Source organism: Heloderma suspectum, chromosome 8 (assembly GCF_057233095.1).
Source record: "Heloderma suspectum isolate Gila_16-S chromosome 8, 16-S_ref, whole genome shotgun sequence".
NCBI lineage: Eukaryota > Metazoa > Chordata > Lepidosauria > Squamata > Helodermatidae > Heloderma > Heloderma suspectum.
The window spans coordinates 19609413-19753591 of NC_139465.1; the positions used below are offsets into that span (position 1 = coordinate 19609413).

Consider the following 144179-nt stretch of genomic DNA (forward strand, 5'->3'; position numbering starts at 1 on the left):
CCCTGCTGCGAATCCAAGCTGCGAAAAGGTGTCTTTTGTACATCCCTAGTTTAAAGCAAACAAATTACAGCTAAAGGTATTTACACAATAGAGCTGAATGATGCAAAAGGTATTAAAAGAAAATAATAGTTGCAAAACACAAGTTCCTTTACCCTAGCTGTCCTTAGATGTTCTAAGCGGCTTCTTCCTGCTCACTCTTCAGACTCTGCTCTCACCTCAGGCTCTGGCTATCTCTCCCTGACTCTTTCTTGCTCTTGCTGTGGCTGCACCCTGGTCTTTCTGACTCTTACCAGCTCTCTCCCTCTTTTTATATACCCTCCTCCTCAAAACCAAAAGTTCTGCTTCAAACCGAAGAAATGAATCTTAAGTGGAGAAATGAAACGACTCCTCTCAGGATTACCCCCTTCCAACAGAAAACTCCAGGCCTCTAAGCCTCACCGTTTTTTCCCTTTGCCTCTGTAGGCCTCAAACCTTCACATGGGTGTGTGCGCCCCTCTCAATAGGTTTCGGGGGCAATGCGGCCTGCCAGTTCTTAGAAGTAGCCCATCCCTGCCTTAGATTGTGAGCTCCTTGCAGGCCAAACTATTAATATCTCAGGAAACTGCTATAAACCTTGCTGAGCCTATGGGACAGAGAAGGGTATCAGTAAATAATAAACAAGCAAACAAGAGCCCTCCCCTCAGAAGGCGAGTCATAGCATTTCTGGCTGGCTCTTGAGTTAGTCTTTAAGGCACTACTATACAAGTTAAATGTTGCCAGAGGATAGTGTTTGTTTTTGTTTTTAAAAAATCAAGTTGTAAGCTGGCAAAAAGAGATAAAGCCAAATTCCTGACAGGAAGCCAAGAGAAAAGGCATGCATCAATGAAGGTCTTTGCAAATTGGAACCAGGGTCTTGTATCTGTATTGCAGTCTGGAGATCGAACTTCAGCAATTATTATTGTGTCTTTTTAGTGGAGTGTTAGCATTAGAAAAGGGAAAGCTACTTAAAGTGGCTGTCACCAAATGCAAATTAAAAGGGAATTTGCATGAATGCAAAGAACATGAAAGGTATCAAAGCCACTGAGTTATGAATTAGTTGCGATCCGTTGTGATAATGGCTTTGGCATAGGTATCTGTGCTTCATATCCTCTCTTGGCTGTTGCATCTGTCAGGTCCTATCTTTTCAAATATACTGTCGGTGTGTGTGTGTGTGTGTGTGTGTGTGAAAAAGGTTAATTGTGCCAGACAATTAAATCATGACAAAAGAGACCACACTTTTGCAAGCCACGTGTAATGGTGCATTACTTATTTATTTGGAATGGATATATACCGTCCTTCATGATCAAAGCATAGGGCAGTATTACAAAAGTTATTAAGGGCACAGTCCTATTGGGATTTCCATCAGCCTCCGAATCCTATGCAGAGCAGGGGGAGCATGAAAATGATCTTCACCTCTGCTCTGCCCCCACTTTGAATTTTCACTAGACAGGGGTTTTCTCCTGTCTATCTAGGGCTCTGCAGAGGGGGAGGGACTGAGGCTGGGGATAGCTCATATCCCTGCTTCCACGGTCCCCTCCCCTCCCCACCCACCAGCATGCCCCTTTTCCCTTTCCTCTGAGGTTGCATGTACAACCTTGGGCAGGTAGCCATCACAGATCTTTCCACACCAGCTGTGAGGGTGAGGGGGTGGGGAGCTCAGACTCCTGGGCCCAATGTCTCTGACCTCGGATGCAGGAATCTGAAAAATCCTATGCCCCCCACGCCCAGATGCTGCCTAGGGGCCATATGATTGCTCTCTAAAATAACTATTAAAATAAAACAAAGATAAAAACAAACAAAAATCTACTAAGATAGGCATTAAAATTAGCAAATGCCTGGGTAAACAGATGTGTTTTCAGTAGTTGCCAAAACACCATCAAGGATGACACCTGTCACACTGCAGTGGCGGGGGGATTCCAAAAGCAGGATGCTACAACACAAAAGACCCTAGGCCTGGTTGCCAGCTGATGTACCCGTGCAGGCAATGGGGAAACCAGGAGGCCCTGATCTATAGATCTCAGATAATGGGCAGGTTGACATGGGAGAAGGTGCTCCCTCTGGAAGCCTGATCCCAAGTTGTTTGGGGCTTTATATGTCAATAACCTCACCTTGAACCTGCCCCAATAATATATTGGCAGCCAGTGCAGTTCCCCAAGCGAAGCCCTAATATGCATGCAGTAGGCTGCCCAACTCAACATTTGATTAAAAAAGTGGTTGTCCTCTTGGTGGGACCATAAGATGAAGATCCAGGGCAGAAGCTGGAGCAATCCAGAAGATGGGTGGGAGTCAGAATAGAACCTGGCAGAGAAGAGGTGGAGCAGGGACAGGACCTAACAAATCAAGGGTGTTGTAGGATAAAATGGAGTAGAGGGGAGAGACCATGTATGCCCTGTATGAGTTAAAAATAGAATAAAGACAATAATAAAAATAGAATAAAGATAATAATGATTAAAGGCAGCCGCCGGCGAGATCACATCACTCCAGTGCTGAAGGAGTTGCACTGGTTACCAGTTGTTTTCCGGGCCAAATTCAAGGTGTTGGTTTTGACCTTTAAAACCCTATATGGTTCCGGCCCAGCCTATCTTAAGGAGCGCCTCCAGCAGCACCAGACAGGCCGCTTAACAAGATCAGCCTCGGATGGCCTTCTGTCTGTCCCATCAGCCAGGACAGCTAGACTGGTGGGGACGAGGGAGAGGGCCTTTTCTGTGGTGGCCCCCACTCTGTGGAACTCCCTCCCTAGGGAACTCCATCATGCCCCCTCTTTAATGAGCTTCCGTCGTGCATTAAAAATGTGGTTGTTCAGGCAGGCATTTGGGGTGGGTTAGGGTATTTAAAAAAAAATTATGGTAAAATTTTATTGTTTTAAATTGTTTTATGGTGGGTTGTACATCGCCCAGAGTAGCTGGGTGACCAGTCAGATGGGCGATTAATAAATTTAATAAATAAATAAATCAACACCACCTTTCAGCAAATCTCCAAACAACACCTTAAATTCCCCAGGGTTAAAACAGCAGTGTCGGGATTTGGTGCCACAGTTGATAAGAAAAAGAAAGAAAAATACACACTGAGAGAAAAAGAAAGAGCTTGCATACACCTAGCACCAGCTGCTTTATCAGCAGCTGTCTTATTGTATCTCCCAAATTTCTTTTTATGCTCAGAGTGAGTTTCAGGGGCAGTTTTGGGGTTCACCGTAGGAATCAGCTGATTGGGAAACACTTAAAATAACTTTGGTGCGTTGGCTGAAAACCCTTTGTAAATCAGGCCATTTTTTTATGCACAATGAAAGCAAGGAGTAAGGAAAGAGTAAATAGTGAGAGATATAGTAACTTCCCATGAACAGTAACCACTTGGGGCAGGGACCTGTTCTCTTATACTCTGTAAAGCACCATGTATACTGATAGTGTTATATTCATCATCATCACCACCACAACACATGAGTAGAAATATGCTTACTCATCCCATACCTCTGAGTCTTGTTATCCAAAGTGGAGAAAACTGCATTCTCACTGTGCGGGAACAAAATATAATTTCCCCTTAGAGATATGCATATCCACCAAGACTAGGAGTGGATAAATATGTCAGTTTTGTTTTCTCCCACATTCAATAGTTTTAAAATCTCAAGTTCTTTCCATACTGTTGATGGAGAAATTTGGAAATGTGGGTAAGTTCTGATACAAACTTACAAAGTACAAAGCCCTAAACAACTTGGGACCAGGATACCTGAGAAAGCGCCTTCCCCCTTACTAACCTGCCCAGTCACTGAGGTCATCAGAGGGCTCACTCCTGGTGGTTCCACATAGACCTATGGCCTGACTGGAGTTCACCAGAAGAGCCTTCAGTGTGGTGGCCCCCTTTCTTTGGAATTCCCTGCCCCTGGAAGTCAGGCAGGCACCAACACTGTGTTGTTTCCAGCGCCTCCTGAAAACAGCACTGTTTCAGGAGGCATTCCTTAACTGACCAGTCACAGTTTCTATTGGCATTCTGTTTTTGTTTGTTTGTTTGTTTTTAAATATAATTCTAACGTGGTGCTTTAATCTTTTATTCTTTTACTGTTTTATCTTTTATGTTCACCGCCCTGAAATGTGTTCTAGATGTGGGGCGGTATAGAAATACTGTAAATACATACTTACATTTCTGTTAAGAAAGCAAACCAAAGAACATTTTCACTTATCCCTACCCAAGAACCAGAAGCATGTGGAGAGAAAATGCACGAGAGGCATTCTTTCTGACTTACCACTGCCTTTGAACAACTGAAATTGCTCTGCAGCAGGGAACCATGTGCCAAGCCAAAAGTTCTGTATTGACGATAACGTTTGGGCTCAAAATTTGGTAGAAGGGGCAAGATGAGTAAGAAATTCAAGGGTCAGGCAAAAGTCACCCGACTCTGAATGTACATGACTGTTTAACTCAGGGGTGCAGAGCATTCCAATCTGGCCCTTTGGGTTTCCCCAGATGGCCACACCAATTGTTTGGTGGCTTCACTGCATTTGTGCATTCACCCTCCCCATTCTAAAAGGCTGAAATGCCTCTCCTAAGGCTTAGTGACTGGCAGGAAGAGCTTGAAGCAATCCTATGCTGATGTGTTTGTGTAATACTTTTCTTCAGGTCTCTAAAGGGACTCACAGCAAAGGCCTTGTACAGGGACAATTAACATACTCATTTTAATTTCTTAATTAAAAACAATAATGCACATGTAATAATTTTACATACATAACAATTCACATATCACCAAAAAACAATCAAACAGAGCACAGCCCCCCCCCAAAGTTCTGTCTTTCAGCTTGAGTCCACAACAAAATAAATAAATAAATAAATAAATAAATAAATAAAACCTCTCTCTGAAGCTTGATTTTTCTGCTGGCCAAAGAAAGAAAACAGTCTCTACTCAGTTCACTCCAGCTCTGCAGCAGTCTTCTCAAAATAGACCAGGATCCAGCAACACAGGAACAACTTGTTAAACAGCCCTTTATACAATATAAAAGAACATAAACAAGGAACTCATAGTGTTTGTAAAAAAAAAAAATAATAATGACTCTTAAAAAAAAAAAAATCAAAGGGAAGCCTCCCTACCAACCTGTCTCAAGGGTTTAGGGTCTTACAGAGAAGAAAAAGCAAGCTTTTTCCACACTGCATTTTGGTAATTGCCTAAAATGGTGGCCACTCCCTATCTCACTCCTTCACTGAGCATGTGCAGGAATATTTCCACTCAAAATTCTTAAAGAAAAATATAGCAATGGTTACATTTGGTCATCTTGGCCCCACCCCTTTTGCCTTCAGCTCCACCCACCACAGGAATGAGGCCCCTGAGCACATTTCTGAAATGGGATTCTGCCCCAAGGCTGAAAGAGGTTTGACACCCCTGGTTTCACTGTTGTGAGTAAGTAGTTCCAAAGCTTGAAGTGAATTTCACTTGTCCCCCGAGACTGCCGATATGTTCCCTCCACATACATTCTCTGCTAGGGATGTACGAAAGTCACTTATCTTTTTGCGGATGTGATTCGCGGTGGGGAGGGAGGCGCGCCGTCCTTCCCCCCGGAATCCTCGATGGGGGGAGAGGTGATCTGGTCCTCCCCCCCAGAATCCTGCCCGGCCGGCTCCACTCCACAGCAGTTCTGTGGAGCAGCCAGCCAGGGCCGTCCACAGCCGGAGTTCCGGCCGCTGACTGGCTGGTGCGGACGCAAATGGCAGCCACCATAGTGGCCGCCATTTGCGTCCAGACAGGCTGCCATGATTGGCTATGTAAGTATTTATGTAGCCTATCACAGCAGGCCAAAAAAAAAAACAACCCAGCATATGCAAATGGCAGCGGCTATGGTGGTCGCCATTTGCGTTCCCTATTTTTTGCCGTTTTAGCCTACGTAAATATTTATGTAGGCTATTACGGCGAAAAAAAGAGGAACACAAATAGCATAGTGAGGGCTATTTGCATTTCTTTTTTTCCCGCCGTTTTAGCCTACGTAAATATTTACATAAGCTATTACAGCGAAAAAGAAGTAACGCAAATCGCGCCCACTACACTATTTGCATTCCTTTTTTTCGCCGTAATAGCCTACATAAATATTTACGTAGGCTAAAACGGCGAAAAATAGGGAACGCAAATGGCAGCCGCCATAGCTGCTGCCATTTGCATACGCTGTTGTTGTTGTTGTTGTTTCTTGCCGTGATAGGCTACGTAACTACTTACATAGCCTATCACGGCAAACAGCAGATGCAAATGACAGTTGCGGCAGCCGGTTGAAAGACCAGCCACCGCCGCTTCCACTGCCGGAGCTGCTGCCAGAGCTGCCGCCGTCCAGAACATCTGCCCCAGGTAAGCTTCGTCCCGGGGGGGGGGAATCCACGGGGGGAAGGGGGGTGGCAGGCCATTCCACCATGGATTTCGGGGGGCTGAATGCCAGTGCATTTGGCCTCACTGAAATCCGTGGCGGAATTCTCCGCCATCCCTATTTTCTGCCTGAAAATGGAATGATGGATTTGGGGGAGCATTTTCATTCAGGTCTAGCATGAACACATAACACACACACACCCTGCTCCCCAGATAAGATATGAACTCCCCTGACAAACCATGGAGAGTCCAGGCAAGTGGGAAGACCCAAACATTCTTGGCCAGTGACCTGATGGCTCCACTGTGGTCAGACCCATGCCACATCACAGTAGCACTGTGCAGACAGGTGGGGAAGAAGACGTAATGAAACTGTACCACCCGTTTCCAACCTGGTGCCCTCTAGATGTTTTGGGTTGCAACTCCCAGCATTCATTCTTTCATTCATTTCATTTCTATACCACCCAATAGCTGAAGCTCTCTGGGCAGTTCACAAAAATGAAAACCACAAAGTGCACCATAAAACAATATAAAATATGAAAGCTTAAAATCACAGTGTAATGGTACATCCAGAATAAAACCTAGCAGCAATGCAGAGATTTAAAATACAGATTTAAAACACCAACGCTAAAAGGCTAGGAAGCTAAAATGTTAAAATAATGGGAGAATAAGAAGGTTGTCATTTGGCGCTGGAAGGAGTACAATGTAGGTGCCAGGCGGACCTCTCTAGGGAGTTCATTCCACAGCTTGGGGGCTACAGCAGAAAATGCCTTCTTCCTGGTAGCCATCCACCTCACTTCCTTTGGCAGAGGCTCACAGAGAAGGACCGCTGAGATGATCTTAGGTCCAGGCGGGTACATATGGGAGGAGGCGATCCTTCAGATAACCTGGCCCCAAGCTGTTAAGGGCTTTGAATGTTAATACCAGCACTTTGAATTGGGCCTAGAAATGGACTGGCAGCCAGTGCGGCTGGAAAAGTACTAGTGTAATGTGAGCTCATTGGCCAGTCTCTATTAACAATCTTGCTGCCCTATTTTAGACTAGCTGAAGTTTCCGGACCGTTTTCAAAGACAGCTCCACGTATAATGCATTGCAGTAATCCAGACAAGAGGTTATCAAAGAATGGATAACTGCAACTAGGCTATCTCCGTCCAGATAAGGTTGTAGTTGTTATACCAGCCTAAGCTGATAAAAGTGCTCCTGACGATTGACATGCTGGCTGGGGCTGATGCTGAACTATAAGAAACAAGTGAACCTGCAACAAAATGTTGCAGTGTGGAATGATTCTGTACAGGATACTCCATTCCATCTACCTTCCATCCTCAATTCATTTCCCCTTCTCCAGCATTTCATGCCAGTGTGCATGCTGAGTCCTCATTTAGCTGTTTAGGGATCCTCCCCTTCAGAGGTTTTGCTTTGATTTTTTCATTTCTCAAGTTGTTTGGTTTTTGCTCCTTCTTCATGTTGGGAATATTGCAACCTCGTCTGCAAGTTACTGGAAGGGGCAGTGTTACAGTTAGTTAATTCATGAGAACTTTGACCGTAGCTAGCTTTAGGATCTGTATAGCCTACAATGTGGTTTCCTGTGATTTCTTCCTTTTGCTCCTCCCCTTCCTTCCCCCTCCCTTCTCTCTCCGACCTCCTCCATTGCTGGGTGCACACATGCGTGTTTTGCTCCTTCCTGTGTAATATTGTAATAGAACACAAAATGGATTGAACAAACTTTCTGAAACTCTGTGCTGTACCTGCATTATTTATGCAAGACTACTTGTGAGTAAAAATGTTTTTCCTCTGCACCAAAGAAGGGTGTGGCCTCCTTTATTGTGCTAAGATAGCCTGTGTGGATGTGGGACTGGTAAACACTCATTCTGTTTTGCCTTTTTTTTCTCTGCTAATTGCCTTTCTAGCAGGAGGCATCATTACTAAAAAAAACAATCCCATCACTGTAAACCTTTCGCAAGCCCGTTAATATCTCCTTCTGGTGCATGAGTGGTGCCATTTTGGCTACATAAGGAGTGGCAGTGGAGAACTGAGTTCTCTATTAGTATAATGGCGTTAGGCAATACAACACCCACGGGCACCAATCTGTTCCTGAACACTTTTCTTGGAGCCCACCAAAGTGCTCTCCCACTTTTTAAAATTTAAATAACACATTTTCTTACCAGCAGCTGAGATTCCTTCAAATGAGATCTTCCAGCAGCTGCCATCTTCATTTCCCATGAACGTCTCTGGGCTACAGGGTGACTAGACTCTGTGATTGCCCACACCTCATATGGCAATAATTTTGTGGCGGTGCTCAGGACAGTTTCTCAAATTGACAAATGTGTCCATGGGCCCTCAAAGGTTGCCTACCTCTGGTATATATGATGAAGTCAGGAGTGGCACAGCATCCAGCTCTGGCCAGCTGCCCCCACCCTCCAACTGCTTCCCTCCCTTTTTTTATTCTCTGGGGAATAGGAACTGCCTTGCCTCTGTGGAGGTGGGTGTGTTCACAATTCTCCTTTGCAGCTTTAAACTCAAAAGAATTTACTTGAGCCACCTGACACTCTACAAAAGGTGGGGGTGGGGGGAGAAGTCAAAGGGATGGTGATACAGGTGTTTTTGAAGAGTAAGTCACCTGAGCATCAGTTAAAATGAGAGGAAAATGAAACCATTAAAATGATACATGTATCACAGAACTCGGCTACAGATCTTATCAAGCTCTTGCAAGAATGGCCATGTGGACAAAAGGAGCTGGAGATACAATAGGACACGCATAAGACGTCATCATATTAAAAAAAAAAGAATCAAAACGCTAACAAAAGCTGTCCAACCAAGCAAGAGCCAGAGGCAAGATAATAATTGCCTCAAGCAGCTTCAAAGATTGCTCAACCAGGCAAACACCAAAGGCTAAATAAAGTCGCCTGAAGCAGCATCAAAGACAGCTGTAAGAATGTCAATTCAAGAGGGAGAAGGGAGGGAATATGCTCATAGAAAAAAAATATCTTCCCACACTCTGAAAATTACAAGTTCAGGGACTCTAAGTTTAAAGTCTACAACAAAGTTACTCTCTGTTAAGGCTGCTAGATGGTCCTTGTTTTATGTGGCATCTCTTATTATGAAGAGGGCTCTTTTATTCCGGGAAGATCAGAGATTATCTCAAGTCAGAGCTCTTTAAGAGACTTGCGGTAAACGGTATCTCAGCTTAGTCCTCTCCCCCTGGGTGAAAGAAAGCTGCAGGGATACCTTCTTAGGCAGTCTGCTTCCTTATAAGAGAGGTGTGTGGAACCTCTTTCAGCCCAAGGGACGAATTCATTTTACAAGAAGCTCTTAGGGGCCACATTCCTATGATGGTGGGATCAAAGACAAATAGTGCAGGGCCAAAAGCAAAGATGGAAGGGCCAGATTTACCCCAAATACCCGCATATTTTCACTAAAAGCTCTTACTGCCAGCAACTAAGCCTTAGTTCTAGTATTATTCTAGTATGCTAGTATTCTAGTTCTAGTATTATCTAGTATTATCAAGGGGTTGGAGCATCTCCCCTATGAGGGAAGGTTACAGCAATTGGGATTGTTTAGCTTGGAGAAAAGGAGGGTAAGGGGAGACCTGATAGAGGTCTACAAAATTATACATGGTGTGGAGAATGTGGATGAGGAGACATTTTTCTCCCTCTCTCAAAATACTAGAACCCACGTTCATCCCATGAAGCTGATTGGTGGGGGATTCAGGACAGATAAAAGGAAGGACTTCTTCACACGGCACATAGTTAAACTACGGAATTCACTTCCACAGGATATAATGATGGCCACCAATTTGGATGGCTTTAAAAGGGGGATGGACAAATTCCTGGAGGAAAAGGCTATCAATGGTTACTAGTCTTGATGGCTATGTTCTACTTCCAGTACTAGAGGCAGTGAGCCTATGTACACCAGTTGCTGGGGAACATGGGTGGGAGCATGCTGTTGAGCTCATGCCCTGCTTGTGGGTTCCTGGTCGACAACTGGTTGGCCACTGTGTGAACAGAATGCTGGACTAGATGGACCCTTGGTCTGATCCATCATGGCTCTTCTTATGTTCTTATTATATGAGAGAGGGAGAAAAATGGATTAAATAAAATCTGTTCATCCCCATACAGAGGTGGATTTCATTTTACTAACTCCAGCTAATGTCCCAGTTCTCTGTCCAACTCTCTCTCTCTCTCTCATCCCAAATTCCAAATGCAATTGTTATTTCTGTACCGCCTCACACACTAGCTGAAGGCTGTAACATTCCAAGTGTTGAAGAGAGTTTTCAAGCCATTTAGAAAAAATAAGCCCATTTGTTCAACCAAGCACAGCACAACAACAACAGCAACTCAGAAATAAGTTGGGTTCAATTGGACTTGATCCATGTAAGTGTGTATCGGATTGCAACCCTATTCACACAAATCAAGATAGCAAAACTCTTCACAATAGCCTGCAGCCGACAGCAGCCAGCTGCCATAACAAAATGATTCCTTGAGCCAGTGCAGAGAATCACACCTTCTCTTTACACTGGTTTCCCCCATGAACACAGACTTCAGAAGTTTAGAACTGCATCACATCATTCAAGAACAACAACAACAACAACAACATTTTCCACTGTTTAAAAATCAGCAGTTACCTATAGCTACATTTGCAAGAAAGCAAAAATAAAGCACCAGCTTTCTTTTACAGCCCTAAATAATATATGCAATTAAACCAAGTGTACTGGCGAACTGCCTCAAGACCCAAAGAAGCAATTAAAAATAAATCAACCACCTCTAACAAAAATAACAATAATTTGCAGAAGCTGTTGTCTCCACAGCTTGAAACAGAGGGAATATATTGAAGCAAAATTAATGCAACAAACACTTATCTTCATTAGTGGGGGTGGGGAGTGGAGTGGCTAGAAAACATTCATAAAAGTGAAAGGAAACAGAAATCAAGATTTTGGGGATTGGAATGGAAGAAAAATATCAGAATTTTGTAATAGAGAAGAGTGATTGTCAAGCATCCTTCCACCAGGGGCATTCATTCCCTATCAACTACTCTGACAAAGTCCCAGGCATGCAACACTGGCATGTTGCCGAGCATTATATATGTTCGGCTCACATGGAATGTTGGCCACAGATAGTAAGGACATAAAATCATGTGGACATTAGAACACACCTTCTGGATCAGATCAAAAGTCCATCTAGTGCAAATGTTCTAACAGAGTTGAAATGAATGTTTGAAGGAGACTATCCCACGCATATTTATGCCAATGCACAGAGTTTGAATACATGGTAGTCTGTGCATTCAGAGCCTATGCACATTAGGTTGTATATGCATAGCCCTACCTACCTGACCTTCATGGGTTCAATGCACCGATGCCCAATGGGACCACTGGTAGAATTCCTCCCCCCTCCCTTTTGATGCACTCATTTCTGCACTGAATGTCTGCAGAGGGTCTCTGGATAAGGATGTATGGACTGTGTAAAATCTGCTCCATCTGTGTTTCATGGATTGTCAAGTGCCTTTTGTTCCATCGTCCACTCACAGACGGATGCAAATTTTTTTTTTTAATCATGCGGAAAAATACGCAAATAATTACGTAAGCATTTATGTAAGTATTTATGTAATTTACCTTAGCATGTAATATTTAGTGTATTGCCCCCCATTCCATTCAACATTTCCTCAGCAGAAACTTGCATATTTTCCTATGAATTTATATGTGTAAATGTTGGGAAAGTGAAAAAAAAATCATCCAGAAGTCCACGGACTCAGCGCGGCCTGGGGGGGTCACTCCACGGTGGATTCCGCAGGTCAGATTCTTAGAAATCTGAACTCACTTTAGTCCATCTCGAATTTCTCCAGCATCCCTATCTCTGGGCAAGAACTTCATGGTTTCATTCTAGGGATGGACAAACCCACCCCTATCCAGTATTAGCGGGCACCTGCTGAAGCTCTGCCCCCACCTAACCCCCACCCCTACCCATGCTTAAGCTCCCATGAGCTCACTGAGCCACCTGCACTCACCCGGACCCATCCGCAAGTGCCCGCCATTTTGTCGAGCTTATTTTTACAGAAAAAAAGAGGTCATTAAAAATGTGCATATTTAAATATGTGCAAATTCAGGATGGGAAAGCTTGATATACGCAATATTTGAGGGGTAAATGGCCCATTTATGCCTCTAATATTGCGTATGTCAAGCATTCCCAGCCCAAATTTGCACATATTTAAATATGCACATTTTAATGACCTCCATTTCCCTGTAAAAATAAGCTCAGCAAAATGGTGGGTGCTCGTGGACGGGTCCAGATGAGTGCGGGGAATGTCCAGGATGGCACAAGCAGGGGTGAGTGAGGCCAGAGGCTTGGTGGGCACGGTCCGGGGGCACAGGCAGGGGGGAGCCTGATGGAATCCTGGACCCAGTCAGGCATCCGCACCATCCCTATTTCATTCATCGACCAGAGAAAGAGTGGCTGCATGGACCTTGCCTCCCCCTCCCTGCCAGAAAGAAAACTCAGTTCCTGGGATGGCAGAGCTGAAAGGATGTATACTCTGGCCCTCACCCATTTGCCAGAGGACTCAAGGCTGCAGGGGTATGTGTGTAATTATTAAAATCTACTGCAAGTAACTTTGAGGATCATTTGATTGAAAGATGGGATACAAAACTTCTAAATGAATAAATAACCTGGCAAACCTAATAAGAGCTGAATGTTGTCTAAAATTTTCCAGATGACAGAGCTGAGGGAAATGAGAGGGCCATTACAAAAGCCTTGCTGAAAGAATTATTTTTCACCCCTTCCCTCCTTATTCCTTTTCCTTGTGTGTCATGTCTTTTTAGATGATCATCCTGTGGGCAGGGATTGTCTTGTTTAATTGATTCTATGTAAGCCACCCAGAAATACTTTTGGGTTGAGGAGTGGCATAAAAATACTTCAAATAAATGAATAAAATAACTAGGTATCCAGGAAGATATATTACAGGACATAACCTTTGCTGCTTAAAATGGTTAGAGTAGTTTGACCAAAAATTCCACATTGTTAATTAATGAACTAGTTAACTGAAAACCCAACACAGGACAGCTGATAATTACATAACTTTAATATTTATTTTAAATATTACACTTGCCCACTCCCCCCCAAAAGGTAATACAGTGTTGCTCTTTAAATTGTAAGATTGCTTCATGTGCCTATGGATCAGTCAATCCCCAAATTGTAGCTATAATGAGTTCCTTTTAATAGGAAGGAGCTCATTAATTAGCATGCTGATTGCACGAAAAACATATTTTAAGCCAACAAAAAGCCTCCTGCAGATTCTCTTCTCTTCTGACTGCCCATGGGGTGAACATTTCTAATTAAAACAAAAATAAAATAAAAAAAGGTTTATTTTCTTTTGGTCTGTGGCGGTGAGCCTTAGCGAATGAGAGCCTCAGCTATAGATACAGTCCTTGAAAAGGCTATATCTTTTCCAGTGGAGGCTGGTGGCTCCACTTTTTTGTGGGATCTAAAACCATTCTGGGTTTTAGTCAGAACCAGCCAGAACTCTAAAGGAGCTATCCAAGCTGCTGAATCTATTTTGGGGCTAGGTTTCAGCACCCTGGATAGATCTTTTAGAGTTCTGCCTGGTTCTGACTGAAACCCAGAATAGGAGGAAACCAACTATCTAGACCCATTTCATTCAGGCTTGGGCATGGGACAGAAACGGCCTTGGTCGCCTTGGTGGATGATATGAGAAGGGCTCTGGATAGGGGTGAATGCTCCTTCCTTGTTCTCCTCAACCTCTCAGCGGCTTTTGATACCGTTGACAATGGTATCCTCCTGGACCGCCTGGAGGGGTTGGGCATTGGAGACACCATATTGCGGTGGTTCCGGTCCTTCCTCTCCAGCAGGTACCAGAGGGTAGCACTGGGAGAGGAGGTTTCGGACCCGTGGCCACTCACTTATGGGGTGCCACAGGTTTCCATCCTCTCCCCGATGCTATTTAACATCTATTTGAAGCCGCTGGGGGCTGTCATCAGGAGGTTTGGGGTGTGGTGTCATCAATATGCAGATGACACGCAGCTCTACCTCTCGTTCAAATCTTCACCAAGGTTGGCTGTAGAATCCCTGTCCAAATGTCTGGAGACGGTGAATGGCTGGATGGGGAGGAATAAGCTGAAGCTGAACCCTGATAAGACCGAGGTACTTTTGGTGGGAGACAAGAGGAGGCTGGGGGATGTTGACCTGGTGTTGAATGAGGTATGGCTACCCTTGAAAGGCCGGGTCTGCAGCCTGGGGGTCATTTTGGACTCCCAGCTGTCCATGGAGGCGCAGGTGTCAGCTGTGAGCTGGACAGCGCTGTATCAACTCCATCTGATAACGGCGGCTGCGCCCCTTCCTTCCCAACCATCTGCTCCCATCAGTAGTACATGCCCTGGTCTCCTCTCGTTTAGATTACTGTAATGCGCTCTACGTGGGGTTACCCCTGAAGACAGTTCATAAGCTGCAGCGGGTACAGAAGGCAGCGGCTCGCCTGATTAAAGGCAGCTGCCGGCGAGATCGCATCACTCCAGTGCTGAAGAAGTTGCACTGGTTACCAGTTGTTTTCTGGGCCAAATTCAAGGTGTTGGTTTTGACCTTTAAAACCCTATATGGTTCCGGCCCAGCCTATCTTAAGGAGCGCCTCCAGCAACAACAGACAGGCCACTTAACAAGATCAGCCTCAGATGGCCTTCTCTCTGTCCCATCAGCCAGGACAGCTAGACTGGTGGGGACTAGGGAGAAGGCCTTTTCTGTGGTGGCCCCCACTCTGTGGAACTCCCTCCCTAGGGAACTCCACCATGCCCCCTCTTTAATGAGCTTCCGCCATGCATTAAAAATGTGGTTGTTCAGGCAGGCATTTGGGGTGGGTTAGGGCATTTTAGAAAACGTTTTTATTGTAGACTTGTATTGTTTTAAACTGTTATATTATATTCTGTACATTGCCCAGAGTGGCTGGGTGCCCAGCCAGATGGGCGATTAATAAATTTAATAAATAAATAAATAAATAAATAAGATAGTGCTCTTCAAGTACCTGAAAGGTTGTCACAGAGAGGAAGGCCAGGATCTCTTCTCTATCATCCCAGAATGCAGGACATGGAATAATGGGCTCAAGTGACAGGAAGCCAGATTCCGGCTGAACATCAGGAAAAACTTTCTGACTGTTCCAGCAATACAACAATGGAACCCATTACCTAGGGAGGTGGTGGGCTCTCCCACACTGGAGTCATTAAGATGAAGCTGGGAAGCCATCTGTCAGGGATGCTTTGACTTGGATTCCTGCATTGAGCAGGGGGTTGGTTGGACTCGATGGCCTCATAGGCCCCTTCCAACCCTACTATTCTATGATTCTGTGATATTGTAAGTGGGAGCTTCAAGTAGGGATGTCAGAGAATTCCGCCACAGATCTCAGTGAGGCTGAATGCCAGTGCATTCGGCCCCCCAAAATCTGTGGCGGAACGAAGCCCCCCCACCCCCCCACCCCATGAAATGGGCCCAGAACGGAGCACCTACCTGCTGCCATCCGCACTGGCTTGCGAATGGCGGCCGCATCTGTGGCCGCCATTCGCTTCCTCCATATAGCCATCATAAGCTACGTAAATACTTACGTAGCCTATCACGGCTTAACTAAGGGAACGCAAATGGCGGCAGCTACGGCGGCCGCCATTTGCGTTCCCTTTTGCCATTTTAGCCAACGTAAATATTTATGTAGGCTATTACGGCGGGGGGGGGGGAAGGAACGCAAATGGCGTTCAAATGGCCATTTGCGTTCTTTTTTTGCCGTGATAGGCTACGTAAATATTTACGTAGCCTATAATGCCAAAATACAGGGATGCAAATGGCGGCGGCTATGGCAGCTGCCATTTGTGTCCCTTCAGGCTGCCCAGCGGCCGGATGTCCAGCTGTGGGCGGCCCCGGCCAGCGGCTCCGCGGAATCTTCACGGAGCGGAGCCGGTCGAAGAGAATTTTGGGGGAGGGACGGAGCGCCTCCCCCCACACCGTGAATGTCACCCTTCGAAAAGGTAAGTGACTTTTGTACATCCCTAGCTTCAAGGAACTGAACTGAATGCTCCTCCATCCAAGAAAAATAGTTCTTTGAACAAGGAAAAATAGTGTGTCAAGGAGAAAGGTTCTAGTCTGCTCTTCTCCCTATCATTCTAATTTTCGATGGGCAGGAAACTTCTATTTTTTTAGGTGAGCATTCCATTCCATGAGCTTCCACCTGCAGTCTGAAGTGACACCATCCAGACAAAGCTTTCCCTCTTCACCTGTCCTTTGTGAAAACTAGGCCTTTGTCTCGGGCAGTGCCAGCTCCAGGTTTCTGAGGGCCCTTGGGCAAGGCACCCTCAATGGGCTCCCTCCCTCAATGAGTCTATCTTCTTGCCACCATTGTCACCCACTGCTCTTCCTCCTCATTCTCTTCCTCATCATCGCTCCCACTTTGCTTGCTTGGCAGACAGAAAACCAATGAACAAGTCAGTCAAGGTCCCCCAGTCTTTTCGGACCTGTGGGCAGATTAGGGAATTTGAGAAACTATTGTGGGCACCACAACAAAATGGCTGCCCATGGAGGATGTGGCTGGTCACATAATGGCTGCCGTCGGGGGCTGGCTTGTTAAAAGTGAGCTACACAGATGTTTATGATGGGGGAGCAAGAATTAGTGAGGCTGAAGGCTGGGAGGGAGGGGGAAACAGCAAGGCAAAGGGGTTGGGGGGAGAGAAAGAGTAAGGCAAGAGGCTAGAAAGGGAGAGAAAGAAGAGTTCCCTAACATTTTACAAGGTTTTTATTTTAATTTTATTGTTGTTTTGAAGGGGGCAGGGAGTGGAGAGCTTTGTGGACACCATTGGAGTTTAGCTTTAAGCTAAAATATGCCCCTTTTGTCTTTGGCCCCACCCACCACTAGAATGTGGCCTTTGAGAGCTTCTATGAAATGGAATCTGGCCCGCTCCAGCAAGGAATTTTCCCACCCATGGTCTAGAGAACCCTGTCCCCACAGAGCCTGGATGAGTGAACGCTCCCTGCCATCTCCTCATGAAGTTCAACAACAAATTCAGAAGTTCCTGCATGTGTTTTCCCAGGCATGCATGGTGCATTCAGGGTTGCACAGCATCATAGGAGCTGTACGTCTAAGGTCCAGTGCACAGTGTAGAGGTTAGACTAGGGGTAAGCAAACTTGTGCCCTCCCAATGTTTTAGACTACAACTCCCATCAGCCCCAGTCAGCATGGCTAATGGTCAGGGATGATGGAGGTTGAAGTCCCAAGCATCAGAAACTTCCTGGACTAATATGTGAATTAGAACATATTAATATTAGTTAATATTATATTAATTGGAAAATATTAATCCTTCAGATTATGCACTTCTCCATATTTTGGAATGCAGTTTTTAGTTCAAAGGTTGCATTAAAAATGAGTATATTGTGGAAAGTTGTATACAAAATATGTATCTCAGGGAAAGTTGTATACAAAAATGTGTACATTAGGGAAAATTGTATGCAAAAATGTGTGCGTTTGGGAAAGTTGAGTTCAAAAATATGCACGTTAGGGAAGGTTGTGTATAAAAATCTGTATGTTAGGTATGAAAAAATTCACGTGTGTGTGTGTGTGTGTTTTAATTCACAGATTGATGCAGAAATTGGACACAACAGAGTTACGACTGAATACCTGTGAAAGAGACATGTGCTGAAACAGATGGATTCATGCATCCCTAGTTAGACTGTGTCCTCAGAAATAGCAACTAACCATCCTCAGATCAAAAAGGTTTTCAGAACTGGATTCCTAATTTTTGTAGGCTTAGTTAGGATGTTATGATACATGTCCTCAATACCATCTCTATATTCTTTATTATTATTATTTATCACATTTCTTTACCACCCCATAGCCGAAGCTCTCCAGGTAGTTTACAAAAGTTAAAACATTAAAATACAATATACGAAGTTTAAAAATCATTTACATAAAAATATATGGACAATATATACAATCAACATATAGCTAAAAACAACTTCGAGCCAAAAACATTTTTTTAAATCCAACAATAAAATACACTTAAAACAACAGTGCTTAAAAACAGTATACAAAAGTCAGCAAAAGGAACTAGAGTTCTAAAAAGGGAAGGCCTGCCGAAATAATAGTCCTCAGTTCCTGCTTTAAAACCTTCAACGAGGTCAGCAGGCACACTTCAACCAGCAGGTCATTCCACAACTGCTGGGTGGCAAAGGAAAAGGCCCTCTTGTGTGTGGCTGCCAATCTCACATTAGGCAGCTGCAGCAGAGAGCCCTCAGAGGACCTTAGGTGGTAGAGTGGGACGTATGGTTCCATATGTTCTGATTCCATAGGTTTTGGAACCTTGGCCTCTGGAGCCATTTCCTCACATTATGAGATTTCGTTCATTCATCTTACTGGTCTCAGTTAGATGTGGTTTCTGTTGTTTCATCTCTCCAAGGAAAAGGAATGGAGTCCATTTCCGAAAATGGCTCAAACTTGGTTCAGGTCTTTGAAGATAGGATGGCAATGGAAAGGAATTCATGGATTTGCTTTGGGTGTTACTTCTGACCTTTGTTCATATCTGACATACCAGCCTTTCCCAACCCTTCAAATGTGTTGGACTATGACTCACATAATCCACATGGCTAGGGATGATGGGGTTTGTAGTCTGACACAAATACTGAACTCATTCTCCATGTGTGGATCCTTATGTAGCCAAAATTGCATCATCAGTGCTCAAGAGGGGAGGAAGCAGCAGGCTAGGGATGTATGAAAATCACTTACCTTTCAGGTATTATGCTGATGGTGGGGGGGAGGCATTCCGTCCCTCACCCCGGAATCCTCGCCAGGGGGGGAGGCGCTCCGTTCCTCCCCCCCCCCCCGGAATCCTGGCCAGCCGGCTGTGCTCCGCAGCGATTCTGCAGAGCCGCCGGCCGGCTCCACCAGCAGCCGGACATCCGGCCGCTGGCTAGCAGGGACGCAAATGGTGGCGGCTGTAGCCGCCGCCATTTGTGTCCCTGCAGTCAGCCATGATAGGCTACGTAAATGTTTACGTAGCCTATCACGGCTGATTTAAAACAAAAAACAAAACCATGCATACGCAAATGGCAGTGGCCATGGCCGCCGCCATTTGCGTTCCTTATTTTGGCACGTCTTAGTCTACGTAGACATTTACCTAAACTAAGACGGCGAAAATAAGGGGAACACAAATAGTGTAGCGTCTACGTCTTAAATGTTTACGTAGACTAAGACGTGCCAAAATAAGGAACGCAAATGGCGGCGGCCATGGCCGCCGCCATTTGCGTACACGCGTGTTTTTGTTTTTGTTTTAAATCAGCCGTGATAGGCTACGTAAACATTTACGTAGCCTATCACGGTGTTTTTTTAAAATCTAGCCATGATAGGCTACGTAAATCTTTTTTTTACTTTTTTTGTTTTTTGTTTTTTTTTAACCTGGAAATGGCGGCGGCAGCAGCTGGTCAGAAGACCGGCCGCTGCAGCCACCACCGCTGAACCACCGCCGCCGCCAGAGCCGCCGCCGCCAGGAAGATCCGCCCAAGGTAAGTGGCGGGGGGGGGGCCGTTCCGCCACCGATTTCAGGGGGCCGAATGCGCTGGCATTCGCCCTCCCCGAGATCCGTGGCGGAACTTTCATACATCCCTACAGCAGCCTTGGGGAAACTCCAAGGTTAACAGAAGTACAAACAAATGTTTAGGAAGAAAAATATAGGAGCAGTGGGGGATGGGCAGGGGGAGAGCATCCAATGAAGACCAAACATGCTCAGTAGCCACGGAATGGTAACTGACTGTTGGGAGGGGGAGGGAAAACTGTGAGGGGGAATGGAATTATCCTGAAAAAGGACGTGGCTGGCTGGAATCCTGAACAGGAGCTCTCTACATTGCAACACTGTATTGCAGGGCCCAATCGTTAAGTACTAAATTAGCTTTGAATCTGAAATAGAATTAATAATTATGTCTTCTCATCAAAAAGACACAGTGCAACTTTTGATCTGATAGGTAAAATATATATGAAAAGTAAACAATATCCTGTTTAGTTTTAGTGCAAAAGTTAAAGAAAATAAATCTGAATATATATATATATATATATATATACACACACACACACACACACATATATATTTACACACACACACACGAGTGTGTGTTTTCTTCCCTGCTGGATTAAATTGTTTGTTCAGATGTTAAGAGGGCACAGAACATTCATGTTATTATGGTTCAAAGAAAAATGGGTGAGAATGGAATTATTGTACATTTTATTTCATTCATTCCCCCTGCAGGTACTAATTTAATTCATTTTAATTGGTTCGAGGAATGTCTTTGAGCTAAAATATTATGTTCAAAGGCATCAGCAGGAATCAAAATGGGGCTGCACCTGTAGTTGAAATCAAAAGAGAAAAGGGGAAGAGGAAAAAACAAAACAAAAAAACAGCAACTTGCTGAGGAGAACTGAAAAAAAGGGGGGGGGGAGACCCATGCAAAAAAGAGGTACATTTCCTTCCTTTTTTATCCTACAAAGTGATAAAAGAAAATAAATTTGTGTTCCAAATCTTGGTTGTATTCTAAGGTCATTATATAAGAATGTGATTTTTGCAATTTTTCATCAGAAGTTGTTAATGTTGATTTTTTAAAAAGTGGGATTAGAATAACACAAAGAGGAGAGGACGAGGGAGGGGAGGGGGGGTATGTTAGGATGGAACAAACCTGTGTACTTATTTTCCAATTTTCATCTCAACGTGAAATCCCAGCATGGCGTTAAGTTTTGACACAAAAGAAACAGGACTGGCTGGCCAGGAGCAGCTGGGAAAGGAATGAGATTTGATCAAGTTGATATGAGCTTCTCTCATCTAGCCAGTATATTGTCACCTCAGTCCAGCAAAGTATGTAGCCATGGGTGGCTCCCTTGGCTAGATTAGTATCCACACACACAATAGGTTGCTGTGCACATAACAACTCCCCTAGTCCAGGGGTAGGCAAACGTTTTGGGCCGTGGGCACATTTGGTGACTTGAGAAATTGTCCTAGGCACCACCACAGAATGGCTGTCATGGGAGGTGTGGTAAAGGACCAGTAACCTGCCCCGAAAGAGGGAGTACAAGGAGGAGGTGTGGTCTGAGCCCCAATGCACTAAATGACTCCTTTGAACCCACAGTTTTCAGCACCAACAGATTTGGCTTTCACACAGCAGTCTGAGCTGCTGGCAAGGAAAAGGGTTAATTAAAAAAAAAAAGAGGGTAGGGGCAGGGCACCTTGGCGAATGAACACCATGAAATGTGGCCATGGGCACATTGGTGCCCATTGGCACCTCACTGCCTACCCCTGTCCTAGTTGGCTGAGGAACAGGTTCAGTGGCTTTGTGGATGCAATCTAGCCAATGCCAACTGCATCACCAAACCCAGCTCTCCACATTTATTCCCTATTTTGCTTTGAGCTCAATATAGGTGTTGGTTCTGGAGTGGCTAACAGCAAAGGCTTGACTGCTTCTGATGGCACAAATAGTCATGATAGTGGCAGGACCCAGGATGAGCTGTGCCCATCAACAATAATAAAAGAGGATGTCTGACTACCAGCGCCGTAAGACGAAGTTCATGAAACCTAGACTCCTGAAACTTAGCACGCACATGATGTGAACTCCAGAGGAATGCACTTCGAGGTTATTTTGTTTTCAAAATGCATTAATTAATTTTAATTAATTTTAATGTGTCCATGTGTTTGAAGCCTGCAGTGTCACCATCAGTCACTAGGTGGCAGACTTTTCAACCAGCACATAGTTTTACAGTTGATACAGTTTGAAGACAAGAGGCAATAAGCTGAGGGACAGAGTTATATGCCTGCTCCCTCCCCACTGCTGTGGGGTAGCCTGCCCTGCCCTGAGAAAGGGGTCTTCTCAATGGAGTGAGAAGACCCCTTCTTCAGGGGCTATAAGGACGCACCATGGCAGAGGCCTTGCCTAGGGCTGCCAGTGGGTGTGACTTCACTCCATTGGGACAGGCACAGCTGTGTAAGTTTGCTTGACGGCTTCACTGTATCAAAATATGGGCTATTCCAATCCATGTGAAATCACCCAACCAGGTGGCTTTTAGATGAGAAGAACCCTACTGGAGCAGACCAAGGTTCCATCTACTAGTCCAGCATTCGGTTCACATGACCAACCAGCTGTCTGTGGAAAACTCACAAGTAGGACCCAAGTGCAGTAGCACCCTCCTGGTCATGTTCCCCAGGCAGCAACTGACATTCAGAGAAATACTGTCTCTGATCCTGCTGGAGGCAGAATATAGCCATGAGGACTAGTAGCCATTGATAGCCTTATCCTTCATGAATTTGCCTAACCCCCTTTTAAAGCTACAGATGTGTATGGTAAATTCATTTCAGTTTGCTATTTATCAGGATTTACCCAGTTTTTGCCTTCCAGAACTAACATGGACTTGGACCCACCCAATCGACAGTTGAATCCATACATTTTCAAGCTTGTATTGTGATTTGTGGACCCCAAGAAATGTGTTCAACAGCATTCATACATTTGAAAAATGCACATGAAAAAGTCTGTACTTTTGAAAAATGTGCACTAATACACTTTAATCAATGGGAGAAGAATGTGTACATTTCAATGGTGCACATAATTGATGCATACTTTTTGGGGGGAAAACAAACAAGAAAATACATACGTATTTTCATGTGAAAAGGAAAAAAAAGTTTGTCATCTGATACATGGAGAACAAGCTTCGAGATGGAATCTGGAGAACTTCAATGAGCTTATTTATTTATTTATTTATTCATTCATTCATTCATTCATTCATTTCATTTCTATACTGCCCAATAGCCAAAGCTCTCTGGGTGGTTCACAAAAATTAAAGCTTGACTTTTGCTGATTTGTACCTCCCTATTTAAAGCCACCTGAATTGGTGGCCATCATTTTCACTACATCTTGTGGTATTGAATTCTGTAGTTTAACTCTGTGCAGTGTGAAGAAGGACTTCGTTTTATCTCTCCTGCACCTCCCACCAATCAGCTTCATGGGAGGATCCCAGCGATTGGCCATGCTAGCTGGGGATGTAGTCCAACACATGTGGAGGGCACAAGATTGATGAAGGCTGGTATATACGTATAGTGAACTCATTCTCCAGGTGTGGATCCTTAGCCAAGATGGCACCATCTACACACAAGAGGGAGAAGCATCAGCTGACTTGGGTCGGAGCCCAAGGTTTGCTGAAGTACCAAAAATCCTTAGAAATACATTCTAAGGAGGGCAAGAACCCCCCAATGAAGACTGAGCATGATCAGTGGGAAAGGTATATTGACTGTGGAGAGTAGGGGAAGGGAAAACCAGGGGGAAGCCAAAATGGAATGGAGTATCCTAGAAAGGGCCGAGACTGGCAGGCTGGAACCACAAACATGAGCACATTATGTTGCAGGTCCCACTTGTTCACCTGCATGGAAAATCTGTTCTTGCAGTTCCCATGGATAGAAAAAAAGAGAAAAAAAAAAGCAGGGGGTGCATGGATGAAGATAACCATACTTATGGTCTTCAGGATTAGCTAAAGTTTGTGAAATGCTACGTTTCATGAAGATGTGTGTATGCTGGCATTGCCGGATCACTTTTATCGATGTCAGTTTCAATCCAAATAACTTATCACCATTTTTTCTAAGAATGAGACATTGAGCTCATTGTTCTGTCTCCTCTCCTTCCATGCCTCCATTTTTGAAGAAAATAAATAAAATGATGCAAATAGCAGGCACCAGTGCAAAGTTGTTCATGCATCTTGAAAGGGGGGGGGGAATCCTCAGATGTGACTGTGTGGATACAGACTATTTTGTTGTTGTTGTTGTTGTTGTTTACATGGAGATAATGGGGTTGGGTTTTTTTTCCTGATTCTGCTACAGCTAATACTGTATAAATCTGTTCTGCATTTAATACTGGGATATTACAGCAAACAGCCCATCATTTCCAAAGATACATTGAGACAAAGTACAGTAGACTGATAGCATAATCTCTTGGATTCAGTTCAGGCTGACTTCTTCTTTTCTGTGATTGCAGCTGGCAGACTCTTATCTCCCCTCTTCCTTCTCAAAAGAAACATATCATTTTTGAATGGTGGATACCTTCTTCTGTTAATGAGATGTCATAAGCTCATGTCAGAATTTGTCATATATACATTTTCCATTTGCCGCCAGCTCCTGGTATGATCAGAAATTTGCCCCAACTAGCACTGTACACACACACACACACACACACACACACTTTGGAAGATAATAACCTATTTAAATAGCAAATATTCTGATAAGCCTAGTAAACCAGTAAAAAGAAAAGAAAAGGTGAGATGCTTTGGTGATGCTCAAGGAATTGGCTTGTTTTTATACCATTTTCAGCATCATCACGTCTTTTCTTCCCATTTCCCTTTTAACGTAACACTATGTTCTGTAAATATTGTTGCAGCTGACAAGAACATCAATTCATGTTATTCATAGAGCTATTCAGAATTCTTGCCGTGAATATCAAGCAGGAGCAACAATCGCTTGCTCTCTTTTTTTAACATTATATTTTTAAAAAGAGAGAGACCCCTTTTGCATAAAAAGAATGCTCAAATGACTGAAGTTTAGCAGACACAAAGGTGCGGGGGAGAAAGGAATGTCTTTAATGGTTACTTTAGATGCAAGCAGAAAGCTGGGTCCTTACAGACTTGTTTCTTCTTCTTCTTCTTCTTCTTCTTCTTCTTCTTCTTCTTCTTCTTCTTCTTCTTCTTCTCCTCCTCCTCCTCCTCCTCCTCCTCATCTAGTTGCCACTCAACATGGTTGTTTTAAAAGGGGGGGAGGAAATGAGAATAGAGTGTCTAGAGTCTCACTCACCCCATGCCTCCAGCCTAAACCCCACATTACTGGAAAGGGGAAGGTAAAAGAAGGAGGTGGTACTCTTAAGATGGCAAAAGATCCTTAGGAGTTGCTCAGGGGGTCCAGATCATCAGGGGAATATATGCAAATTTTATGCAAATCAGTCTCCTCTTTTTCGGTGATGCTTTCCTTTTTATTTATTTTTCAGGAATTCATAAGTTGCACCCTTATAATTATATACCCCAGGGGAATGCAGAAAGAAAATCTCCAGATGTCCACTTCCAACTGTCACTGCACAAATATCTACCAATACATTCCTACGAACACTCTCCAAACACACAAGCAGCAACCCCTCTCAAGCCACCCCCAAATCTTCCCCCTGCCAGAAAAGGCCCTCTGGGAATTAGCTTCATGGACACCATTCCCAGAGAAACCCTGAAGCTGCAGGTAGTGGAGGCTGGTGGCTCTGATGTTGGTGGGGCTGTGAATCCATTCTGGGTTTCAGTCAGAAGCACCCAGAACTCTAAAGGTACTGCCAGAGGTGCTGAACATATGTTGGGGATAAGGTTCACAACCTTGGATACCCCCTTCATGGGTCTGGATGGGTCTGACTGAAACCCAGAATGGATTTATAGCCCCACCAAAATCAGAGCCACCAGCCTCTACTGGCTGCAGGCCTGTCCCTTGAAAGATTAAAAAAAAAAAGGCACAGTTACTAAAGGTATTTATTAGACTGAGGGGAAGCCAGCATCAGACAGTTTTCATGAAACTTACCATAAAGCTGTTTTATTCCGAGTCATTCCATTGGTCCATCACAACCAGCCTTCTCCAACCAGGTGCTGTCCCCCCAGATACTTTGGATGACACCCCACCCCTCAGCATTCCTCACCATTGGCCATGCTGGCAGGGTCTGATGGCAGTTTAAGTCCAAAATATCTGGAGATCTCCCTTCTGCCACCCCAATATACCCCTTTCCTGCAATTACTGCAATCAAAACGGGGTCACTTCATATGAGATACAAATAAAGCATACTATGTTCTCATAGTGTAGAAGAGGGGCAGAGCACCCGTGGCCCTCCAGATCTTTCTGGATGACAATGCTCATCATCCCAACCATTGGCCATGCTGGCTGGGGCTGATGGGAGCTGGAGAGCAGTCACAACTGGAAGGTTACAAGTTCCCCCACCCTTGCCTAGAACCTGGAGTTTACCATCAACTGTTGCAATCCAAAAGACTCTGCAGCTCAATGGAGCGGTTGTTCCTGTCTTTGCCATCAGCCAGCCCCTAATTCCATCCACAGCTCCTTCTGCCCTCTCCTTCTGGAGGGAAGAGCCTGGGATACATTCTAAGAATGGATTAGAATTTCATTTTGGCTCGCAAAACATGTGAGCATGCCTCGTTTGAACCTCTGAACATGAGCATGAGCACATCTCCACTAAAAATATTCTTAAATTGCTGAACACGTGTTCAGATTTGTCTTATTCCCAATTCCCAGTTCAGGTTGTGCAAATTTCCCCCATGGACTGAATCAGCCCCACTTTTGTCTATGGAGGGAAATTTGGAAACTTGCCCAGATTTCCTGTTCGATCACTGTTCGATTTGAAGAAGTTTCCCCTTTGTGCAGAGTGAGCAGAGATCGCAAATGCAAACAGGAATCAGGCGTGAGATGAGCAAGGAGTCGATGTCTGCATCAGGTCAGCCCAGCTCGTATATTTTCCTCCCCCCACCTTCATCAATAGACACTTGTGCAAAATGCTATGATTTGAGCAAATTCCGGACATAATTTTTGTAATTTGCACAAATTCCAGCTGTAATTCGCACAATTTATGGCCAGAATTTGTACAAATTACTCAAATTATGCCCGCCATTTGCATAACTGTCTATTGATGAGAATCATCCTCCCCCCGCAAAAAGTTCCTGGATTTGCGGGAAAGTCCATGGCTCAGTTTGCAAATGCAAGCTGAGCTGGGTGGGCAGCAGGGATTCAGCAGGGCCATAAAGGGCCAGATTTTAAAGGGCCAGACATCCCTATAACCAACCAACCAATCAAAAAAAGAGTTCTTCTAGCAATATGGGAGTTTCTCACAAATAATAAAGAAGTTCACTTTTGGAATGTTTTTCTAATAGAATTTCTGAGTCCGCAGCATGACCTGAACCAGACTGAAACCCAGTTCAAGCAGAGCATAGTGGCTCCAAATGCAGGCTTTGAGATGGAGGGCTCTGGTGACATTATTGTGCCATGCTGAGGCATTGTCTACAACAGCCTTCGCCATCCTGGTGCCCTCCAGATGTTTTGACTTTCAGCCTGCATCAGCCCCAGCAAACATGGCCAATGGTCAGAAAATCTGAGAATTGTAGTCAAAACAACCTGGAGGGCACCAGGTTGGGGAAGGCTTCTAGGACGATGTCATAGAAGCCCCTTGGTTTTGATGTTGAATATGGGCACCTCCTGGTTGGGTCACCAGTGCAAGAGAGACTCTGGAATGCAGGATAGATTCTCAAATGAGGGATTGACCTGGTGGATCTTTAACAGGCTTCCAGCTGAAACATCCGGTTTGCAAACATTTTATGAAAAACAGGGAGACTATTCTATATACTTATAGAACTAGGGATGTACGGACTGTGTAAAATCCACTCTGTCTGTGTTTTGCAGATTGTCAAGAGCCTTTCATTCCATGATCCGCCCACAGACAGATTCAATTTTTTTTTTTTTTGTCATTCGGAAAAATATGGAAATAATTTAGTAGGGATGTACGAAAGTCACTTACCTTTTCAAAGGGTGACATTCACGATGGGGGGGAGGCGGTCCGTCCCTCCCCCCCCCGAAATTCTCTCCAGCCAGCTCCATTCCGCAGCGATTCCACGGAGCCACCAGCCAGGGCTGCCCGCAGCCAGACATCCGGCCGCTGGGCAGCCTGCAGAGTGACGCAAATGGCGGCGGCCATAGCTGCCGCCATTTGCATCCCTGTATTTTGCCGTGATAGGCTACATAAAGATTTACGTAGCCTATCACGGCAAAAAACAAAACAAAACAGCGAACGCAAATGGCGGCAGCTACGGCGGCCGCCATTTGCGTTCCCTTTTTTTTTTGGCTGTGATAGTAAATATTAACATAGCCTATTACAAAAAAATAAATTAAATTTTTGTGAACCGCCCAGAGAGCTTCGGCTATTGGGCGGTATAGAAATGAAATAAATAAATAAATAAATAAATATTACGGCAAAAAAGATGGGCGCAAATGGCGGCCACTATGCCATTTGCGCCCCTCTCTTTTGCTGTAATAGGCTACGTAAATATTTACGTAGCCTATCACAGCCAAAAATAAGGGAACACAAATGGCGGCCGCCGTAGCCACCGCCATTTGCATTCCCTTTTTTTTGCCATGATAGGCTATGTAAATACTTACACAGCCTATCACGGCTTCCTCAGCGATGCAAATGGCATCCCTGCATTAGCCGTGATAGGCTACATAAGTATTTACGTAGCCTATCACGGCTATAATGAAGTGAATAGCAGCCGCGGCCACAGCCACCATTCGTGAAGCAGCGCGAACGGCAGCTGGTAGGTGTCCCGTTTCACGCCTTTCATGGGGGGGGGGCAGGTGGGCTTCATTCTGGGTGACCAGCCAGATAGGTGGGCTTCATTCTGGGTGACCAGCCAGATGGGCGATTAATAAATTTAATAAATAAAATAAATAAGATTTCAGGGGGCCGAATGCACTAGCATTTGGCCTCACTGAGATCCGTGGCGGAATTCTCTGACATCCCTAAAATAATTACGTAAAAATTTATGTAAGTATTTACATAATTTACTTCAGTATGTAACATGTAGTATGTTGTCCCCCATTGCATTCAACATTTCCTCAGCAGAAACTTATGTATTTTTCTACTGATTTATATGTGTGAATTTTTGGAAAGTAAAAAAAAATTATCCGAAAGTCACGGACTCCGTACAGCCTGACAGGAGGGCTCTACAGTAGATTCCACAGGTGGGATTCTTAGAAATCTGAGCTCATTTTAATCTGTCTCAAATTTCTCCAGCATCCCTAAAAAGAACATAAGAACCGATATGCTGGATCAGACCAAGGGTCCATCTAGTCCAGCATTCTGTTCACACAGTGGCCAACCAGCTGCCCACGGGAAACCCATAAGCAGGACATGAGTGCAACGGCACCCTCCCACCCATGTTCCCCAGCAACTGGTGTACATAGGCAAACTGCGCCTGATACTGGATGTAGCAAAGAGGTATCAAGAGTAGTAGTCATTGATAGCTTTATCCTCACTGACAAACTCATGTAGCCAAAATGACACCATCCATGCACAAGAAGCTTGGGTGAACCCCGGGGTATGCAGAAGCACAAAATATCTTAAACCTAAAGGGGGAAGTAAGGGGGGAGACCTAAAAACACCTCAATGAAGGCTGATCATGTTCAGTGGGAATGGAACACTGAGTCTGTTTTGTGTTGTTGATCTTTTTGGTGGGGGATAAGAGAAAATGGGAGGTGGGCTAATGTAATGGAGTATCCTGGAAGAGAGCATGGGTGTCTGGCTGGACCCCTGAACAGGAGTATCCACACTTCAACATTTAGTTGCAGGTCCCATTTGTCCATTTCTACTCCAGTTGAGATGATGTCCTCTACCATCAATGGATCACACATGCTGGCACCAAAGGCCTTTGCACAAGGCGTTCTCTCCCCCCGTCCCTTTCATCAGGCTTATGAAAACAACAACTGTGGATTCCAGTGAATCAGAAAGCTGTTTCAGGACACTCTTTGCAGAGCTCTTTGAACTTACCAGAATTGCAGAAGGTTCTGCAACAAGAGCTCATTGATGTAAGTTCTCACCTCTCCCACAGCATCATTGTCACTTTATGTTGGAAGAAAACAGCCAAAGGATCAGGAGAAAATGCTGGATGTTACCTAGGGCTGTTAGAGAAATCCTAGGGATGTACAAAAGTCACTTACCTTTCATGGTTTATGTTGATGATGGGGGGGGAGGCGTTCCATCCCTCCCCCCGGAATCCTCGACGGGGGGGGAGGCGATCCGTTCCTTTCCCCTGGAATCCTCTGCTGCTGGCTGTGTTCCGTGGCAGCTCTGCGGAGCAGCCGTCCAGGCCCAGCCAGGCCAGAGCCATCCACAGTCGGATTTCCGGCCGTGGAGGGCTCTGGGGGGGGGGAACCGCGTACACAAATGGCAGCGGCTATGGCCGCTGCGATTTGCGTTCCTTACTTTGGGCCATCTTAGTCTATGTAAATATTTACGTAGACTAAGACGGCAAAAATAAGGGGAACGCAAATAGCGTAGCATCTACGCTATTTGCGTTCCCCTTATTTTCGCCGTCTTAGTCTATGTAAATGTTTACATAAACTAAGACGTGCCAAAATAAGGAACTCAAATGCGCCATTTGTGTACGCGCTTTTTTTTGTTTTTTTTTTAAGTTAGCCGTGATAGGCTACATAAACATTTACGTAGCCTATCAGGGTTTTTTTTTTTTAAAGTCTAGCCGTGATAGGCTAGGTAAATCTTCATGTAGCCTATCATGTTTTTTTGTTTTGTTTTGTTTTTTTAACTGGAAATGGCGGCAGCGGCAGCCGGTCAGAAGACCGGCCGCCACCGCCGCCGCCGCCGAACCGCCGCCACCGCCGCCGGCAGGAAGATCCGCCCAAGGTAAGTCCTGTCCCGGGGGGGAAGGGGGGTGGGCCGTTCCGCCACTGATTTGGGGGGGCTGAATGTGCTGGCATTCGGCCTCCCCGAGATCCGTGGCAGAACTTTCGTACATCCCTATGCAAATAGCGTAGTGGGCGCCATTTGCGTTCCCTATTTTTCGCCACTTTAGCCTACGTAAATATTTACATAACCTATTATGGGGGGGGGGAGGAAAGGAACGCAAATAGTGCCCACTACGCTATTTTCATTCTCCTTTTTTTTGCTGTAATAGCTTCGTAAATATTTCTGTAGGCTAAAACAGCAAAAAAAAGGGAACACAAATGGCGGCCGCCGTAGCTGCTGCCATTTGTGTATGCTCTTTTTTTTTTTGCTTGCCATGATAGGCTACGTAAATACTTACGTAGCCTATCACGGCTGCCGCAGGGACACAAATGGCGTCCCTGCATTAGCCATGATAGGCTACGTAATTATCTACGTAGCCTATCACAGCTATGATGAGGAAGTGAATGGCGGCCGCAGCGCGGCCACCATTCGCAAGTCAGCACAGACAGCAGCAAGTAAGTGCTCCATTTCACGCGCCTTTCATGGGGTGGGTGGGCAGGGGCTTCGTTCCGCCATGGATTTTGGGGGGAATTCTCACTGAGATCCATGGCAGAATTTTCTGACATCCCTACCTAAGTACAGTAAGCCCAAGAAACCCAACACATGAGAATTTCTCTGAAATTTCTTCACCATTGAATTGCTTTTGGAAACAATTTCTATTCTATCAAATTGAATGAGAATGGTCGAAAAAAATGTGGGAGAAATTTTTGGCACAACACTACTCCTAACTAAACTGAGGCCAACATCTTCTGTTAGCCTTACTTGGGATCCACCTCACAGCAATCCTCCCATAGAAGAAGTTGTAAGGTGCCAGTGGACTTGAACTGGGGGATCAGACAGCAAAATCCAGGCACCTTATGTCTGGATACTCCACACCACCACCCTGAGGATGGTGGAGAGAAGTCAAAATCCCATCTTGGCATTGCACCGATCCACCAGTTTCCTTGCTTCATTGGCTTCTGCCCTCCTCAACCTCTTAGGTCCTTCCTGGGGCCTGCATTTTTGAGGTTTCCCACTGGCAGGCTAATATTTAACCAAGAAGTAACTCAGACCAATTACAGAGAGAGGGAGAGGGAGAGGGAGAGGGAGAGAGAGAGATTGAGAGAGAGAGAGAGAGATCAGGGTCAGCATCAGGGGCAACCTGCTTGTTCATCTGCTTCTCACTCTGGCCCAGACAATGGTGCTGGTGTAGAGGAGGAGCAGGAGATGCTACCACCTGCTTGTCAATTGTATCTCTGCCTGTCAAGTGGCAGCGGTGATTAGAAAGAGGATGAGGAGTATTAGCAGCTACTGACAGTGGTGGCAAAATATAGACTCACTGAGGAAAGGGGCCCTACTGAGGGTGTCTTGCTCAAGGATCCTTCAAAACCCGGAATCAGCATTTCATAGATATTATGTATGTATGTATGTATGTATGTATGTATGTGTGAATTGCATTTATATCCCACCTTTTTTTGTCTTGCAAAGAACCCAAGGCGGCTACGTTATCCTCCTCTCCATTTTATCCTCACAACAACAACCCCGTAAGGTAGGTTGGGCTGAGAATCTGTGTCTGGCCCAAAGTCACCCAATGAGCTTCCATGGCCAAGTGGGGGCTAGAACTCGGATCTCCCCACTCCCAGTCCAACACTCTCACCACTACACCACACTGGCTTTCTAGACAGATAGATGGTAGATAGACTTGTATACACACACAGATATGCACACACTCTGACCTTCTATGTAGAAGGCAAATTACATGATCTGCATCATCATATAATGTATCAGTTGGTGGGCTGTACCATTGCAGACTAGAGGAGGAGTCTAAATATGAATGGAACAAGTCAGAGAGAAGGATGTAGCCTAGCATCCTGCCTGACATGTTAAGTTTTCTTTTTTATGTATGCAGGGAGTTGTTTACAAAATGGGCAAGCATTCAAATATGCAATCCTTCCCTACAGCCTGAAATGGAATGGTAGATCCCAACAGATACATCATATGAGGCTGGTGATCATGTAGCCTCCTTCTGTTTCCTAATTATTAGTAGGGATGTACGAAAGTCTTACCTGGCTCCGCACCGGGGCATCCACAGCGGGGGGGAGTTCCGACCACGGCTGGGCTGCTGCGGCCGCAAATGGCGGCCATTGTAGTGGCCGCCATTTGCATCCTTGCAGTCAGCCGTCATAGGTTACGTAAGTATTTACATAGCCTATCACAGCAAAGGCAGCCATGCATATGGCGGCCACCATGCCATTTGCATGGCTGACTTTACCGTGATAGGCTACATAAATACTTATGTCGCAGCAGCCGCCCTTTGTGTCCCTGCTCTTTGCTGTGATAGGCTATGTAAATACTTACATAGTCTATCATGGCTGACTGCAAGGACACTAATGGTGGCCACTACGATGGCTGCCATATGCGGCCGCAACAGCCCGGTCAGCGGCCGGGAAACCAGCCACCACCGCATCTGCCACCACCGGAGCTGCTGCCACCACCTCCGCCTCCGCATCCGCCCCAGGTAAGCTCCATCCCGGGGGGATTCTGTGGGGTTGCGGGTCGGGGGGAGGACGTTCCGCCATGGATTCTGGGGCGCTGGATTCTAAAGAATCCGGCCTCACTGGAGTCCATGGCGGAATACTCAGATATCCCTAATTATTAGCAAGCACATCTTGGTAGGTAACTTAGCCATTCTCGCTAGCAATGTTCATCTTCCTTGCCTGTGGGTTCTTTTCTATTCCCTGGGTAACGAGATCCATTTTATTATCTGGCAACCTGGTTCAATGACCACACCAAATCAGGCTTGGCGACTATTGCCATCTCCAAGTCAGAATTTAGGTCCCAAATGTCAGAGCTGAGACATCAGCAGCCTTCATGGAGGAGCCAGATAAGACATCAACAAACCAGCCTGTAAAGACTATGATTTCCCTGGCAAAGTCCCAGCCAGAATAGCCCTTCTTGGTGGGTCAAGCGAATGGTCAGTCTAGATTAGGGATGTTAGAGAATTCCACCACGGATCTCGGTGAGGCTGAATGCCAGTGCATTCGGTCCCCCGAACTCCTTGGCGGAATGGCCTGCCCCCCCGCCCCCCCGCGGATCCCCCCCGGGACGAGACTTACCTGGGGCAGATGTTCTGGGCGGCGGCAGCTCTGGCAGCTATGTAAATATTTACATAGGCTAAAACGGTAAAACAAAAAGGGATGCAAATAGCGCCCTCTACACTATTTGCGTTCCCCTTTATTTTCGCCGTCATAGTCTACGTAGGGATGTACGAAAGTCACTTACCTGGTCTCGCAGCTTTTTTCGTGGTGGGGGGGAGCCGCTTCACTTCTCCCCCCGAAGTTCAGGCCGGGGGGGGAGGCTTCCCGCCTCGCCCGGCCGAAATTCAGGCCGAGGGGGAAGCTTCCCGCCTTGCCCGGCCGAAATTCAGGCCGGGGAGAAGCACCCCATCTCCCCAGCCGCGAACTTCAAAAGAAAAGGTAAAAAAAAAAAGCCCCATGATAGGCTACGTAACGATTTACGTAGCCTATCACAGCTAGATCTGCAAAGTCAGCCGTGATAGGCTACGTTAATCGTCACGTAGCCTATCACGGGTGACTTTGGAAAAAAAAAAAAGCGCGTACGCCTAATTTTTTTTTTAAAAAAGCGCGTACGGCTAATGGCGGCCCCCATAGGGAGCCGCCATTCATGTTCCTTATTTGGTCCCTGTAGTCTACATACATTTGGTCCCTGTAGTCTACTTGCTATTTGCGTTGCCCTTATTTTCGCCGTAGTCTACGTAAATCTTTACGTAGACTACAGGGACCAAATAAGGAACATGAATGGCGGCTCCCTATGGGGGCCGCCATTAGCCGTACGCGCTTTTTTTTTTAAAGTCACCCGTGATAGGCTACGTGACGATTAATGTAGCCTATCATGGCTGACTTTGCAAATCTAGCCGTGATAGGCTACGTTAATCATTACGTAGCCTATCACAGGGGTGTTTTGTTTTTACTTTTCTTGTAATGGCGGCGGCGGCAGCCAGTCAAAAGACCGGCCTCCGCCCCCGCCCCTGACGAAGACCTGCCAAACCGCCGCCGGGACCCGCCGCCAGGAGGGACATGCGTGAAAGGTAAGTCCCATCCCGGGGGGGGCGGGGGGCAGAGAATTTCTCCCCGAACAACCTTCGGAGGACCAAATGCGTTGGCGCTCGGCCCCCCGAAGTTTCGGGGAGAAATTCTCCCCCATCCCTAAGTCTACGTAAATATTTACGTAGATTAAGACAGCCAAAAAGAAGGAACGGAAATGGTGGCGGCCATAGCTGCTGCCATCTGCATACGCCGTTTTTTGTTGTTGTTTTTACGCAGAGCCCTCCGCGGCTGGAAATCCGGCTGTGGATGGCTCTGACCTGGCTGGGCCTGGCCGGCTGCTCCGCAGAGCTGCCGCGGAGCACAGCCGGCCACGGAGGATTCCGGGGGGAGGGACGGAACACCCCCCCCACCACCGTCAACATAATCTGCGAAAGGTGACTTTCGTACATCCCTAGTCTAGGTGGGTGGATTCACTCCAGTCCCCAGGAATATTTCACTACACAGAGAAATGCCCTGGCAGGGAAGGCTCACAACTAGGGATCAGAGTGAGCCAGTATGGTGTAGTGGTTAGAGTGTTGGACTGTGAACAGGGTGACCATGGTTTAACTCCCCACTTGGGCATGCACCTCACTGGGTGACTTTGGGCCAGTCACGTACCTTGCAGCATTGTTGTGAGGATAAAATGGAGAGGAGGAAGAAGGTCATGTACACTGTCTTGGGTTCCTTGGAGGAAAAGGACAGATATGTATGTATGTATGTATTTGATTTATTAGACATCCATCTGGCCGGCTACCCAGCCACTCTCAATCCATAAAACGTAACAAATTAAAAAACAAACATGTTCTGGTCTGTGTCACTTTTGCATGTGTTGATTTATAAATCTGTTCCATCCCATTTCCACATTAATCTGCACTCTAAAAAAAAACTTGCCTGAAAATTCACATTTAAATATGTATTTTTTAAATGTCTTTTGTCACGAAGTAAACATTTCTAAATGTGTTTTATCTCAAAATTGTTACGAACAGCACAGAAAGCTTTGGCTATTTGGCAGTATAGACACTGAATAAATAAATAAATGATGATAATAAATAAATAAATAAATAAATGTGCATTTCTCAATGCGTTATACATTTTGTAATCCAAAGACTGCATTGCAAAATTCGCCAGACTGTGAAATCCAAAGGATAGCTATGCTTTGATCTTCACATCAGTACAGGAAGTATGAATCTGGTCAATTCATAACAGAACCCCCAAAGACTTAATTCCTCTGGCATCATCATGGAGGGCATGTCCCAACATCACTGGGTCCATTTTCAGCATCAGCAGTGTTGGTCAGGAAGTCTCTCTCCTTTCCCCTTTGCCAAACCGCTATGTCTAGATCGAGAGGAAAGCAAATAAACAGCCTCCGCAGCACAAGGCAGTTCAGGGCACTCCAAGGTAATTTGCCCTTAAGTTGTGTCAATAAAGTATTCAAAACAACCATTTTATCCCATGAAAGGAAGGAAGGAAAGAGGTTTTTAAATAACTGTGCAATTCAGTTAGATCAAGATAACTGAACTGACAACTTCAAATCATTTAATTCCTTAAAGCAAGTGGAATAAACAAGCCATTCCTCCTACAGAAAACATATGTGGCTCAAGAGAATAACAGAAGCGCGAATTAGGCACTCACTGGGGTTTTTTTCCCCAAACACCCTCTCCACCAGGTGGCAGTAAAGCACCCTTGTTACTCAGACTCTGTATTAGGGATGTCAGAGAATTCCGCCACGGATCTTGGTGAGGCCGAATGCCAGTGCATTCGGCCCCCCGAACTCTGTGGCGGAATGGCCTGCCCCCCACCCCCCCTGCAGATCCCCCCTGGGACGAGACTTACCTGGGGCGGATGTTCTGGATGGCAGCGGCTCCAGCGGCAGCTTCAGCGGCGGCAGCAGCAGCTGGTTTTCCGACCGGCTGCCGCCGCCGCCGCCATTTGCAGGCTGCCCCCCCCCCATTCGTGATAGGCTACATGAAAAAAAAAAAGCATACGCAAATGGCGGCAGCTACGGGGAAATATTTACGTAGACTAAGACGGCGAAAATAAGGGGGAACGCAAATAGCGTCTGCTACTCTATTTGCGTTCCTTATTTTTGGCCGTCTTGGTCTACGTAAATATTTACATAGACTAAGACAAAGACAAGAAAGGGGAACGCAAATAGCATCCGCTACGCTATTTGCATTCCCCTTTCTTGTCTTCGTCTTAGTCTATGTAAATATTTACATAGACTAAGACGGCCAAAAATAAGGAACGCGAACGGTGGCAACCATAGCCGCCACCATTTGCGTACGCATTGTTTTTGTTTTTTGTTTAACCCAGACGTGATAGGCTATGTAAGTCTTTATGTAGCCTATGATGGCTGAATTCAGGGACGCAAACGGTGGTGGCTACAGCCACCGCCATTTGCATCCCTGCTAGCCAGCGGCCGGATGTCCAGCTGCTGGCGGAGCCAGCCGGCGGCTCTGCGGAATCCCCACAGAGCGGAGCTGGCCAGCCAGGATTCTGGGGGGAGGCACAGAGTGCCTCCCCCCGGCAAGGGTTCTGGGGGGAGGGATGGAGCACCTCCCCCCCCAGCGGAACCTAGCGGAGCCAGGTAAGTGGGGTTTCGTACATCCCTACTCTATATAAATAATGTCAGCTCTTAGGAGTACACATTCCCACATACATGAATGTACTATGCTCCAACTGGAGTAGTGATGGCCTTTTAGGGTGCAGACAGAAATATGTCCTACAACTCCCAGCATCTCCCAGCCAGCCATGTTGGCTGGGGCATGCTGGGAGTTGCAGGACTGTTTTTCTGTCTAAACATGCATGAGACTACACCTTAAGATAGAAATTGCAAAACTAGAAACATATACAGGTACTCTAGTTTGAAAACAATGTCACAAGAAATATCTCTCTACTAATAAGCCAAAGAAATATAAAAACCAGTATTGTTGATGGCTTATGCAAGAGAATGTCAACCCACAAGAACTGGCATTGTTTTTGCTTCCATTATTGATGTGCCACCCATTTTCTTGGCAAAATTTCCCCATCTCTTTGCTGCCTCTCCTTCCCCTCCACCTTCTTGTTGTCCCCTCTTAACCCACCATGCCAGATTTTATTAATTTTAATGTTCATTGTTATTTATTCTATTTCCCTTCTGCTTTTCAGACAAAAGTCCTCTCCCAGAGAGTCTCACGGAAATTAAAATTCAATACACAATGCTGGTGGCGGACTCCGTACATAAAAAAAAAAGAGACACAGGCCATGCCCTCAGGCTTACAAACTCAAAGATAAATCACACAAGGGAAGAAGAGAGGAGGGAAAAGGCAGAAGAGGGAGAAGATATAAGTTTGACAATGCCAGAACAAGGTGGCGAGTTGTAAACAGGCCTTTGAATCACTTGGGGTCAGGCCAGCCTTCCTATGCTGTCCTTCTAGCTGGGATGGAAGTGGTGTAGTGATCCGTAGTCCTCTGGCTATTGACCGGCCCAGACTGTCCTTCCTCCTGCCACTAAGGTCACACAGAATTGGCTGTTGAAGTGTTTCAACATGTTTAGGATCTAGGGATTCTTCTGATGTTCTTCTGGGATGGCCATTTATTTATTTACAACATTTATATACCACTCCACATCAAAAGATTTCAGAGCAGTGAACAACAAAGATAAAAGAATAAAACACCATGTTAAAACAATTAAAATGTTTTAAAAGAAACCAATTCTGAATTTAATAAACCACGGCTGGTCACTCAAGGAAAGCCTCCCAAAATAACATTGTCTTCAGGAGGTGCCAAAAACAATACAATGTTGGCGCCTGCCTGACCTCCGAAGGCAGGGAGTTTCACAGGGAGGGGGCCACCACACTGAAGGCTCTTTTCCTAGTGGACTCCAGCCAGGCCATGGGTCCATGTCCTTTTTTACAGGGGAAAATCTTCTGTTTGAAGTGCTGTCCCAGATAGTCCTCTGTTTGTAGGCAGGGGTGGGTAATCTGTATCCAGAGGGGCTGTAGCTCAGTGGCAGAGCCCCTGCTTTGCATGTAGAAGGTCCCAGGTTCAATCTCTGGCATCTCTGGGTAGAGCAGGTGGAAGCCCTGCCTCAAACTCTGCTGCCAGTCAGTGCTGACAATACTGGCCTAAATGGACCAACGGTCTGACTCAGTATAAGGCAACTTCTTATGTTCCTGTATAGCCCTCCAGATGTTGTTGCAGTACAACTCCCATCACCCCTGACCATTGGCCATGTTGTCTGGGCATAATGGGAGTTGGAATCAAACAAACATGTTGCAATGAAATAAACACATTTGTTGCAAATAAGCTAGATTTGACCATTTTGATGCTCCACAGTGCTCCAGACACCTTGTTTTTTTTCCATTAAAAATACTTTTGTTCATGTTGTGGGGGCAATGGGGCAGTGGGAGCTGCACTGGGGGGGGGGCTGCTTGTTGCCCACTCTGGCTATAACTGTTACCTTGTTCTCCTTTCCTCCCTCTCTCTTAGAGATCTTCCAGCTCGCCCTTTTTCCTTGCTGTGTCACTTTCCCATCTGTTTCACCTTCCCATCCCATCTGAAACCATCACTCAGTCATGCACCCGGATGCATGCATCAGATTCTACAAAACTGTTTTCAAAACTGGATTCTCTTGTGTGCAAAGAATGCTTGAAACGTCACATTGATTTCAAATGAAATCCCCCCAAATGGTGTTCCTGTTGTTATCAGCTTCTGCATGTAGACAGAATGGCGAAACAAACAATAATTATTTATGTGCTACCTCTTTTTGTAGTCTTAGAATGAAAGAATAATAATAATAATAATAATAATAATAATAATCCTGTAATATTTCTAGCTAGTGCCTACTGTGTATGTTTAAAGCCCTGTTAATCATTGTGAAAACCAGGTGAAAAAAATCAATCCATCTGGCTCTGATTGGGTGGTTTCATCATACATTCTGTAATTTTAATTAGCTAACTTATTTAGTTTGATCATGTCAAGAGTCATCTGCTGAATCTTTAGCTTGATTTATTTTTCTACATTGATTTTTCTTGGTTTAGTGGAAACTCTGGGCTGTAAACAATGTTAATGTGACTGGCTTCATAAGCATTACAGAAGGGGAGGGGGAAGCTTTGATTATCAAAAAGACCATCATTCAAACATTCCACTTCTTTTGAAAAGTAAGATGGCTTCCTGTCTTGCCAGCCCTCCAAAAGATCTGCACAAGCCTGTTTCTTGTGTCAGTTGTCTTGCCAGTAGGCAAGGGTTCTTCTCCAACTGGAGACAACAGGTACAGTTTACTTAGTTTATGTAAGAGGAACAAACAATTAACAAAGGAACATAATACAAGAGAGTACAGACATAAAGACATGCAGAGCAAGATTACAAAGGCTTACTCCCTCCTTTCACTTTTGGGAACCCCTTCAATGACAACAGAGCAACCCAGCCAGCAGCCAATACACAGCACCTCCACTCAGTCCAGATCTGTGTTGAGGTTCAACTTGAGCAGGGTCTTGAGGACTTGTAAACCCAAGAACTACATAGTCTACATGCTGTTTTACTTCACTATCGACCTTCATCACACCTGGTGTTATGGTCAGCTCCCATGTTCTTACTTATGTCTATGTATCCCTGCAAGGCCCCAAGATATGCCTGAGTGGGCAGTCATCAGCCAAGATAGATAACCCTTGGAGCCATCCTTCACTCCTTAATTTCTAGCGCCTTGAGAAGAACCCTGACAGGAATGCAGAAGAATAATGTAAAGCAGTTTAAAGGAGCCAGGCTCTCAGATGGAGATTTAGGCATAGAAGGGCAATGGTTGTACACAAACTATACTCCTTGATATGCAGTGGTCTTCTGGTGTGATATTCCCATATACTTCATTTAGCAGATTTTTTACCTGGGGTGGTGTGGTCTGGGGATTTGTGTCAATGGTATTGGGTGAAAGACTACTTTCCAATAAACCCCTTGTGCAAATGTCTAGGCAGCGTCTCTCTCTGTACCAGTTGCTGGGGAACATGAGTGGGAGGTGTTGTTGCATTCATGTCCTGCTTCTGGGCTTCCCATAGGCATCTGGTTGGTAGGGCAGCCACTGATGAATTTCCAAAAAAGAGGACAAAAGAGGAAACCAATTTGCCTAGAATTTGCATTTTTCTGCTAGAGTGTGCTAAATGCAATGACTTGAGATTCAAATATATTTCCCCACTCCTGAAGAAGAAGAAGGGGTCGGAAACATCAAGGGAAAAGGTGCTTGTGTTATTAAATGGTTCGGATCATTATGCTGCTTCTAGAACAGAGAAATATATTAATTCTGCTTTGAAAGTGAGACAAGGGGCTTTGACTTCAAACCCCCAAATTTTGTTTAGTTCAATGTAAGAAAAGCCAAGATGCTTTGGCCTTAGGTTTTAAATATTAAATTTTAAGGGCTGTTGTTTTTCTGGATGTAGCCAGAGGTTGTATTTTAGACATAGATGTTTTAGCTTTATGGACTCGTTCACTGTTTTGCAAATGACTGGTTGTCAACACAATAACATTGAACTAAACTGAATATTTGCATGTGCTCATTTATATGCCCAGTTGCAAACTCTGAATAACTCTAATTTGAATAGAAATACAATAAATCTCACGCTAGTGGAGAAGAGTGTGACAATGTAAAGCTTTGTGTGTCTGCTCAGTCTAGGGATGCTGGAGGCAGGAGTGTATGGATTCCCCACCATCCGTTCTGGTGGGGAATCCGTGGGGGGGGCAGGCGATCTGTTCCTCCCCCCCAGAATCCTCCGGAGCTGCTCCGCTCCACAAGGATTCCACAGAGCCACACCGGCTATAGGGCTGCTTACCTTGCCGGCCAGAGCTGTTCACCACCTCCACACCAATCGCCATTTCTTTCTTCTTCTTTTTTTTAAATGGCGATTGGCACGATGCGCCCATAGACTTATACACAAATAGAGCTGTGAATCTTGTATATAAGTCTATGTGTCCATAGGCTTATACGCAAGAGTCACGGCTCTATTTTGCCTATAAGTCTATGGACACATCCTGCCGATCGCCTTTTTTTTTTTTTTTAAGAAATGGCGATTGGCATGGAGGACGCAAATGGCTCCAGTGGAAGAAGCAGCCCAGTGCCGTTCCACCTCCAATCCTCCTGGAATGGAGGTAAGTGGTGCCGATCCACCATGGATTCCTGAGCAGATTCCTCATCTGAATCTGCAGCAGATTTCTCTGACATCCCTAGTTGGAGGAATCCATTCAGGAGATGGCACCCACCTAGGGATGTACGAAAGGTACTTACCTTTCTGCGGATTATGCTGATGCTGGGGGGGAGGCAGGGATTCTGCGGAGCCGCTGGCCGGCTCCGCCAGCAGCTGGACATCCGGCCACTGGCTAGCAGGGACACAAATGGCGGTGGCTGTAGCCGCCGCCGTTTGCGTCCCTGCAGTCAGCTGTGATAGGCTATGTAAAAGTTTACGTAGCCTATCACGGCTGATTAAAAACAAAACACATGCGCGTACACAAATGGCGGCACCCATGGGTGCCGCCATTTGCGTTCCTTATTTTGGCATGTCTTAGTCTATGTAAACATTTACGTAGACTAAGATGGCGAAAATAAGGGGAATGCAAATAGTGTAGATGCTAAGCTATTTGCGTTCCCCTTATTTTCGCCGTCTTAGTCTACGTAAATGTTTACGTAGACTAAGACGTGCCAAAATAAGGAATGCAAATGGCGGCACCCATGGGCGCCGCCATTTGCATACGTGCATTTTTTTAAAATCAGCCGTGAGAGGCTATGTAAATCTTTACGTAGCCTATCACGTTTTGTTGTTGTTGTTGTTGTTTTACCTGGAAATGGCGGTGGCAGCAGCCGGTCGGAAGACCGTCCGCCGCCGCCGCCACCAGGAAGATCCGCCTAAGGTAAGTCCCGTCCCGGGGGGGCGGGGGGCCGTCCCACCACCAATTTCAGGGGGCCGAATGCACTGGCATTTGACCTCCCCGAGATCCGTGGCGGAACTTTCGTACATCCCTACACCCACCAAGCTTTCATTACCTTGACCAGTGGACTTCAGCTCATTTCCCCATAAGTGAAGCCCACTGGGGAAATTGTTTTAGATATATGTTGTTGTTGCTGCTGTGTATGTGTGTTATTTGTTCTATGTCATTGCGTGAGAAGTTTTATGTTTTATATAATGTATTTTAATGGTTTTTAATTTTTCTGAACTGCCCAGAGAGCTTTGGCTATAGGGAGGTATAGAAATATAATGAATGAAATGAAATCAGCTGGCCCAACTTGATATGCATTGGGTCAGGCCAGTTTCCCTTAAAAAAACAAAAACATTGCATAAATAGAAATGTGTGCAAGTTACAGGGCACAATTTGTGCAATGCACACACATTTTAGCCATAATTTGTGCGAATTGCAGGCACAATTTGCATAACTTATGCAATTTGCAGCTGAAATTTGTGTAAATCACACAAATTTCTCTACACAAGTAGCACACATTTCTATTTAAGTCTCTTTTTAAAATCCCCATGTTTAGGGAAAAACCCATGCCTCAGCCTGCAAATTTGAGCTGAGTCAGGTGCCTTCCTGGTGTCCATTGAGCCCCAAAAGTGCAGGATTCCACAGTGACAGACATGCCTAGCTCAGCCTGCTGTCTAGGTGCTGTTGATGGGCAACTTCACTGCCCCTGTCCTCCGTTCCTAGGGCTCTTTATTTTTAACTGGACTTGAGATGGACAGTCATTCAAACAGAGGACTGTCCTCTGACAATTTTTCAAATAAAGGACTGTCCTCTGTGGAAGAGAACACATGGATACCCTAAGTTGGCCTGGGGGAACTGAATGCTGTGCTAGATAGGCCTGTGGTCTGATCCAGCGTCAGGCTCTTCTTACGTTCTTAATTTGAGGTTAGATCGACTGCAGGCTTTAGAAGAACACCAAACATTGGCATGACCTAGAGGAAATGTGGCAGTGGGAGTTCTCTCAGGTTTCCTAAGCTATTTATAATGTGTGTTATGTTAAGACTACATTTGCATGAAAGATGGAAGATATCCTCTGACAAGTATTTCTTTCTTTCGAGGAACAAATGAAGGGACTTGTACACTAGTCTTTGATGAACTAGCTGAAGATGTTATGCCACTGTCATCTGAAGACCCTTGTAGTTTTCATACGGGGTGGGCGGTAGGGTTGAACCATAGCTATCATCTTTCAATGTGCTGAGACACTTTTTTCAGGAACCATCTCCAAAAGGGATTTAACCAGAAGGGGTAGGATTCATGACATGTTGGGAACATAGGAAGCTGCCTTACACTGCGTCAGACCATAGGTCCATCTAGACCAGTACTGTCCACACAGACTTGCAGCAATGGCTCTCTAGGGATTCAAGCAGGATTTTTTTCCTGCCCTGCCTGGAGATGACAAGGATTGAACCTGGAACCTTCTGGATGCAAAGCAGGGGCTCCAGCACAGAGCTACAGCCCTTCCTCCTACGCTTCTTGAGCCCTCTGTATCTTTTGGGAAACTCAGAACTGTTCTTTGGGGTTTGTTTTGTTTTACATTTGTCAAATGAGCTTCTTACTGTGAACACTTTGTTACTGGCTAGTCTAAAAATATAATAAATAACTAAATAAGCATTTCCTGAAACTAATGAGTAAGTGCCAGGCAGGATTAGGGATGTCAGAGAATTCCACCATGGACTGAAATGGGATCGAATTCCCTTCCATCTGTGCCACGGAATGCTCTGCGGAATGGCACCACGAGGTCCTGCGGAGCCAGCAGTCATGCGGCTTTTTTTTTGTCATCCGCACAGAGTCGCAAAATTTTTGTAAATAAAAACGCAAGGTAGGATATTTCGATAATACATAAGTTTAAAAAGAAAGAAAAAGAATTGTGCTCACCGCCTTGCTTGTGGGTGTTCTTCTTCAATTGAAATCCTCCGACTTTGTTTACTTTCAGCCAAAACACTTCCTCCTCCTCGGGGCTTCTGAAAACTAGGGACGGCAGAGAATTCCGCCATGGATCACGGTGAGGCCAAATGCCAGTGCAGCGCTCAGCTTTGTATTTCCACATTAGCAAACCTCCTGTTAGTTATCTCACTGGGTGTCTTTGGGCTGGACTCTAACCACTAGATCATACTTCTGTTATGAAACTCATGAAGAAAAAGAGACAGTATAATGGAAAGTTCTTTCTGAAGCAATCACCAACTCACCCAGAGAGATAACTAACAGGTTTGCTAATGAGCTGGATATGGAAATACAAAGCTGAGCTGAGGGCAAGTGGGGTGCTGACATGTGTAGGAGTAAGTTGCACTGAACTCAATAAGACTTACTTCTGAGTAGACATGCACAGAGTTGGTTCTCCTCTCCATTTTAGCCTCATAACGTCACCAACAAGGCTGAATGTGGAAATAGAAAGCCTAGCAGGGGGAATAATACTCGTGCAGGGCTCCAGACTGGCATGGTCATTTTAAAAGGTTTTTTCTTTCTTTCGTTCTTTCAAACAGAGTTGCTTTAAGCAAACAGTGCATCACTCAGGCACAGCTAGGGCAGCCTTGTTTTGGGAAGCCCTGAGGAAGAGGAAGTGTTTTGGCTGAAAGTAATTACTGCACGTCTCAGGGCAGGGGAAAAAAATACGTAAATATCTATGAAAAATAGCCTTCCTTACGGAAGTTATGCAGAATTACGGCTGTCGGTACGGATTTATCTTCGTAATTTTCAGAGCAGAAAAAAAAGAGGAGAATTCCGGGGGCTTGCAAACGACAGTACGGAGCACTGGCCGCAAACTGCAGAAGTCAAGCGGCACAGAAGGTACACAATTTGTACATCCCTAGGCAGGATGAATGAACATACTTATTACATCACTCTAAGGTTTGAAAAAAAACAGCACCCTAGAGCTCACACAGACAGGAGATCAGGTGCAAAACTATTCCTAGACCAATCAGAGGCCTTGTTATATATGTGTCTCACATCCTTTAGAGATGAGCTTGGTGGGGACTTCAAATAGCGTCCTTTTGAGTGGCAGCACCCCCGTTGTGAAATTCCTTTCCTACGGAGGTTCAGTTGGCTCCCTCCTTATTGTCCTAGAGGTGGCTGGTTGAAACAATACTGTTCCCCTGAGCTTTCAGTGATGAATGCCACGGCTTGATTTAGAGGGTTCCCCCCATTTTATTGTTATGTATGTATTTAATCTGCTTTGTTTTTCTTACTTTGTTTTGAAATGGTTGCATTTTTATGGTTTTATTGTAAATTCCCTCAAGCACTCAATGAATGGAGGAGTGATTAAAAATGTATTAAATAAATAAAATAAATAGAGTGTACCATTTCAGAATGAAGCTGGGAGATCATAGGACTAAATGCCCTTTCAATTAAAAAGTAGGGATGTCCGTCATTACAAAATACTGATGGATCTCTGCTGCCTGCCCGGCTTAGCTTGCATTTGTGAGCTACACTGCGCGGTAGGGATGTACGAATCTCTTACCTTGAGTCTGCAGGGGGGGTCCACAAGGGGGGGGAGGCAATCCGTTCCTCCCCCCCTGGAATCCTCACTGGCCAGCTCTCGGCTGAGCCGCCAGCCGGCTCTGTTCCGCAAATGATATGGCCGCCATTGCCGTGCCGTATCGCTGCTGAGCAGAAACAGGAAGTGATCCGGATGCAAATGGCGTCCACTATGCCATTTGCATCCCTGTTTCTTCTCACGATAGGCTACACGTCTGTATTTACGTAGATATTTACATAGTCTATCGCTCTGTGAAAAAACAGAGACGCAAATGACTACGATTCGGCTCCGTGATGGTCTGGCGGGAGGTGGGGGTGAGTAGAATCATTCCACCATGGACTCTGGAGGCCGAATTCTCTGGAATTCAGCCTCGTTGGAGTCCATGGCAGAATTCTTGGACATCCCTACTGCGCAGGCTTTTCTTGAAATCTGGGAACATTTTGCATATTTTTCCTCATAGAAAGTTGCACAAACTGCAGGAGTAATTTGCATAATTTGCTCAAATTCCAAGCATAATGTGCTTAATTCTTCCAAAGTATGGCTGTAATTTGCACAATTTAAGCAAATTACAGCCAGATTTTGTGCAAATTCTGCAAATTGTACCCACAATTTGTGCAACTTTCTATTGACGAGAAGAAGGAAAAAAGGAAGAAACGGTAAAAGCCATGAGCTTGCCTGACTCAGTGCAAATCTAGTTGGGCCTGCTCATGCAGAAGCAAATCAAAGTCCAGAGGGGCTGAGCTGCTGAAAGCTCGGCAGACTCCACCCACCTCCCAGACGGATTCCTCTGACATCCCCATCCAAAAGTAAACACCTCCTTGCATATAGAAAATGACATGAATGGGAGGAGAGTTTTATCCTAGTCTTCTCCTTGATAGACTAGATCCACCCACCTACCTCCAGAGCAGGAAACATTCAGCTGTGCAATTCCCTACCTGCAATCTGGGTTAGGGATGTACGGAATTTGTAAAATCAGTCTGCATTTCATGGATTGTCAGGTGCCTCTCATCTAACTGTCCACTTATTGGTGGAATTGGATTTTTTACACTTTCCAAAATGTATGCAAAGACACATTTGCAAAAATTCACACTTGCAAAAATGTGCAAATCTCCACCCAAAGTGCATGCTCATTCCTGTTTTATTTCATGATACAGACCTTATTTTTAAGATGTAACAAGACTGGTTTGGTATAAATTGGGGTGGGCAAGTTTGGAGAGACTGGAGGGCACTTTTGACCCCTCCCTGGATCCCCCCCCCAAGGATCATACTCATTCTGCCGAATCTGGGTTACCCAAAAAACCACGGCAAACCACTAGGGCAAATTTTGGTGGCAAACCGCTACAGAGCACTGCAAGGGTCAAATGTAGCTTGTTCTGGAACTAAATGTGACCCTTTTAGCACTCCATAGCTGCTATAGAGTTCTAAAAGGGTCACATTTAGCTTCGGAACAAGCTAAATTTGACCCATTTAATGCTCCACAGCACCAAAACTGCATTAACAAAAATTATATATTTTTTTGCCACCACTGAATTTGGCAGCATGACGAGGGCTGTATGCAACTATGTGTTGCCCACTCTTGGTATAAGCTCTTTAAGAAGAAACATTCTCTACTTATCTTGTCATTTTCCAGTGCTCCAGAACATGATAGACTGGCTATATTTTTTGGGGTCCTATGCAATGAAGCATGTGATCTGAAATGATGGTGTTACAAACTGGTTCCTCACTCCCATTGTACAAGTAATTATGAGCGTGATAAATTGTCAAGTCAAAATGCCAGGTAAAAACACAGTCAGGGGGGTGGGCGATATTTGAATGGATGTAAACATTTCTATTGTGTTTTCCCATCCTGGAAGGAGGAGGAGTCCTTTGAAGCTGCGGGGAAGAGAAGTAAGGATAAGCAGCAAGCTGTGAGTTGACTGATGAGCAATATATTTATAATACTTCCGTTTGAATGGACAAGGCAGCAGAAGAGTAATACACATGCAAAGCCATTCCCTTCTTGTCATCCGGAATGTGTTTTATGTCCTGTGGCTGTTGGTGAAAGGGTCCAAGAATGGATCTGTCTTCTGTGTATAGATAGATGCCTATTAGCTACGTCTGGATGCTTCCTTTGGACAGATCCACAAGGCGGATGGAGGAGGAACCTGATGCACTCAGTGAAAGCTGCTGTAACATTTAACCTCACAGCTACTGATGGGGGTGGAAGTTGAAATGTTTAGCTCTAAATATATGTTTAAATTACTCTGTTGTTAGTCTATCTATCTTTCATATTATATCTATCTATCTATCTATCTATCTATCTATCTATCTATATCCAGAGAGGTATCTGTGCTACTCTGTTGCAGTGGTCTTGTGACACTTTACATTTGTTTGTCTACAAGGTGTCACACAAGACTTTTCTGTTGCTTTGAATATCAAGTTCATTCTATTCCATTTTTTAAAAAGAAAATGTGGGTTTTGGTACATTCTCTTAAAAAAACCAACAACAACAAACAAATTCAATATGCACAGCCAAATTCAATATGCACAGCTATTTTCTGCATGGAGAAGACCATGTTGGACCTGCCTGCCATGTTGTTGTTAAAGATGAGGTGCCTGTCAGAAAAAAAGAGGTGGCAACCTGAATTCAGCACCATAAATGTGATGGAATACATGGGATTCAAAGCCGGACATTGAAGAGCTAAACACTCAAAGCCAAGTTTCTTCTTGTCTGACATTCACTTTTTTAAAAAATTCTTTCCATCTTGTTTATGATGGAATTTGTCATTTTGGGCAAGTTCTTTTAATACAACAAAACAAAATAAAAAAGGAACAAAATTCTCAACTGATGCTACATGTCAACAAGAAATATTGTAGCTACAATATTATCCTAGTCTTGGTGGTATGTGCTACCTCCAGTACCAATAGTGAGCCTGTTGCTGGGGAATATGGGTGGGAGGGTGCTGTTGTGCTCATGTCCTGCTTGTGGGTACCTGGTTGACAGCTGGTTGGCCACTGTGTGAACAGAATGCTGGACTAGATGGACCTTTGGTCTGATCCAGCATGGCTCTTATGTTCTTATGTTTTTAATACAAAAAGTATCATACCTCTGTGCTCGGTGGAAAAGCAGACTCAACCTTAATTCAATAGTACCATGTGAAGGAATGCCACAACATTTCTTGACTCTCATGATGCTATATGTCGAGACAGATGGTTAAGAGACCCATTGTATTCCCTGCTGACACCAAGCTCTTTACTCATTCCACTCTCCTTGCTCTTTACCCAAACTAAACTCTGCAAAAGGTTGAAATAACAGGTGATGACCACATTCATGGTTCACCTGAGCTCTGCCTGTCCCAACTCAGGAGCATTTCTGTATGAATTGATCTATTGGGCTCAACAGTTTTGCTCTCTCCTGGGATTCACTAAAAATCATCATCATCATCATCATCATCATCATCTACCATGCTTCAAAAAAATCCCTACCAGCCAATACGGAATTTCTGAACTTGCTGTTGGCTTATGTATATCACACGATTGTCCCTACAATTGATCAGGAAATTCAATTCTATCACCTATGGCCAAAATCAAGATTATGGGGTTTTATCCCACTTCATGTGTCAATTCACTTATCAGTGCTAGGATGTTTATGTTATCAACAACACAACTTTGTTAATCATCATTGTAACTATTTTTTTAAGTAATTATCACTGAGCTTTTCTACATGAGGCTGTTAATCTGCTGTATCTACTTTCAGTTTCATTGAAGAATTGAGATCCATGCTCTACACAAAGAGCTTTTCCTTTCCTCCTACATAATCTTAGGTGATGCTGCGCTATAGTGGCATGACACAATTCCACAAGTAGGAAAATACATTTCTTTCACCTCCAGAAATAATACTCTATTTTCCCCCAACACCCCCAAGAAAGTGCTCTTAAAACACAGAAGTGAAACTGGAAGGAAGCAAGGAATAAATTTATTCCTTCCATGAGCAAGGAATAAATGATGAGCACACAATAAATGCCTCATGTAGAAAATCTTACTATCTATTCTTTTTGTATTTTATTTCCCTCTGACTTCACTCTTCTCCACCCCCATGTGTCCATGCCTGTGTATATATGCCTGCAAACTTAGAATTGCACTTCATATATTCGATGAAGGGGACCTGAGTCCCTGAAACTTTATGCCATGTTAAATGTGTTAGTCTTTAAGGCTGGAGTGCAGAATGGTTTTTGGGTAGACAGCATGATTGCCTCCAACCCTGTGCCCCATGGGCCAGGTGACATCAGGGCGCATGGCCGCGGCCTCTGATGTCACTAGGCACATCAGAGGAATCCACAACAGAATCAAATTAGTTAGGATTTCTATGAACCCAATCCATGGATTCTGCAGTGGACTGGCTTTTCCCAAGTCACACAGATTCTGCAGACTTGCAGAATGGTTTAAAAAAAAAAAAAAACTTGCTGGAATTTTATGCAAGTTTAGTCATAGAAAAATGCGTAAATATATTTTTTTTTTAATAACCAGCTGAAACTATCAATTTTCCCTATAGGCTAAAGCATGAAAATGTGCATGGGGGGGGGGGCTCAGGGGATTTGTGCATTTGGGGGATTTGTGGATTTTTGTAAGTGCAAATTTGCCCAAATTTGGGAAATGGAAAAAGATCCAGTTCCATCAATGACCAGGCAATGGAATGAAAGGTGACGATCCACAAAACTCAAATGTATTGGAATCTACAAAATCCATACATGATAGCAACCCTAGGGATGGCAGAGAATTCTGCCATGGACTCCAGTGAGGCTGGATTCTAAAGAATCCAGCCCCCCAGAGTCCATGATGGAATGGACCACTCACCTCCGCCACCCCAGGAAGTTCGCTCTGGCCGAATCCTACCTGCCACCGGCCATGTCCGTGTCCGTCTGTTGCCAGTCTGCGGATGCAATGGTGTCGGGCGTAGCGGATGCCATTTGCGTCCCTACTCTTTGCTGTGATAGGCTACGTAAATCTTTACGTAGCCTTTGGCGCAAAGGGAAAGGGACACAAATGGCATCCGCTATGCCATTTACATCCCTTCTCTTTGCCGTGATAGGCAAGGATCGCCTTCCCCCCCACAGACCCCCCCCAGCGGACTCAGGTGAGTGGGGTTCATACATCCCTAGCCAACCCCCTCTCTCGTTGTTGGCAGCAGGGGTTGGGACTCACCCATGCATGGGGATGAGTGGGTGCTACTCCCCAGGTTGGATTAGGCCACAGGCCAGAGGTTCTGCACCCTTGTTTGAAGGTAGAAACATAGAATCATAGAATAGCAGGGTTGGAAGGGGCCTACAAGGCCATCAGGTCCAACCCCCTGCTCAATGCAGGAATCCAAGTCAGAGCATCCCTGACAGATGGCTGTCCAGCCTCGTCTTGAATGCCTCCAGTGTGGGAGAGCCCACCACCTCCCTACCTATTTGGTTCGATTGTCTTATTGCTCTAACGGTCAGGACGTTTTTCCTGATGTTCAGCTGGAATTTGGCTTCCTGTAACTTGAGCCCATTATCCGTGTCCTGCACTCTGGGATGATTGAGAAGAGATCCTGGCCTTCTTCTCTGTGACAACCGTTCAAGCACTTGAAGAGCGCTATCATTAGGGATGTATGAAAGTCACTTACCTTTTCGAAGGGTGACATTCATGGTGAGGGGGAGGCGATCCGTCTCTCCCATGAAATTCTCTCCGGCTGGCTCTGCTCTGCAGAGATTCTGCGGAGCAGTCGGCCAGGGCTGCCCGCAGCCGGACATCTGGCCGCTGGGCAGTCTGCAGGGATACAAATGGCGGCAGCTGTAGCTGCCACCATTTGCGTCACTGTATTTTCCCGTGATAGGCTACGTAAATATTTACATAGCCTATCACAGCAAAAAACAACAACAGCAGATGCAAATGGTGGCAGCTACGGCAGCCGCCATTTGTGTTCCCTTTTTTTTTGCCATTTTAGCCTACATAAATATTTACATAGGTGAAAAAAAAGGGAACGCAACTGGCGGCCACTACACCATTTGTGTTCCCCTTTTTTTTTTCGCCGTAATAGTAGGGATGGGGGAGAATTGCTCCCCAAAACTTGGGGGTCCGAGTGCCAATCCATTCGGTCCTCCGAAGGTTGTTCGGGGAGAAATTCTCCGCCCCCCGCCCCCCCCGGGATGGGACTTACCTTTCACGAATGTCCCTCCCGGCGGCGGGTCCCGGCGGCGGTTCGGCAGGTCTTCGTCAGGGGCGGGGGCGGCAGCCGGTCTTTCGACCGGCTGCCGCCGCCACCATTACAAGAAAAGTAAAAAAATAAAATGCCCCTGTGATAGGCTACGTAACGATTAACGTAGCCTATCACGGCTAGATTTGCAAAGTCAGCCGTCATAGGCTACTTTAATGGTCATGTAGCCTATCACGGGTGACTTTGAAAAAAAAAAGCGCGTACGGCTAATGGCGGCCCCCATAGGGAGCCACCATTCGCGTTCCTTATTTGGTCCCTGTAGTCTACGTAAAGATTTACGTAGACTACAGCAAAAATAAGGACAACGCAAATAGCGTTGCCCTTATTTTCACCGTAGTCTACATAAATCTTTACGTAGACTACAGGGACCAAATAAGGAACTCGAATGGCGGCTCCCTATGGGGGCCGCCATTTGCGTACGTGCTTTTTTTTCTTTTTTTTAAGTCACCCATGATAGGCTACGTGACGATTAACGTAGCCTATCACAGCTGACTTTGCAAATCTAGCCGTGATAGGCTACGTTAGTCGTTACGTAGCCTATCAAAGGGGCGTGGTTTTTTTCTTTTTTTTTCTTTTGAAGTTCGCGGCCGGGGAGACGGGGCGCTTCTCCCCGGCCTGAATTTCGGCCGGGCAAGGCGGGAAGCCTCCCCCCCGGCCTGAATTTCGGCCGGGCAAGGAGGGAAGCCTCCCCCCCGGCCTGAACTTCGGGGGGAGCAGCGAAGCGCCCCTCCCACCGCGAAGCAAGCTGCGAGACCAGGTAAGTGACTTTTGTGCATCCCTACGTAATAGCCTACATAAATATTTACATAGGCTAAAATGGCGAAAAAAAGGGAACACAAATGGCGGCCGCCATAGCTGCCGCCATTTGCGCCCGCTGTTTGTTTTTTTGCCGTGATAGGCTACGTAAATACTCACATAGCCTATCACAGCTATAATGAGGAAGCGAATGGCTGCCGCAGATGCGGCCGCCATTCTCAAGTCAGCGCGGACAGCAGCAGGTAAGTGCTCTGTTTCGCATGCCTTTCGTGGGGGGGGGGCGGGGGGCTTCATTACACACAGATTTCAGGGGGCTGAATGCACTGGCATTTGGCCTCACTGAGATCTGTGGTGGAACTCTATGACATCCCTAGCTGTCATATCTCCCCTCAGTCTTCTCTTCTCAAGGCTAAACATGCCCAGTTCTTTCAGTCTCTCTTCAGAGGGATTTGTTTCCAGTCCCCTGAACATCTTTGTTGCCCTCCTCTGAACCCTCTCCAGTTTGTCTGCATCCCTCTTAAAATGTGGTGCCCAGAACTGGATACAGTACTCCAGATGAGGCCTAACCAGTGCTTAGGGATGGCGGAGAATTTCTCCACGAATCTTCGGGAGGCCAAATGCCAATGCATTCGGCCCCCCGAAATTGGTGGGGAAATTTTCCGCTGGCCCCCCGCCCCCCCTGGGATGGGACTTACTGTGACCGAATATCCCTCTCGGCAGCGGGTCCTGGCGGTGTTTCGGCGGTGTTTCGGCAGGGGCAGGGGCAGCGGCCGGTCTCCCGACCGGCTGCCGCCGCCGCCATTGCAAAAAAAAAAAGTTAAAAAAAAAACCACCCATGATAGGCTACGTAACAATTTACGTAGCCTATCATGGCTAGATTTCCAAAGTCAGCCGTGATAGGCTACGAAAATCGTCACGTAGCCTATCACGGGTGATTTTGAAAAAAAAAAAGCGCGTACGCAAATGGCGGCGGCCCATGGGCGCCGCCATTTTCGTTCCTTAGTTTGGCACGTCTAGTCTACGTAAAGATTTATGTAGACTATGGCGAAAATAAGGGAACGCTATTTGCTTTGCTTTTTATTTTTTTAAAAAAAGTCACCCGTGTTAGGCTACGTGACGATTTACATAGCCTATCACGGCTGACTTTGGAAGTCTAGCCATGATAGGCTACGTAAATCGTTACGTAGCCTGTCACAGGTGTGTGTGTGTGTTTTACTTTTTTTTTCGCGGCTGGGTAGACGGGGCGCTCCTACCCGGCCTGAATTTCGCCAGCGAGGGATGGGGCGCCTCCCCCCCGGCCTGAATTTCGGCCGGGCGAGGCGGGGCGCCCCCCCCTCGCCTGAACTTTGGCGGGAGAACTGAAGCACCTCCCCCCCACCGCAAAGCAAGCTTCGAGAACAGGTAAGAGACTTTTGTCCATCCCTACCAGTGCTGAGTTAAGGGGAACTAGTACTTCCCGGGATTTGGAAGATATGTTTCTATTAATGCAGCCCAAAAGAGCATTGGCCTTTTTTGCAGTCACATCACATTGTTGGTTCAAATTCAGCTTGTGATGGACAACAATTCCAAGATCCTTCTCGCTTGTATTGTTGTTGAGCCACGTATCCCCCATTGCCCAGGACTCCAGTCTATCCAGATCACTTTGAATTTTGTTTCTGTCTTCCAAAGTATTAGCTATCCCACCCAATTTTGTGTCATCTGCAAATTTTATCAGCATTTCCTGCACCTCCTCCTCCAAGTCATTAATACAAATGTTGAAGAGCACTGGGCCCAGGAATGAGCCCTGCAGTACCCCGCTCATTACCTCTCCCCAGTTTGAGAAGGTTCCATTGATAAGCACTGTTTGAGTCCGATTCTGTAGCCAACTGTGGATCCACCGGATCATTGTTTCATCTAGCCGACTTTGAGCTAGTTTGCTTATCAGGAGATCATGGGGCACTTTGTCGAAAGCTTTGCTGAAGTTGAGGTATATTATGTGTACAGCATAGGGGTGTATGAAACCCCGCTTACCTGGCTCCGCCAGGTTCTGCAGGTGGCGGGAGGCGATCCGTTCCTCCCCCCAGAATCCTCGACGGGGGGGAGGCGATCCGTTCCTCCACCCCCGGAATCCTGCCTGGCCAGCTCCGCTCCATGGCCAGGCCGCAGAGCTTCTGGCCAGGCCAACCCGCAGCGGGGCCTCCAGCCACTGCCGGGCTGGTGCGGATGCAAATGGCTCCTGAGTAGGGGACGCCATTTGCGACCCTATGGTAGCCCGTGATAGGCTACATAAATATTTACGTAGCCTATCACGGCTAAAACAGGAATGCAAATGGCGTCCCCTACTCAGGCGCTATTTGCATCCTCACCAGCCTGGCAGCAGCTGGAGCCGCCACCTCCGCCGCCTCCGCTGCTGCCGCCACCACCAGAGCTGAAGCCGCAGCTGAAGCCACAGCCAGGTAGGCTCCGTTTCGCGGGGCTTTCGCGGGGTGGAGTGGAGGGGGGCTCTGTTCTGCCATGGATTCCGGGGGGCTGAATTCACTGGAATTCAGCCTCCCTGGGATCTGTGGCGGAATTCTCTAACATCCTTAGTACAGCGTTCCCACAGTCCACAAGGGAGGTTACTTGATCAAAGAATGAGATCAGATTCGTCTGGCAGGATTTGTTCTTGACAAATCCATGTTGGCTTCGAGTCATCACTGCATTGTTTTCAAGGTGCGTCCAGATGGATTGCTTTATCATCTGCTCCAGAATTTTCCCAGGTATTGATGTCAGTCTGACTGGTCTGTAGGTCCCAGGTTCCTCCTTTTTACCCTTTTTGAAGATAGGGACAACATTAGCCCTCCTCCAGTCATCTGGCACTTCACCCATCCTCCATGATTTCTCAAAGAGAATAGACAGTGGTTCTGAAAGTTCTTCTGCCAGTTCCCTTATTACTCTAGGATGCAGTTCATCTGGCCCTGGAGATTTGAACTCATTCAAAGTAATTAGGTGTTCCTTGACCATATGCCTATCAATCTCAAGCTGCAATTCCACCCCTTCAGCCTGTACTTCACCTTTGCCAGGGGGGGGGGGTCATAGACCCTCTTTTGGGAGAAGACTGAGCCAAAGTAGGAATTGAGCACCTCTGCCTTTTCTTTGTCATCTGTTATCATTTTGCCATCCTTATTTAATAGCTGAACCACCATTTCTTTCCTCTGTCTTTTACTATGCACATATCTGAAGAAAGCCTTTTTGTTGCTTTTAGCATCCCTCGCTAACCTCAGCTCATTCTCAGCTTTAGCCTTCCTGACGCCATCCCTGAAATTCTGTGCTACCTGCCTGTACTCTTCCTTTGTTGCTTGGCCTTCTTTCCACTTCCTCTTTGTGTCCTTTTTTTGTTTTCAGGTCATCCCTAAGCTTTTTGTGAAGCCACATTGGCTTCTTCTGTTGTCTTCCACCTTTTCTTCTTGCTGGAATTATTTGTAATTGTGCCTTGAGAATTTCCTTTTTTAAAAACTCCCACCCATCTTGGGCTCCTTTTCTCATTAGAGTCGCTTGCCATGGGACCTTAGGTGTTTCAAGAGTCTTCATTGCTTTTGCTGCAATGGACATCCAACTCTATCGAGGAGCAAATTGACCATTTCAGAGATTGGAGGGGATGGGGGGGGGAGAGAGAGACCTAGGGACATAGGAAGCTGCCTTATACTGAGTCAGACCATAAGTCCATCTAGATCAGTATTGTTGACACTGACTGGCGGCTGCTCTCTAGGGATTCAGGCAGGAGTTTTTCCCAATTCTATGCAGAGATGCTGGGGATCACACCTGCCGGGGATCAAACCTGGGACTTTCTGCATGCAGAGCAGGTGCTCTGCCACTGTGCTCTGGCCCTTCCTCAAAGCTCAGTATTGTCCATAGCAAGGGTGCGCAACCTGTGGCCCTCCAGGTAGTGTTGGACTACAACACTATCATCCCTTGTTATTGGCCAGGCCAGCTGGGCTGATGGAATGTAAAGTCTAACAACATCTGGAGGGCCACAGGCATCCCCCCCCCCCCGCCATGAAGTCTACACTATACTGACTGGCAGTGACTTTCCAGAATTTCAAACAAGGGTGCTTCATAGCCCTACCTGGATTTGCTGCTGGGGACTGAACCTGGGATGTTTCTCATGCAAAGCAACTGCTCTACCATTGAGCTACAGACCCTCCCAACCTACTTCTTAGCAGGGGAGAGACAGGGAAGGAGTGTGATTGAGGGTAGAACCATAGCTCAAAGGCAGAGCTCATGCTTTGCATACAGAAGCTGGCAGATTCACTTCCGTAGTATTTCTGGTTTGTTTGTTTGTTTGTTTTAAAAGATGAAGTAGCAGGAGGTGGGAAAAACCTCTGCCTGAGACCCCCAGAGATCCCTGGTAGTCAGAGTACACAAGAATGGGCTAAATGGACAAATATTCAGTCCTGGTATAAAGTAGTTACTTAAGTTGCAAGGGCTGACCACTCCTGAACCCTCTTTCCACAGAACCATCAATGTGGCTACAAAGTAGGGATGTGCAGATTTTGTGAAATGCATTCCATCTCCATTTTGCAGATTTCCAGCTGCCTTTTGTTCTGTCATCCGCTCATCGATGGAATCGGATTTTTCCCAATTTCCCAAATTTGTGCAAATTTGCACTTGCGGAAATGCACAAATCCCCCCAAATGCATAAATCCCCCCCCCCCAATTGCACATTTCTATGCTTTAGCCTGTGGAGGAAATGCACATTTTCGGGTTCTGGCTTTTTAAATTTTATTTGATGTATTTTTCTGTAACTCAATGTGCATAAAATACAATACAATGCAATAAACTTTTAGCTTTGCTGTTTTAAATCTATATTTTAAAATCCTGCACTGCTGCTAGGTTTTATTGTAGTTGTATTGTTATATTGTGGTTTTAATGTTCTATATATTTTAAATTGTTTTATTGTATGCTGTTTGGTTTTAATTTTTGTGAACCGCCCAGAGAGCTTTGGCTATTGGGCGGTATAGAAATGAAATGAATGAATGAATGAATGAATGAATAAATAAATAAATAAATAAATAAATAAAATTATGGCAACTTTTTTAAAAAAATGGTCTTGAAGTCCACAGAATTGGTGTGTGACTCAGGAAAAGACAGTTTGCGGCAGCATCCCTGGCCAGATTCATATAAATCTGAACTCATTTGATTCCATTGTGGATTTCTGTGACATCCCTACTACACAGGGCTTGGATTAGGGTACCTGCTCCACATTTCAGTGACGTTTTCAGATGCCTATACCCATACTGGGATACATTCCTGTCCTTAGTCATCTGCCTTATTCTTATTGGCATCTCTAAGAAAACAACAACAGCAACAACAGCAACACAACCAATATAATTATATCAATATTGGTTGAAAAATATTCCAAGCATTAGATCAATAAATGGCAATTTGTTGATTAAGTATTATTAACAGAATCAGGCAAGATATTATTCTCTTCTTTATTATTAATGTCTCCCACCAATAGTTGGTGGAGACATAGTCGATACAGTTAATCTATTGTTTTCCTGTGAACAGTTTGGTCACAATTCATTTTAAGTGGTCACAATATCCAAGATCCTGCTATAATAAATCTGCCGTTTAGCATGAGCATATTTCTTCCTTCCCATTGCAGTGTCAGCAGTGTGGATGTGCAGGGATTTGGGTGTGTGTGAGTGTGTGGGATTTATGACAGTAACACAGTATAGTTATGAGAGCCTCTAATTTAAGTATTGTTGTGCTGAATTTTCAGCTGTGAAAAGTCTGGGGACAAAATGGAGGTGGCACAAAATGCATTTCAAATTTCCACAAACCCCATAAACATACCTTAAAAAACTGCTTATGGCATTTTGAAACCATTATATTCCCTGTCTCTGCTACTCCAGGAACCTTTCTCTATTATTCTTATTCTTCAGAATGATGTGATCCCAGCCAATCAGGGATCACAGTGAGAATATGATGATATCATGCTGCCATGTAGTTAATCAGCTTAGGCTGAACCTGTAGCTCCCTAGGTGTTGTTGGACTGTAACTCCCATCAACCATGTGTGTTGGTTATGCTGGCTACGTCTGATGGGAGTTGGAGTCCAGCAACATTTGGAGGGCCACATATTCCCCATCCCTGCTCTAAGGGCTCTCCAAGTACCTAAGCATCCTGACTTTCCCATTCCCAATGTTTCTGGCCTGCTTTGAATGCAACACTGAACTGTGGTTTAGCATATCTGGTGCCCTCCAGATGTCTTGGACTAAAACTCCCATAACTCCTGACTATTGGGCTAGCTGAAGTTATGAGAGTTGTAGTCCAAAACACCTGGAAGGTACTACAATGGGGGAGGCTGGTTTAGCATTACATATATGAGCCTTGGGCTTGGGCATTTCCTGCTCTCCTCTAGGGGTGAACGAAAGTCACTTACCTTTTCTCGCAGCTTTTTCGCGGTGGGGGGGAGCGCTTCGCTGCTCCCCCCGCGAAGTTCAGGCCGGGGGGGGAGGCTTCCCGCCTCGCCCGGCCGAAATTCAGGCCGGGGGGAGAGGCTTCCCGCCTCGCCCGGCCGAAATTCAGGCCGGGGAGGAGGCTTCCTGCCTCGCCCGGCCGCGAACATGAAAGTAAAAAAAAAAAAAAAAAAAAGTCCCCTGATAGGCTACGTGACGATTCACGTAGCCTATCATGGCTAGATCTGGAAAGTCAGCCGTGATAGGCTACGTGAATCGTCACGTAGCCTATCACGGGTGACTTTAAAAAAAAAAAAAAGCGCGTACGCGAATGGCGGCCCCCATAGGGAGCCGCCATTCGCGTTCCTTATTTAGTTGCTGTAGTCTATGTCAATGTTTACGTAGACTACGGCGAAAATAAGGGCAACGCAAATAGCGTTGCCCTTATTTTCGCCGTAGTCTATGTAAACATTGACGTAGACTACAGCGACCAAATAAGGAACGGGAATGGCGGCTCCCTATGGGGGCCGCCATTATCCGTACACACTTTTTTTTTTTTTTTAAAGTCACCCGTGATAGGCTACGTGACGATTCACGTAGCCTATCACGGCTGACTTTGCAAATCTTGCCGTGATAGGCTACGTGAATCGTCACGTAGCCTATCAGGGGACGTTTTTTTTTTTTTCTTTCATTGCAATGGCGGGGGCGGCAGCCGGTCAAAAGACCGGCTGCCGCTCCCGCCCCGCTCGAACACCGGACGAACCGCCAGCCGGACCCGCCGCCGGGAGGGACATTCAGGGAAGGTAAGTCCCGTCCCGGGCGGGGCGGGGGGCGGGGGGGCGGAGGATTTCTCCCCGAAACTTGTTCGGGGGGCCGAACACGTTGGCGCTCGGCCCCCCGAAGTTTCGGGGAGAAATTCTCTGCCATCCCTACTCTCCTCTACTTCTCTAACACAGCAACAGGGAGATTAGAATCACCTGCTTTCACTTGTAGGCTAACTAGGGTTGGCGGAGCATTTCTCCCCGAAACTTCGGGGGGCCGAGCACCAACGTGTTCGGCCCCCAGAACAAGTTTCGGGGAGAAATCCTCCGAACCCCCCCGCCCCCCGCACACCCCCCCAGGACGGGACTTACCTTCGCCGAATGTCCCTCCCGGCGGGGGGTCCAGCCGGCGGTTCGGCGGGTGTTCGAGCGGGGCGGGAGCGGCAGCCGGTCTTTCGACTGGCTGCCGCCGCCGCCATTGCAATGAAAGAAAAAAAAAACGCCCCCTGATAGGCTACGTGACGATTCACGTAGCCTATCACGGCTAGATTTGCAAAGTCAGCCGTGATAGGCTACGTCAATTGTCACGTAGCCTATCACGGGTGACTTTAAAAAAAAAAAAAAAGTGTGTACGGATAATGGCGGCCCCCATAGGGAGCCGCCATTCGCGTTCCTTATTTGGTCGCTGTAGTCTACGTAAACATTTACGTAGACTACAGCGACTAAATAAGGAACGCGAATGGCAGCTCCCTATGGGGGCTGCCATTAGCGTACGTGCTTTTTTTTTTTTTTTAAAGTCACCCGTGATAGGCTACGTGACAATTGACGTAGCCTATCACGGCTGACTTTGCAGATCTAGCCGTGATAGGCTACGTGAATCGTCACGTAGCCTATCAGGGGGCGTTTTTTGTTTTTTTAAAAAAACTTTCGCGTTCGCGGCCGGGCGAGGCGGGAAGCCTCCTCCCCGGCCTGAATTTCGGCCGGGGCGAGGCGGGAAGCCTCCCCCCGGCCTGAATTTCAGCCGGGGTAGGGCGGGAAGCCTCCCCCCCGGCCTGAACTTCGCGGGGGGACCAGCGAAGCGCCTCCCCCCCACCGCGAACATCCTTCGAGGACAGGTAAGTGACTTTCGTCCACCCCTAAGGCTAACCAAGGTTTCCTGTTACATCCAAACTCAGAGAACTCTGGTTAATTTGAGCTATGGTTTTTAGCATCCAAGCCAGAATAATAAATCATGGGTTGATCTCCAGCTTGTTCAGATGTGACCCTGTTTTGAATTTGGATGCAGTCAAGAACTTTGGTTAGTTTAAAAGTGAAAGATGCTTGAAATCTCCACTTTGGAGATGTACCAGAGGAGGAGAGGGGAAGGGGAGCACATGACCCTGAGCCTTCTTCTCACTCCTGGCTAAATTTCTTGGAAGATCTCTCACAGAATTTTCTTTGAAGTTCATTTTCTGTTCTACTGGGAGTCATATCTACCCTTCTGGCTTTCCATGGGTCATATCCAGGGGGTGGGAGGCGTTATGCTTGAGCACCAGCACATTTCCTAATTTGCTTTACATGAGGAGCAGCTTCTCTCCCCCTGACACCCTCCAGATGTTTTGGACTACAATTCCCATCATCCCTGATTATTGGCCATGTTGTCTTGGGTGATGATGAAAGTTATATTCCCAAATATATGCAGGCACCAGGTTGGGGAAGGCTATACACAAGATCTTGTTAGGAGCCAAAGCAGAAAACTCAAAGAACCATTCAGTAGCCTCTGGACTGGGATCTGAATGCAACCTTGGCAAAGACTAAATGTGTGCTTTTTGTATGTGTTTTCTGAACCAAATGAAGGGAGACAGAGTATGTCCTTGATCTGTTCTTTGTCCCTAGTGTTTCTCTTTCAAGCACAGTGTGACCACCTTGGAAAAACAGAGTAAAAAAGCTCTGTTCATAAAGGAAAAAAATTAATTGCCCTTTTCATAAAACATTTAATACACAGCAATGCACTAAACCTCCAAAGACACGGGTTGCTGGCTCTGCCGTAAATTCCCTGCTTATAAACCTACGATGAAACTGGCAAGCATAGCAATATATAGGTTTTACATTTAGGGGCCTTTTAAAGGTACATAAACCATACATCCATGGCAAGAGATGCCTGTGGCACATTTCAGTTATATAGTCAGCTTTTTTTCTTTTTTCTTACTTTATATCTAGTCATCTTCTTTGTGTGTGAGCTCTTCTGTCACCCTTTGCTGTAGCAATCCATATTGCAGCCATAAAAAGAGTGCTCCAAAGATAATTCTGACCCTCTACTCCTGCAAACGGTACATCATCTGTCTAGCTTTCAAAGGCATTGAATTGCTAATTTTACAGTTTGGCTGCATATGTTTTCTTTGGGATGTGATGTCCCACACTTTTAGTTTGGATCAAAACTGGAATGAGATAACAATCGTGTTCCAATAAATTAAGGTGTGTGTGAGGAGGGGGTGGGGAGGAGAGTCCAATTGCACTGGGTTGATGGGGCTAGTGATATATCCACTGGCCAGTTTGCTGGGACCCTATCAGGTTGTATTCTTTCACATTTTTCCTGGAATGAAGCAAATGCAGGACTAGCTGGATTGCTCTGGAATCATTGGTCCTACTTGAAAGCCAGATGCCTGAGTTCCATAACTCCAGTACGGGAACATTGGCCCCAACAGCCCATGACTAGGGGGTGCATTTATTTGGACAGTAATTGCATTAAGTAGGGCACTTGTGGGGTTCTAGATCACCCAGAGGGCGTTGAGAACTTGTGAGGTTCTAGATCACCTCTGGGTGGTCTAGAATCCTACATGAAGGCCAAGAATGGCTGTATGTCACCATAGAGTGGCCAGGAATGTATTGCCAAAAATGAGGAAATACATCACCAAAAAGAGGACACAGATTTGCATAAAAATTGCACGTGCTAATTTTTATGTATAGATGCATATTTAGAAATAATTGCTCTAATTATAAATCAACATTTATTTATTCATTCATTCCATTTCATTTCTATATGGCCCAATAGCTTAAGTTCTCTGGGTGGTAAATACAATACATCTTGGGCCAACTGTGCCAAAGTGACCTGTGCCCCTGCTCAGTCTGCTGCCCGAGTGGTTACTCTTGATGGGAAACAAGGCCCCTTCCTGCTCTCCCTTCTCTTGTTGTTATTTATCTTTAAATTGGACTCAGATTGCGCAGTCCTTCAAACAGAGGATGCATTCAAATAGAGGATTGTTCTCTGGCAGCCCTCCAAATAGATGACAGTATGACAGTCCTATCTAAAGTAGGACACACGGCCATCCTAAACATTGCCAGAGTTGGGCCAGAAGCTGGGAAGTAGGAATAATGAGTTGTGCCAGGGGGGCCAAGGAAAATAGAGAATACCCCAGAAACACAAAAACTAATGTTGCTCAGGCAAGAGCATGGCTAAGGATGTCTGTCACTGGAAATCCATTTCTTTTTTGTCATGATGGGGTTCTGCCACATGCCTGACTCGGTTTGCATTTAAAGGCTGAGCTGCAGCTTTTACCCAAAACTTTGGGAACTTTGGGGGTATTTTTTGTGGCAAGACAGAATTTGCACAAATAGACATTTGTGCAAATTATGTCTGCAATTCGCACAAATTGTGGCCAAAATTTGCACAAATTTGTGGGAATTACGCAAATTAGCATAACATTCAGCTGTATCTGAGCAGATTAAAAAAACATAGAAAAACCACAAACTGGCTGGATTTGCTGCAGACCAAGTCTGACTCCGCTGAAGAAAATGGAACAAAGTTCAGGGGTCTGAACCAAGAAAAGCTTATCAAGCTCAATCCCCTAGATGGATTCCTCTGATATGCCTAGAATCATAGAATAGTAGGGTTGGAAGGGGCCTACAAGGCCATCAAGTCCAACCCCCTGCTCAATGCTGGGCCTAGTCATGGCCCAAACAGTTTATAGCCTTTTCGGAGCAGGTGGGCCCAGTGACTATTCATTATTTATTTATTTATTGCATTTATACCCCGCCTTTTTTTTCCTCTTGCAAGGAACCCAAGGCAGCTTACAGGATCCTCCTCCTATCCCTTTTATCCTCACAACAACAGCCCTGTGAGGTGGGTTGGGCTGAGAGTCTGTGACTGGCCCAAAGTCACCCAGTGAGCTTCCATGGCCGAGTGGGGACTAGAACCCGGATCTCTGGGCTCCCAGTCCAACACTCTAGCCACTACGCCACACTGGCTCTAGCTGCGGTAAGCACAGCCTATTGAGATCCTTCACTGCCAGGGAGATGCTTCAAGCTTCACTAATGAGAGCTTGCCACACAGGGTGGCCACACATAGCCCTGACAGCTTGGAGCATCCTGACACAAGTTACGGCAGTATCAAAAGAAAATACAGGTCCAAGACACATTATCCCTTTCATAAGGCTGCAATTTGACCTGTTCAAGATGAAGATGGCTCTTGTACCCAAAGCCCTCACTCATGATGACTACCAGAGAAGACCAATTCACCGACACAGCATTGACATCTTTTGGGTTACTTATGCCACCAAATGAAACTGATCAGCAGTAGGAATGTCAGAGAATTCCACCACGGATCTTGGTGAGGCCGCATGTCAGTGCATTTGGCCCCCCGAAATGGAACAAAGCCCCCCACCCCCCCACCCCGCAAAATCGGCCTGGAACAGAGCACCTACCTGCTGCCGTCCGCGCTGCATTGCGAATGGCAGCCGCGTCTGCGGTCACCATTCGCTTCTTCCATATAGCCGTGATCGTTGTTGTTCAGTCGTTCAGTCGTGTCCGACTCTTTGTGACCCCATGGACCATAGCACACCAGGCCTTCCTGTCCTGCACTCTCTCCCGGAGTGTGCTCAAGTTCATATTCATTGCATTGGTGATGCTATCTAGCCATCTCATCCTCTGCTGTCCCCTTCTCCTTTTGCCTTCAGTCTTTCCCAGCATCAGGGTATTTTCCAGAGAGTTTTCTCTTCGCATTGGGTGGCCAAAATATTTCAGCTTCAGCTTCAGTATCTGTCCTTCCAATGAGCACTCAGGGTTGATTTCCTTTAGGATTGACTGATTTGACCTCCTTGCAGTCCAGGGGACTCGTAAGAGTCTTCTCCAGCACCACAGTTCGAAAGCATCAATTCTTCGGCGCTCAGCCTTCCTTATAGTCCAGCTCTCACAGCCATACATTACTACTGGGAAAACCATAGCTTTGATTAGATGGACCTTTCTCGGCAAGGTGATGTCTCTGCTTCTTACTATGCTGTCTAGATTTGCCATAGCTTTCCCCCAAGGAGCAAGCGTCTTTTAATTTCATGGCTACAGTCACCGTCTGCAGTGATCTTGGAGCCCAAGAAAGTAAAATCTGTCACTGCTTCCATTTCTTCCCCTTCTATATGCTAGGAAGTGATGGGGCCAGATGCCATGATCTTCATTTTTTTAATGTTGAGTTTCAAACCAGCTTTTGCACTCTCCTTTTTCACCCTCAACAAGAGGCTCTTTAGATCCTCTTTGCTTTCTGCCATTAGGGTGGTATCGTCTGCATATCAGAGGTTGTTGATAATTCTCCCAGCAATCTTAATTCCGACCTGTGATTCATCCAACCCGGCATTTCTCATGATGTACTCTGCATATAAGTTAAATAAGCAGGGTGACAATATGCAGCCTTGTCGTACTCCTTTCCCAATTTTGAACCACTCGGTTGTTCTATGTCTGGTTCTGACTGTTGCTTCTTGACCCTGGTACAGGTTTCTCAGGAGACAGGTAAGGTGGTCTGGGACCCCCATCTCTTTCAGAATTTGCGACAGTTTGTTGTGATCCACACAATCAATAGTCAATAGCCACACAATTCTGCATAGTCAATGAAGCAGAAATAGACGTTTTTTCTGGAATTCTCTTGCTTTCTCCATGATGCAGTGAATGTTGGTGATTTGATCTCTAGTTCCTCTGCCTCTTCGAAACCCAGCTTGTACTTCCGGTAGTTCCCGGTTCGCATACTGCTGAAGCCTAGCTTGTAGGATTTTGAGCATCACCTTGCTGGCATGTGAAATGAGTGCAATTGTACGGTAGTTTGAACACTCTTTGGCATTGCCCTTCTTTGGAATTGGAATGTAAACTGACCTTTTTAGGGGTGAACGAAAGTCACTTACCTTTTCTCGCAGCTTTTCGCGGTGGGGGGGAGCGCTTCGCTGCTCCCCCCGCGAAGTTCAGGCCAGGGGGGGGAGGCTTCCCACCTCGCCCGGCCGAAATTCAGGCCGGGGAGGAGGCTTCCCGCCTCGCCTGGCCGCGAACACGAAAGTAAAAAAAAAAAAAAAGTCCCCTGATAGGCTACGTGGGGGGGGGGCGGGGGGCGGGGGGCGGAGGATTTCTCCCCGAAACTTGTTCGGGGGGCCGAACACGTTGGCGCTCGGCCCCCCGAAGTTTCGGGGAGAAATTCTCCGCCATCCCTAGACCTTTTCCAGTCTTGCGGCCATTGTTGAGTGTTCCAAATTTGTTGGCATCTAGAATGCAGCACTTTAACTGCATCATCTTTTAGGATTTTAAATAGCTCAGCTGGAATACTGTCATCTCCACTAGCTTTGTTTTTACTAATGCTTCCTAAGGCCCACTTGACTTCACTCTCGAGGATGTCCGGCTCAAGTTCAGTGACCGCACTATCATGGCTATCAGGGACATTCAGATCTTTCTTGTATAGTTCTTCTGTGTATTCTTTCCACTTCTTCTTAATCTCATCTGCTTCTGTTAGGTCCCTGCCTTCTTTGTCCTTTATCATGCCCGTCTTTGCACAAAGCGTTCCCTTGAGATCTCCAATTTTCTTGAAGAGATCTCTAGTCTTTCCCATTCTGTTGTTTTCCTTGATTTCTTTGCATTGTTCATTTAAGAAGGCCTTCTTGTCTCTCCTTTCTATTCTCTGGAACTCTGCATTCAGTTAGATATATCTTCCCCTTTCTCCCTTGCTTTTCACTTCCCTTCTTTCCTCAGCTACTTGTAAAGCCCCATCAGACAGCCACTTGGCTTTCTTGCATTTATTTTTCTTTGGGATGGATTTCGTTCTGCCTCCTGAACAATGTTACGGACCTCAGTCCATAGTTCCTCAGGCACTCTGTCTATCAGGTCTAATCCCTGAAATCTATTCCTCACCTCCACTGTATATTCATAAGGGATATGATTTAGGTCATACCTGAATGGTTTAGTGTTTTTCCCTACGTTCTTCAATTTAAGCCGAAATTTTGGAATAAGAAGCTCATGATCTGAGCCACAGTCAGCTCCAGGTCTTGTTTTTACTGACTGCATGGAGCTTCTCCATCTTTGGCTGCAAAGGACATAATCAATCTGATTTCGATATTGACCATCTGGTGATGTCCATGTGTAGAGTCGCCTCTTGTGCTGTTGGAAAAGAGTGTTTGCTATGATCAGCGTGTTCTCTTGGCAAAACTCTATTAGCTTTTGTCCTGCTTCATTTTGTACACCAAGGCCATGCCTGCCTGTTATCCCAGTGATTTCTTGACTTCCTACTTTAGCATTCCAATCCCCTATGATGAAGAGGACATCTTTCTTTGGTGTTAGTTCTAGAAGGTGTTGTAGGTCTTCATAGAACCGATCAACCTCAGCTTCTTTGGCATCAGTGGTTGGGGCATAGACTTGAATTACTGTGATGTTGAATGGTTTGCCTTGGATTCGATTGGAACTGAGATCATTCTATCATTTTTAAGATTGTACCCCAGTACTGCTTTTCCCACACTTTTGTTGACTATGAGTGCTACTCCATTTCTTCTGTGGGATTCTTGCCCACAATAGTAGATATGATGGTCACCTGAATTAAATTTGCCCATGCCTGTCCATTTTAGTTCACTGATTCCCAAGATGTCGATGTTCAATCTTGCCATCTCATGTTTGACCACCTCCCGCTTACCTTGATTCATTGATCTGACATTCCAGGTTCCTAAACAATATTGTTCTTTACAGCATCGGACTTTCTTTTCACCACCAGACACATCCACAGCTGAGTGTCCTTTCGGCTTTGGCCCAGCCGCTTCACTCTTTACTTCACTCCAAGTAGCTGCTTCAGGCGCTACTTGGAAATACCCTCTGCTCTTCCCCAGTAGTATATTGGACACCTTCCGACCTGAGGGGCTCATCTTCCGGCATCATCTCTTTTAGCCTTTTAGAAAGTGATACTTTCCATGGGGTTTTCTTGGCAAGAATACTGGAGTGGGTTGCCATTTCCTTCTCCAGTGGACCACATTTTGTCAGAACTCTCTGCCATGACCTGTCCGTCTTGGGTGGCCCTGCACGGCATAGCTTATGGCTTCACTGAGTTACACAAGCCCCTTCGCCACAACAAGGCAGTGATCCATGAAGGGGATAGCCGTGATAGGCTATGTAAATACTTACGTAAATACTTACGTAAATACTACATAAATACTTACGTAGCCTATCACAGCTAACGCAGGGACACCATTTGCGTCCCTGCAGAAGCCGTGATAGGTACGTAAGTATTTACGTAGCCTATCATGGCAAAACTAAGGGAATGTAAATGGCGGCGTTTGTGTTCCTTTTTTTTTTTTTTTCCATAATAAGCTTTGTAAATATTAACGTAGCCTATCACGGCAAAAAAAGGAAAGGCAAATGGCGGCCGCCGTAGCTGCCGCCATTTGCATTCGCTGTTTGTTTGGTTTTTTTGCCGTGATAGACTACGTAAATATTTATGTAGCCTATCACGGCAAAACACAGGGACGCAAATGGCAGAGGCTATGGCAGCTGCCATTTGCGTCCCTGTGCAGACTGCCCAGTGGCCGGATGTCTGGCTGCGAGTGGCCCTGGCCAATGGCTCTGCGGAATCTCCACGGAGCAGAGCCAGCCAGAGAGAATTTCGGGGGGAGGGACAGAGCGCCTCCCCCCCACCATGAATGTCACCCTTCAAAAAGGTAAGTGACTTTCGTACATCCCTAATCAGCAGTAGAACAGAAAGAAAAGAAGCACTTCTTCACACATTGCATAACTAATTGATGGAATTACGTATGTGGTGAAGGCCACAGGCTTAGATGTCTTGAAGAGTGGATTACACAAATTCATGGGGGATAAGTCTATCATGAGCAATTAGCTATGATAGATTAATAAAAATGTATGCTTCTGAATGCCAATTCAAAGAGCAATAGTGTCTCTCTGTGCGTATGTGCCATGCCTGTGGTTTTCCTGGAATCATCTGGCTGGCCATTTTGAGAAATAAGATGCTGGAACAGGGAAACTTTGGACCTGATCCATCAGGGCTCTATTTATATTCTGAGGAGTGAGCCACAGACTTACCACTAAGAGCAGGAGTAGGAAACCTGTGGCCCTGTGTGGTTTACAGCACCCATTAGCTCCAGCCGGCACGGGTTGTAGTCCAACAATACCTAGATGGGTACAGGTTCCTCACCCCTGATTAGGGATGTCCATCATTAGAAAATCTGACCCTTTGGGGCTTGATAGATCCCCATGAACTACCCAGCTCAGCTTGCAATTGAGAGACAAACTGCACAAGCTTTTCCTGACATCTGGGAACATTTGTGCCTTTTCTTCCTCCCATCAACGGAAAGTTGCACAAATTGCAGGCACAATCGCTGTAATCTGTGCAAATTCCAGCAATAATTCGTGCAAATTCTAGTGCCATTGTCTTAATTTGCGCAAATTCCAGATGTAATTGGTATAATTGGCATGAATTGCAGGTATAATTTGCATCATTGGCAAATTTGCAATTTGCTCAAATTGCAACTGCAATCTGTGCAAATTAAACTAGTTATGATCAGAATTCGCCCAAATTGCACTAGCAATTTGGTGCAACTTTCTGTTGACAAGACACACACACAAAAAGCAAAATTCACAAACTGGCTTGACCCAATGCAGATCGAGTTGGGCCAGCTCACAGAGAAGTGAGCCAAAGTTTGGGGATGGGGCTGCTGAAGGCTCAGTGAGCTCCACCCCACAGACAGATTCCTCCAACATCCCTACCCCTGGGATATAGGATCTTTACTATAAACCAGAAGTCATGCATATAAATGCCTAAAGAAGTAGGGTCTATTCACATGATCTGTCCGTCATTTAAAAACAATATGGACAGATTGCATAAATGAACATTGCTTACATTGGCATTTATGCCCCAGTTGAGAGTCAAAGTTGCACCTACAGACCATGGGGGGACACAGGCCCATGGCTCATGCTCTGTTGTCCTTCCATATGTACCATCTACCTGCCAGGGCTCTGTGTGTGTGTGTGTGTGTGTGTGTGTGTACCAGGCCCCATGTCCATCAAGAATACCACTCCTTCCAATTCAGATGACGTCTGGTTCTGAAACTTTATAGCTGCTTCTGGCTGAAAGCCTGAGCTGACATTTCTTTTTATCAGCATTCCTGATGTAGCTTGGCAATGCATGAAATAGCTCAAAGCCATCAAAACACTTTACATTCCACTTTACATTTATTTAAAGACAAGGGGAGAAAAAAAATACTTCCTCCCTTTAAGCTCTGGCTCATGGATTGCCACCCAAATGTCTTTACAAACCACGAAGGACGGCAGAGGACTATTAAGCTGTAATTTGAATGGCTATCCCAACTGCTGATCTGAATGTTTGCATTTTAATTTTTAATAATGCCAGTAACAGTTTTCACCCCAAGGAGAAGTAACTAGAATGATCTAACCTTGATGACCTCATTACAAAGGAGTCTCAGCTCTTGACTTTTGGTGGAATTAAAACCAGATCCTTGTGGTCAAGGTGGAAAGGGAACTGCCAGGTTTGCTTTCCTGCAGAAGGCATTCAAATGCTGTGTGCACAAGAGGGGGATCTTAAAGGAAGAATCCTGAGACAACCACAATAACTAATAAGTATCAGTATGGTTGCTGGTCTGCAGCCAAGGTCTGAGATAGCCAGTGATAGGAATGAGAGAATCAATTATGATCCAGCTTGCTTTTCCAAGCCTCACCATAACTCTCAGCTCTCTTCATTCCCATTTTTAATTGCAATCTGTTTTTCATTTTGTTTGAATTGGGAAAGTGCACATTTTGGTATGTATATTTTTGAAAATGTACAACGAAATGAGCATCCACCCTATAGAATACATTGTGAATAAATTGCACATTTTTCTAACGTATGCATTTTGGGAATGCAATTGGAAACTCAGGGATATGCAAGCTCTCCCCCAAAACTGCACTCCCATTTGCATTCATGTTTGGGGTTGCAAATGGGGCAAATTCAAATTAAAAGGAATTCATAAAAGGAACTAGCGAATTGCAATTTCTCTTGGAGTAAATTCATCCATCAGTGGTTTCAAGTGGCGGGGGCAGCAACTGCGTTGGCCGACAGGGCCCTGTTCTACACCCTCCACAAAGCTATGGACCTAGCTGTCAGGGATTGGCTTTGAGAATATGGAAATAGTTAGCAGTTTAGATTTAGAAGGGGAACAGCTAGAACCAAGGGAGGCATCTTTTTGAGCAAGTTCAGATATAGATAGGCATGCTTGTGCTTTTCGGGATGCTAACACTTAGATGGCTGGGCTTGAAGCCCTTTTTTTCCTTCCCCCATGAGAACTTAGGAGGAGGAGGAGGAGGGGGAGGGGGAGGAGGAGGAGGAGAGTGTGGGGTGTGACCTGAGGGATGTTAGACTGCGGTGCAGAGCTAAGAGGGAAAAGTCAGCGGCGGAGCTCAGACGGTTGACCCAGTTCGCAAGGCATGAGCGTCGATGTAGGAGAGCATCACTGGAAGGGAGGGGCATCGCTCTCTAAGTTATTCTAGCCAGAAAGTCTTGTTTCAAACTGCTGGCAACATCATAGCTCCCATTTGGATCCCCTGTTGCCATTCCTTTGTAGCCTGAAAGTCTTTGAGGATGTGCACCTGTAATGAACCTGTTGATAGTGAATTAAAGGTGTGAGACTGACGCTTCTCTTCTTGTGCGTGTGCATGAGGAAGGAGGGTGGCCAAGGGAATGTGACAATAGCATTATTTTAGGTCATTTTGTATGTAAATGGGGATCGGGGGACAGCCACCATACTAAAACATTGTGCTGGATATTTGGAGAAAATTCCCCAAAGTTGCTTTCTTTTTCGAGCTGAATAAGTGAAAGATGCTAAGAATTCTCTCAAAGAAATTGCAGCTCAATTCTGTGCCAAAGTGTACTGACTCTTCATACGCTAAAGTATATCCCAACAGTTCTTTTGGGATATACTTTATCCCAAAAGAATAAAGTTCTTTTTAACCCGGGGCTTTTGTTTGCTTGCAAAACCAATACTGCCACCTGATACAACCACTTGTGCAGTGACATCAGCCTATATCTTGACCTCCTACAAATAAACCCCTGTGAGTATACAGTAGTCAAATCTTAAAGAATACTTTAGCTATGCTCATGGAGGCAAGCCTTTTTCAAAAAGACACCAAAGATGACACTTTGATGGTCCTACAAAGTGCATTTTTCCCCCCAAATGGAAATTTTGAAGGAAATTGATTTTCATCTCTCACGTCTCTGCCCAATCTGCCAGAAATGTTCTGAATACACGGAACAGCTCAAAATGAAAGTCTCTGCAGGGAAAATTTTGGGGGGGTAATATTATGAAGTATTGATTACTCTTGCATGTGATCACCAAGACAGGTATTTTTATACTGGCATACCCTACTAAATTATGTTTATGCCAAACCTTTTTAAAAGAGAGTGAGAAGAAAGAGTAACCTGGAGATTTTCATAATTCAGCAGTGGTCGATACCAGATCAATGTGATGCTTTTGCACATTGCAAAATCCCTCTGGCTGTCGACAAAAAGAGACTCAGAGCAAAGGACAGCTATCTTTCATTTAATTGGAATCCAATTTTAAAATAACAAGGCAATTCAGTCAACTACAGCAGAGGGAACACAAACCCAATGAGGCAGGCAGGCAGGCAGGCAGGCAGGCAGGCAGGCAGGCAGGCAGGCAGACAGACAGACAGACAGATGTGTATATGTTAGGGATGTTGGAGGAATCCATTCAGGGGCTGGAGCTCGACTACCTTTCATCAGCTCAGGCCCCTGGACTCCATTCCATCTTTTACCAGCTGGCCTGACTCTGTGTGCAATGAGTAGGGCCAGGTGATAGATTTTTCATCTCTTTTATTTGCGCAAATAACAGGATTTGCACAAAATTGTGGCTGTAAATGATGTAATTTGCACAAATTGCAGTCACAGTTTGTGCCCATCACTCTATTTATGACCACATTTATGCACAAATGGCTATTTGCACAAATTTTTAAAACCTCGAAAAGTTCCCATCTTTCAGGAACTTACCAGTGGCTGGGCTCACAAATGCGAGCTGAGTCGGGGGCATTGGGGGGATCCATTAGGCCCCCAAAGGGCTGGATTTCCACAATGGAGATCCCCAGTTTATGGGTACACATAAGCAAATTCATTCATTTATAATATTCATTGAAATCAAGGGATAATTGTATTTAGCCAAAACCTGGTTCAATAAAAACACTCCGGGAGAGAGCGGAGGACAGGAAGGCCTGGTGTGCTATGGTCCATGGGGTCACGAAGAGTCGGACACGACTGAACGACTGAACAACAAAAAGCATGGTTTCCCATAAATAAATACTTGGGAAGGTGGAAACTTCACCAGACCAAAACTGCACTTATCCTCTGTCTATATTGTTTGGGGTAAAGGTGGGGAGCACTGCGGTGTCTACTAGAGCTTTATTGAAACCAGTGAGTTGCTTTTGCATCTGATCTCTTGCTCCTATTTTAACCCCAGTCTGCAAAAATGATAAGGAAGTGCTTTCCCCTTCAGCACCCTATCCTTATCTTTTAATTAAATCAGAAAGCAATATGCATGTTACATGCGCGCATCCACTGTTGTTACCACAATGGAAGTTGCACGCAGGGCAGTTCAAAAGATAGAGACTGGCCAAAATACACTAGCAGAGATAAGGATAATGTTATAGAAGTTGAACCTTTGGCCTGAATTCTTTTCCTCTTTTAAAAGATCCACATCTTGGCCCACTGAAATAAATGAAACTGCAGGTGCACTGGTGAGTTTACAACCACAATTATATTTGCCTGGTGTTTTCTAAACTCCCAATAGATGAGGAATGGTTCTCTCCTCCATCCCCACTCCACTCTAAATGGAATCAAGATGAGTACTACTCTTTTCCACCTCCAAAAATGTACTTTTAGAGTGTGTAAGAATTCCCCATCCTCAGAAGAGTCCATCCCAATGTCTTCTAGTGCAAATCATTATTATTTGAATATTCATCCTCTGAGGGCAAGTAATTCTGCTTTTATTGTTTTAATTTGGGATTGAACTGGATTGTACCTTTAAGATCAGGAGTGGGGTATCTATAGCCTGTGGGCCAAACCTGGCCTTCCTATGGTCCCAGTCCAGCCACCTGGGCTTCCCAGATAGCCATGCTCTTTTCAGTTGCCCACCGGTTGCTTGCTGGTTTCCCAGTTTTTGCACATTTTTTCCCATTCTAAAAGGTTGAAATGCCGATGCTAAGGCTTAGTTACTGACACTAAGCGTTTTAAGCTAAAACCTTAAAGCCAGTGTCGTGTCGTGGCTAAGTGCTGGACCAGGAGTCAGGAGATCTCAGCCATGGAAGCTCACTGGATGACTTTGGGCCAGTCACAGACTCTCCGCCCAACCTACCTCACTGGGTTGTTGTGAGGATAAAATGGAGAGGAGAAGGATTATGTACACTGCCATGGGTTCCTTCAGGAGGAAAAAAGAGGATATAAATGTAATAAATAAATAAAGCAAGCAAGCAAGCAAGCAGGTATTTTTGCCCCCATCCCTCTTGCGTTTTGTAAATGGACCATTTACGCCTGTAATCTTGTGTACACGGGCGATTCACAGTGCCATTTTGCATACAACTTGATGTGCACATATCTGCCATTGCCATGTTTTTCCACACTGTGGTGATCAGGTCCCAGTCCCAGATGAGTGATGGCGGCTCAGTGAGCGAGGGGGGGGGGTTGAGTAGGAGCAGGAGCTCAGCAGGCATAGCTCGTGGGTGCAGGCAGGGAGGAGTCCGCCAGACTCCTGGACCCAACTGGGCACCCATGCCACCCCTAGTCCCAATCCATACCCAGATGGCCATGCTCCTTTCAGTTGACAGCTGATAGCTTGCTGGCTGCCCAGTTTTTGTGCAGTTTATTTCCAAATGGTTGCCTCTCCTAAGGCTTAGTTACTGACTCTAAGAGTTTTGAGCTAAAATACGCTGGTATTTTTGGCTCTGCCCCTTTTGCCTTTGGCCATGCCTACCACAGGAATGTGGCCCCCAAGAGCTTCTTGAAATGGCATTTGGCCCTTGGTCTGGAAGAATTTTCACACCCCTGTTTTAGATATATCCATTCGCCTCTGTGGCAACCTGGGATGTACATTGAAATAAACCATTCAGTTTTAAATTGACTCCACCTTAAGCATGTGAGACATTAGCAAGGAAAGCCCCCAGTTCTAAACTCAGTCACAAACTCATTAGGTAGCCAGCTCAGACTAGCTGGTTTTCTGACAGCATCAGCCTAGGGATGGCAGAGAATTCCGCCACGGATCTCGGTGAGGCCGAATGCCATTGCATTCGGCCCCCCGAACTCCATGGCGGAACGGCCTGCTGCCCCCCACCCCCCCGCGCGGATTCCCCCCCGGGACGAGACTTACCTGGGGCGGATCTTCCGGGCGGCAGCGGCTCCGGCGGCGGCAGCTGGTCTTCCGACCGGCTGCCGCCGCCGCCATTTACAGTCTTGTGTAAAAAAAAAAAAAAAGTGATAGGCTACGTAAAGATTTACGTAGCCTATCTTGGCTGGGTTTTTAAAAAAACAACCCACGTACGCAAATGACTACGGCGTAGTCTACGTAAATCTTTACGTAGACTACCGGGACCAAATAAGGAACGCAAATGGCGGCGCCCATAGGGCGCTGCCATTTGCATATGCGCTTTTTTTTTTTTTCAAAGTCACCCGTGATAGGCTACGTGACGATTTACGTAGCCTATCACGGCTGACTTTGGAAATCTAGCCGTGATAGACTACGTTAATCGTTACGTAGCCTATCACGGGGTTTTGTGTTTTTTTTACACTTTGTAATGGCGGTGGCAGCAGCCAGTCGGAAGACCGGCTGCCGCCCCCGCCCCCAACGAAAGGCCGATGAACCGCCGCCGGGACCCGCCGCCGGGAGGGACATTCGCCAAAGGTATTCGCCGGGGGGTGGAGAATTTCACCGCCGATTTCAGGGGGCTGAATGTGTTGGTGCTCGGCCCCCTGAAGATTCGGGGAGAAATTCTCCGCCATCCCTATATAGTGGGGAAGACTGTGACCAGGTGACCTGTGTGCCTGCTCAGACTACTCTGCAGGCAGGCACTGCTAAGCATCGATGGGCAATTTCAAGGCCCCTGTTCTCCTTTCTTACGGTTCTCTATCTTTAGAACAGCTGGCTGGACATCCCTTCAAATAGAGACTGCTAGGGATGTTGCAGGAGTAGGGAAGGGGGTGGAGTCTGGCGGACTCACCCCCACTCAGCCTCCCAGACTCCAGTCCGCAGACTGCTGCGCTTGCCCAGCTCAGTGCATTCCTAGTCGGGCAAGCACAGCAGTCCCTCCTGGTCCTCTGAGCTGCCATTTTGTGAAAAAACAGCAGCTTGGGTTTTTTGAAAATATAATATTGCATAAATGGTGACTGTAAAGGGGCTATTTTTGCAACACTGTGGGTGTAAATGGTCCATTTATGCCTGTAAAGTGACGTAAATGGCCCCATTATGGCAGCCAATTATGCAACATTACATTTACAAAAAAACCGAAACTGCCATTTTTTTGCAAAATGGCAGCTTGGCGAGGGAGCAGGTAGCTGTGTGCTGCTTGATGGGCACCCGTGGGCTGCACAGTGGCTTGTACAACAAACGGGCGGGTGGGCAGCCAGCAGGGGTTTGGTGAGCAGTGTGCAGCATGGATGGAGGTGAATCCATCCATCCCTAGAGGCTGCCTTCAAATAGAAAACTGTCCCTGACAGTCCATCAAACAGAGGACAGAGTCCATCAAACTCCATCCACCCTATATCTTTGCTCTCTCAGTGTTTCATAACCTTCAAGGCTTGCTACAGGAAATGCATAATCCACTTCCCCTCCTCCCCCTTCCCAGTTCCATTGCCTTGTTAATTCTGTAGGCCTGGTCTTCCCTTGTAGTTAATCAGTTGGAAGGCAACATGGAGAAAATCCAGATGCAGACTGATAGCATGAAGGATTAAAAATGAAGGTCTTTTCAAGATTAGGAGTTCCACTGACCATAATTATGTTTCTGATTTCAGCAGATAAGTACTTTGGCAAGTAGAACAATCCTTGTAATTCAATGTTAAGAATCGGAAGCATTTCAGTCGTGTGAAATGTTCACATTGTCGCAATGAAAGGAATGGCATTTTATAGAAAAACATACCTTTGCCTTATTGTAATTGATCTCTAATTTTTTTAGAAAAAAAATGCTTCCCACCAAATACCAATGAATCTTAAAAGTAATGATTTAGCTACACCTATAAGCCTGAAGAAAACATTGAGGTTGGATCCAGCAGCCATAAACAGCCATTGATTCTAAAGGAATTCTGGAGTGGATGAGCATTTCAAAAAATAATCTTAAAAAATATTATTATTATTATTATTATTATTATTATTACTACATGGTGAGTTTTCAATATCCTGCCTCTTGTAATGAGAAGGAGCTTCAACAAAACAGATAGGATGAATTAAAAGCACTGAGTTATCTGACTTGATCTGTATTTAAATAAAATAGTAGCTGAATAAGACTAAGGCCTGGCTGAAGGACAATAAGCTGGCTCAGAGCCAGGTACAAAGTAGTGTCCAACATTTCACAAACTAAAATAGGGACAATGTTAGGATACTTCCATTTTCATGCCATGCAGAGGAGTCTGGTGGTTCTGATTTTGGTGTGGCTGTGAATCCATTCCAGGTTTCGGCCAGAACCAGCCAGAATTCCAAGTTGCCGAACCATATCCCAAAAATAGCTTCAGCATCTTTTAGAGTTTTTGGGGTGCAAAGACAGGTGTGCATCCAAATTGAACCCCCAAAAGAGAGAAATGTCCCCAGATGCTGGAATTAGGTTTTATTAGTGAAAAGCCCAATACTTTTTAGAGTTTTGGCTAGTTCTGACTAAAACCCAAAATGGATTCACGGCCCCACCAAAATCAGAGCCACCAGCCTCCACTGGTTTCAGGCACAGTCCCCAGCTGTACCTGGAGGTGCCAGGGATTGAACCTGGGACCTTCTTTGTAAAGCACATGCTATGCTGTGGCTCCCACTTCAAGGTTCAACTCCCAGGGGCTCAGGTGGGTGGATCCATGGCTCTTGAATCTGAACCCTCAAAAATGGCAACTCTAGCAATGCACATGAGTAAAAAGTTAACAAACCATCCCTCAAAAGTAGAGGCAAATGTTACACTGCAGATGTTGCATTGTATGCCCATTCAAAATCAAATCCCTGCCCCACTATGAAGCACATGGGAGAGGAAGTCTGTGCTTTTCACTCTCTCTGGCTGCCTATTGGGGTGAGATTGGGGGCCATCGGTGACTGTATCCAAATACTTTACTCCAGCCCTCCCCACGGACCATGCTGGTTATTGATGATGGGAGCTGTAGTTCAACACATCTGGAGCACACCAGGTTGGGGAATGCTCCTTTACCCCCAACTCCAGGAAAGGGCAGAAGGTAGAACTGGATGTACTGGTAGATCTTGGGGTGAGTTGCAGCATACTGGAAAGGCTTTCTGACTCCCAGTTGTTCAACAGTCTGCCTGTCTGTCTGTCTGTCTGTCTGTCTCTCTCATCTCTCTCTCTCTCTCTCTCTCTCTCTATATATATATATATATATATATATATATTCTCTATCTGTCTATCTCTATTATCTATCTATCTATCTATCTATCTATCTCATATCAATCATATCCTATCTATCTATCTATCTATCTATCTATCTATCTATCTATCTATCATTATTTCTAGGCTCTCTCTAAGTATGGAACCGCCCCGAGGCAGCAAAAAAGATAACAAAACACACAAAGTGGATGCAGTTCAAAGATTCATAAAAATTGATATTGCCAATTAAAATAAATAAAAAACAAAACTTACCAATAAGTAAGTAGCTGCAATAAGAAATCTCCTGCACCACCCTTATACTGCTCTCAATTACACTGCTGAACTGAAGAACACTTGGGGTAGGTGTGGATTTTTGTGTGGATGGGCTGTGAGCTCTATTCAATTCTGGTACTCAAAACAAATTCCTGAGCACAGAGTTCTTTAATTCTAAGTTGTTTGTTTGTTTGTTTTGCTTTTGCAGCAGGTTCCAGTTGCTGGATTTTGGATTTCTAGTAAACAACAACACAGATAATAATGCCTGAAAGCCTGAAGTCTGCCCACCTTTGCATTACACCACACCACATGCCTTGAAAAAGGTTCTGCAGATGTTAGTTTGTTCCCTACTGTAGATTTCAGGCTTCTTGCATATTCTTCCTTAACAGCTTGTTATACTCTAATATATGCTGCCTTTACTTACAGTGCAGATGTTTCTAGGAGAAAGTGGCAAATTTTGGCGAGCCCTTCCTGATCAAACTGCTCCCTTCAATGTACACTCACATTCCTTGTCGCAATAAAAAAGAACTCTTCAGCTGTACATATCCAAGATGATAGTTACATACAGATGCTAATTAGATAAGTGACAGATGTTTGCTCCCTACGTCTCTTCCATAAAATGCATAGTTTGGGACCTTTCCCCCCACTGTGTGGAGCCATACCTTGAATTCATTTTGAATTCTCATTTTTGATATTATTGAATTCTTCCAGTGCAAGACACACACATCCCACGCACGCACACACACACACACACTTTCTCTGATCTGCACGCTAATGTCATTTACCTAACTGTTATTTTCTACTTAGTACTATGACATTGGGTCCACGTTGACTCTTCCCCAACACTTTGTCCAAAGGACATAAGAAGAGCTGTGCTGGATCAGGCCCAAAGTTTAATCAAATTTAGCATTGTGTTTCCCACAGTGGCCAACCAGTTGCCTCTGGGCAGCCCCCAAGCAGGACATGAGGGCAATAGCTCTCCTAAACTGTTGTCCTCCCACAGCAACTGCTATCAGGCAGCATCCTGCTTCTAATTTGTAGCTTCCCCATAGTCCTCCTAACTGATTTTTAAAATGGCACCTGTGAAGGAACAGAACTGCCTTCCATTTTTGTATTTAGTTTGGTTTGGGGACATCACAGGGCTAAATTCTTTTTGTGTGTGTGCTGGTCCATTTCAGTCAAAAGGTCAGTAGTTTAGAGGTCAAAAGTTTAGATAGAACTTAGAATGCAGGAAGTTTGCTCAGGAAGCCAGGAGATTGGTGTGTGGGGGGGGATAGAGATCAAATAATTTGCAGAAGGTTCAACATAAGGTCAGAGGAAAAACGTAGGATACAGATATAAAAAAGAAACTACCCTTCTGATTGATGATTGGTTGGAGTTGGAATGGACCCCCCTCCCCTTAATTTTAAAATATAAAAGGCTATGACAGAAACAGATAGACAGAAGGGAAGAAGACCAGAATCCTAGAGGAAAGAAAGAGTCAAAGTTGCTAGAACTGGAAGGCTTGTTGAAAGAGTACAAGGCCTATGAAAGTAAGATATTGTTTGGATAAAGGGATCTGGATAAAATAGGGACACAGTCTAATAGGTTAGCTGGATGCATTTTTCCCTCATTGTTTTATTACCCTATTGCTCATATGTTTTTCTCTCTGTGTTGAACGTGTGTTCAACACGTTCAACACAGATTTTAACACTTTGTTATTATACCAATTTTCTTCAATAAACTTTTAAGCATTATTTGAAACCTTGTGGTCTCTTTTTACCCATTCCACCTCTAATAGCCAACTCCCACACCACCTAAAGTAGATACCTGAGACCCAGAGAATTTTAAGGCTGGTTTGGTAGGGGTCACCAAAGAAAAATATTCCACTTGGTGCCAGTGGAAAAGGCCACAGGAAGGGAAGGGCAAAAGGTGTGGGGTTACACGCTGTTGCATGTTATCCCTTCCATGCACTGAACACTCACAAAATTTGGGAAAAGTCCACATTAAAATGCAAACTAAATGTATTTCTCACCCATCCCTGTACAAGACTGGTTCACTAGGCTCTGGCAAAACAGCATTAGGTGAGAAATTGACTCACCATAGCAAGTGAGCCAGGGAAATATGAAAGCAAGATCACTTCTTAGAAATATGATTTCCCTTCCGTTCATATATGAATTATAATATTCATGATCTCCAGTCTCCAACAATGCAATGCTTCTTCTGAGGAGAGAGAGAGAGAGAGAGAGAGAGAGAGAGACTGAGACTCACTTACATAAATAATATTGGCACTGTTTTTCTAATGGGTTTTCTGACATTCTAGATTCTTTTCTTTTTTGAGATCCCCTATGCTGCAATTTAATCTTATCAGATTCCATGTTTTTCTGATTACTGTTCATAGTGTCATTAAAACATTCAACAAGAGCATTTTATATATATAAAAAGAAAATAAACATATAAAAAGAAATATGTTATCTATCTATAGCTCAAAAATACCTTCCTTTTCTGTCTGTTATTATGGCTGTTTGAGGATTAGTACTTTACTGCATTAGGATTCAAATAATGTTCCAAGGGAATCTATGGCGTACGCGTCCCACCACACCCAGTCAGTATGGCTAATGATGAGGGATTATGGGAATTGGTGTCCAACAACCTCTAGAGGGCCATACATTTCCCTGGAACATCTGATCTGGACGGTTACAAGTTCAGCACCACTGTTCTAATGAACTCAGCAATCCCATTTTGGGAACCAAAAGGATCAAGAGGCACAAAACTTTCCCCTCCAAAATGATCAAGGGGCTTGAATAACTCTTTCTGTCTTGGGAAAGGTCACAATGTTTGGCAATTTTTAGAAAAACAGTGAGTCAGGGGGATATGAAACAGGTGTATAAAATTAATGCATGGTGTGAAGAAAGTGGAGAAAGAATTTTTTTATCCCTCCCTCATTATACAAGAACCCGGGGTCATCCAATGAACTGGAATGGCATGAGAGATTCAGGACAGATCAAAGGACGTACTTCTTCACACAGCACATAGTTACACAATGGAGCTGGCCTGGTTACCACTTGGATGGCTTTAAAAGGGGGTTAGACAAATTCCTGAAGGAGAAGGCCATCAGTGGCTACTGGCCATGATACCTATATCCTAGTGCTGTGCTGAAAATTTCTCCCATATTTTTTTTGACCATTCTCATTCAACTTGATAGAAGAGGAATTGCTTTCAATTGAAAGAAATTCAATGGTGAAGAAATTTTGGAGAAATTCTCATGGGTTTGGTTTGGGTTTCTTGGGCTTCCCTTACTTAGGAGGTGGCCGGGGAGTGAGTGCAAGTGTCCTGTTTTCCATTGTACAATCATCTCTCTGGCTGCCTGTAGCCTCCTCAGCTTCTTACACTTCAATTAAAGCCCAGTGGAAGGCAACATGAGGTGGTAATTCCTCCCATGGGCCATGGGGCTTTTTTCAGATCAGGACATGCAGGCAGCCTGGGAGGCTAGCGGTGCTTAGGTAAGCTCAACTCCCCCCCCACCAGTACATTATAAAACATCCCGAATGAGGCAGAACAATGGAAGCCTCTTTCATGGAAAGCAGAGGACAGATTTTGGCAGGGCACTAACTCCACCTCATCGCTGGAGCTGGACTCAACACTGCCCCCACCTGCACTGCAGTGGATGCAAACAGGGCCAGCCTGCCAAAGCAGCTGATGCTGTTGCAGCACAAGAAACCCCAAAACCCGTACCAAAAAGAAAGCAGCTGTGCTACAAGCCCTGCCAATGGGGTGCCCTGCCTGTGAGAAACTGTTGAGAATTTCCCCTCCTCCTGGAGAAAGTGGGTGAAATTATCTCCCCAATTTATCTGCCCACAAGTAAGGTGGAGAATTTCAGGAGGCCATTTGCACACAGCTCTACTCTATCCCACCTCCAGTATCAGAGGCAATATGCTTCTGTACACCACTTGCTTGGGAACATGAGTGGGAGGGAGCTGTTACATTCCTGCCCTGTTGTGGGCTTCCCACACGCACCTGGTTGGCCATTGGGCAAATAGAATGCTGAATAATATAGGCCTTTGGTCTGATCCAGCATGGCTCTTCTTATGTCCTTATTATTATAATGATGCAAAAAACTAGGGATGTGCCAGAATTTTGTTTCTGGTTACAAATAATGCAAACATGTCCTGTTCACAATCCTGAACATGAATGTGAGCAGAAGCACTTTTTTTTTTCAAGAAATGTCCACAAATCCCTGAATTTGCAAGTGCGTTAAAAATGCAAAATGTCTTAAAATGTGCACCAGGAGATGCACATTTTTTTAAAAAAATGCATAGTCATTCTTTAGTCAATGGGGGGAAATTGGGAATGTTTGAAAAATACACAAAAACACACACTTTCCCCATTCGAAATGCATACTTTTCTGGTTCAAAAAAGCAGGAAAACAGGTCAAAAATGGAAGTGAGCCAAAACATGCTTCAAAGTGATTTTTGGAGAATTTACACAAGCTCAACAATTGCTGGTTCTCCCATCCATACCAAAAAGAGAAAATGATTTTATTGAGGATTTCATAGACCAAAGGAGTCACATTTCCCTTTAAAAGAAAGGACTTGGATGAAGGTAAAGAATTTTGCAGCTGGTGGAAGTACTGATTAGAGCCAATTATAGCTTGATTGACCTGTCTTGGCAACCAAATTGATCTGAGACACTTAAAATGCCTAGCAGAATTCTCCCTGTCCTCAAAAGGTGTAAGATTTGCTTATGTGCACATATCATATTTGATCTGGGAGGCCGCTTTGTCAATGGATCTGTGTGTGCCAATTTACATCAGGCCAAAATGTTCGGGGGGGATGCCCAAATTAATCCTTTTAGTGATAACTAAATTACGTGCTACTTCCAGCTAAGTTCCAATTAGGGGGAAAATGCAGGATGCAATAAGAAAACTTGGATTTACAGTTGCACCTTCCAAACACATACCAAATATACTTAAGTTATTTAGTATGGGCTGGCTGAAATTAGGGATGCAGGAATCTGTGAATTTTGATTTCTTTAATTTCTCATTTTTCCGATCTTAAATTCAGTTAGCCTTGAACTCTGAGAATTTTTTTCAAGTTCACAAAAAAATGTGTATGTATTTTTGTGTGCTTTTCTCCTAGCACATGCAATTTATGCAACTTTTCCTGATCCGCATAGAGTTTTTGGCAACCAATTTTCCTAATGTAATGCATCTTTAACATTATTTTAATAAATATTCACATTTTGGTGAGTCCTGTCTCCTAATATACACATTTTTGTATCCACCTTTTGATTGGACAACTACATTGCAATATTTTGGAGAAGTGCAGGTTTCAAAAGATAACTGAGTTTGGGTTCACATACTGGTTCGAAAGTGTGAAATTAGGTAAATATGACCCAAATAAATTTCTCTACCATCCCTATGCAAAATACGGTGTATTTTTATGTTAATTTTTTTCTTGACACTTGAGACCATTCATACAAAAATGCCCAGCATATAATTTCCTGTTGTATGATTACTTAGCGCTTGATTCGCATCTGCATATGTGAACGGCTTTTTGCATTTTGGGCTCACACAACAGCAATTTTCCTAATGTAGTTCATTTTTAATGCTCTTTTCCCTCAACACTCACATCTTTGTACATATTGAGGGCACCATCGTATTGGGATAGACGTCAGCCTCGGAACTTCGTGGCTGACGCCTATCCAATGCAGGTTGGGTGAAGCGTGGAGGGGATCCTGCCCACCCTACATTCTTGGCTAGACATGTGTTTTCATGCAACTAGCTCTGGCTTTGGGGAGGGGGAGGGAAAGGACCTGGAAACCTGATAGGAAGCTATCTAAAGCAGTTTCTGTGGTCTCCTCCCTCCCTACACTGGGACCATCCCATTTTTCTCCTCTTCCCACTCCATTTACAAGCACAGAGGTGGTGGTGGCATGAAAGAACCATGCCAGCTCGGAGGGGGAGGGGGCAGGGAGCACAGTTTCTGGAGACGGAGGTCGGACTACCTCTGCTTTCAGAAACTGAAAACTCCCATGGCTGTCTAGACAGTGTCTAGTGGCCATAGGATTGCTTTCTAAATTTTGGTTTGCATAGTGATTTGAAAATGTTAAATTGGCTATGTCTGCATTAAAATGTAAAGTGAAGGGATTCCTCCCTTGCCCCGACTTTGCACGTGAAGCTTGTTCACTACAGAATCCCACCACCGCCACAGATTTGGTCTGCCCATCAGCTTTTTATACAAAGACTTCTGATGACTGCAGCTGACAAATGCTGCCTTAAGAGAAGAACTTTCTCCCTTTTCTCTCACGTCTCTCTTCTAAGATGGTGCCTGCTTTGACACAGGTGCATCACTGAAAAACAACAGATGCTTTCTGCTCAATCATTGATTTCCCACATGCAAATCTAATCCATTGATTAAATGTCTAAAACTCATAAGCCTCATCAAAGGAAGTTTCTTTGATTGTCCTGTCCTAAACTGTCCTAAACTGACCATACAGTGGGAAGGGGCCTCACCGATGTAGGAAGATACTCATGTCTTATCAAAATGTGATGCTTTGGAGTGTGTGTGCTGGTGACTTGTCTCTATTGTGCCAAATACAAGTTGTGTGTTCTAGGCTGGCCTTTCATTATTGGATATTTGCAATACACATCAATTTTGTCTTTCTGATATTATGCATCCTTACACTTTGAACAAGTGAGCCAGCTCTTTGTCAGACCTCAGAGGAAAAATATCCCAAAGTTGATGAAGGAACATAGTCAGCACCTCCCTCCGTCATTTCACTGTTCTGACTTCTTGTGTGGAAGGTATTTTTAGACAGTTAACCTCCACTGACCATAGAGATCGTGACAAGGTGGAAGCAGCACAGCTCCCAAATGAGTGACTCCAGTTAACTTTGAATGCCTTTAATAGGATTACTCCAGAGTAAGTGGTTTCAGGATTAATCACAGACAGGGTGAAACATAATGCAGACAGTTCCTGGAGAAGGGGGGGGGGAGAGTGAGAGAGATTATGTTTTTTTTGTGTGTACATACACTCTACTGGCCAAAAGAGCTCTTCAGAAGAGAAACCCATTTCCAGCATCTCTTTTATGCAACAGCAGTAGTGCCTTTAAGAGCCCTCAGATTTCCTCCCCCCCCTTTTCTACTCTATATAGACAGTTGCCATAAAAAGCCTATTTGCTGTGCATGAAGAGTGCTCTGTCTGTCACAGAGACCTGCTTAGCAAATGTTACAGGACAAGAAAGGCATGGGGTTCAAGTAGGGATGTTGGAGAAATGCACAACAGATTCAAACGAGTTTGGATTTGTATAAATCCAACCTGTGGATTCAACAGCAGACTGGGTTTTTCATGGATTTGTGGACTGGTGTTTTTTAATCTGGTGGCATGGATTTGGGCAAATTCACACTTGCATTAATCCATATTAGTGTGAATGCATACTTGTGCAAGCGGAATGATCTCTTAAATAAATGCTGTTCCAACAACAAGCAGATTACAGAAGGAAAGATGCTGAAAACAATAAACAATGGAACACTATTTTAATAATCAGAAATGCAGGATAGTAGAGGATATTTGAGGTTCATTTTGCAGCCCTTGTCCATGTTATATCTGTGATGGGTGCCCTCATCATCCTACCCTAGCTCTGCTAATGATGAGCTCCTGAATAATCCCACTGAAATGACAAATAAACTTCGACAGCATTTTTTTCTAGATTTGCATAGTCTTCAACAGCCACATCCTTCCTTTTAAAACCTCTAGAACAGGTGTCTAGAACCTCAACCATGGAAGCCAAATGTCCCATTCTGGCCCTCTAGGTTCCTTAGAGAGCCATGCCCCCTTCCCCTGGCCACACCCCCTTTCCCCTACCACTGATTGTGGTTCCCAAGCTTTGTGCATTTCCCCCCTCCATTCTAAAGGGTGCCTCTCCTAAGGCTTCGTGACTGGCAGTAAATGGTTTAAGATGAACCATGCTGCTATTTTGGCCCCAGCCCTTTTGCTTTCAGCCCTGCCCACCACTGGAATGTGGCCCTCAAGAGCTTCTCTGAAATGGAATCTGGACCTCATGCCGGAAGAGGTTCAAAATCCCTGTCCTAGATCTCACACTGTACAAATACCATCAAATGCATACATGCCTTTAAACTATAACAGACCCATTCAGCAGCCTTCACTGCTTCCAAGCTCTCTAACACAACATGGAAAACAATATTACAGTTTTGTTAATCCTTTTATTTGTTACTTCTTTCTTTACAATTTCTTTACCATTTATTTCAAAGATTTATCAGTCACCCTATAGCTAAAAACTCTCAGGGTGACGAACAATAAAAGCAACTAAAATACATCTAAATCAGAATCAGAAATATAATAAAACAATTTATAGTTTTATTATAATATTTCTGATTCTGATCTGGGGGGAGGGGCCATAGCTCAGCGTGTGATAGAGCCCCTGCTTTGCATGCCAAAGGTCCCAGGTTTGATCCTCGGCTACTCCAGGCTGGAAAAGGATCCTGCCTGAAACCCTGGAGAGCTGCTGCCAGTCAGTGTTGCTAATATTGGAATAGATGAGCCAAGGATCTGACTCAGTATACAGCAGCTTCCTATGTTCCTAATTGCCTAAAAAGTAAAAAAAAAAACAATCAATGAAAAAAGAGCAACCAGGTAAAAGCAGCAGAGGCTAAAAACAGGCATCACAAATCTAAAATGTTGCCGAGATCAAACTATGCAAAAACACAACATAATCCTAATGGTGTTCATACTCTCACAAGAGACTTCCATGAGTAAGAACTGACTTCAGTTTCTTCCTATGTATGAGGATCTATTAAAAGACTGACATCACATTGCTCTTTTTTTCTTACAGTGCATCCCCCCTTCCTCCCCCCACCAAGACAGATTTTGAAAATAAATCCCACCTGGATGTGTCATATCAGAGAGGCACCACTTCAGGTTCTATGACTCATGGCAGGAACAAATGAAATTAGATAGACAGAAGTTATCTCATGTAGGTGGAAGCAAGAAACAGTAGTCCTGAGGCCACCACTACCACCCCCAGTAAAAAAGCACACCACCTTTCACCAGGTAGAGATTTGGTCTTCTCCACAACCCTTGACAAATAAAACTACAGATGCTTGCAGAGGGCACATACATCTCCAACTATGGTCCAAGAATATTCCACCTAGGTACGTTGGGCTTTTTATTACATGAAAAAAAAAACACCACACACACACACACACACATACACACACACACTTTGGCCATATGCCACTGGAAGAAGGGGCATGCTTCCAAATGCCTCGAAAGGGCAACCAAAATGATCAAGGAGCTGGAGTATCTCCCCTATGAGAGAAGGTTACAACAACTGGGATTGTTTAGCTTGGAAAAAAGGAGGGTCAGGGGAGATATGACAGAGGTATGCAAAATTATGCATGGTGTGGAGAAAGTTGGTAGGGAGACATTTTTCTCCCTCTCTCAAAATACTAGAACCCAGGGTCATACTATGGAGCAGATTGGTGGGAGATTCAGGACAGATAAAAGGAAAGACTTCTTCATACAGTGCAGAGTTAAACTATAGAATTCGCTACCATAGGATGTCATGATGGCCACCAATTTGGATGGCTTTAAAAGGGGGTTGGACAAATTCCTGGAGGAAAAGGTTATCAGTGGCTAGTAGTCTTGATGGCTATCTGCTGCCTCCAGTACCAGAGACAGTGAGCCTATGTATGCCAGTTGCTGGAGAACATGGGCAGGAGGGTACTGTTGCACTCATGCCCAGATTGTCGGTTCCTGATTAACAGCTGGTTGGCCACTGTGTGAACAGAATGCTGGACTGGATGGACCCTTGGTCTGATCCAGCAGGGTGTCAGGAGCACCCTAGCTGCCTCTTACAGTCCCCTCTAATAGCCAACTCAGGACACAGACGACGAGGTATTCTTTCCGAGGCTTTATTCCTTTATTACTTTATGACTCTTTCAGATAATAATCACTAAGCAAGGAACTGTACTGGGGATCGATAGTAGAGTAGCCTAAGCTCCAGGTAAGGCAGTTGGTCCCTGTTTGAAGGAGAACTTCGGGAAGACTCTGAACTTACGGGCTATGGAGAGATCCTCCCTCTTTCCCTTGGGACCTCGGGACACGACCGTTGTTTTGGCGCCAATCGAGCGGAGCACCTCCTTTCGGCACCCTCCATCTGTCGCCGCTCCCTGCATCTGAGCCGAGCATCCAGCAAGCCCCCCTCCAGCGATCTCTCACTGCCAGGGTCACTCTCTCTCTCAGGAATGCTGGCAGGAGGAATCTCTGTCAGCTGCTGTGCTTGTGACAGATGAGTGAGCTCCTCTCTCATGGATTGCTGTTCTTCCTCAGAATCAGAACAGCTCTGGGGCTCTATGGGCTCAGTTTCCACCCTGACACAGGGCTCTTCTTATGTTCTGAGATGCCTGCTGTTGTGGAACATGAACAGGAGGATGCTATTGCCCTCATGATATATTTGTGGGCTTCACATGCCCCCTTCCCCTTTCTCCCTTCTGCCAAATGTGTGGTGGCTTCTTCGCTTGTGTGCATTTTTTCCCCATTCTAAAAAGGGAAATTAATATTTTAATTTAAAATTAAAATTTATTAATAAATTAATAAAATTAATATTTTTTGGTCTTTGGGTTATTTTGGCTCCACCCCTTTTGCCTTTGCCCCCACCCCATCACTGCAATGCAGCCCCCCAAGACCTTCTCCAAATCTGAATTCACGTATCAGGCTATTTGCACCCGATACAATGCATTTTTTTAATATTATCCCTCCCCCATAAATGCATTTTTGTACTTTTTTAAAAAAAAAATTAAAATTGGAGAACTCCATTGCAAAATGCAGAGATGTGAACACTTTAAAGGATAACTAATTCTCAGCTTGCAATGTTGTTTGAAAGTGCAAAAATAGTTAAGCTTACATTAAAATGCACACTGAGTGAATGTCTCCCCCCTATTTCTACCTCTCTCTGCTGGGCAGCTCCCCAGCTTTATCAAGTTGATTGGGAAATTAGCCACATGCTAGAGGGTTGGCAGAGAAAAAAGCAGGTTTTCTATGAATTCCTATATGTTCTACTTTTTATGTGAAACTTTGTTTTCTTGTGCAGAAGGGCTGCTAACTCGAAATGGTATGGGGAATAGCTCAAATGTGCTAGTTGGCTATGAAATTATATCCCCAGAAAAATGATCTTGGGCAACAATTGCTCTTTGGTCATTAAGGATTAAGAGAGCCATCCTATGGTCCCAGGGCAAGCACCCCAGGGACCATATGATGGCTCAGACCTCCCTGCCCCACAAGGTTGGAGATAGCGCTCAGAGATTTAACCCCAGACCCCTCCCTCTTGCAGCCAGTGTGGTGAGAACCATGCCAGCTGCCTCACCATGACTGGAAAACCAACCTTGGAGGAGAAAGAAAAGGGCGTTCCAGTGGACAGGGAGGGGAGGAGACCGGAGAGGCCAGGATATGACTTATCTTGAGCCTCTTCCAGCCTCCTTCCCTCCCCCTCTGAAGTGCCCTTGCTAGATGGGCTGAAAAGCCTATCTATCTATCTATCTATCTATCTATCTATCTATCTATCATTTATCTATTTCATTTCTATACCACCCAGTAGCCGAAGCTGTCTGGGCGGTTCACAAAAATTAAAACCACAAAGTACAGCATAAAACAATATAAAATATAAACGCATTAAAAACACAATATAACAATACAGCCAGAATAAAACCTAGCAGCAATGCAGAGATTTAAAATACAGATTTAAAACATCAAAGCTAAAAGACTAGGAAGCTGAAATGCTAAAATACTGGGAGAATAAAAAGGTCTTCACCTGGTGCCAGAAGGAGGGCAATGTAGGTGCCAGGCAAACCTCTCTAGGGGAACTCATTCCACAGCCGGGGGGCCACAGCAGAAAAGGCCATGTTCCTGGTAGCCACCTGTGTCACTTCCTTTGGCAGGGGCTCCCATAGAAGGACCCCTGAAGATGATCTTAGGGTCCAGGCAGGTACATATGGGAGGAAGCAATCCTTCAGGTAACCTGGCCCCAAGTTATTAAGGGCTTTGGATGTTAATACCAGCACTTTGAATCGGGCCCGGAAATAGACTGCCAGCCAGTGCAGCTGGAAAAGTACTGGCGTAATGTGATCTCTTTGGCCAGTCCCTGTTAACAATCTTGCCACCCTATTTTGGAATAGCTGAAGTTTCTGGACCATTTTCAAAGGCAGCCCCACATATATAACGCATTGCAGTAATCCAGATGAAAGGTTATCAGAGCATGGGTAACTGCAGCTAGGCTATCTCTGTCCAGATAAAGGCACAGTTGGAATAGAACTTCCCTATTTCAGAGGCAGTGTGCGTGCCACTGAATATCAGCATTTGGTTGATCACTGTGGGAAAAGAATGCTGAACTATGTATTTTCATATTCTTGCCTGCCTCCTCAGATTAAGTGCCTGACCTGCCTACTTTCTGGCTGCTCTCCATACTGCTAGTCCTCACAACCTCCAAATTGGCAAATTCAAGGGTCACAAAAGCTTGTTCAGATGTGACATTTTGGGGGAAGAGAGTGGGCCAATACTGAAGTGATATGGGAACACTTTCCACATAACTGGATGCCGCACTGCTGTTGTAGTATCTGCAATGTTGAATCATGCCAGCCAGCTGAGCAAACCATGTGGTTCTTTAGGGATGTCAGTAGTTTACACATCTGGCCCTTTTTGAGCCTGCCTGATAGATTCCCACTGCCCACCCAGCTCGGCTCGCATTTGAAAGCTGAGCCATGTTTCCCCCCCAAAAAATCCAGGAACTTCTTTGGGGTGGGGGGTGGGGGGGATGTAAATAGAAATTTGTTAAACCTTCAACTGAAATTTGCATAATTTGAGCAAATTGTGGCTGTAATTTGTGCAAATTGCTATTTACAAAAAAGAGAGAGGAAAATCTACGAGCTGGCTCAACTCAATTCAAATTGACTTGAGTCAGGCCAGCTCACAGGGAAATGAGCCAAAATCCTGGGGACCAAGCTCATGAAAGCTTGGCGAGCTCCACCCCCCAGATGGATTCCTCTGACATCCTTAGGCTCTTTTCCGTGCCAGAATTGCCTAGCTCTCTCTTTCTCCTTCCTCCTTAAATTGGCAAAGCATCCAGTCTGAGAAGGACTGTTACGAAGGGATAGCAGGATCCCCAAGCATTTGGTGGTGCATTACTTCCTTGACCAACAGGCAGGCTGACCCTTGAAAAGCTTCCTAAGGGACAATAATAGGTCTTCAAACTGATAGATGGTTCAGCTACTACAATGAATGGGTTTAGAAATAGCTTCATAACCATAATAACGTGTGCTATAGTGATAGCAGGCAAACCTAAAGTGCCTGGGATATTACTTCCAAGTGTGTGTGTGTGTGTGTGTGTGTGTGTGTGTCTGTGTCTGTACACACATGCGGCAACACTCTTGGAAATGACTGTTTCTCTTTATGCCATTCCATGCAACTATCCCTTGCAGGGACATCCCTAAGTCCCATCCCAACACAGATATAAGCAAAGGCCCCAATCTAGTTCTAGTCATGGGCAACTAGTTGTATTAGTGGCCCTAGACAGAGATGTGTGGTTGTGCATTGGAAATATGCATCTCCATACAGATCTGCCTTGCTGGGCTGGACAAATTATTTTAGGGCACAATCCTATGAATTATACCTTTGCTGCTTGGAAGCCCCCAAAGTCGGAGGCTTCCGAGTTTCCTATGCCCTTCCAGGCTGAAGCCAGCAGGGAGGGAGGAGTGGCGAAAGCGATCTCTGCCTCCTTGACTTCCATTCTTTGCTTTTTGCCAGTGGCACGGATCACTTTTTATCAGCTTAGCTAGATGGCCGATCTCAACCGTCTAGCCAAGGTGGGCCGAATGGCACATAGGAAGCATCATAACAATGCTTCTGCCATCCCCTCCCCTCCTCACCTCCAGGAACACCCCCTTTCCACCCATTCCATGCTGCTTTCATGATCATGGAACTAGGGACAAAACATGTCTCTTATGGTGGGGGGCAGGGAGGCAGTTTTCTGGGAACTGACCTTGGAGTGCTGGTCCCGAGGTCAGTTCCCATAAACTGAAAAATCCTATGGCTGTCAAGAGGCCATACAACTGCACCCTTATTTAATTACAATGATTTTAAGGCTGCCTATAAGGGTAGAAGCCTTTCATAGTTCAGCTATGGCACCCACCGTTTCAAGATGCGACGATGGCTGCCCACTTGGATGGCTTTAAAAAGGGATTAGACACATTCATGGAGGATAAGGCTACTGATGGCCGCTTATCTTGGTGGCTATATATTACCTTCAGTATCTGAGGCAGTTTGCCTTTGAGCGCCAGTTGCTGGGGAACGTGGCTGAGAGGGAGCTTATTGCGCCCATGTCCCAATTGCTGGCTTCTCAGAGACAGCTGGTTGGCCCCTGTGGAAACACAATGCTGGATTAGATGGACCTCCCATTTGATCCAGAAGGGCTCTTCTTATGTTCTCATGATCTGATGAACCCCACATTTTAGTGCTATGGAGGGATTAAAAAAAAACCTCTATCCAGTTTCTCTGAGAGTCAGCAGCCTCACAGAATCAGGCAGAACCCTATTAGCTTCTTGGTCATCTGGCTTCTGATGAGCTGGTAGCTGCAATACCACCTTTGGCCAGCTGCTGCGGTGGTGGTGCTGAGCCACAACAGAGTGGAAGTTGGTCCAGAGAGTGAGGCTGCTCAGTTCAACTGCTCAGTTTCCCCAATTCGGTGCCTTTCATTTTTCTTACCTGTGTGTGTGTGTGTGTGTGTGTGTGTGTATTTCCCCCCCCCCTTTTTAGCTTACTGGTTCCCTACCTGCATATTAGCTTTGGCTGTGCAGAGTTCATTGAAGATGAGGGTGATTTTTCATTAAAAAACAACAATAGCAACATGATTATTTCAGCCTTGAGGGGTACCTTGCCCATATGAATCCTTTTAGGCCAGGTGGGTTTTCTTAAAAAAGAAAGAATCAAAAGGCAGATTTCATGTCATGAAGAGTTTGATGTTCAGAGCAGGGAGCTATAAAAGAGACTTTCACAGCAGTGTTATAAAACAGAGCTTGATGGGATAAGACCACCATAGATCATGAACACACATAATGGATATCTGACCTCTCTCTAGTTTGACAGAAATCTGAAATTGTTATAGCTTAGATGGGAGGGGGGAACATTAATAAGCTAATGACTGCTAGACCAGACAGGAATTAACTAGTGATGCCACCCAATTTCATAATTGGTTGGCTCATTGGTCAAAACTCTTCCATTCATAATGCTAACCTTTGTAGTGAGCCTGGAGCAATGCATTATGAATTCACTATAAAGTTCAGAATTGCTTGCAACCTTTGGATCACACACAGTCTACATCTAAGCAATGCCATTTCTGCCCATGCGCTGAGTGGTTTGGTTCAACCCTTGAATGATCTGGTGCATCCGCCGCTTCTTCCATCATTGTCATCGCCGCAGCTCTGGCTCTGGGAAGAGGAAGAGAAACATTCTGTGGGCCCACCTTCTTCCCTCCTCCATGTACCAGCAATCAGTGATGGCAAGTAAACATTACGTCTCACAGGCAGGCCATGCAAAAGCAACCTATCAGGTAGGAGCTACATAATGTGCTGTATAATTTCATGCCACACTATAAAATTCCAGATGTACCTGTCTCTCCACAGCAGCCCACTGAGTGAGGAGGAAAAGGGAAAGAGAGAAGGGCATGTCAGAGAAAGAGGGTGGAAACAGGAAAGGGGGGGGTTGTATGGTTGCCTTCCAGCTCTGGAATGCACTCCCAAGGGAAGCTTGCCTGGTGCCCACACTGCTATATTTTTTCAGTACCAGGTTGAAAGTATCCTATTTTCCCCCAGGTATTTTACATCTTTTCAAGTCTTTTAAAAATATTTTAGTATGCTGGAGGTTTCTTATTTTAGTCCCAGCAATGTGGTTTTACCTCTTATACCTGATATGGAATTTTATGTCATGTTGGCAGGTTTATTAGTTTCAGATTGTCAATTTTATTGTCATTTTATTTGTATGATTATAATATTTCAAATTGTAAAACACCTAGAGAAATGTGTTTAATGACTACATTAAATAATAAATCAAATCAATCTAGATAGAGAGGAGGGGTGGCCCTGCCCACTTTTAGCTTTGGCCCTACCCACATAATGCTTTGGCTCCTCCCACTGCCTCAAAAGAATGCAGCTCTTGACAGGAAAAACAAAACAAAACACGTTCCCCACTTCTGGTGTATGGGATCGAAGCCTAAATCACCATAGGACTGCTAGTGTCAATCCAGACAGAACGATAGCCTTATCAATGAAAGAGGCAGGATTATCAGTCATTTTATACAAGACAGGATTTAAAAAGGAGTGAATAGGGTTTTGATGAAAGCCAAGGAAGGAACTGAGCTGAAGACGTGCCCACTTCCCTTCCTATATTATCTGTTTCGTGAACCACTCTTATGACTCCATCACAAGCCTGCCACTTCAGCTAGTCCATCGCTCATGCTTTATCACCAGCTGAACGTAAAATACGCAGTCCCATGAATGCTTCAAGCCAGGGTGAAGGGCTAGGCTGTGTAATAAAGATAGCTTTTCTAGCTTTGGACATAGTGATTGCTTTGCATCAGACAATGCAAATCACTGGTTTTTATTGCAGGGTTCCTTTTATTGGGCACTGGGGAGAGAAAGGAGACCATGTATTCTTTGCCTTCAGAGCAATCATATTGATACTTCATAAAGAGTGGCTAGATGAGTTGTCATTACACAGGCAGTCTGCCATATTAGTTACTCAGGTTGAGTTGAAGTCCCTTCCCTCAATATTTCTCCAGTAGCCATCAAGGTCTCCTTTTACTTAGTGCTTGACGATTTCAAAGTGCTAACTAGAATTCCGGTTGCCATGGGGCAATTTGTAGTGATCTATGAAAATAATAAATAAGCCAATACTTAATGCAAGTGCACACACTGCACTATGCTTCGTTGTTTACCATATTAAACAGCTGTCAAGCAGCCATATTTTATTGTGTTTCAGTAGTTCAATTATACTTTTATTAGACACTCGCCAGCTTTGTTAGGCAGGTTGTAAATTACCAGGACAGGGGAAGAAAAGGAATTGGGGGGGGGGGGACAGTCCTGAAATCATCATCAGAAATTTGAGCACAAGGCAGCAACTAACATTTGTTGTCACGCTTGACATTTGCAGCATCAGCAAAGAGTTTTGGATGGGACCCCACAGTCAGATTTAAGTACAGTAAAGCCTCAATTATTTTAGTAAGAAAATTAATCATCTGCTTATCTCTCACCGATTGAAAACAGGAAGATGCAAATGTGCTTATCTATGGGCCCATTGTGGCTTCTGCTGTTCCTGGAGTCCCCTGAGTATGCTAATACCTCCATCTTTTTCTTTCTTTCTTGATGGCCCTGTTTTGGCTCCATTTCTGTTAGCACTGGGATACTAAGTGCACTGTTAGAGGGAATAATTCAACCCTTCCCTCCAAGTTCTTACTTGGCTCAAAGTAGCCACTAACATACATTAATTACATGAATGGAGTACCATTAAATGACTGGTGAGATGGGCCATGCTGGTGAGCCCACCCCCAGCACTGGGCACACCACTAACCCTGCCCTCTGGACTTCTACACTCCGGTAGGAAACCAGAAAAGATGGCGTGCAGCTGCTCGCACATAGGTTTTGTCTCTGCAAGTGTCTGCACCAATGTGCAAACAAATGAGCCAGTGGCATGCCTTATGCCAGAGGCAGGGGCAACAGTGTATGTCCCTCCCTGGTTCTCACATGAATGTAAATTGCAAGATTTTTCACATGTGCAGTCAGCAGACCAAGCAGCCAAAGCTAGCTACTTTGTAGATGTATGTGCAGTAGACTTTAATCATTAAATCCATCACTCTAACTGGAACTCCTTTTCCTGTGAAGTTACACGGATTACCAAGTCAGCTCCTTTGTAGAACTACATAGTTCTTGACCCATTATGTGAGGAGAAGGATAGCAACATCAAGGGAGGAAGGCAGATCAAGGAAGGAAGAAAGTAGGAACCTGATAACTCCAAGTGGGTCCTGCTGGCTGAAGCTCTCTCCTACTAGGGCAATAGGAGGATGCTGTCTCAGGAGGGAGTTGAAGCCAACTGAAGCCTTATGTAGGCTGACCAGACTTGTAGTGTGGCCAGCTCCACCCCTCCTGGAGGAGCTGCCTGAACTGTTAAAGGGCCCTGATGTGATTTTGTAGCCTGAAACTTGAGCAGGGCTGGAGACATAGAGGTTCTGCCAGAGACGCATTTTCTGAGCCAGAGGATGATGACAGGGCTGTGTCCTCTGGCCAGAAGGACCATGAAAAAGGTACTGTCTGTCCTACTCCCAAGGAAGTAGCCTGTGCTTCATCGTCATCAGAATCCTCTGCTGCACACTAGAAGGTCCAGTAGCTGCACCACTTTAATATTTATTGTGTACTTTCCATGCAGGTCATATTGATCATCATGAACCTTTATTACTAGACACCCCCCAAGCATGCAGTATACACAGGAAATCATGTACGTACTTGACCTTGGGATGAATCTTATGATTGTTTCTTCCAAAATTTTTGTGGTTACTGCTCCTCCTTCTGCATCTAAAATCCTTCTCTTGATCTTGGTATTTGCTTGAATTTCAAGCAGCTCTCAATCATGGCTGGTTCTGGGAACTATGTTTCCCAGGGGTCAAGAGGATTCAGTGCATGTGTGTATGGCACCCACCAGTACACATCAGGTGTCACTGCAAGCCAGAAGAAAATGCTCAGGAAGAGGTCAGTGTTGCCTGCCCCCCAACACCCACTGAGAAATCTCATAGTTACTACTACACCAACTCAGAACCAAGCCAAAGAAGTTATCCCAGAGCTGCAAGAACAGAGAGCATTTTAAAAAATTTTATGAACATTGTTTATTCCCCTTCCTGCTCCTGTTGTATATGATAGTTAGGTAAACCAGCATAGCAAACAGGTCTTAATTGTGATATAAAGTGACAATATCCATATATTAACCATCTAGTATCTTTCCAAAGGGACCACAGTGGCTTAGTGGCTAAGACGCTGAACTGCAGACCGGAAGGTCGGCAGGACAGCAGTTCGAGACCCAAGTGCCGCATGACAGAGTGAGCTCCTGTCTTCAGTCCCAGCTCAACCTAGCAGTTCGAAAGCAAGAAATCACAAGTGGATAAATAGGTTCCGCTTCAGCAGGAAAGGTAAGAGCGTTCCGTGCAACTCGATGTTCAGTCATGCAGGCCACATGACCACGACAGCTCTGGCTCTTCGGCTTAGAAATGGAGATGAGCACCAACCCCTAGAGTCGGACACAATTGGCTAGGGACACCTTTACCTTACCTTTTATCTTTCCATGAGTTTGTAGCCATTATTCCTTTCACCCAACTTGCATGTTCCAATAGCAAAGCACACTGTAATTGTAGTGGGCTAAAATTATTTAGCCATCATTAGCCCAAATAAGAGAGAAAGCTGATTAATTCTCTCTCTCTCTCTCTCTCTCTCTCTCTCAAAATGCAGTAAACATGATTTAGAGTAATGATCAGTCTGAGCTTGATTCATTACTCAGCACTGCAGAATTAGTCTGCCCTTTCAGCCAAAGTCAAGATGGAGAGGAAGAGTTGCATATCATTTATATGCTGTCCTGAAGTTAAAACACACACACAACAACAACCAAAAAAATCAGATATCTCTGTCAATTCTTGCTTCCAGGATTTTACAAGCTGTGTAAATTAAGTGCAATAGACGCCATTGGTGCCTGCCTGATCCTGACAAGGGAATCTGAGTTGATGGACATCAATATACCACCAGGAACTAAAACCATTAATTGAAGCCCTGGTGACTAATCCATTACCTTGCCCTGCTTCATGGATCCTGACTTAATGGCTGTCCCAGCAACCAAAATCTCATTTATGCAGATGTGGTCCAAGGTCCCATTACGATCAAAGTAATTGATCATTATTTTTTTCTTTGACCGGTTTGTGCGTAGGAGCCTTGGGTTTATAACAAACAAAATGTGCAGGCTGATGAATTTTCTCAAAACCATTGTTTGAGCCATAAAATCACAGTCTGATAACAAACATTATGAATGCCACCTGATCTTTGAGGAGCAGAAAACATGAGGTTGACCAGGTGATTCTAGAAAGAAATGCATGACATTCACCTTATTAGACAATTTAATGCTGCCCTTTACTTATATTTATGGGTATACTGAATATGCATTACATCAAAGATAATTTGGAAAATAAATAAAGTATTAAGAAATTAGTTCACAATACAGCAGCCACTGTGGTCCTGGAAAACACTTGATGAACATGGATCATGGACAGCAGAACTGGGAGGTTTAGCAAGACCCCTGATGGGCAGCCATACATATGTGGTGGGCTTCATGCAGTTTGATAAGTACCAGAGGCTGATCTGAAGGCACATGATGCTGAACACTTGCTACAGCTAAGCACGTCATGGGTCTAGTCCAAGGGTACAGAATCTCAACTCAGTGGAGGCTGATGGCTCCAATTTTGGTAGAGCTATGAATACATTCTTGGTATCAGTCAGAACCAGCCAGAACACTAAAGGAGCTATCCAAGATGCTGAACCCATGGGTGCTGCCACCTGCCGCTTAACCTTGGTCCCACCCACCAATGGAATTTCCCCCCCCCCCAAGAGCTTCTCCAAAATGTAATTCATCCCTCAGGCTGAAAGAGATTCAACACCTCTGCTGTAGTCACTGTGGTTGCACTATGGTGGGATGTGGGAGAGGGCCTTCTCTGCTGTGGCACCCCAGGCTGCCCAGGTCTCCTGCCATGGGCGGCTCTTTGGTGTTGTCTGTCTCTGGGAGCTCTAGCTCCTCCTCAGAAGAGGATTCCTGCAGCAGCATGTTAACCAGGCCTAGCCATGGGAAGCTGGACTCCTGAGAGTTCAGTTCTACCAGGCCTCTCACCTGGTTATGATCCAGGAGGGGGTGAGACTTAGGGTATTGATACAGCCTATCTTCCACAGCTAGGAGACCTGACCTTGATGGAAGCCCCTGCTTCTCAACCAGGGACATTTTCCATGGGGACAGTGCAGCAGGGTGAGGACTCTGCAGGGAAAGGGGTTTCTGGGGTGTGTCCCAAGTCACAGCGTCAACTCAAGAGGATGGAACAGAGGCATCTGGTGAGGTGTGTAGCATGTATTTGCAAGCTAGGTTTCCTTGCAAGAATCCAATGCCTGATAGTGATCTTTAATGGCCACTTCCCTTCAAATGAGAGCAACAGGTGGGCAAGGTTGCTGGACACATCTTTCTAACCTGAAAAGCTTCCTTGACTTGTTTCTTTGTTGGACTATAAACTTCTTTGGACTTATTTGGTATTCTGAACCCAAGTCTCTTCGGGTCTGTGGTTGGGAAACCCAGAGACTGATCCTGGTTAAGGAACTATCTTCTATTCTCTGCTGATTTATATTAGGACTGTAACAGCTCAAAGTGAATTCCTGGGATTATAGCAATAGAAGTCTTATGAAAACCTGAGCCTCAGTGTCATCTGGGGTCTCAGGCAGAGCAGTTCCTCATCATCTGCTACCTGATACTTTCCACTAGTGATGTCATGGCTTGTACTTGGTTGCAAAGCTATCACCATCCCTTTAAGAGTCAGGTCTTAAACCCAGGTGCCACAAGGCCATACAGGTCTCTTTAAAGAGACCATTCCAGTGAATTGGCACCACAACCAAAAAGGCTCTGTTCCTTGTGCCCACCCACCAACCTTTTATCAGCAGGGGAACCCAAAGCAGCAGATGTTAAATGGAGCATTCAGGAGGGCAAAACATAGAAAGGATGTCTTAAACATTTTCCCCAGGTGCATTCCCACAATTTTAAAGAAGCTCCAGACTGCAAACAGGGCAATTTTCATGCAGGGCCTATCTTCACATGTCAGTCCAAGTGGCTGCAAAAGTTCTGAGAGTAAATGACTCAGTATAAATTATGTTAAGTAAAACTGTCATGCAAAGTTTACATCAAGGGTAAGCTTTCAGAATAAAAAAAAGATGGGGGAACAAGGTGAACATTAGCATAGGAAAGATTAATACACATGCATCTTTAAAATGGCATATGCATTTCATGTCCATTAGTGTTGTTGAGACTTATTGGAGGGGGGGGGAATAAACACAAAACAGGAGTTTATTTTGCAGCCCAAGGGCAAGCCACACCACCTGATTAGCAAATGTTAATGTTAAGATACAGGAGGTCTACAACACAAGACTAGAACATCATGGATTTGAATTAGCTTGGCATTGACTAGGAGAGCAAATGCAGAATTTTAATGTTTATGAATAATGGAATGTGAAACTGATCACCTTAACCCTAAACACAGAGGTTGAAGCTTGTATCAAAGGCAAGATGGTGGACCAAACAGAATATTAAGAGCAAGTAGGCGCTGGAAGGAAGTGTTGAGGTTGAGGAACAGAAACAGGGAAGTGTCAATTCTCCATCTTTGGGGGAAGAGGCCATGGATCTGGAAGTGGTATTGGACTGGTAGAAGCAATTGTAGAGACCCAGTGTGGTGTGGTGGTTAGAATGTTGGATTAAGACTGGAGAGACCTGAGTTCTAGTCCCCATTCTGCCATGAAGCTCACTGGATGACTTTGGGCCAGTCACTGACTCTCAGCCTAACCTACATCATAGGGTTGTTGTGAGGATAAAACAGAGAGGAGAAGGATCACGTACACCACCTTGGGCTCCTTGAAGGAGAGGCAGGATGTAAATCTAACAAACAAATAAATATAGCAAATAAATAAGCGCTCTTAGAGACAGCCTTGGACATCCCCGCTGCCCAAGACGTTCTGGCAACAGAACAAGCCATTTTGCCAGCATATCTCCCACTGAGAAGGTCCCATTGCCTTCCTCTGACTCTGAGAACCTCAGCTCAGAAGCCCCAGAGGAAATACCGGTGGAGGCTGGTGGTTCCAATTTTGGTGGGGCTGTGATTCCATTCTGGGTTTCCATAAGAACCAGCCAGGACACTAAAGGAGCTGTCCAAGGTGCTGATCCCTATCCCCCAAATAGGTTCAGCACCTTGGATAGCCCCCTTAGAGTTCTGGAACCCAGAATGGATTCACAGCCCCACCAAAATCTGAGTTACTACCAGCCTTCCCCGGGAAGTGCCATCTTCCTTGCAGTGAGTCAGGCCAATTTGTGGGTTTTCTGGGAACTTTGCACATTTGGGGGGGGGGAGGTTCTGCAGTTCACACAAATTCTAGAGCAATTTCCAGGAATTATAGCTGAATTTGCACAAGTGATGCAAATTATGGCTGAATTTGTGCAAATTGCAGAATTTTCCCACAAAAAAATGTGCAAAAAGTAGGGATGTATGAAAGTCACTTACCTTTTCGAAGGGTGACACTCGCGGTGGGGGGGAGGCGCTCCGTCCCTCCCCCTGAAATTCTGGCCAGGGGGGAGGCGCTCCGTCCCTCCCCCCCGAAATTCTGGCTGGGGGGGAGGCGCTCCGTCCCTCCCCCCACGAAATTCTGGCCGGAGGGGGAGGCGCTCCGTCCCTCCCCCCCCGAATCCTGGCTGGCTGGCTTCGCAAATGGCGGCGGCCATAGCCGCCGCCGTTTGCAACCCTGCAGTCAGCCGTGATAGGCTACGTAAATGTTTACGTAGCCTATCATGGCTGATTTAAAAGCGGGGGGGAACCACACATACGCAAATTTGCATTCCTTATTTTGGCACGTCTTAGTCTACGTAAACATTTACATAGACTAAGACAGCGAAAATAAGGGGAACATAAATAGCGTAGCGTCTACGCTATTTGCGTTCCCCTTATTTTCGCCATCTTAGTCTATGTAAATGTTTATGTAGACTAAGACATGCCAAAATAAGGAACGCAAATGGCGGCGCCCATGGGCGCCGCCATTTGCGTATGCGCGGATTTTTTTCCCCTTTTAAATCAGCCGTGATAGGCTACGTAAAGATTTACGTAGCCTATCACGGTGTTTTTTAAAAATCTATCCGTGATAGGCTACGTAAATCTTTATGTAGCCTATCACTTTTTTTGTTTTTTTGTGTTTTTTTACTGGAAATGGCGGTGGCGGCAGCCGGTCAGAAGACCGGCTGCTGCAGCTGCCGCTGCCACCGCCACTGAACCACTGCCAGAGCCACCACCACCAGGAAGATTCGCCCAAGGTAAGTCCCGTCCCGGGAGGGGGCGGGGGGGCAGACCGTTCCGCCACCGATTTCGGGGAGCCGAATGCACTGGCATTCAGCCTCCCCGAGATTCGTGGCGAAATTCTCTGACATCCCTAGCAAAAAGGTTCCCAGAGTTCAGGGAACAACCCACAAGCTCAGCTCACAGATGCATGGTGAGTCATATGCACCACAGAACTAGGGATGTACGAAAGTCACTTACCTTTTCGCAGCTTGGCTTCGCGGTGGGGGGGGAGGCGCTTCTCTTTTCTCCCCGAAGTTCAGATTTGGGAGACCCTTAATTCACATCCTGATGACAGTTTTGCTCATAAACATAACTGCCCTCCTTCATGAAAGAAAGAAAGAAAGAAAGAAAGAAAGAAAGAAAGAAAGAAAGAAAGAAAGAAGACAGGCGGGCAGGCAGGCAGGCAGGCGGGCAGGCGGGCGGGCGGGCGGAAGGAAGGAAGGAAGGAAGGCAGGCAGGCAGGCAGGCAGAAAGCCCTAACTTATCAAATGGTATTTAGGTGCCTCTGTTTGTCATTTCAAAGCCCTCTTAAATGGCCAGTTCTATTTGGAGGTCAGAGCCTTACACTGAAAGTGTTGTTAATGGATCTAATATTTCCACATTTTCCACACCACTTTCCAGTTCAAAGAGCGGAAGGTTGCTGGGGGAGGTGAAGGGGGAAAGAATCAGCAAACATAATCAAATTAATCTGAATGCATTTGTATGCTTATTAAAATCCACCTGTCCCAAGCTTTTCATTTATCATGATTATGACTGAACAACCAAATGGAGAAAGGTGCTGCTTCTTCACTCAGTGCAGAATGATGATTTATTACCCTGAACATCCTTAGCAATGGTTTTAGATCTAATGGACATCTCTGCATGACAAATCATTCATCCTCCAAGTAAAATTAGACACGTCGTCCTTTCATGTAGAACATTTCACAGCAATTCATGAGAAACCAATTTTTTTGTTGTTGTTGAACTGCTATGTAATTGCCCACAGTCCTTAACACAGGTGAAAATTCGAAAGAACATATGCTAATATTAAGGTTTTAATGAGGTGCAGTAACTATGCCATTTGGCCTAGCCTGTTTGTAAATGTCAACCGTTGTCAATTCATGGGTTCGAGACTGTTAAAAATGTACCTTCATTTACTGGTGCAGGATAGGGGACGCATGGGGAGAACCTTCTCACATTTATTTTGTGTATGTAGCTAAAATATTCCTATTCTAAATGGAAATTAGTATTGGGAAATGCATTCACCAGGAAACAATTCCTTTAGCATCCGGGGGAATGGACTTGTGTGATCTTTTACAGGTTTCTGACTCCAAATCTATGATTCTCTAATTGCCAATGAATAATTAAAAAAAACCCAACAACAACAATGAATGGTCACACACCAGACATTAGAAATGACAACACAGTGGGTGAAAATCTCAGTTTCCCAAGGCATTCTATTCCTGACTTCAAGGTTATTATAACTGAGGCCAAAAAAAAACAAAAAACATTTAAGGATGGATCACACATGAAACTGCTAAATTGGAGTTCATTTGCAGATTGATACAATTTCATCTGGCCTTAATTGTGGTTTAGGTTGTCTGTCTGACCATGAGCAGCAATCATATTGCATGTTATATCATGCAAATTGAATCCCAGCCCATAATGCTTAGTTTGCTAGCTGCTTGTTACTGAGTCTGATTTACATAAATTGAATGATTCATGAATCAATTAGGGATGCTTGAGGAAGTTGATCTTTGCACATTCCTGTACACAATGATGCAATCCACACCTCAAAAGTGTGGATCAGAACTTAGCTATCCATCCATATGTATCTGCCCAGACCCTAAAATAGTCTTTAGTGGCCCTTCTCTGGGATCCGCTGCCAGAGGAAGTGAGGCAGGTAGCTACCAGGAAAAGGAGCTTTTCTGCTGTGGCACTCCAGTTGTGGAATGAGCTTCCAAGAGAAGCTGACCTCATGCCTACACTGTGCTCTTTTGCCCAATGAAGACCTTTTCTTTTATTTTCCCAGGCATTTTAGTCTTTTAGCTCTGTTGTTTTAAATTTGTTATTGCAGACACAGGAAAAGAAATAAGAGACGACACACTATGGGCTGAAGGGAGGGCTGCCGAAGTACTAGTTCCCCTCTACTCAGCACTGGTTAGGCCTCACCTGGAGTACTGTGTCCAGTTCTGGGCACCACACTTTAAGAAGGATACAGAGGGTTCAGAGGTGGAGAGGGTTCAGAGGTGGGCAACAAAGATGATGAGGGGACAGGAAACAAAGCCCTATGAGGAGAGACTGAAAGAACTGGGCATGTTTAGCCTCGAGAAGAGAAGACTGAGGGGAGATAGGATAGCGCTCTTCAAGTACCTCAAAGGTTGTCACTGAGAGGAAGGCCAGGATCTCTTCTCAATCATCCCAGAATGCAGGACGTGGAATAATGCACGACACGGCCTAACCAGTGCTGAGTACAGCGGAACTAATACTTCCCGAGATTTGGAAGCTACGCCCCTATTAATGAAGCCCAAAAGAGCATTTGCCTTTTTTGCAAGCCACATCACATTGTTGGCTCATATTCAGCTGGTGATCTACAACAATTCCAAGATCCTTCTCGCTCGTAGAGTTGTTGAGCCAAGAATCCCCCATCTTGTAACTGTGCATTTGTCAGTGACATCCACGCTGGTTGAGCCTTCTACGTTGGCAATTCCAGACTCAGCACATTTGGATGTGATCAAAGCTTCTTCCAGCACAGTTCTGCCACGGGTCTTAGGCCGAGTTCCTTCTGCAGCTCTCGAAGGATCAAGCTATCCTGTGTCATTAGGGATAGTATGTGGGTCAGCAATATTTGTGCCAGCTTTCCAGCCCTCTATACCAGTAATTACAGACTCGGCGAACCTTGGTATTATTAAACCTTTAATAGTTTTATACCTACCTAGCCCTGGGTCAATCTCAGTGTCAGTAATGACAGGATCAATCCTCCCCCCTCCCCCGCACCAGCCATCTCCCAGGTGTCTGCAGTGGTGGAACCATGCCAGGATTTTTATGCCATTGCCGCAATAACTCAGGATTGAGTTGGGATGTACGAAAGTCACTTACCTTTTCGCAGGGGTGCTTCGCGGTGAGGGGGAGGCGCTTCGCTTCTCCCCCCGAAGTTCAGGCGAGGGGGGGGAGCCATCCCTCCTCGCCCGGCTGAAATTGAGACCAGGGGGGGAGGCTTCCTGCCTCGCCCGGCTGAAATTCAGGCCGGGGAGAAGCGCCCCGTCTCCCCGGCCGTGAAACAAAGTGTAAAAAAAAAAAAAAAAAAAGTGATAGGCTACGTAATGATTAACGTAGCCTATCACGGCTAGATTTCCAAAGTCAGCCATGATAGGCTACATAAATCGTTACGTGGCCTATCACGGGTGACTTTGAAAAAAAAAAAGCGCGTACGCAAATGGCGGCGGCCTATGCGCGCCGCCATTTGCGTTCCTTATTTGGTCCCGGTAGCCTACGTAAAGATTTACGTAGACTACGGCGTAGTCTATGGCGGCGGCGGCCGGTCAGAAGACCGGCTGCCGCCCCTGCCCCCGACGAAAGGCCGACGAACTGCCGCCGGGACCCACCGCCAGGAGGGACATTCGCCAAAGGTAAGTCCCATCCCGGGGGGGGTGGGGGGGCGGAGAATTTCAACGCCAATTTCGGGGGGCCGAATGTGTTGGTGCTCGGCCCCCCGAAGATTCGGGGAGAAATTCTCTGCCATCCCTAGGAATGAGGTGAGAAAGGTCATGTGCTTGCATGACCTGGGACTGAAGTGGCTTGTGCTCCACGAGGGTACATTATATGCGGCAGTGGTATAGCTGGGCTGGATGTGCCCTGGCCCAATGGTACAATCCCATTCAACTTTAGGGAGGGAAGACCTGTATGCTAAGGTTTGTAAAGATGCAATTCCAACTGTTGGTACTACCACCTGTGTGATACTATCTACTGCCTGCTATCAGAGAAGTTATGGAGGGATGAGTTGGTAGATGTACTTGTTCCCCCATCCTGTGTTTAGAAATTAAAGGACCTGGCCCTTAGTATGGATACATGGGGTCAGGAAGGCTGTCACGGAGCAATAACCCTATCCAAAGCCCCCCCCCCCCCCAGTAGCACCGAGTCCCTCATGCAATTGTTGTGGTGGTCCCATGGCAGGAGAATGCAGTGTGCTTTGTAACTGGCATTTTAGAAGGGTTCTGGGCTTCATTCCAGGGCCAGTGTTAGGCCCAATTTTCTCTGAATCAGAAATTTATTCACAGTAGGTATATCTGGTTAAATTAATATTGATAAGGGTACAGCATGCAGGATTCTAGGCCTTTTGTAGCCTTGTCTATTCTTAATCTGAGAGAATCTTCCTGAGCGATAGTGCCGAACGGGCACCTGTGGGACTCAGACTGGCCTCTCACTATGAGTTTTGCGGCCCCAGCAGGGGGATAAGGGTTACCTGTGAGGTCAACTCACCTCACTCACTCAGGGTTTTGAGGCCCCAGAGGGGGTGACAGGGGAAGGCCTACCTCTCCCCAAAGGGGTAGTCCTGGGGGTGGTGATTTCTTTGATGCCATGCAGCAGGCTTTGAATGTTTCACCTGATATATTGCCTAGCTAGTGGCTGGCACAGATTAGTTGCCCCTCTGGGTCTCCCCGTTTGCATATCCATCAATAAATGTAGCCCAATTTGATACCAATCACTTGTGTCTCATCTCTTCATTTCCACCTTTACCCTTGCAATTATTCAAAATAGGTGTCTCTTGAGAGAACTGTGCTTTTAAAATATTCTCTTGACACGTTTAAATACTATTTTGAGAGGAATGTATTTTGTTTTGTTTCAAATGTGCTCATGAATGGAGAAATAGAACAGAATGGAATTGAGTGTAGTCATGTGAAAGTGACACAAAGAAAAAAACAACCCTGATTTCTCTGTCCCTAGAGTCTACTGATTGACGTGTATGGTCAATCAATTAACCATACACATGATTTTAGTATGTGCATATTCATGTTTTAAATCTCATTGGAGAAGGGTCTCCAGCAATGGTCCCAGCTGTGGAACTGGAGGTTGTTAGAGTTGCCAGCACTTCTTCTGATTGGTCTCTAGTGCCTTTAACAGCTACATGATGGATAGCATTAGAGTTGCCATCTTCTTCTTCTTTTCCCATTTTCTTTTTTAGTTCCTGTGGTATGGCCCTTGTGTATGGAAGGCAAAAATTCAGTAGATTTGCCACCATCAAATTTCCACCCCACAACTTTCCAGATACTCTGCTTTCCAGATACTCTGTTTCATCCACAATCGGTGTAGTACCTTGGATAGCTCCTTTAGAGTTCTGGCTGGTTCTGACTGAACCCAGAATAGATCCACAGCCCCACCAAAATCAGAGCCACCAGCCTCCACTGCCCATAAGTGCATTCAGCTGAGCATTACCTTGCCCATGTATGATGGGTCAAGACCAATGTATAGGTTCCTGGATCCAAATAAGTCCAGACAGGGCTTCTTCAGTGATGTCCCTGCCACCATCTCCTCTGGAGAAGTAGGAATCATCCTTTTTTCTCAAAGAGTGTTTTACAATTTATATGCTTCACTGGCATCACCGCCACCAAGTGAGATTTAGAAAATGAGCTCTAACTCATGTTTGGTCTGTTTTGTCATGAGTTTTTCTCCCCTGTGCTCCAGCTGCTGTCCTGCTGCTTCGTGGTCCACAGTTCACTGTGACCCCATTACAGTATCATTAGCTTCCTTGGAGGGATAGTAGAAAACACCAATTTTGGATTTATTCTATGTTTATTTACTTGCCTTGAAGTAACTGTTGTGTGCAGCTGGGGGTGGGGAGAAGAGAGAGAGAGATCATCACAGCAAATGTATAGTATTGCTATGGCATGATATGAAATATGGTGATAAATTTAACTAACCAGGTTCACGCTTGTAAAGGTTGCCAACATCAGGATAGATTCATCATGACCTGAGCTTTATATATCCATTTGATCAATACTGTGATAACATAGGGCTCTAATTATGATGTTCTCTCATTTTATATAGAACTGTAAAATTATTCTGGTATATCTTTTATATACAGAAAAACAAAAACAAAGCCTTTCTCATGTTTGCAAAACTGTAGCATTACAAAAATGCTGATTGTGAAATCTGAAAATAAAAGAATTTGGAGATAGGGGGAGGGAGAAACAGCACAGGGAAAAAGGAAGGAAGGTGTGTGCAGTACCGGCTCCAGGTTTTGGAGGGCCCTTGAGCAAGACACCCTCAATGGGCCCCCTCTCTCACTGAGTCTACCTTCTCACCACCATTGCCATCAGCTCCTATCATTTCTCATCTTCTTTCTCATCATTGCTAGCACTTAGAGAACCAATGAGCAGGTAGGTAGTGGCATCTACTGCTCCTCCTTTCCACCATCATCATTGTTCGAGCAAGAGTGAGAGGCAGGTGAACAAGCTGTGGGCCCTTGCTCGTGTGAGAGCCCTTGGCAGATGCTCAACCATGGCTGTGCCTGATGCCAGCCCTGTATGTGTCCATGTGAGTGAGTGAGAAAAGCTGCCAGGGGCACATTTGCTGGTGATCTCTTCTTTGATGCATTGGTTGGCATGCTTATGGGTTGGTTGGAGTGGTTAAAATCTAGCCAATGGCATGGCTACCCCTTCATTGTGGGAGCCTTCACACCCTAGCCTAACATTCTGATCTGTTATTGATGCTAGGATCTTACTGTAATGAGCAGCTTTATGGAAACTGCATTATATTTATGCTTAAATATAGAAAAACTAAAGAAGTCAACCACACCCTTAAAAACATGATTCTCTGTGAGATGCACTCAGTGTATTATTGTTTCATGTAGTTCTGTGTGGATGGGTACATCAGAATTACATATTTAAAATGACTGTTTCTTAACCTCTGTACATCTTGCAATGTGACCTAGAAAATAATCCAATACAAAAAATCACATTCAAATGCACCGTGTCAGAACATCCTCGTTGTGTCCATCATTACTCATAACCATCACAATGAAGTCTTCATATGGACATATTTATCAGCCATAAGAGCATGACAAAATAATTGCACCATCTCCTAAACAGCCCAGTGCATGCTCACTCTGATAAATTCTATTCATCAGAATGACAGAAACATTTCAGTCCTGTGCATTTGCTTGCTGTGCTTTGTGAAGAATTTAAGCTGCAAGAGTTTCAAACTTTTTGAGAGAAATGACATTCTGGTAGAGGAAGATTCTAGCTTAATTCATGATCATTAAAGCTAGCTGGTGAATGTTCAATGACCCTGGATGAAGGGTAGGTTGACCCAGGTCAAAGCAACCATTCCACCAATTCAACATCTTTGTCTTAGATCCTATGTTGGGGTGTCAAACATGGTACCCATGGGAACAAACCTTCCCATGGACACCTCTCTTGGTGCCCACTGATCTCCTTGCTCCTCCTGATTTTATTGCATTTCTTAAGATTTAAAAAAGTATTATTATTTTCTAACTGGGAGTCTGGCATGCTACAAAGTAAAGTGCTACCCTCCAGTGTCATCTTTATTTGGTTAACGGTGGATGTGAATTCATGAAGAGTGTCAGGGCTAGGCAAGAAAGAGGGCAGAATGCAATGTATGTGTTTTGTTAACTGAAAAAGCTGTAATATTTTTATATACTCATTAATTACATTGAAACAGGTGATTAAAATCAATAAAAATGATTTAAACAATAAAAAAGAGAATGGATGAGAATTTTGCTAGGTTCATTTTTTGAGAAGAACTAGCCAAAGCACTAGCCATCAGCAAAGCACTACTCTAAAAGACAGTGAATACATATGACTGCAATGAGTTTAAAAAAAAAATGTTTTCACCAATGCAGATATGCTCCTCTGTAATGCAGAGAGGTGGAAAGAGGCAATGCTCTGAAAACTATGGCACACTGTGCTTGTCCCGGTTCTGGAATTTATTCTGGAAATTCTCCTCATTACACCAACATCCAGGAGATGTGGAATGCAGGGTAGAATAAACCCAAAGAACAGCCTTTCCCAACCTGGTGCCCTCCAGTATTGCCTCCAGCATGGCCACTGGTCAAGAATCTTGGGAGTTGCTATCTAAAACATCTGGAGGGCACCATGTTGGGGAAGGGTGCAGGGCTGGCTCCAGGTTTTTGAGGACCCTTGGCCAAGGCCCCTCCATTCGGCCCCCTCCCTCAGGAAGTCTACCTTCTCATCACCCTTGTCACCAGCTGCGATTGCTCCTCACCCTCTTTCTCCTCATTGCTACCACTTGCTTGCTTGGCAGGCAGAGAGCCAGTAAGCAAGTAGGCAGGGACATCAACTGTACTTCCTTCTCACCACCACCATTGTCTGGGCCAGAGCGAGAGGCAGGTGAACAAGCAGGTTGCAATGATGAAGAGGAGGAACAACTCCAGAGGGCTCTTGGCAATGGGCCCCTGCTGGGGTGTGGGCCCTTGGCAGATGCCCAACTAGGCCTATTCTTGCTGTTCATCACTCTGAAATCTTTGATGTGGAGTGGTATATAAATATTGTAAATAAATAAATAAAACATCCTTGACACCAGCTCTGAGGCCCCTCCACCTCTTTTTTTCATTGGCAGAGTCCTCATGTTTAACAGCTACATGTCAGACGGTAAAAGATGGTCGATTGTCCACTGGGAATAACTTTGCCTACTGAATTTGGCCAGTGGAGATGGGTGAGAATGTACTTTGGTTTGTTGGTTTGTTTGATAAGAACTTACCAAAATTCACACAGTTCTTCATAAATGGGATGGAAAAAATGACATAATAATTAAAAAGATTTGAATGTGAAGAGAAAGCAAAATGGACACTAAACTGAATGGGGCAAAATTGGTTTAGCTTTTACTTTACTTTTCTTTTTCTCCATGGAAAAACACTGTTTACCAGGGGTTTTCTGTTGTATAACAGAATAGATAGATAGATAGATAGATAGATAGATAGATAGACAGACAGACAGACAGACAGAATTGCAGCATTTTAGGGGTACACAGCAAGATCCAATAAATTAGATCCAGATTTAGGATGGATCCATTGAAATCAATGGGACTTAAGTTAAGTAACTTAATTTCCATTGGTTTCAATGGGTCTACACTAAGCATGGCTTAGCCTGGACCCAATCCAATCCTTTTGGATGATAACAATATTCTGCAGTGAATTATTTCTTTCCATATTGTGATTTTGGTGTTGATGTTGTTTTAAAAGATTCACCCACAGACCAAAACCATAATTTCAAAAGCACTTACTGTTTGTTCTCTAGCCAAAAGTTACTGGAGTATCACCTTGTTACTTCAGCAAAGAGGTTTTTAAAAAGGAAAGGGAAGCCGTTGACATCTTATTGAATTTACAGGTGAGATGTAAATGGTGCTGAATTAATAATGGAGAGAATCTATAACAAGTGACAGATTTCAGAAGTAACATGCAGCTGAAAGAGATTTGAAAAGCTTCCTCTGGTTGCCTGTTGCAATGATCAAGGTTGCTTATGCTTTGCAGGTCAGTTAAATTTGGGACTGGATAGTTTCGGGTGGGGATGGGGAACTATGAATGAGAATCAAGCGTTCTTCTAAATGTCTTCTTAACAGACCTCACAAATCTAAATCTAAAATTGACGTTATTATCTCTTTGTTTGTTCTCTCTCTCTCTCTCTTTCTCTGTGTGTGCATACACACGCACACACACACACACACATCACCCCAAGGAGGCTTAACAATGGGCTAAAACAGGTAGGACAAATTCAAATGCAAAAAGAACACATCCAGAAAAGAAAATCATCCCAGCATCAGGAAGAGAAAGCATCACAGTGGCATAAAAGGATTGTGGCTGTAGCATCCATTGCCAGCAAAAGAACCTTAAAAAAAAAATTGATTCTCTGTGATCCTAAATAACCCCTGCCGAAAAAGCTCGGCAACTTTACTGCTCACCTAAAGACAGGTAGTGAGGAAAAAGGCAAGACACCCTTCAAGAAGGAGTTATTTGATTTGGTTTTATAAAATAGGCAAAATAATACACACACATACATACATATATATATATATATATATATATATATATATATTCTAAGCACAAAGGGGGGAGGGGGCTTGCCTGTGCCTTTTCTCCCTCTTTTGGCCTCAGCAATGGCAGTTTTATGAAGTGGGGCTGTCAGCTGGGCCGGTATCCAAGCACAACAGAGGGATGCTGTCCTGACTAGGTGTGAGGGCCAATCGAAGCAGAATGTAACACGTAACTCACTCTCTGTTCTGGGTCACATCTGGACCTTGGATAACACCCTGCAGGAAATGCTGGCTGGAGTATTCTCCCATAAAGAGCTATTGTCCCAGAAATGGACTGCAATCAACTGAGGCCTTAAGAAGACTGTCAGACCCAGAAGGTCTTTCAGTGGTTCCACCCCTACTGGATGATGACTTCGTGTATCTTTCTGCAGTCTCATGCTCCTACAAGGCTGAGGGACAGGAGGAACTGCTAGGGAGTCATCCTCTGAGTCAGATAGGAGAGCAATATCCACAGGGCATGACAGTATAGGAAGGTTGCCAAGGGCTTCTCCTAAAGTGAGGTGACCTGTGAGCCACCTGTATCCAAGTCTTCCTTGGGGTAATGTGGTGCCTCTGAACCAGGGAACATGACAGATCCCTAGCTGCTGCTTCCTTTCTCTCTGGTGACCCCAGTAGGGATTAAAGGCACTTCGATTTGTGCCCATAACTGGGCTGATATAGCCAGTGTAGCTGGTACAACAGTGGAGTAAAATGCTTCCGAAGCCTGGCACTGACCAAGACTCTTCCAGTAGGATTTTGTACCAGTTGAAGAGTCTTCAAAGGTAGCCCATGTACAGCACATTACAGTAATCCTGTCTTGATGGAACTAAGGCATGCATGACCATGGCCAGATCTGCTTTCTTCGCAGAGTTCCACAATCCTGAAACCCTCTACTACTGAAGAGGTGGGGTCTCATAGCACCACCCACCACTACAACTCTGAGGTCAGAGGGAGACAAACCAGAGCCTCTGATGATGGCGGGAACTACTGAGGAGGTTTACTTCCATTTCTGGCCCATCCATCTACACTAAGGATATATGGTGGAAGAGAGCACATGCTTTGCAGGCAAACGGTCTCAAGTTCAATCACCAGCATCTCCAGGAATCCTGCCTGAAACCCCAGAGAACTTACCGGTCAGTATCAACAATACTGGGCTAGATGAACCAGTGGTCTTACTCAGTATAAGGAATGTTCTTAAGGATGCTAGAGGTGTTTGTTCTTTGTGACTCCCTAGAAATATCCCAATTTGAGACTTTTGGACATATGCATGTATTAGAACTTACCTATCCAACGGATTTTGCACATCCAATGTTGTGACACAGATCTCAGCGTTCAAAACATGTCAAAATGAGCATTTCAGGGGTATTTGGACAGAAGATAAGCATTTGAATACATATTTTGAGGTTGTAAAAGATAATTTAAAATAGATAAATACATAAATTGCAGAAAGAGAAAGGAATGGAATTATGGGCAGTAACATGGAAAAATAGCTTGGACCAGAATTAAACAGTTTTGCCTATCCCTGGCCTACATGCTGTGTCAATCAAAACTCATATTGCGAGCGGAGATGGGTTAAAGAAGACACAGACAACAAGCTTGGGTTGAAAATTGGGCCACATTTATTGAAATACCTGCAAAGGGGTAACTAGGACAGGCATCTAACTGTGTCAGCGGCTAGCTGGCACTTCTTGGGCGAAAACACACCCAGCCTGAGGGGTGGCGGTGATCTCGCCATCCCTCCGGACTGCCCCTTCTGGGGGAGGTAGTCCTTCCTGTGTCACCCCCAACCCAGTGCCGCGCACAACACCTGGGTGAGTGAGGAGGGTTGGTCTCCCAGGCAACCCTTATCCCCCCGCCGAGCCGCACAACCCGTTTGGGGGGCCTCAGGCGTCACCTGTCACCATAGGTTGCCTCTGCATTAGGGATGGATGAAAGTCCCTTACCTGTTCTCGAAGCTTGCTTCGCGGTGGGGGGGAGGCGCGTCAGTTCTCCCCCCGAAGTTCAGGCGAGGGGGGGGGAGGTGCCCCGCCTCGCCCAGCCGAAATTCAGGCCGGGGGGGAGGCGCCCCATCCCTTGCCAGCGAAATTCAGGCCGGGTAGGAGCGCCCCGTCTACCCGGCCGCGAAAAAAAAAGTAAAACACACACACACACACCCGTGATAGGCTATTTAATGATTTACGTAGCCTATCACGGCTAGATTTCCAAAGTCAGCTGTGATAGGCTATGAAAATCGTCACGTAGCCTATCACGGGTGACTTTGAAAAAAAAAACACGTGCGTACGCAAATGGCGGCTCCCATGGGGACCGCCATTTGCGTTCCTTATTTTGACACGTCTAGTCTATGTAAAGATTTACGTAGACTACGGCGAAAATAAGGGCAACGCAAATAGCGTTCCGTTATTTTCGCCCTAGTCTACGTAAATGTTTACGTAGACTAGATGTGCCAAAATAAGGAACGCAAATGGCGGCGCCCATGGGCCGCTGCCATTTGCGTACGTGCTTTTTTTTCCCCAAAGTCACCCGTGATAGGCTACGTGACGATTTACGTAGCCTGTCACAGCTGACTTTGCAAATCTAGCTGTGATAGGCTACGTAAATCGTTACGTAGCCTATCACGGGTGTGTGGGGGGTTTTTTTACTTTACTTTTTTTTTTTGCAATGGTGGCGGCGGCAGCCGGTCGGGAGACCAGCCGCCGCCTCCGCCCCCGACAAAACGCCGCCGAACTGCCGCCGGGACCTGCCGCCGAGAGGGACATTCGGCCACGGTAAGTCCCATCCTGGGGGGGGCGGGGGGCCGGCAGAGAATTTCCCCACCAATTTCGGGGGGCCAAATGCGTTGGCATTCGGCCTCCCGAAGATTCTTGGAGAAATTCTCTGCCATCCCTACTCTGCATGCACACCATCCCTAATCTCTTTCAGGTTTTGCCCATCCTAGCCGCCACAGGAGTCACAAGCCTAGTGCTTGTGAAACTCCCCCCACCTGCGCAGAACTTCCCGCAGGCCCCTTTGCAGATCAGACAGAAATATGTTATTCTCTACGTCCGACAGGTGGACACCATCCTGCCTGTAAAGCTCCCTCGTTGTACACAGAATTCCTTGGTGGGTGATGCACCAATCGCCATGTTCTGGCAGTCCCTGTGCCAGTTCTCTGTTCACCTTCTGCTGAGTCTGTTCCATGGCAGCATTACTCTGCACCCTCCACTTGATTCTCAGGAGCATCGAGGACCACAATATGGTCACCCCCATCTGCAAATCGACCAACACCTGCTTGACCAAGCCCTTTCCCAGCTTGCAGCCCAGGTCATTCCCTCCCAGGTGTAGGACCAGGACGTGTGGTGGGAAACTGACCAAACCTTGATGAAATAGGGTGGGAAGGAGTGAGTCCCATCGCATACCCCACTGGCCAAGCCACTGTATCTCCACCTGTTGGGGAAACTGTAGCCAGGATCCGAAGGCCGACGTAGAAGCTCTGCGAGCAGCCCAAAACACCATACTGTGCCCACAAATGAGCACCCGTACCAGCGTAGGTCGAATCCCATCTAAGGAATAAAACATTGGGGAAGGCGAAGAAAAGCATTATGAAGTATCGGGCAAATCGCGAACATAGGACCGGAAAGCCCTGGAGTGCCATCTCCCTACAGCCATCACGTGCTTGGATGAAAAACCTATGGCAGCTGCCGTAGAGGCCGCCCCAATGCGGAAAGAGTGGGTCCCAAAACGATAATGACCCAAACCCAGTATGGATAAGGCCAACTTAGTGACGGCCCAGAATTGAAACTTTGTCAGTGGTGAACCGTCATTATGGCAGAATAGGGGACCCTCACTCGCCCCGCGGTGTCCCAGAAAAACCTGCAAGGCCCTGACAGGGCATAATTCCTCGGCCTGGGCCTGGCTGAGGGCCACCAATGCTCCCTTGCCAGACTGATCGGTCGTTGACTGTCGAATGCGGAGGTGGATCAGGTTGGGATGGATCTGCACATTGGAGTACCTTAAGGCCCTCCCGGCTGGGTCTGATTTGGAAGCCCAGACCAGTTCCGAAATCCTAAGGGCCCCAAAGAAAGCTGTTAAAGCTGCAGCATGGAATAGGGAGGCTTCGTATGGGGAAGAACAAATGGAGGGCCACAATCCCTGGAGCCCTAGAAGGATAACTGGAGACAAGGGGAGCCTGGAATCTGGTGGGGCAGGTGACATCCGAGCCCAACCTTGAACTGCCCGCCTAACTCGGAAATCCGAGGTGGAGTCATCAACCCCTCGCACTTTGGCCCAGAAGGCCAAAGCGGCAAGCCTCCCAGTAATTGTCCTAGCAGAGAGCCCTTTCTTACGTAAATGTATGCAGAATTGTAACAAGTGGTCCACAGGTAAGGGCCATGAGTCCTGTAGTTGAAGCCCGCTCCTGAAGGCACGGAACTCCCTACCTGCTCTGACGTAGGCGGCCCTAGTGCTGGGGGCTATCGAATTCAGGATAGCGTGTTCAACTTGAGAATGCCAATCTCCCATAATCTGGATGGCATGGGATCTGGTAGTGGACGTGCCCATGGGGCTAATACACAGAACCTGTTGATCTGGTTTCGTGACAAAGCATCGGCAATTGGGTTCCTCAAACCCGGTACGTGGCGGGCATGGAACCAGATGTTGTGGCGTAGACATTGGAGGGTAAATGCTCTGACCAGAACCATGACCCTCTGGTTTCTAGGGGACAATGTATTAATGTCATGCACAGTGGCCATGTTGTCGCACCAAAAGAGGGTGACGGAATTGGCCATCAGGTCGGCCCAAATGTGCACTGCTACGTAAACGGGGAAGAATTCCAGGAAGGTAAGGTCCTGACAAATACCGGCAGCGGCCCAGCTTTCTGGCCATTGGCCAAGGCACCACCGATCCCACCATATGAGTCTGAAGCCGAAGGCACCGGCAGCGTCTGAATGAATCTGCAGGTCGGCTTGAAGGAGCAACTCATGCCTCCAGAAGGAGACGCCATTAAAATCCCTCAGGAATGTAATCCATACCTGCAGGTCCATGCACATGGCAGAAGTGACTCTGGTGCGATGATGCGGGAGTCGAAGACCCCGCATTGCCCAACAGAGCCATCGCTGGAAGGCGTGGCCGGGAGCCACCACCCTACAAGCAAAGTTCAAATGACCCACTACTTTTTGCAGAACTCTAAGGGAGATTTTGTGAAGCTGCAGGATAGCCTGGAGCTTATCCTTGAGGACCAGCAGTTTGTCCTGAGGGAGACGAGAACATTGTTTGAGGGTATCCAATTCGATCCCCAAAAATGTTAAAGTAACAGATGGGCCTTCTGTCTTCTCATGGGCCAAAGGGATGCCTAGGTCTGAGGAAAGGGATACAAATGGCCTGATTAAATCAGAGCATTGACAGCCGCCCCCAGGTCCAGCAAACAGGAAATCATCTAAATAATGAACCATGTTTTCGGAGACCATCCTATCCCTCACAGCCCATTCCAGAAAGGTGCTGAACCTCTCGAACATGGTGCAACAGATGGAGCATCCCATGGGGAGGGCGCGGTCGATGTAAAATTTGTCCTGAAAACAGAATCCCAGCCAATCGAAGTCCGCAGGATTGATAGGCAAAATGCAAAAGGCAGATTTAATATCACTTGCCCATCAATGCCCCATAGCCAAGATCCCGGATCATGGCCACTGCCTTATCAAAGGTGGTGTACCACACGGAACACAGATACTCCAGGATCTCATCGTTAACAGACTGACCCTTGGGGTAAAAAAGGTCATGAATTAATCTGAACTCCCCGGGAGCTTTCTTGGGGATTATTCCCAAAGGGGAAATCCAAAGGTTGGGTATTGGAGGCATGGAAAAGGGGCCTATGTCTCATCCTGCAAGGACTTCCTTGTTGATTTTTTCTTGAACCAAGTACTTCATGACAAGGACGGACTGGTGATTACCAGTGAAACACGGCCTGCACTGACCCTTGAAGGGGATCCTAAAACCCAGAGTGAAACTGCGTTCCAAGAAGATCGCGTCCCCCCGGTTAGGGTAACGTCCTAAAAGCTGAAGTAATGGAAATATGTTAACTGGGCTGGGGCTCTTTGGGAGGGGGATGATGCCCATTGCCCAGTTTCCTGCCACCATGGCCATCCTTCGGGGGACCTCTCCATCCTCTGGCCCTTGGGCAGGAGGTACAAGAATGCTGACTGCCGCAAAGGGAGCATCGTGGAGGAAGCGGCATGGGTTTCGGGAGCAGGAGCCCTTGGAGCTGAACTCCCAGCACAACCAGCGGTGTTGAACCTGGACCCTCAATAGGCCTGGAGGCCATTGTGATAGACAGCTTGGTGAGAATGTGGCTGCTGTCGGATCTGTCGCCAAAGCCCAGCCTGGAAGGGGTCATAAACTGGAGCCAAAGGTCCTGGTCCTTTAGATCCCAGCGCATGGAAGGGTCGATGGCGGCCCTCCATCGGAAGGCCTCATCATCGTAGGCCAGCCAGGTGCTCCCTTCATACTCTGGATAGTATGGTGAATGATCCTTCCTTGTTCTCCTCGACCTCTCAGCGGCTTTTGATACCGTTGACCACAGTATCCTCCTGGACCGCCTGGAGGGGTTGGGCATTGGAGACACCGTATTGCAGCGGTTCCGGTCCTTCCTCTCCGGCAGGTACCAGAGGGTAGCTCTGGGAGAGGAGGTTTCAGACCCATGGCCACTTACTTGTGGGGTGCCACAGGGTTCCATCCTCTCCCCGATGCTATTTAACATCTATGTGAAGCCGCTGGGGGCTATCATCAGGAGGTTTGGGGTGCAGTGTCATCAATATGCGGATGACACACAGCTCTACCTCTCATTCAAATCTTCACCAAGGTTGGCTGTAGAATCCCTGTCCAAGTGTCTGGAGACGGTGAGTGGCTGGATGGGGAGGAATAAGCTGAAGCTGAACCCTGACAAGACTGAGGTACTTTTGGTGGGAGACAAGAGGAGGTTGGGGGATGTTGACCTGGTGTTGAATGGGGCACGGCTACCCTTGAAAGACCAGGTCCGCAGCCTGGGGGTCATTTTGGACTCCCAGCTGTCCATGGAGGCTCAGGTGTCAGCTGTGAGCCGGACAGCACTGTATCAACTCCATCTGATACGGCGGCTGTGCCCCTTCCTTCCCGACCATCTGCTCCCATCAGTAGCACATGCCCTGGTATCCTCTCGTTTAGACTACTGTAATGCGCTCTATGTGGGGTTACCCTTGAAGACGGTTCGGAAACTGCAGCTGGTACAGAACGCGGCAGCTCGCCTGATTAAAGGCAGCCGCCGGCGAGATCACATCACTCCAGTGCTGAAGGAGTTGCACTGGTTGCCAGTTGTTTTCCGGGCCAAATTCAAGGTGTTGGTTTTGACCTTTAAAACCCTATTTGGTTCCGGCCCAGCCTATCTTAAGGAGCGCCTCCAGCAGCACCAGACAGGCCACTTAACAAGATCAGCCTCGGATGGCCTTCTCTCTGTCCCATCAGCCAGGACAGCTAGACTGGTGGGGACGAGGGAGAGGGCCTTTTCTGTGGTGGCCCCCACTCTGTGGAACTCCCTCCCTAGGGCCCAGAGTGGCTGGGTGACCAGCCAGATGGGTGATTAATAAATTTAATAATAATAATAATAATAATAATAATAATAATACTCAGCGTAGGCCCTGTATATTATATCCAGATATTTGGTGAGGACCCAACCCCTCTCGAGGAATTTGTGTTGAAGGATGCCAGTGTTAATTAAAAAACCTGGTAACCAGTTTGCCCATGTGCACAGTACTTTACGACCCTTAATCCGATCGGGTTCCTTATCATGGTTCCTATCCTTGTCATTGGCATTGGGCTCCCGAAAGAGCAGACATCTATAAATTCCCCCCGCAATTTTTTTTCCCCCAGTTGCAATGGTCAGGTGGAAGCCAATAGGGGAAGAAGTAGCACCAGTGGGCATGGCTCCCCTTACAAGGTTAGCACATGGATCAGCCAGAGGCATCTGGGATGCTGGCAGGGGGGCTGGCGGGGGGGACAAGGGGTCCTGAGCCGACCCCATGGGTCCTTGCCAAACACTGGGACAAGCGAAGTTAAGCGGCTGGGACTGGAGTGGCAGCGTGGGTATAAGGGAGGAGTCTCCCGTAGACACCAGCGAGGGGGGTGAGGTGCCGAGTCCCACAGAAGTAGGGAAGTCAGCTAAATGTGCATTTGAACTGTGACTCGTGACCTGAGGCATGGGCTGAGGAGTACCGGTTGTGGGGGCCGCCGTGACTGAAGGCAGTGGAAGTGGGGGGAATGGCCAACCCTGAGGGGTAAACCAAGGCATCCAGCCCCAGGGGTTGATACGCCCCATGCCTGGCCAGGTGAATTGAGGTGCAAAGGCAGTCTCACCTGAACCCAATGTGGCTGTGATCTGATCCCAACCGGCAAAGTGGCTGGCGTCACTTGGGTCACAGAAGATGAGGAAGCCGCAGGAGAGAGGAGCCCCTCTGGGGGCGGTGTGCTCTCGGGAAGAGCTGGTGCAGAGGATGTGGAAGCTTCGACAGCATCCAGACATGCTGAAATAGAAAGTAGTAACGAGCGTTGGGTCTGCTGTCACGTTCTTTTGGGTTGGACAGCCGTGGATTTCTTAGGCCTGGCTGGGGGAGGGGAAGGGATTCCTGATGAACGCTCAGCCGCTTCCAGGCAAGCAAGGATAGATGCCAGTACTGGGCCTGTTTCCTCCTTGGACTTAGAGCCAGGCCCAGGCTGTGGTCTCTTGGAGGGAGGACGTGGGGCCCTACCCTTGCCCTTCTTCCCACCCTGGCCCTTCTTGGGGGGCATGATGTATGGTAAGTGGGGCTTAGGAGTCGGCGCTTTGACACAAGGTGACTTCGGGCCTATTAGCAGGAGAACACGAAGCAAGGACCAGGATCCCTGGTCCCAGTGCAACACTCAAACACTACACAGGCCAGCCCTTGTAAGCACTAAGCGTAGGCCGGAGCCTAAACCAGCAGCTGCAGGAGATCCCTGCGAGGGCAACCCTGATGGGCCCCCAGGAATAGAGGCGGCACTTCTAGCCCACTGTTATAGGGTGAGGGCAGGCCAAAGGGGAACTGTGGGCCAGAGCCCTAACAAAAGAAGGCTGTGGCCACTGGCGAGCAGTGATGCCGGGGGCGCGTGCGCCGCTGATGTGAGTGCCGGCGCCCCTGGAGCTCCGCAAACGCCAGCCAGAGGGAACCACAGCCGCTGGCGAGCAGCGAGGCGAGGGGCGCATGTGCCGCCGACACGAGAGCCGGCACCCCCAGGGCGCCACAAGCGCTGGCCAGAGGGAGCCACAGCCGCCGGCGAGCAGCAATGCAAGGGGTGCGTGTGCCGCCAAAATGGGCGCCGCTGTCTTCGGAGGCGCGGGAAGCACAGGGAGTAGCAGCAGGACGGGCACGCCAGCGGCACGCTGATTAAGGTTTGGGAGCAACGAGGCAGGTCTTCCTTGAGGATGCAGGAGTCAGCCGTCACTTCCAGGCAGTCTCTCCAGCTGCGTCGAGCCAGAGAGCTGAGATTGGGAGGGGTGCTGAGTTTAAGGCAACTCAGCCTGCCCCTCCTTGCATGGTGGTGCCACTGGGGTGCACCAATGAAAGGCCCCTACGTCCTCTCATCCCACCTGCCCGCAATAGCCCCCCCCCCCCCGTTAACCAGACAACCTGGTGCCGGGGTTAGGGCACTTTTAAAGGCACATGGCTAACACAGGTCTCAAAGGAAAGGTAATGGGAAAGCTGAAAGGGTCAGCCCAGGCTACAGTGTAGAGATCAACAGAACCCATGGCCTGAAATGGAACATAATCTCTTTGGGGACTGCATGGCATAACTGGGAACAACTGTTGAGAAAAAGCTCTCTGTTGTAGATTATCTTCACTCTTCTGATGGAAGACGTACCTGGAGAAGGGTTTCAGCAGATGAACTTAGACCAAGCTTCCCCATATTGGTGCTTTCAGATGCCTAGGATTGCAACTCCCATCATTGGCATGTTGCCTAGGAATGATGGGAATTGCAGTCCCATGCATTTGGAAGCCACCAAGTTGGGAAAGGCTATCCGAAAGCATAGGCAAGTGAATGGGATGGTGAACAGAAAGTGAATGGGAAGAATGCTGTATTACAGCCCTGTCACATCCAGTCTAGCCATAGTCTTTTTATCCAATAAAAAGATAATGTACATCTACCCAAATAACTGCATTTCCTGGAACTGAATTAAGAATGCAAGAAAAGCCATGCTGGATCAGACCAAAGGCCTATTTATTCCAGCATTCAGTTCCCTTAGTTGCCAACTAGATGCCTATGGGAAGCCCACAACAGGACATGAAAGCAATAGCACCCTCCCGTTCATGTTCCCTACCAAGTAGTCTACAGAGTCGTATTAACAGAGGCAATATATATAGTAGAGATGTGTCCTGACCACTGGATTCAACTTACACACCAATTTTATGCATCACAAAATGGCCTGATCCAGCTTAGACTGATTTGGAAGCGAACTGCTTCGACTCAGATCCGAATCTTGATTTGGAAATCAAAATCATCATGCTTCCCATTGACTATAATTGGAAAGCATCAAATGACTGTATCTTTTTTTTCTGTTAGAACTGGATAAAATTTGCTGACATAGTAGCCTCTTATCAAGGGATTATACCTGCTGAATTGCAGACAAATAGGTGCTGGGGGATTTGTGATGTGTGCCTTTTTTATATATAAAATAGGGATGTCGGAGAATTTCTCCACGAATCTCCGGGAGGCCAAATGCCAACGCATTTGGCCCCCCAAAATTGGTGGAGAAACGGTCCACCACCCCTGCCACCCCCCGGAATGGGACTTACCTTTGCCGAATGTCCCTGGCGCTGGCGGCTCCCGGTGGCGGTGCGGCGGCGGCGGCCGGTCTTCCAACCGGCTGCCGCCGCCGCCATTTCCAAGTGAAAAAAAGAAACACACAAGCAAACGTGATAGGCTACATAAAGATTTACGTAGCCTATCATGGCTAGGTTTTTAAAAAAACACCGTGATAGGCTACATAAATCCTTACGTAGTCTATCACGGCTGACTTTGGAGGGGGGAAAAAAAAGTGTGTACGCAAATGGCAGTGCCCATGGGTGCCGCCATTTGCATTCCTTATTTGGGCACATGTAGTCTATGTAAACATTTACGTAGACTATGTCGAAAAGGGCAACACTATTTGCGTTGCCCTTATTTTCGCCATAGTCTACGTAAATGTTTACGTAGACTACACGTGCCCAAATAAGGAACGCAAATGGCGGCGCCCATGGGCGCCGCCATTTGCGTACACGCTTTTTTTTTCCCCTCCAAAGTCAGCCGTGATAGGCTACGTAAGGATTAATGTAGCCTATCACGGCTGACTGCAGGGACGCAAACGGCGGTGGCTACGGCCGCCACCATTTGCGTCCCGGCCGGCCAGGAGGATTCGCGGCCGGAGGGACAGGGCACCTCCCGCCCAGCCAGAATTTCGGGGGGAGGGATGGAGCGCCTCCCCCCCATCACGAAGCAAGCTGCGGGATGAGGTAAGGGACTTTCATCCTTCCCTAGGGAATTCCAATAACATTTTTATTTCTTGACAAAATTGGATGAAATTTTCAGTGATGTGGCATATAGCATAGAGGGGGACCTAGATAAGCAACTTCTAAATTTTCAGAAGGGGAAGTGCAGCTTTTATTTAAGGGAGTGTTCAATTCTTTTGAGGGGGTAAGTGATTCTCTCCTCCTTATCCTCCTCTATGCTTTGTACAAAAAAAAAAATACGTATTTCATCAAGGTGTCCCTAGGCAAGAAACCTGCAAAATTTCAGAAGGGTAGGTGCAGGGGCTGGGGAGCTCTGATGAATGGAAAATGTTTAATACTTCTTTATTTTCAGTGCAATTGGCATCAAAGCCACAGGAAAGTAAAATAGAACAAGGTGGTGGTGGTAGCAATTATTATTATTATTATTATTATTATTATTATTATTAATTTATTAAATTTATACATCGATTCCCACCCTAAAAAGCAGTCTCTTAGTGACTTACCTACACAATACAGAAATCCATAATTAATATAACAGGGGGAGGGAAACAAAATCAGTATAAAGCATAACCAGCCCAATCGTACAAATAAAAAAAAATACCACAAAAACAAAAGCTAAAAAGAATATGATATGAAAAGCGTTCATCCAGAAATACACCAAACCTCCCCCTGCTCACAGCTAGGGATGGTGGAGAATTTCTCCCCGAATCTTCGGGGGGCCGAGTGGCAACGTATTCAGCCCCCCGAAATCGATGGTGAAATTCTCCGCCCCCCCTACCCCCCTCGGGATGGGACTTACTGTGGCCGAATGTCCCTCCCGGCAGCGGGTCCCAGCGGCGGTTCGTCAGCTTTTCGTCGGGGGCGGGGGCGGCATTACAAAGTAAAGTTAAAAAAAAAACCCTGTGATAGGCTACGTAACGATTAACGTAGCCTATCATGGCTAGATTTACAAAGTCAGCCGTGATAGGCTACGTAAATCGTTACGTAGCCTATCACGGGTGACTTTGAAAAAAAAAAAGCGTGTATGCAAATGGCGGCCCCCATTGGCGCCACCATTTGCGTTCATTATGATCCCGGTAGTCTATGTAAAGATTTATGTAGACTACAGCGAAAATAAGGGCAATGCTATTTGCGTTGCCCTTATTTTTGCCGTAGTCTACGTAAATCTTTATGTAGACTAGACGTGCCAAACTAAGGAACGCAAATGGCGTAAATCTTTACGTAGACTACTGGGACCAAATAAGGAATGCAAATGCCGCCATTTGCATACGCGCTTTTTTTTTTCAAAGTCACCCGTGATAGGCTACGTAATGATTTACGTAGCCTATCACGGCTGACTTTGGAAATCTAGCCGTGATAGGCTACGTTAATCGTTACGTAGCCTATCACAGGGGTTTTTTTCCCCACTTTTTCTTTTGCGGCCAGGGAGACGGGGCCCCCCTCCCCGGCCTGAATTTCAGCCGGGCGAGGTGGGGCACCTCCCCCCCGGCCTGAATTTCGGGGGGAGAAGCGAAGCGCCTCCCCCCCCACCGCGAAGCAAAGCTGCGAAAAGGTAAGTGACTTTCGTACATCCCTCACACCCTAGAATGAACATAACAAAAGCAACCCAAAATAATGGGTCCTAATGCCTGCGAAAATAAGTATGTCTTTCCCTGGCAGTGAAAGGACAGTGGTGTTGGTGCCAGATGAGCTTCAGGTCACATGCTCAATGTTTGGAGCATTCACTGGCAGAGGCAGAGAGATGTGAACATCCAGTCCCACAGACTCCACCAAACCTCTTTTGATGTTCCTGCTGATGTGAGAGAGAACTAGCAAAAAGCTGCTGTTTATTACTTCAGTATCCCACCCCCAAAGCACTGGGATTGGAGAGCTCTGGTAAAACTATGATTAGAAGCTAGAGCTGTCAGTCACAAAACTACAGGCCCTCCCCTTCCCCACCCTCTCACCCTGGTGTTTTCCTTATATGGAAAGCTTAGAGAAAAATGTATCAGTTTGAGGAAACACACTGTCTGTGTCTTTGTTTCCTGTTGAATCTCTAGGAATGCTCAGATTTGGATTCAGTCCACTTCAGAGGAGGCCCTCTTCGATTCAGACATCTCACGAACCTGTCTGAATCAGCCTGATTCAGGATTTGGGGTTCATCCAAGTCTAAAGCACATTCCAAATATTTAGCCATCATGACCAGTAGCCATTGATACCCTTATTTTCCATGGATTTGTCTAACCCCCTTTTAAAGCCATCCAAATTGGTGGCCATCACTACATCTTGTGGTTGCAAATGCCATAGTGTAACTATGTGTTGCGTGAAGAAGTCCTTCCTTTTGTCTGTCCTGAATCCCCCACCAATCAGCTTCTTGGGTTGACCCTGGATTATACTACTGAGAGAGGGTCCACTTTCTCTACAGCCCCATCATTTTATACATGTGAACAATTCCCCCATTTGCTTTTCTTTCTTTTTTTAAGCTATGAGCCCTAAGGCAATGTTTACACATTTTTGCTGTATCACCCAATCCAAAGTTCTTGAGCGGGAGAGGTTGTTGTTGGGAAATGTTAGAGACAAAACAATTGTGTCCCTAGCATGATTTGTGAAAGCACATCTTTTTTCTTCTTTTTTTTCTGTAGCACTTAGAGGTGTGAACAAAATTAGCTGTGGATGACTTTTCCCTCTGAGTACTCTTCCGCTGTACAATTAAAAAAAAAAAAAAACCCAAGTGCAAGAATACTGTATTTCAAACTAGCTAAAAGTAGGATATATCCAAGAGGAATGGTCAATTGTGATGCATGCCTGAAGCAAAGCATGTCCATCACAGGCCAGTAGAATGTGTAGCTCCCTGCAGTTATGATTCCGAAGACAATTACTTTGGATCTTGAAAATGTTAAAGCTGAGATCTGCTTTGGTTGCTTTGGAGAAGCGGAAAAATACTTTGGAAACCATGATATTCCCTCCTGTTAGGGACAGGAGAATGAGCGATGTTTGAGCTCAATGAAGTTCTCCAATTTCCACCTCAATGTGTATCTCACCTCGTTCTCGCTCCCGAATGTGAGCATCTCTTTTTTCAAAGAGGAAAAGTGCATGTTTCCAAACAGGAAATGTGTGCACGTTTCAAAACATGCACCCCAAATGCACATCAACCCCCCCAGGCTAAGGCATGAAGATGTGCATTTTTGGAAGTGCACACTTCCACAAGTGTGCACTTTCAGACACAAATGCAAGCTCAGGAAACTGAAAATTTCCCAAGAATTGCACCCCTGCTTGTGATTGCATTTGGGGTTGTAAATGGGACATGTTTGCATGATGTGTGGCCAGGAATGAAATCCTGGTACAGCCCTACTAGGGATATTAAAGAAATCTGCAACAGAGGCAAACAAGTTTGGATTCCCATTAATCTGACCTGTGGATTCTGCAGCAGACCGGCTTTTCCCAAGTCACATGGATTGTGGACCTTTTTTTAAAAAAACTTTCTGGAATTTTATGAAAATTTAGTAATATAAAAATACCTAAAATTTAAAAAACAAACAAACCACCAGCTGAAAATGTGCATTTCCCCCATAGGCTAAAGCATGAAAATGCACCTTCGGGGGGGGGGGATTTGCACATTGGGGGGGATTTGTGCAGTTTCGCAAGTGCAAATTTGTGCAAACATGAATGTGCACAAATTTGGGAAATTGGAAACAAAACTGATTTCACCAAGGAGCAGACGATGGAATGAAAGGCACCTGACAATCTGCGAAACAGAGACAGAATAGATTTTGCAAAATCCATACATCCCCACTCCCTACTTCCCTGTGTTTCTCGATAACCATGTGTGTGTGTTTATTTTTTAAGTATGTGTAGTGTAATTTGTTTTCTCCTTGCTGTACCTTTGCTGTTGAGCAGTGGTGTAGTGGTAAATTTAAAAATGCAGGGACTCATCATTACAGTCCCCATAGCCACACCTCTAAGGAGGGTGGCTGTGACAATCTATATCAACAAACCAGTTCTAGCAGTTTTTGTCTCCATCAGGAGTGGGTATTCTGTAAAGGGAATGGGTCTTCATTGTGTATTCAAGAACAAGCTACCCCAAAATACTTTGCATTGTAACAGGGAAGAATATATTGTTGCAGGGGGAAACTATTTTTCCTCAGCAATGGTCAGGATTGCAGCTAAGCTCAAAGGGAGCAGGGAATTCTGATCAAAAGAATCCCTGCTATCAAAAAGTGACAGTTCTGTGTCCTTGCAAGCCCCGCTGCTGCTGGGTGTCATGCTAAATGTAGCCAAATCCATATTAGTGGAATGCCTTTATTAGGCCACAAACAATCACAAAAATATAGCTTTTGAAAGGAGAGTAAGAGAAGAAAAGGCTGATGGTGTTGAAGTCATGGGTGTCTGCATGATCACAGTGTGATGAAATAGAGGAGGAAGACATTCGAATAAGGCTGCAGACATTCACATACGTCTCTAGCAGGTGATGTGATGGTTTCACCTGGAGCTGCTCCTAGGAGTGGTGACAGTAGGGATGTTAAGGAAGTCCGCCACGGATCCCAGGGAGGCCGAATTCCAGTGAATTCAGCCCCCCAGAATCCGTGGCTGAACAGAGCAACCCACCCCACCACCCCACGAAAGCCCCGCAAAACGGAGCCTACCTGGCTGTGGCTCCGGCAGCGGGGGCGGCTCCAGCGGCGGATGAAGCAACGGTGGCAGTGACAGAGGAGGATCTGGCCACTGCCAGGCTGCTGCAGCTGCAAATGGTGGCCATTGTAGCAGCTGTCATTCGCGTCCCTACGCTGGCCCGTGATAGGCTACATATATATTTACGTAGCCTATCACGGCTAAAGCGGGAACACAAATGGCATAGGGGATGCCATTTGCGTCCCTGCTTTAGCTGTAATAGGCTATGTAAATATATATGTAGCCTATCACGGGCTGGCATAGGGACGCGAATGGCGTCCCCTACGCAGGACACCATTTGCGTCCGCAGCAGCCCGGCAGCGGCTGGAGGCCCCGCTGCGGGTTGGCCCAGCCAGCAGCTCCACAGACTGGCAGCAGAGCGGTGCCGGCCAGGTAGGATTCCGGGGGGGAGGAACGGATCGCCTCCCCCCCATTGAGGATTCTGGGGGGTAGAAAAGATCACCTCCCCCCACCTGCAAACCCCAGCAGAGCCAGGTAAGTGGGGTTTCGTACACCCCTAGGTGAGAGTAAGAAAGGTAGAAAATGTTGATCCCAAGGAAGGAAACCAATATGGACAATGTGAGTTCAGTTTAGTCAAGGGACGTGTTGCTCAGAGTGAGGAGAGTCATCAGAACCAGAGGCTTTAAAAGGCCCAGTGAAATCCCATTGGCCTCCACAAGTCAACTGATGAGAGCTGAGTTAGTATGTTTCAGTACCTCTTTCTAGTCATGCACATTGGTGGTGCCTACATGCTGTGGATAGCAAACCAGAGCCTTTGGATATGCTGCCAGCCGGCCAACATCTGCCTGTCAGGGTTGTATCTGAGCCCATAGAGTCCCAAGGCAGCTTTGATTCTGAGGAGGAGATACCATTCGTGGGAGAGGAACTCTCTCAGACTTCAGAGGTGCAGCTGGAGGGGGAGCCCCCCCCCACTCACATCCCTGGGAGTGACAGTGACCCAGGCATGGAAAGGGAGGGACAACTTGAGCTTTTAGATGTGAGGCGCAGGCGCAGAGACAAGCAAGAGGTTGCAGGAGCCGAGCTTAGGCACTCAGCCTGATTGGCTCAACGTCAACAGCTGCACCCAGAGGCCCCACAGGAGAGGGGGAGATCTTCCCCTCCCACCCCTTAAGTTCAGAGAGTTGCCACATTTTTCCCAAATGGAGATCAACTGATGTCCTAATCCTTAGAAACCTCTAGATGGCTGTTCCTTTGGAGTTCCTCTGAGTCTCAGGCAATTAGCATCTGTATGCTTCATTTGGTTGAATGGAATTAAAGCCTTGAAAAGCAGCCCTTTTGTCTGAGTGTTGATTCTGGCTATTGGAGGATTCAGTAGGCAACAGGAACACCCTAACACCGCCAAGAGTGAAGTGCATAGTCAAGGTTTCAGCTGCCTTACAATCAGATGGACTCATTTTTCTTGCAGTAGCTGAGATGTCTTAGACTTCTGCTGTGTGAGCAGAAGAGGAAGAAGAAGCCAGTGAGGCAAACTGCCACCATCACCTTCTCCACCTTCTGCTTCTCTACCAAGCTGGGTGGGACTGGTCCCTTCCTCCCCTCACAGTGGCTATGAGAGCCAAATGCCCAGTGATCAGGAAAGGAAGAAGCAGTGAAATCTCATCATCACTTCATCTGCAAATAGTTCACTGCAGCCTACTCCAACCTGGAGTGTTCCAGATGTTTTGACTTCAACTCCCATCAGCCCCAGCCAGGCTGGTCCACTGTTTTATTGACACATTATTGTTCCAATTGGCCTCATGTAAGCCATTCCAGGTGCCTTGTTGGCTAAAAAGTGGGATAAAATGATAAATTATTGTTGTTGTTGTTGTTATTGTTATTAGTATTATTATTGTTGTTATTATTATTACTTAATCGGAAGAAATAGCTCAGAGGCATATTTTAAATTCATATCATTGGACAAATGCAGTCCACTGAGGGCACCATCTTATGTATGTTTACATAGAAATAAGTTCTAGAACTCCCAGCATGCCCCAGTCAGCATGCTGGGAGTTTTAGAACTTATTTCTATGTAAACATGCATAGGATTGTGTCTTTAGGCTACAATCCTAGACATATTTGCCTGGGAGCAAGTCCCACGGAACTCAGTGGGACTTACTTTGGAGTTGATGCGCGTAGGATTGCAGTGTAAGTTAAGCAATATTTATGACATTGGTATCGTGTGAGTGGGGTAAAAGGAGCAATGCGTCATTGCTCAGTTTTCTATTTTCTTTAAAAATTGATCTGGCAAACAGATTTTATTAAAGGAATATTTCAGATTTGATTATTGTTCTCTTTGACTGCCTGCCTAATTCATGTATGCAGTGTGCCTTGGGAAATTATACGCAGTACTTTGGTAGCTTTATTATGTCACTGACTGAAAACATTATTTTGCTGAGAGCGTAATTAGTCACATACAAAGCTGCAGGCCTTTAAACTAATCTCTGCCATCTTCGTGTGTTAATTATGTGGCTTTCCCACCCCATCCCCCATCCCATTTAATTTATTTTTCCTATTCCTCCCTATTTTCTTTTTTAATCAAGTCAGAATTTAAAAATAAAACAGATTTATCCAGAATAGTACGAGGAAAAAATATCTTTCTTTAGTGGCTGCAGCTCCAAGTATTAATTGGAAAGGAGGTTATTAATTGGAAGAGGCTTTACAATATACGCTCCAGGATTTGGCTGAGTTGTTTTTCTACTCACCTTTGAATTAGTAACCAGCAGTTTGTTGATCTTTTTTTATTTTGTGGGTAGAGATATAGCTTACTGAGGTGCAAGGGGGTGGAATTATCACAATGGTTTATAATGCAATCCTTGCTCACTCTCGGGAGCTTTGTTCAGTAAAAGTTTATTTGAAAAGTGTTTTCTGCTATCAAACCCACTTCACTGTGCTACTCAGTTTAGGGTAAATGTTATTACAGCTTCTCTTGAAATTACAGGATTTTTCAGCCTCCTCAGGTTATAAAAGATCCCGCTGGGCAAAATGCCCCAAGCCTTCCTTCATCAATGGTGTTTACTTGGCGTTTCCTACAGCGTCTTCACATTTTCTGTCTTCTCAAAAGAAAGAAGGAAACGGCTTAGGTAGCTTTGCCTTATTACTCTCATCTCTCGACTGTTATTTATGCAGGTCTGTTATCAGTAGGGATGTAAGAACTCAGCCTAGCTTGGTTTCTCTGGGCACTCACCAAAGCAGCGCCCCTGCTTGCACCACCACCCCCGGACCCATGCCCGGACCGCCCACAAGCTCAGCAATTTCCCTGGGCTCACCACGATCCCGTTTGGTGAGTGCCTGCCATTTTCCCGCTGTTGATTTCTACGTAAAACAGGAAGTTAAAAATGTGCATATTTAAATATGCGCAGTTTGGAGCTGGGAAAACTGAATAAGAGCAATATTAGAGGGATTATACCTCTAATATTGTGCTTATTTAGCTTTCCCAGCTCCAAACTGTGCATATTTAAATATGCATATTTTTTAACTTCCTGTTCTATGTAGAAATCAAAGGCGCGAAAATGGCGGGAGCTCACCGAACAGGATCGCGGTGAGTCCTGGAGAGCGTGAGCGGGCACGAGAGGGGGGCACACAAGGAGTGACTCAGCAAGTGCAGTCTGGGGTCGTGAGCGGGGGGAGCCCAACAAATTCCTGGACCCTGTCGGGCACACATGACATCCCTAGTTATCAGTATGTGGCACACTGAGACAGATACTGTGTCCCAAGTGCCTCTGTAGGGCCCACTCCCAGTGCTAGCCCTGAGCCCTTTATAACCAGCATTCTGATCTCTGCTAGACAGATGCCATTTTAATTTCCCACAGTGCCTGAACTGCTGATCACAGCACTGCTGTTGCCCTACCCCTTCCTGCCACCTGCTTCCAGGTAACTCCACCTGGTTGAGGATCCGCCAACACAGCAAGAAGCCTGGGAAGGACTCCCTTGAAACAACAAAAAACAGAACACTTAAATGCAGCAAGAGCAGCAGAAAAGCCAATAGCCAGTTCAAAAAAAAAAAATCTAAAGAGCAATTGGGTAGAAGCTTGCCTGTTTATCTTTCCTCTATCGGGACAACGTAAGATCTAGAACTGGGATGGGCAGAAGGTAGAGCTCCAGATGTTCTGGACTTCAGCTCCCATAAACCCCTGCCAGCATGGCCAATGGTCAGGCATGCTGGGACTTGAATTCCAAAACCTCTGGAGATGTATCTTCTGCCCACCTTTGATCTAGGGGTCCAGAACTGTGTCAATTTAATGTCATAATTGTTTAGTGTCATCAGCCATTTCCGTAAGAAGGGAACTGGGGAGGCATAGTAGTTAGGGATGTCAGAGAAATCCCTGTGCTCAGAAATTTGCACAAATGATGGAACCCGTGAAAAAAAAAGTGGGCAAAAAAAGTTCCCTGAGTTCAGGGAAAAGCCTGCAGCTTGGCTTGCAAATGCAAATCAAGTTATACATGCTGTCTAGTCAAAAAGGAACTGGACGCCCCAGCGATGCACATACCAAATGATAGCCATGCTGACTTGCTTACTATATCTGATCACTAGGTGATTTTTGTAATCATGTGAACACTACCCAACCCTGCCCCCCCACCCCAGAACTGACTATGGTGTTCTTTATGCTAAACATGCATGATCGGTGACTTGTCAAGCTGAATGCAGCTCTCCAGCCATGTTTCGTGAAAGGGCGAATCCTGCAACTTGTTCCACACTCCTCGAAATATAACTATGGGGAGGGGTCATAGCTCACTGGTAGAGCTCCTGCTTTGCATGCAGAAGGTTCCAGGTTCGATCCCCAGCATCTCCAGATAGGGCTAGGAAAGAATCCTGCCTGAAACCCTGGAGGGCCATTGCTGCCAGTCAGTGTTGACAATACTGGGCTAGATAGACCAAGGGTATGACTCAGTATAAAAATTCATATAATCAAAGCTATGGTTTTCCCAGTAGTAACGTATGGCTGTGAGAGCTGGACTATAAGGAAGGCTTAGCGCCAAAGAACTGATGCTTTCGAACTGTGGTGCTGGAGAAGACTCTTACGAGTAGGGGTGTACGAAACCCGGCTTACCTGGCTCCGGCTGGGTTCCACAGGTGGGGGGAGGTGCTCCGTCCCTCTCCCTGAAATCCTTGCTGGGGGGGAGGCGCTCCATGCCTCCCCCTGGAATCCTGGCCGGCCGGCTCCACTCCACGGTCAAGCAGCGGAGCCACCAGCTGGCTCCAGCCGCCCGCAGCCGGACATCCGGCCGCTGGGCAGACCTGCAGGGATGCAAATGGCGGCTGTCATAGCCGCTATCATTTGCGTCCCTGTAGTGAGCCGTGATAGGCTACGTAAATATTTACGTAGCCTATTATGGCAGGGGGAAAACCCCAGCGTACGCAAATGGCAGTAGCCACCGCCATTTGCGTATGCTGGGGTTTTTTTCCCCTTGCCATGATAGGCTACATAAATATTTACGTAGCCTATCACAGCAGGGGGGGGAAAAAACCAGCGTACGCGAATGGCAGCAGCTACCACCATTTGCGTACACTGGGGGTTCCCCCCCCCGCTGTGATAGGCTACGTAAATACTTACGTAGCCTATCACGGCCTCCACAGGGACGCAAATCAATGGCGTTCCTGCATTAGCCGTGATAGGCTATGTAAGTATTTACGTAGCCTATCACGGCTGAAGAAGGCGGAAGCGAATGGCGGCTGCAGGACGGCCGCCATTCGCACAGCAGTGCGGACGGGAGCAGGCAAGTGCTCCATTGCATGCGCCTTTCATGGGGTGGGGGCGGCGGGCACTTCGTCCCTCGTGACTTTCATGGGTTGGGGGGGCGGGGGCTTCGTTCCGCAACAGTTTTCAGGGGGCCGAATGCACTGGCATTCGGCCTCACCAAGATCCATCACGGAATTCTCTGACATCCCTACTTATGAGTCCCCTGAACTGCAAGGAAGTCAAATCAGTCAATCCTAAAGGAAATCAACCCTGACTGCTGATTGGAAGGACAGATACTGAAGCTGAAGCTCAAATATTTTGGCCACCTAATGCAAAGAGAAAACTCCCTGGAAAAGACCCTGATGCTGGGAAAGACTGAAGGCAAAAGGAGAAGGGGACGGCAGAGGATGAGATGGCTAGATAGCATCACCAATGCAATGACTATGAACTTGAGCACACTCCGGGAGAGAGCAGAGGACAGGAAGGCCTGGTGTGCTATGGTCCATGGGGTCACGAAGAGTCGGACATGACTTAATGACTGAACAACATGACTCAGTATAAGGCAGCTTCCTATGCTCTAAAAACAGACAAAATTGGAAACTTATTCAGTTGGATCCAGAACCTGCAAGAGAAAGGTCCTTGTGAGAGATGGGGCTCCCTCTGCCCAATTTTAGGGGATCCCGCCTCCCCCATGCTCCGCAGCCAACTCCATTCAGCAAGATCTCTTGACTCTCAGTGTAGAATTTTCAGGGGGCTGAGGGCCTGGTGTGAGCAGGAGGGGGCAGGAAGTCCACTTCCATCAGCACAGCACAGTTGATCCAGGATAAATCTTGATCCAACTCATTGAAACCCTGTGAGGCCACAAGCTATGACCAAGGATCTGAAGTCAGATGAGTCACACAGGTTGTGCAACCTAGCTCACAAATCCCCTTTCCTTACATTTCTAGGTGCAAGACTTGGAAATGCTAATGGTTTTTTGCAAAGTAATCATGGCAGTGCAAATGGGAGCATGGAAGACTCCCATGCCAACACTTTTCTGGAGCTGCACAGTCATCACTCTGCCACTTTTCAAACCAATAACCTCATCTGATGAGAATTGCAGCTTGTCTCCAATTGTAGCTGAATACACAATAGTCCAGTAGCCACCCGTAGTGATATATTGATCCAAGTCCCCTTCTGACTGCTGTTACCAGAGAAAAAAGAAATCTGTTATTCGGAACACAGCATGGGTCATTGCTGAAAATATACTGCAAATTACTCCCTCTCTTTTTCCTGAAATATCATGTGGGGTGCACCACAGAATTCCAAGAGGTCTGTCAAAGCTTCATTTCAGGAAATGCAAGAGTTTTAATAAAAGAGGAATCCAGGGTTTGCTGTCAGAACGCCATGTGCAAATTAAGTAGATTTATACCTACTTAAATTTATGCAGACAACGAGGCTTTGCATACCTTTGCAAAAAAGGAAGAGTTTGTTTGCAAAACAAGGGGAGAGGTTGCAGACATTGCTTGGCTGTTTTTGTTTTTTTATAGAGTTTTAATAGAGTAGAAGAATGGGGGGGGCATACAAAAGAAGAGACAAGAACAAGTACATTGTGGACCAGGACATCTGAGTTTGCTTCAGAGTGTACACTTGACAGGAAGCAATAGTCAGTCAGTCCTCACTCCTGACTAGGGATGTCACGAGCGCAGTTTGGGGTTCGGGAATTCATTGATCAAACCCCGCCCGCAACCCTCGAACTGTGCCCGCTGAGATGCTGTCCTTGTTCGACCCCCGCTCATGTCCGCTCGTGCTTCTCAGTACTCACCGCAAACCTGTTTGGTATAATCCCTCTAATATTGCACTTATTTAACTTTCCAAGCTCCAAAGTGTGCATATTTGAATATGTGCATTTTTTTTAACGTCCTGTTTTACGCAGAAATCAAAGGTGCAAAAATGGCGGCATATTTACGTAGCCTATCACGGCAAAGAGCAGGGACACAAATGGCATAGCAGACACCATTTGCGTCCCCGCTTTAGCCGTGATAGGCTACGTAAGTATTTATGTAGCCTATCCTGAAAAGAGTAGCGACACAAATGGTGTAGCTACACAGGACACCATTCACGGCCACAGACTCGATGGCAGACAGCAGCGGCTGGATCCGGACCTGCCGGAGGCAGGTAGGAGCCGGTCAGCCAAGACTTTGCGGGGTGGTGGTGGGGATTGTTCTGTTCCGCCACGGACTCCGGGGGGCCGAATTCACTGGAATTTGGTCTCACTGGAGTCCGTGGCAGAATTCTCCTCCATCCCTACTTACATCCCTACTCCTGACTAGGGATGGCAAAGAAATCTGCCACGGACTCCAGTGAGGCCAGATTCTTTAGAATCCAGCCCCCTGGAGTCCGTGGCGGAACAGACTACCCCCACCACCACCACCCCCCAAAATCTCCCTGGGACAGACCTTACCTGGCGGCGGCAGCTGCTCCGGGTCGGGTCGTTGTCTTCCTTCCCCAGCCAGGCTGCGGAATGAAATGGCGGCCATTGTAGCGGCCACCATTTGCATCCCTGCCCATGATTGGCTATGTAAATATTTACGTAGCCTATCACAGCAAAGATCAGGGATGCAAATGGCAGCCGCTACGCCATTTGTGTCCCTGTTCTTTGCAGTAATAGGCTATGTAAATATTTACATAGCCTATTACTGCAAAGAACAGGGACTCAAATGGCGTCCACTATGAAGATACCGTTTGCATCCCAGCAGCCGGAGCTGGCCGGCAGCTCGAAGGACTCACTGTGGAGAGGAGCCAGCCGGGGCTGACAAGGATTCCAGGGGGGGAGGAACGGATCACCTCCCCCCCCCACAGACTCCCACAGACCAAAGGTAAGGGGGTTTCATACACCCCTACTCCTGACTCTCTGGCAATTCTGAGCTGATAGGGTGCAGTGACTAGAGCAGGGGTCTTGAAACTAGGGATGTACGAAAGTCACTTACCTTTTTGACGAGGTGATTTGCGGTGGGGGGGAGGTGTTCCGCACCTCCCCTCGAAATCCTAATCTGGCCGGCTCCACTCCACGGAGATTCCATGGAGCCGCCGACTGGGGCTGCCCGCAGTTGGACATCTGGCTGCTGGGCAGCCTCCAGGGGAAAGAAAAACAGCGTAAACAAATGGCAGCGGCCACGGCGGCCGCCATTTGCGTTCCCTTTTTTTTGCTGTTTTAGCCTACATAAATATTTACGTAAGCTATTACGGAAGGGGAAAAAAGGAACGCAAATAGCGCCCACTAGGCTACTGAGTTCCCCTTTTTTTCGCTGTAATAGCTTACGTAAATATTTACGTAGGCTAAAACAGCGAAAAAAAGGGAATGCAAATGGCGGCCGCTGTAGCCGCCGCCATTTGCGTATGCTGGTGTTTTTTTTAGCTTGCCATGATAGGCTATGTAAATACTTACATAGCCTATCACGGCCTCCTCAGGGACGCAAATGGCATCCCTGCGTTAGCCGTGATAGGCTACGTAATTATTTATGTAGCCTATCACAGCTATGATGAGGAAGTGAATGGCGGCCGCACTGCGGCCGCCATTCACAAGTCAGCGCGGACGGCAGCAGGTAAGTGCTCCATTTCATGCGCCTTTCGTGGGGTGGGGGGTGGGGGTGGGGGCTTCGTTCCACCATGGATTTCGGGGACTGAATGCACTGGCATTCAGCCTCACCGAGATCCATGGTGGAATTCTCTCACATCCCTAGTTGAAACCCTTTCAGCCCAAGGGCCAAGTTCAATGTGGAGAAGGTTTCGGGGCTCCATTCCAGTGGTAGGTGGGGCCAAAGGCAAAAGGGAAAGGGGGAGGGGCCAAAAATACCAGCATATTGTAGCTTACTGCTCTTACTACCAGTAAGTAACCCTTAGAAGAGGCATTTCCATCTTCTAGAATGGGGGGGAAAACTGTGCCAAAGCTGCGAAACCACCAAACACTGAGCTGTTAGAGAAAACTGCTATGCCTAGGGATGTCAGAGAAATCTGCTGCAGATTCAAAAGAGGCCAGATTCTTTGGAATCCAGCCTCAGGAATCCGCAGCAGATCGGGACCACTTAATCCTCTCCAGGAGGACTGGAGGCGGAATGGCACTCGGCTGCTTCTTGCCAGCCAGAGCCGTTCACCTCCTCCTTGTCCCTGCCAATTGCCATGTCTTAAAAAAAAAAGGCGATCAGGAGGATGTGCCCATAGACTTATACGCAAATAGAGTCATGAATGTTGCATATAAGTCTATGTATCCATAGATTTATATGCAAGATTCATGACTCTATTTGGGTATACGTCCATGGGCACATCCTCCCAATCGCCTTAAAAAAAATAATTAAAAAAAAGACATGGCAATTGGCAGGGACAGGGAGGAGGCGAATGGCTCTGGCTGGTGGGAGGGAAGGTAAGCCCCCCCAAGCCAGTTCCCCCCCCCCAGAATCTGAGCGGAGTGGAACCACTTTGGAGGATTCTGGGGGGGGGATCGCCTCCCCCCCATGGATTCCCCACCGGAACAGACGGCGGGGAATCCATACACCCCTAGCTATGCCTGACCCAGCCAGGATGACTTGTGGGATGTTGATTTGGAGACCACAGATTCCAACAACCCTTTGCATCATCCCGACACTGACAACCCTAGCACCTCAAGGAAAAGAAGAGCAGTTCCTCCAGTACTGGTGGACACTGAGGAACCCGCTGGATGGGGCCGCTGAGGACCACACATCCCCCACAGAATCTGAGGAGGAGCATCTGCCTAGCCCTAGAGTGCACTGGTACCAGAAGGTGGAGGCAAAGGCTGCCACCCAGAAGTGAAGTGTGTACCTGAAGAACTGCAGCAATCTGGCTCCTCAATACTAAAGACATCCTCATGAGCAAGGCCTTCCTCATGAGTAGGACTTGTGCTAGTGGGCCTGTGATGAAGTGATCGGGCTATATTAGCTCTCAGTTAGAACTTGAGAGCTGCTGGAGACAATGGGGGAGGAGGAGCAATGTTTTCAACCCGTGCTTCTTTGGCCTTGCTCCATGATGGAACCTTTGTGCTACTGTCCTTTGGACTCCTGCTTGACTCTGTTGGACTGTGTTTGTATCTGACTGCTTACCTGTGTTTGGACTTTGACCTCACCTCAGGCCTATCTCTTGGAACTTTCTCTCTTGCTTGGTAATACTTTGTTTGAACTTTTGCCTATTTACTGACTTGCCATCAATAAATAGACTTGTTATTGACTTTTCACTCGTGTGGTTTAATGCTGTGTCTGACCCATCTGAAGTGGTACAAAGGGGGTGGAGACAGAGAAATGGGGTGGGGCATCCTAGGGGACCCAGGAGGTCAGCTTGTAACCTGAGGTGGGCTCTATTTTGATGGGGTGAGGTGATGGGCCTAAGGTTTGACAACCCTGGACTAGGGTGTTGAAATGAGGAGAGCCAGATTCAAATCCCTCCACAGCCTGAAGATGGCTATATATAAGATTGGAGGCAGAATGCCTCTGAATACCAGTTCCTGGGGAACACAGTTGGGTGGGTGCTATATACTGCTATTGTACTCACATCCTGCTTGTGGGCTTCTCCAGAGGCATCTGATTTGTCACTGTGGAAATATAATGTTGGACTAAATAGGCCATTGGTCTGATCAAGCTGGGCTCTTCTTACGTCTTAATTAACCTCACAGCATTGGCAGGATAACATCAGAAGACCATAAATGCTGCTCTGAGCTCCTTGATGGAAGAGTGGGCTAAATGCTTGTGCCTGCAGCCATACATTTGTGCATGTATTTATTTGCATTAAGAGTAGGAATCTGTTTTGCTATCTCACCATTCAGTTTTTTAAAAAGTTCTTTGTGTCCTAAAGACAAAGATTTTTAAGATTTTTGGTTAAATTCTTATCAAGACCAAACTAAAAACACCATTCTCTGCCATGTGCCTCAGCCAAACTGAATAGGTACAGCTATTGCCAGCACGGAGGGGATTATGTTGGACCTTCATGGTAGGGATGGCAGACTTGCCTCTGTCTGCACCACCAGGCACTTGCTGAGCCACCACCGGCTGTCCATCCTGGTCTGGCTCCCTGGCCAAGCTGCCATGTGGTCTGTGATTGCCCAGGGGCTGCCCAACCCTTCAGTGGGTTGCCATTTTGTGAAAAAAATGAAGGCTTGGATTTTTCTGTAAATGTAATATTGCAAAAATGTCTCCTTCATGGCTGCCACTTACACAACAGTACTTCTACGGAAAAACCCAAGCCATTATTATTTTTGCAAAATGGCAGCTCCTTGAGGGGTCAGGTGGCTGCCGGGTGCTCATGGCCTGTGCAGCAGCTTGGTGAACAGGTCCAATAAGCTCGCCAAATGGGGTCGGGAGGCTGAGCATGGAGGGGACTCAGCCAGACTCCACTTCTGTCTTGGACTCCCACAACCTCCCTACTTCCTGCCATGTAGTTGTCAAAGAAGAGGCTGGATTCCCTCCAGGTGTGGTTAACATAATTCCTGGCTTTTGGCACACCACAGGTACTGCCATATCTTCCCAAATGGGTATGGATATCACATTCAGTGGTTGCACAGAGGTTGGGCATCTGATCCAGAAGGCAACAGCAGAGAGTAATCTGAAGATGGTGATGCTCACGTTTGGTGGAAAAAGTCTAAACATCATGTCTAATACTGAAATGGAGTGGCTGATGAGTAAGCTCATTCTGCCTTATTCTTCAACCAAGGACAGTGCTGCTCTGCTGGAACTTGTACATATGTCCAAGAAGATATATAACATGAGTTTGTGGAGAGTGGTGTGGAGACAGCCAAATCCAGTGTGCCTGGAAACCCATTTGACTTCAAAACAGAACAGGGAGCTCAGATAGACAAGACTCAAAGATGAGGATCCTGTTAGAAGAAGGAAAAAATGACATGGTAACCCTAATTAAGAGCTAACATGGTTGAATATACAGGGATTAAATCTCAGACTTCTAAGAGCAAAGAGCTCAAAGCTCTGGGCATGGATGGATGAATCTGACAGTTGCAGTTTCTCTTGCATAATTTTATAAAAAAAAAAAAAACAAGTCCTTTCCATCCTGTTTATCAAGTAGAGAATTTTGAGAAGTTGTTTATTTAAAAAAATGAATCTGCTAAAATTCTCACCCTAATTCAGAATGAGTTACACTTCCAGAAAACACTTAAGATGTCTTAAGTGTACACCTTTAAAATATGTGTGAAGTTATACAAGGAGAGAGGGATTATAGGTGATAATGACGAAGAGTAACATGGGGTCACTACTTAAGCCTTCACCTCTGAAGTCTGCAAGCCCCACTAGTCTTTACTTCTGTGTAGCTACTATGAGCTTCTCAGTTTCACATCTGAAATTTATTATCAAAGCCTAAAAGTTCAACTTCTGAATATGTAAAGCAGAGGTGGTAAATATGTTATTGGACAGCAACATCCATCTGAACTTGCAGCACAGCCAACGGTGAGGAATAGGGATGTACGAAACACTTACCTTATTCCGCACCGGGGCATCCATGGTATGGGGGAGGCGCTCTGTCCCTCCCCCCGGAATCCTCCCTGGCCAGCTCCACTCCGAGAACTAGGGATGGCAGAGAATTCCGCCACGGATCTCGGTGAGGCTGAATGCCAGTGCATTCGGGCCCCCGAAATCTGTGGCGGAACGGCCTGCCCCCCGCCCCCCCACGGGTCCCCCCTGGGACGAGACTTACCTGGGGCGGATCTTCCAGGTGGTGGCAGCTCCAGCGGCAGTGGCTGGTCTTCAGACCGGCTGCCGCCGCCGCCATTTCCAGGCTTGGTAAAAAAATAAAAAAAACAGACGTGATAGGCTACATAAATCTTTACGTAGCCTATCATGGCTGGGTGGGTTTAAAAAAAAAATGTGTATGCAAATGGCGGCGGCTACGGCCACCGCCATTTGTGTTCCTTCTTTTTGGCCATCTTAGTCTATGTAAATATTTATGTAGACTATGACGGCGAAAATAAAGGGGAACGCAAATAGCGTAGCGGGCGCTATTTGCGTCCCCTTTTGATTTGCTGTTTTAGCCTACGTAAAGATTTACATAGGCTAAAATGGTGAATCAAAAAGGGACGCAAATAGCGCCCGCTATGCTATTTGCGTTCCCCTTTATTTTTGCCGTCGTAGTCTACGTAAATATTTACGTAGATTAAGATGGCCAAAAAGAAGGAATGGAAATGGCGGCGGCTGTAGCCACCGCCATTTGCGTACGTGGGTTTGTTTGTTTGTTTGTTTGTTTTACCCAGAGCCCTCAGCAGCCGGAAATCCAGCTGCGGACAGCTCTGGCCTGGCTGGGCCTGGCCGGCTGCTCCGCGGAGTTGCCACGGAGCACAGCCGGCTGTTCGAGGATTCCGGGGGGAGGGACAGAACGCCTCCCCCCCACCATAAACATAATCCGCGAACAGGTAAGTCACTTTCGTACATCCCTACGAGAAGCTCCAC

The 144179-nt window shown here is 46.0% G+C and overlaps 1 protein-coding gene across 1 annotated transcript; it reads right to left on the minus strand.

The window, feature by feature from the left end:
• Positions 1–117498: 117498 nt before the first annotated feature.
• On the minus strand, positions 117499–119751 carry LOC146338899 (uncharacterized). Its single transcript, XM_084812881.1, has 3 exons — positions 119544–119751; positions 119070–119254; positions 117499–118611 (listed from the first exon to the last, which is right to left on the minus strand). Exons 1-3 carry the CDS (start codon positions 119749–119751, stop codon positions 117499–117501), a joined length of 1506 nt encoding a protein of 501 aa, XP_084669007.1.
• Positions 119752–144179: the final 24428 nt, after the last annotated feature.

Coding starts and splice junctions, on each gene's coding strand:
- LOC146338899 (XM_084812881.1), bottom strand. CDS start 119,751: ATGCCTCCAATACCCAACCTTTGGATTTCCCCTTTGGGAATAATCCCC. Junction 119,255..119,543: donor TGGCTATGGGGCATTGATGG/GCAAGTGATATT, acceptor CCCTTTCCTCAG/ACCTAGGCATCCCTTTGGCC. Junction 118,612..119,069: donor CCCTTAGAGTTCTGCAAAAA/GTAGTGGGTCAT, acceptor ATTGTCCCCTAG/AAACCAGAGGGTCATGGTTC.